At 44.8% G+C, this 144179-nt stretch overlaps 1 protein-coding gene across 1 annotated transcript; it reads left to right on the top strand.

The window, feature by feature from the left end:
* The first annotated feature begins 39252 nt into the window (after positions 1-39252).
* On the top strand, positions 39253-141546 carry vtg3 (vitellogenin 3, phosvitinless). The gene is made up of 36 exons (XM_059647694.1): positions 39253-39296; positions 40367-40377; positions 40481-40632; positions 43915-44166; positions 45276-45437; positions 52683-52831; positions 58486-58639; positions 62681-62838; positions 65785-65950; positions 67560-67685; positions 71552-71770; positions 75358-75575; positions 75664-75761; positions 85751-85875; positions 85980-85983; positions 87417-87466; positions 87903-88022; positions 90638-90827; positions 95038-95128; positions 95273-95458; positions 100823-100967; positions 101052-101271; positions 105613-105809; positions 112482-113609; positions 113715-113768; positions 116517-116621; positions 123355-123567; positions 127127-127269; positions 127363-127501; positions 129557-129686; positions 132331-132508; positions 132595-132683; positions 132951-133045; positions 136707-136866; positions 139578-139739; positions 141425-141546. Exons 1-36 carry the CDS (start codon positions 39253-39255, stop codon positions 141544-141546), a joined length of 5955 nt encoding a protein of 1984 aa, XP_059503677.1.
* Positions 141547-144179: the final 2633 nt, after the last annotated feature.

Here is a 144179-nt window from a genome sequence, read left to right as displayed (position 1 = left end):
GGCAATATTTACAGGAGGTCCTCAGGGGGAGGGCAGAATGTCAATATTTTCAGGGGGTCCCTGGGGAACATGTCTGTATTTACAGAGGGTCTTTGTGAGAGTGTTAGTATTTACTGGAAATCCATGACAGTGAGTTAATATTTGCTGGGCCTCCCTAAGATATGACATTATTAGCATTGGATCCATGACACAATTGAATTTAAGATAAGTTATGGTGAAACATTAACTGCATAAAACCTGAATTGAAATGTAGTCAAAAATGTTCGTTGTATTTCTCTTTAACTATCATATTCGTTCATGTTTGTTCTGACATTTTCAGATCAATTTATTTCCTTCATCCCAATTCTTATTACTTTTATCTCCCTCAGGGCATATATGTTAGGAAATAGGCAGTCATACATCAAAAAAAATCATAAGATTTGCATCTTTGTGCAATGTTTCAAAAATTCTATCATGGCGTGAAAATTTCTCAAATTACATTCTAAAATTCTACAGGCAGACTATTCCTGATGATTTCCCTAGAGAAAATAAAGTGCACATTGCTTCATGTCTCACTTTGAATTGCAATAGTTTGCGTAAAATTGTGTTGCCTTTCATTCATGATACTAGAAAGAATAGTTATAGATCTGTCTAGGTCTTTGGTACATACAATGACCATTGGACACAAGTACAGCCAAGATACTCCTCTGATTCAGGGAGAGAACGCATACCATTACAGTGTTTCCTTTTTAAATTGAGATGTAGGTTTGTGCTTTCCATCCCTAATTGCCCTCAATAACCAAGCGGCTTTGCGAGGCCATTTCAGAGGGTAGGTAAGAGACAGCTCCATTGCGGTGAAAGAACCAGCTTCTTACCAGCAGATTCAGAAAGATTACAACACACATCTGGAACCAGCACTTACTGGAAGCAGAAAAAAACCAGACCACATAAATTCGAACCAGCGCAAGACAACAGTGCTTCACAGGAGGCTCCACAGTACTGAGGATGTCACCTGATAAGGGGAACAAAATCTCTGCTATGAAATTTCCCAGCAGCGAACACACCAACATCTACAACCAGTACCTGAGCTATAAATCTTCACTCAAACCCTGAGATTCAGAAAGTTTTCAGTTCAACTTTCAGCCACACAAGGAAAAGAAACTGAGAAGAAAGCCAATTAAGTAAAAATTAAAGAAATGAGATAGGTATGAAATTTCTCTGGAACTGAGTATTTGTAAAAGAACAGTGTTGGGAAATAGGTTGATTTTTTTTGTTTTGTTTCTGTGTTAAGTTCTTCTTAGGTGTCTTGTTTACTTGTTTTTTTTGCTCTTGTAGTAAACTTAGGTTCTACAGTCATCTGCAGCCTCTTGTAAATATACTTCCTTGGCTAATCAGCAATTGCAAAAGTTGTATGATTATATGATCTATTAAGCCAGGTTTCATATGCAAAAGACCCCAATTTACCTGTCATTGGAACACAATTTGACAGTTTGAGGTGATGGCCTAGTAGCATTCACCACCAGATGATTAATCTAAAGATCCCTGTAACATCCTGGGGATATGGGTTCAAATCCTACCATGGCAGGTACTAGAATTTGAAATCAGTCAAAAAAAAATTGACATCAAGAGTCTAATGATGAAATGAAGATGTTGACAATTGTCAGGAAAAACCAATCTGTTGACCTTTAAGGAAGGAAATCTGCCATCCTTACCAGGTCTGACCTACATGTGACTCCCAACTGCCCTGTGGGCAATTAGGGATGGGGAATAAATGCTGGCCTGGCTACATCTTCTGAACATATGAAAAGAAGTCACTGATGCTGAATCTGTTAAAATCTATTGGAGATATCACTTTCTATGTGTATCTGTGCAAAACCTTAACTTTTTGAAAATAATTGAAATACTTGTCTTGCAAAACCATCTATAAAATGTTATCCATTAAAAATTCTAGAACGTATTGGTTTGATCTATAGGGAGAGGCTGTGGGTGACCATATGGAAGTTTATAAAATCACTAGGGGCATGGGTAGGGTGAAGAGCCCATGCTTTTTTTTCCAGGGTAAGGGAAACTAGCGGGCGTAGGTTTAAGGTGAGAGAGGGAAGATTTAAAAGGGTCCTAAAGGGGCAACATTTTCATGCAGAGGGCGGTGTGTGTATGAAATGAACTGCCAGAGGAAGTATTGGAGGCTGGTGCAATTACAACATTTAAAAGGTATCTGGATGGGTACATGAATAGAAAGGGTTTAGAAGGATATGGGCCAATGCTGGCAAATGGAACTAGGTTAATTTAGGATACCTGGTCAGCTTGGATGAGTTGGACCAAAGGGCCTGTTTCCATGCTGTACATCTCTATGACTTCGACTCTACTTGTGGAAGTATTATTCTTGCAATTTCTTCCTCTTCCAGTGGATGGTGTTGCAACCTCAAACGGCCCATAACAAGAAATAAAATGTGAGGCTGGATGAACACAGCAGGCCCAGCAGCATCTCAGGAGCACAAAAGCTGATGTTTCAGGCCTAGACCCTTCATCAGAGAGGGGGATGGGGAGAGGGTTCTGGAATAAATAGGGAGAGAGGGGGAGGCAGACCGAAGATGGAGAGAAAAGAAGATAGGTGGAGAGTAGAGTATAGGTGGGGAGGTAGGGAGGGGATAGGTCAGTCCAGGGAAGACGGACAGGTCAAGGAGGTGGGATGAGGTTAGTAGGTAGGAAAAGGAGGTGTGGCTTGAGATGGGAGGAAGGGATGGGTGAGAGGAAGAACAGGTTAGGGAGGCAGTGACAGGCTGGGCTGGTTTTGGGATGCAGTGGGGGGAGGGGAAGAACTGGGCTGGTTTTGGGATGTGGTGGGGGAAGGGGAGATTTTGAAGCTGCTGAAGTCCACATTGATACCATTGGGATGCAGGGTTCCCAAGCGGAATATGAGTTGCTGTTCCTGCAACCTTCGGGTGGCATCATTGTGGCACTGCATGATGGACATGTCATCTAAAGAATGGGAGGGGGAGTGGAAATGGTTTGCGACTGGGAGGTGTAGTTGTTTATTGCGAACCGAGCGGAGGTATTCTGCAAAGCAGTCCCCAAGCCTCCGCTTGGTTTCCCCAATGTAGAGGAAGCCACACCGGGTACAGTGGATGCAGTATACCACATTGGCAGATGTGCAGGTGAACCTCTGCTTAATGTGGAAAGTCATCTTGGGGCCTGGGATAGGGGTGAGGGAGGAGGTGTGGGGGCAAGTGTAGCATTTCCTGCGGTTGCAGGGGAAGGTGCCGGGTGTGGTGGGATTGGAGGGCAGTGTGGAGCGAACAACCCACCCCAAGCCGCACCTCCATCTCCTACCTACTAACCTCATCCCACCTCCTTGACCTGTCCGTCTTCCCTGGACTGACCTATCCCCTCCCTACCTCCCCACCTATACTCTCCTCTCCACCTATCTTCTTTTCTCTCCATCTTCAGTCCGCCTCCCCCTCTCTCCCTATTTATTCCAGAACCCTCACCCCATCCCCCTCTCTGATGAAGGGCCTAGGCCCGAAACGTCAGCTTTTGTGCTCCTGAGATGCTGCTGGGCCTGCTGTGTTCATCCAGCCTCACATTTTATTATCTTGGATTCTCCAGCATCTGCAGTTCCCATTATCACTCATAACAAGAAATACATTTTTTTTCCCAACCGCTCTGCTTTAGTTGTGGTCAGTTTAATAATCATCCCGACCACTGTGATTTTGAACTCGCAGTCTCATTTAAATCTGGTATACATACCTGCAGGTATCTATCAGTCATAGAGGCATAAAGTTGCCTCTTAGGTCCCCTTTAACTCTTTCCCTTCTCACCTTAAACCTTAGAATCCTTAGAATCCCTACAGCGTGGGAACAGGCCCTTCAGCCCAACAAGTCCACCCCCAATCTCAGTAGTGTTGGACTCCCCCACCCTGGGGAAAAGACCTTGTCTATTTACCCTATCCAAGCCCCTCATGATTTTATAAACCTCTCTAAGGTCACCCCTCAGCCTCCAGCACTCGAGGAAAAATAGCCCCAGTCTATACAGCCTCTCGCTACGGCTCAAACCCTCCTAACCTGGTAACATTGATGTAAATATTTTCTAAAGCCTTTCAATTTTAACAAAATCTTATCTATAGTAGGGAGACCAGAATTGAGCACAGTATTCCAAAAGTTGGCTAACATCCTGTGCAGCAGCAACAAGACCTCCCAACTCCTGTACTCAATATACTGACCAATAAATGCAACAATACCAAATACCTTCTTCACTACCCTGTACACCTGAGTCTCCACTTTCAAGGAACAATGAAGCTGTGCCCCAAGATCATTTTGCTCAGCAACGCTCCCCATGAAATGTATAAGTCCTGCCCTGAAGTGCCAATTCTCCAGGGTTTCTCTGAAGTTTTTGAGGACTTGATTAATCTCAAAAACACTGTTTTTGGTAACTCTGGGAGAAAAAGCATAGGGAGAGGAGGCATTAGCAGATATGTTTTTCCTTTTCATTTACATTGAGTACTTTAATAGTTAGCTGCAAGAATATCGGCACTGAGCTAAGAGGGTGCTTCACCACTGTTGAATATTTAGCAAACAAGTGTCGAAAAGACTATTTGCTTTCTGATTGGCTGTGTTGAGGCAAAGCATGAAGAGGATGGCTAACCAATGCAGGTGTGTCAGGGGGCTGCAGTGAGAATTGAAAGCAATGTGTTGACATCCCGAGGAACTGAATTGGTAACCCGAGTCTTGATGTATCTAACAAATAGAAGCCTGTCCCAAAGGAAGAAACCAGATGAAGGGACATCAGAAATATGAGTAACGTAATGGCTTGATCATACTGGAGCTCCATTTGAAGTATAGAAGATGAGTCAGACCAATCTGAACGGGAAGCAAGACCCAGTTGGCATTAAACTGACCCAAACATGAGCCATCTCAGTTAAATGCCCGCCGCCACTCCCATTTCCATTATAGGACCCCAATTAAAGGATCTAGGGCCTGAATCAAGAAAGCACATTAGACACTAGATGGTAGCTCTCTCACCGATTGTCACAATACAGGTCACAATTAACTTGAGAGATGTGTAGATTGAGCCTTTCTCATTAGATTGTAGAAGGATATAAGATGACCTTGTTAAAGGATTCCAAACACATTAAAGGATAATGGGCTCCTTTAAACTCTATTTTCTTATTCTGCTGTCGCTCACCTTGATAGCATAGGAGTATAGGAAGAGGAGTAGGCCATTCAGCCCCTCAAGTCTGCTTCACCCTTCAAAAGATCATGGCTGATTTATGGCCAAACTCCATGTCCCTGCCTTGGGCCCCTATCCCTTAATAACTTTGCTGAGTGAAAATGTATCCATTTCAGAATTTAAGTGAACAACTGGTATGGTATCCAAAGCTATCTGCGTAAGAGAGAGCCAAATTTTCCCAACCTTTCTGTGTAGAAGTGCTTCCTAACATCGCTGCTGAGTGGTCTGGCCTTCATTCTAAGATTATGCCCCTAGTTCTAGAATCCCCAGCTGGTAGGAATAGTGTACCTTTTTCTACCCTATCTTTTCCTATTTGTATCTTGAAGGCTTCAATCAGATCACCCCTCAACCTCCTAAATTCTAGAAGAAACAGGCCAAATTTCTATAATGTCTCCTCATAGTTTGACCCCTAAAGTTTGGGTATCATTCTTTTCTTTTCACTCATTCGTGGGATGTTGGCATTTCTGGCTGGGCCAACATTTATTGCCCTTCCTTAGTTTCCCTGTGAAGGTGGTGATGAGCTGCCTCTTTGAACCATACCAATAGGTTGACCCACAAAGGTTTCAGGGAGGGAGTTCCGGGACGTTGACCCAGTGACACAGAAGGAACGACAACATATTTCTAACTCAGGATAGTGAGTGGCTTGGAGGGAAACTTACCAGTCGTGGTGCTCCCATGTATCTGCTGCCCTTGTCCTTTTGGATGGAAGTGTTTATGAGTTTGGAAGGTGCTGTCTGAGGATCTTTGGTGAATCTCTACACACATTTCGTAGATAGTACACACTGCTGCTACTGAGCGTCGGTGGTGGAGGGAGTGGATGTGGTGCCAATAAAGCCAGCTGCTTTGTGCTGGATTGTGTTGAGATCCTTGAGTGTTGTTATCCAGGAAAGTGGGCAATATTCCATCACACACTTGACTTGTGTGTAGTAGATGATGGACAGGCTTTGGAAGTTACAGCAGTAGTTCCAGCTTCTGGCCTACTGTTGTACCCATTGTTTATGTGGTGGGTCCAATTGAGTTTCTGGTCAATGGTAACCACAAGGATGTTGGTAGTAGTGGATTCAGTGATGGTAACACCACTGAATGTCAAGGGATGGTGGTTAGATCGTCTCTTAGTGGTGATGGTCATAGCCTGACATTTGTTTGGCATAAATGTTACTTGTCATTTCTGGGCATTGTCCAGATATTGTTGCAGTTGAACATGGACTTGTATCAGTGTTTGAGGAGCTGCGAATGGTGCTGAACATTATGCAATCATTAGCAAACATCCCCACTTCTGACCTTATGTTGGAGGGAAGTCATTGATGAAGCAGCTGAAGATGGTTGGGCTGAGGACACTACCCTGAGGACAGCGTGCAGAGATGTTCTGGAACTGAGATGACTGACTTCCAACAGCCACAACCATGTATGTGCCAGGTATGACTCCAACCAGCAGAGAGTTTGCCCACAGTTTCCAGTTTTGCCAGGACTCCTTCTTGTCATGCTGAGTTGAATGCAGCCTTAATGTCAAGGGCTGTCACTCTCACCTCACCTCTGGAATTTAGATCTAAAGTCAATGTTTGAACCAAGGCTGTAATGAGGTCAGGAGCTGATTGACCCTGGTGGAACCTGAATCTGCTTGTAAATCTACATTGTACTCACTTTTGCACTCTCAAGTCTGAATTAGAATGTTTTGGGTCCAAGTTCCACTCTAGATCTTGAACTGAAAAGTGTGGACAACACATTGTTAAGTTCAAGATGCTGGAGTCACAGCCTGGAGCTGGAGGGACACAGCAGGCCAGGCAACATCAGAGGAACAGGAAAGTCGATGTTTCGGGTTAATGCCCTTCATCAGGTGATTTCAGATAATACATTTAACCTAGGCCCATCTACTGTTTTAGGTGAACATCAATGGTCACATGGCATTATTTCTAACAGCAAGGGAGCACTCCCTGAGACCTGAAAAATATTTATACTTCAACCAAGATCAAAATAACAGATTATTTGGTCATTGACATGTCACTGTTTGTGAGGAAGAAACAGTTAACTATTGGCCAAATAACTTGAGAGATATGTAGACTGAGCCATTCTCATCGGATTGTAGAAGGATATAAGATGACCTTGTTAAAACATGGAAGATTCTTAGATGCACAAAGGTTGGTTTCCCTTGGCAGCATCTAGGGCCAGAGATAATCTCAGAGTAAGGGGTCAGCCATTTAAAATGAGGGGGAATTTCTTCTTTGGGAGGATAGCATATCTGTGGAATTCTTTACTCCAGAGAATAGTTGAAGGTGGGTCATTAAGAATATTAAAGGCCGAGAGAGACAGATTTTTAATAAGTAAGGGAATCGAGGCTTTTGGAGAAAAGGCACAAAAGTGGAATCGAGGATCATCAGATCAGCTACAAACTCATTGAATCACAGAGCAGACTGAATAATTTGTTAGGCCACTTCAAAGGGCAGTTGAGATTCAACCACATGAAGGCGAGGTCAATGAAAGATGGGAATTTGCCCTCTTGTGAACCTGATGGGTTTTATGGTAATCAATGGCAGTTTCAACAGCACCACTACTGAGACTTTAACTTCATGTAAGTTCTACCAAGTCCCATGGTTGGATTTGATGTTATGTCCACAGAGGCATATCTACCACATTACCACGATTCAACAACCACCCTAGCTCAAGAAGTTTGCAAAAATGCATTTTTCCTGCCAATTAAAATAATCTTGGCAGGATTGGATTAGAATCAGAAACAGAAATTGCTGGAAAAGCTCAGCAGATCTGGCAACATCAGTGAAAAGAAATCAGAATTAACATTGCATTAGAATCTGACATGGAATGGCCTCTGCAATACCTTGGAGACATTAAGAACTGTAGATGCTGGAGTCAGAGTCTAACACAGTTTGGAGCTGGAGGCACACAGCAGGCCAGGCAGCATCGGAGAGGCAGGAAAGTTGATGTTTCGGGTTTATGCCCTTCATCAGGTATAAACCCAAAATGTCGACTTTCCTGCTCCTCTGATGCTACCTGACCTGCTGCGCTCATCCAGCTCCACACTGTGTTGACTCTGCAACATCTTACTGAGTCACTGAGTTCCAAGGTAATTAGAGATAGGTAACAAATATTAGCCGAACAGCAATGCCCACATCCCATGAAAGTATCACTTAAATTGTCAGTGGTAGGCGAGGATTAATCTGAGTGCCAGGGAACTGAAAATTGGAAACATTTTCAAGGACTATTAAAAAAGCGAGGGAGCCTCCAAACCGACACAGAGGGAACATGCAAACTCCAAACAGCTTGTTGCCTGAGGGTGGAATTGAAACCAGGCCCCTGGTGTTGTGAGGCAGCAGTGCCAACCACTGAGCCACTGTGCAGCCAAGCATGCCTATCTCAAAGTGATAACAGAATCATAGAGTCATAGAGCTGTACAGCACAGAAACAAGCCTTTCAGTCCAACTCGTCCATGCTGACCAGATATCCTAAATAAATCTAGCCCCAGTTGTCAGCATTTGGCCCATATCCATTTCAACCCGCCCTACTCATGTACCTATACTGATGTCTTTTAAATGTTGTAATTATACCAGCCTCCTCCACTTCCTCTGTCAGTTCATTCCATATACACACCACCCTCTGCGTGAAAATTTCACCCCTCTAGGGCCCTTTTGTATCTTTCCAATCTCACCGTAAACCTATGCCCTCTAGTTTTAGACTCCCCTATCCTGGGGAAAAGACCTTGGCTATTCACCCCATGCATGCCCCTCATGATTTTATAACCCTCTACAAGGTCACCTGTCAACCTCCGACGCTCCAGGCAAAATAATCCCAACATATTCCAACCCTCCCTAGAGCTCAAACACCCCATCCCTGGCAACATTCTTGTAAATTTTTTTCTGAACACTTTCAAGCTTCACAACGCCGTTCCTACAGCAAGGACACCAGAATTGAATGCAATATTCCAAGTGGCCTCACCAATATCCTGTCCAGCCGCAGCATAACCCTCCCAACTCCATTACTCAATGCACCGACTAATAAAAGCCAGTGTACCAAACACCTTCTTCACTATCCTGTCAACCTGCAACTCCACTTTCAATGAACTATGAAACTGCATCTAAAGATCTCTTTGTTCAGCATCACTCCCCAGGGCCTTATCATTAAGTGTATAAGTCCTGCCCTGATTTGCCAAACCAAAATGTAGCACCTCACATTTATCAAAATTAAATGATGGAGAGATAGAATCAACATAGCAGGGAATTGGTGTATGATTTTTGTAACAATACCATTGTGACAACTCATGAACCCTGCTTCAAGACACTTCCAATCCCTTGTCCTCTGCCACCCAGAAGGACAGGGGCAGCAAATAAATGGGAATACCACTAGCAGTAAGTTTTCTTCCATGCCTCCTGCCATCCAGATGAGGAAAAATACCATCATTCCTTCACTCTCACTGGGGAACAACCTTTCCAACAGCACTCTGGCTGAGTCTACATTCCAAGGACCGCAGTGGCCCAAAAACAAGTTCTCAAAGGCAGTTAGGGATTGAGCAATGGACGTTGGCCTTGCCAGTGATACCCACCTCCCATGAAAGAAAAGACAAAGGTTTCAGGTTTTGGATCTCCCCCAAGAAAGGATGGATATTTTGAGGGAGGTGTCTTTACAAAGTGGGGGGTGTGGGAGGGCGAATGAGGGGTTTGGCAGGCCATTTCTCCTTAAAGGACCAGAGATTCTAGCATCATAGTGTTAATGGGCCTGAGAGGGAACAGAGACAAATACCACAGTCTCGGTTTAACGTGTAGCTCAGTCTCTCACCTAAGCTCCTGTGATTTCCCCTCAGGGGCCTGGGCCCATCCCAGCAGACCCTGATCTACTCGTTGTCTCAGAGCCTGGTCTGTAGTGAAGTTGGTGCTGGATAGCTTCTGAGTTGGCAGCCCTATCTCCTTAATAGTTTGCTCCTTTAAATTGACTTTGGACCCTGCAGTCAACTTTTGGACTGTTTACAGTTATGCAACAGTTTTATGAAAAGACACCAATCAATTCAATCAATTGTGTCCTTTCAGTTTCACTGCCCATAATCCACTACCCAACCCCCAACTCTCCAACCACCGAGGGCAAATGACAAAGGGTTTCATGACCTAAACCTTTATAAAGTCAAAGGTAAATTTTTCTAGAGAGCTGGGGTTGGAGCCAGCCGTTAATGTTAATTTGGAAAGGAGTTTGAATTATCTGTGAGAAGGCCTTGTGTTGTTCTGGGTAGTTCCCCTATCACACAGAATTTGAGGCCCACTCCAGTGTTTTAAGGCCAACAAGTTGAGCTTAGAATGTGGTCAATTTGGGTCCGACATGTGCCACTGGCAGGTGGTAAGAACTAGAGATTGATGGTACCTCTACCATCACTGCCCATAGCTTTGGGCATGTAGAGGTATGTGTTGTCACAGCAAATCAGGCTCCCTGAATGAAACTGTAACACACAGATGGCTCAATGAGTGCATCCAATCAATTGTCAAACTGTGGAGATTTAATCCCCATGTGCAGAATGTAAAAGGCCCTGAATGAAGTGGGCTATGGCACAAAGCCTGAGAGAACCAAGTGAGAAAGCAAACGAGGCCATTCTCAACATCGGGAGAAATGTGTCGTATTTTCAGAGTTCCAGGCATTGAGAGGTGATTCTTGGAGGGTAAATGAGATGCCTGTTAACAGGGATTATTGCTGATGTTGGCCTCATTAACCACACATTTCAAGTCGAACCTTGGAAATGATACAGCTCATCAGGGGACATTCAGCCCACTTTGTCCATGCCAACCCAAAGATAGCCAGTTGAGCTTTCCAATCCCACCTTGCTGAGCATAGCCCATAGCCCTGTAGCTTGCAGTACTTAGAGTGGACATCCAGGTACATTTTAAAATGAATTTACCATCCCTGTTTCCACCATCAACTCAGACAGCAAATTCCAGACACCCACCACCCTCTGCAAATAAAAGATTTTCCTCAAGTCCTCTCTAATCCTTCTGCCACATTTTTGAATCTGTCACCCCGGCTTTAGAATTCGCTGCCAAAGGAAATGGGTTTCTCTTGTCTACTGTATCTCTACTCCTCCAAATTTTGTTTACGTCAATCATGCCACCCCTCAGCCATCCCTTTTCAAAGGAAAGTGTCCCCAACCTCTCCAATCTCTCCTTGTATCTATAATTGTCCAGCCCTAACAACATTCTGGTAAATCTTTTCTGCCCTCCCTCCAGAACGGCACATAACACTCCAGTTGTGGCTTCACCAACATCTTGTACAGTTTCATCATTATATCCCTTCTTTTGTATTCTACAGCTCTGCCAATAAAGGAAAGCCTTCCATTTACCTTCCTTACACCGTCATTACCTGTACTGCTACTTTTAGAGACCTGTGCCAAGATTGGCATGTTTGACCGCACAGTGGCTCCATGGCTAGTGCTGCTGCCTCACAGCACCAGGGACCAGGTTCAATTCCACCCTTGAACAACTGTCTGTGCGGAGTTTACACATTCTCCCTGTGTCTGCTTAGGTTTCCTCTGGGTGCCCCGGGTTCCTCCCACAGTCCAAAGATGTGCAGGTTAAGTGGATTGGTCATGCCGAATTGCTCCATAGTGTCCAGGGATGCGCAGGTTAGGTGCATCAACTGTGGGTGAGCCCAGGGAGGATGCTCTTCAGAGGGTCAGTGTGGACTCAATGGGAAGATGGCCTGCTTCCATGCTGTAGGGATTCAATGATCTCTCACTTCATCCACCCCTCTCCCGATATTCTTGTTTACAATTTGACCTCCCTCAATACATTACCTCACACTTATCAATGTTGAGCTTCATATGCCATTATCCTGTCATCTCCACCAACGTGTCTATATCATTTTGGACCTATCCATGACATGGCCAATTTTTGTGTCGCCTTTTCCCAGGTGTGCTCCCCACATTTAATTCCAAATGGTTTATGTATAAAACAACCTCATTAATATGCAACTTTCTATCCTACCACCCGTGAGGAAACTAGATGTGGATAATCCTTGAGAACAACAGGATGTCCCTCCTCTGCATTATCCCATCCCCAAAATCTCCAGGGCCCTGTCCACAAAGCAAGACTCCACTTTCTCCCTGTCTGCCATGCCTGGGGTAAATGTCAGGCATATGAAGGACAGCTCCAAACTGACAGAGCTTGTCCGGGTACATAACAGGCACTTAGAGCTGGTGACAGAATGACAATAGGGAAAGTGGGCTTTTCCAGAATGTCCAAGGAGTGTTGAGTGGTAAGATCAGGTTTGCACCAGAATAAAACATCGCCATAGGTAGTCAGGCGTAGAAGTGGGCAGACCATGAAGTGACTTTGGAATGATAGGATGAAAAGTCCAACTGGCCCTCACAAGGAGAAACCATTCAGGAAACTTAATAAAATTGACACTCAGTCAAAACATGATAATATGCAGTCCTTTCAGCACAGTGGTTCAGTGGTTAGCACTCCAGTCTTGAGCCACTGTGTGGAGTTGGCATGTTCCCACTGTGTCTGTACGGGTTTTCTCCCACAGTCCAAAGGTGTGCAGGTTAAGTGGATTTGTCAAGATAAATTGCCCCATAGTGTCCAGCGAAGCGCAGGCTTGGTGGATTAGCCATGGCAAATGTGGGGTTATGGGGGTAAGAATGGGTCTGAATGGGATGCTCTTCAGAGGGTTGGGGTGGCCTCAATGGGCCGATTGGCCCTTTCCACACTGTAGGGATTCGTTGACCCTTTGGCTCTAATAGATTACTAGTATAGAACTGTGTAGACTTCACACCATAGGAATAGACCATTGAGTCCACAGGTCTATGAGTCTTCTTCCATTTTATTTTATCTAACTCCAAAACCATACCTTTCTATTCCTTTCTCCTTCAGATGTTTCCCCTTGCTGATGAGTCTAAAACAAGTGGACGTCATCTCAGGGGTAAGCCATTTAGAGCTGAGAAGAGGAGGAATTTCCTCGCTCAGAGGGTGGTAAATCTTCGGAACTTGCTACCCCAGAGGGCTATGGAGGTTCAATGAACTTGTTCAAGAAGGAAATTGGTAGATTTATGGAGACTAGCGACACCGATGGCCACATGAAGCACTAGTCAGAACATACCAGTAAAACTGTGAACAGTTTTCTGCCACTTATTGAATGAAATAGACACTAATATAAGGGCCGTACAGAGAAGGTTCACTGAGCAGATCCTGGGATTTGGAGAAACTGTTTTACAGGGCGAAGTTGAGAAGGTTAGTCCTGTTCTCACTGGAGTTTGGAAGGAGGAGAGAATACCTTTGTGAAACGGGCAAGATTCTTGGGAGACTTGACAAGGTAGATACAGAAAGGTTGTTTCCCCTAGTGGGAGAGTCTAGGACCAGAGAGGATAAACTCAGAATAAGGAATCATTCATTTAAAACAGAGTGAGGAAACTATTCATCTCTCAGAGGGTTTTGTATTGGTGGAATTCTTTACCACAGAGGGCTCTTGAAGCTGGGCCATTAAGTGTATTCAAGGGTAAGATGGACAGATTTTTAATCTGTGAGGGAAACCAAGGGGAAAAGGCAGGAAAGTGGAGTGAGGTTAACCAGATAGAACATAGAACATTACTGCGCAGTACAAGCCCTTCGCCCTCAATGTCAGCCTCATTAGGGGCATTTAAGCAGCTAATAGATAGACATATGGATGATAGTATAAGGTAGGGGTGGAGGTTAGATAGACTTTAGGATTAGGGTAAAAGTTCGGCACAACATTGTGGGCCAAAGCGCCTGTACTGTGCTGTACTGTTCTATGTTCTATGTTCTCTGGGTGAAGCATGGTTTCAATAGTTGGTAGAAGGAACAATGCATAAATGTCTATTGGAACAGGAGGAAAATATGGAATTAAGACTACAGCTCACGTGGAAATTGGTAAACTAGCAGCAACATGAAAACATTTTCAGGAAGAAAAGTTTCATGAAATCATTTTCTCAGGACATCTGAAGAGGCTGGTAACTCCAGGAAATTTGAACGTCCAATTATGAGGTGAAATAATAATGTAGCAAACTTTTGTTTTAAAGAAACTTTTTACTGTATCAGGCAATTGACAAAATATTACTGACTAAACACAACTTACTTGCATAGGAAACTTATTCTTTAAACTAAACCAATTAACAGTGTCTTGCTACTTATCATTTTCACTCGAATCAGAAGACACATAAAAGTTTGACAGCTGTTCCCAATATCCATTGCTTTACCTCCCTTTTACTTTCCCAGCTGGGCAACTTGTAGCCCTAGTGCTATCTTTCACTGTGTGACTTACACTAGAGACTTCCTCTCGTTCCAAGCTGAGCGAATCTTCCAGTCTCTCTCCTCATTAGCTCAGCCTTCAATCTGAGTGTGAGTTCTATAGCCACCTTCTGGTGAATGATAGAGACACAATTTTATATCCTTAAATTGTCGGCCCTGTATAATTCTACCACTTGATCAACACATTTCAATGCGTTGCAGGACACAAAAACTGTAATAACGGTCTGTTTGTAAAATTGGGTGTTTAGGGAAGCTGGTAACCTGATCTTAAAACAATTTCCTCCAACATCTTCCATACAGAAATAAAATGAGTATTTAAGTAAAATCTTTAGTCATTTATCTTTGATTTATAACTTAATTTTCATATCAGATTTCTAAATCAATTGTTTACACCATAATGATTTATTCCTTGATCATCCTTGGGGCGGCAGGGTGGCTCAGTGCTTCGCACTGCAGCCTCACAGCACCAGGGACCCGGGTTCGATTCCAGCCTCAGGAGACTGTCTGTGTGGAGTCTGCACATTCTCCCCGTGTCTGCGTGGGTTTCCTCCAGGTGCTCCGGTTTCCTCCCACAGTCCAAAGACGTGCAGGTTAGGTGGATTGGCCATGTTAAATTGCCCATAGAGTTCAGGGGTGTGTGGGTTATAGGGGGGTGGGTCTCAGTGGGACACTCCAAGGAGCGGTGTGGACTAGTTGGGCCAAAGGGCCTGTTTCCACACTGTAGGAAATCTAATCGAATCTAATCTCTTTGTGGCTTTGTGAGACACAAGATCTACTCACTGTAGATTTAAGAACAGTTTTCATTATTGCCAAGAGTAAATAACTTGTACCTCTCTCTCTCAAGAAAACAGTGAGTCTTCTTCTGATCTCTAACAATGGAATAACCCACACTTAACACCATGCAGACTCTAGCATATCAAATGGCCCCTTTCATTTATCCTAAATTTACAGATACAGTATTAAACCAGCACACTTTTACAAACCTGAAGACCCATGTCCTATAATGATCTTGTACAACTCACAATGGTCTATCGGACTGTATTCTCGCCAAGTTGTTTGTAATAGAACACAGAACATAGAACAGTACAGCATAGTACAGGCCCTTTGGCCCATGATGTTGCGCCGACCTATTATCCAACTTTAAGATCAAACTACCTTGCGTTCACTGCATTTTACTATCATCCATGTGCCTATCCAACAGTCGCTTAAAAGTCCCTAATGTAGCTGACAAACCATCGTGTAATAATCTGTTATAGTGAACACCTTTTTGGCTTTAAAAGGCTCTTTAGGCCTTCATATTTCTTGTGCTGTTTTTAATTATATTTTATTTGTTCATGGGATGTGAGAATCATTGCCAACGCTGACATTTAATGTCCATCCCACCTCCCCAGAGAATAGTTAAGCACCACCTACATTGCTGTGGATGTGGAGTCACATGGAGGCCAGAGCAGGATGGCAGGCAAGCACTGCTTTCTTTCCATAGAGAACATGAGTTAACCAGACAGGTTATTACATGGTTGACAGTAAGCTAGTGTTTCTCTCTAGCTTATTTTTTAAACTAAATTCAAATTTCACCACCTGCCATAGCAGAATTTAAACCCACATACCAAAAAAAACCGCAACCTGGACTTATTGATTGCTAGTCTAATGACATTGCCACTACTTTACTAACTCCCCGAAGAGCAAACATGACCTCTTGTGCTAAAACTTTGGACACAACAGTCAGAAAATGTTCCTTCCATCCAATTTAATGAAACCTCTAATGTGGTAAACACTTCTGTTATGCAAAATGACAATTTCCTGTTTTGAAAGATCCACACGTTTATTTTTTTGAAATCATTTCTGAGCAACTGAGGCAAATTGAACAGGCCAACAACATTTCATGCTGAGATATCTTACACGCAACGATCAAACTTTTTAGGATCTCTGTTTCAGACTGAAGCCCCCGTTGTGTTTACCTATTTAATTGAGTAAACTTCTCTCCATGATCTGTAATCTGAACGAACTGTTGCATGAAGTCATTGTGACCTGGAACTGCAGTTTCATAACATGGTGCTTGCCATGCTTAGCCTCATGTTAGTTTAGCTCAGCCAATAGCACGATTGCCTCCAGGCCACAAATCATGGTTTCAAGCCTCACAGAAACAGATAGTCAAAGAGTCATAGAGGTCTACGGCACAAGGCAAAAATGTGCTTTGATTCACCAAGTCTGTACCAGCAAAAACAAGCACCTAGCTATTCTAATCTCATTTTCTAGCACTTGGTCCATAACCTCTTATGCCTGGACACCACAAGCACTTATATAAATACTTTGATACTGTTATGAGGGTTTCTACTTCTACCACGCTTACAGGCAGTGAGTCACAGATTCCCAAAACTCTCGGGGTGAAATAAATATTTCCTCACATCCCCTCTGAACCTGTTGTCCCTCACCTTAAATCTATGCCCCCAGTCATTGATCCCTCCATCAAAGGGAAAAGTTCCTTTCTGTCTATCCCATCCATGATCCTCATAATTTTATGCATTTCAGTCATCACCAACATCTACAATTGCACCATGGAAAGCATACTATCCGAGTGCATAATGGCCTCGTATGGCAACTGCTCTGCCCAGGACTGTCAGAAAGTTGTGGGCGCAGCCCAGATCATCATGGAAGCCAAACTCCCGCCCATGGACTCCAGCTACACTTCTCATTGCTTAGCAAAGGCTGCCAACATTATCAAAGACTCCTCCCACCGCAGTAATTATCTCCTTCAACCTCTTCTGTCAGGCAGAAAATACAGAAGCTTGAACACACGCACAAGCAGGCTCAGGAGCAGCTTCTTCCCTGCTGTTATTCGACTGCTAATTTCTCTAACTTCAAATAACGTTGATCTTGTTTTGCGCACCTCCTGTGCACTGTAACCTGAATATCTCACTCTGTCTAAGCACCCTATGATCTGTATGTCCTTGTTTGCTATGATCAGCCTGTACTGCTCGCAAAACAAAACTTTACACCGTACTTAGGCACATGTGACTGCAATTAATCAAATCAAATCAAATCATATCATTAAAAAAAGGAAAGAACTGCGGATGCTGTAAATCAGGAACAAAAACAGGAGTTGCTGGAAAAGCTCAGCATCTGTAAAGAGAAAATCAGAGTTAACGTTTCGGGTCCAAGATAACAAGGTGTAGAGCTGGATGAACACAGCAGGCCTAGCAGCATTAGACGAGCAGGAATGCTGACGTTTCAGGCCTAAACCCTTCTTCAGAAATGGGGGAGGGGAAGGGGATTCTGAAATAAACAGGGAGAGAAGGGGAAGTGGATAGAAGATGGATAGAGGAGAAGATAAGTGGAGAGGAGATAGACTGGTCAAAGAGGAGGGGATGGAGCCATTAAATGTGAGTATAGGTGGGGAGGTAGGGAGGAGATAGGTCAATCCAGGGAGGACAGACAGATCAAGGGGGCGGGATGAGGTTAGTAGGTGGGAGATGGGGGACGGGCTTGAGGTGGGAGGTAAGGTCACCAGACCTGAAACATGATCTCTGATTTCTTCATATCGTATCTTCCCTCAGTCTCCTCTGCTCCAAGAAAATCAGCCACAGGCTGTTCAATCTCTCTTCATAACTGAAACTGTCCACTGCAGGCAACATCCCGGTAAATCTCCTCTGCAACCTTTCCAATGCAATGACACCTCTCCTACAGTGTAGATTCCAGAACTGAACACAAAGCTAGGAACGGTAGATGTGTGATGTAAATGAGCGATATTTTATTTAACAGTATTCTACTTGTAAAACACATTTGCAGCACAAAGGCTGGATTGTAGTGTAAATTGTCAGAAGCTTCATATCTAGATGAGGCAATCTTGTTGAAATGCATAAACATGAAACATTCATGTAGTAACAAGGTTAAGATAAACAAACTCAGCAGGTTATTGGAAGTGGTGGATGAGATAGTAAAAGTAGAACAATTTTGAATGAGAACTACGTTAAATTTACTGGCCAATGCCTACATTCAAGGGGATTAAGGAGAGGCGATGGCATGGTGGCATTATCGCTGGGCTGTTAATCCAGAGACCCAGATAACATTCTGGGGACCCGGGTTCAAATCCCGCTAAGGTAATTTGAATTCAATAAAAATATCTGGAATTAAGAATCTAATGATGACCGTGAATCCATCGTCGATTGTCAGGAAAAACCCATCTGGTTCACTAACGTCCTTTAGGGACAGAAACTGCCATCCTTATCTAGTCTGGCCTACATGTGACTCCAGACCCACAGCTATGTGGTTGACTCTTAATTGCTCACTGGGCAATTTGGGGTGGGCAATAAATGCTGCCCTAGCCTGCAATGCCCTCAGACCTTGAACAAATAAAGAATTACAGACAATAAATCCTTACCTACCTTCTCTCCCACCACCAGCAGCAAACTCACCCTAGATCTACTGCAGTACTAGCAGTGACCACTGCTCCTTGTCACACTTCCAGCACTGGAGAGTGACTGACATTTGATTGGCCAGCAGCTGCCACAGGACAGAGATCCTCCCTGATGACAATAGGATTCCATCCTCAATTAAGTAAGTGCCTAAGTGCTTAGAGTGGCCATTCCTAAACTCTATTTATCCCTCTCCACAGGCATCACCTGGCCTGCTCAATATTTTCTGCATTTTCTCTTTAAATACATCAGTGTTTGTGGAAGCTTGCTATGGGTAAATTGGCTGTCATTGTTTCTGACATGGTATGATTGTACCTACCACTCAAGGATAGTATTTTGCCCCTCCCAGGTGCGGAGGCCAGGGATGTGTCAGTGTAGCTGCATGACATCATAGAATCCCAACATTGTGGAGACAGGACAATCAGCCCATTGAGTCCATACTGACCCCTCCGAAGGGCATACCACCCGTACTCTGTAACCTTGTATTTCCCACAGCTAATCAACCTAACCTGCACATCTTTGGGCTGTGAGAGGAAATCAGAGCAAAGACACAGGCAGAACATGCAAACTCCATGCAGACAGTGACCCGAGGGTGGAATTGAACCCAGGTCCCTGGTACTGTGAGGCAGCAGTGCTAACCATTAGGCCACCGTGGTGCCCTAACACCCTGGAGGGGAAAAGCAAACACCCATTGATTATGGTGCACATTGGTGCCAATGACAGAGATTGTAAAAAGAAGGGTTGAGGCCCTAAAAGCAGAATGTAGGCAGGTTTGAAACACATTGCAATGTAGGATCTCAAATGTTGTGATCTCAGGAATGCTACCAATGTCACATGCAAGTGAGAATAGAAACAGCAAGAACAACTTGGCTAAAGAGATGGTGTGAAAGGTAGGGTTTCAGATTCCTTTTCTGGGGAAGGTGGGACCAATATGAACTGAACAGGTTGCATCTGGACAGGAGTGGGGCTGATGCCCCAGAGGGATTTTTTGCGAGAGTACTTTAGGTCTACTTTAGGTCTAGGGGAACATTAGGTCTAAATTGGGCAAGGAGATGTGAACATATGCAAGAAGTCAGGACGGAGAAATCAAGGACTGGAAGAAAAAAACAAAAAGGGGAATAAGAGACATGATAAGCAGGGAAATGGAAAGCCAGAATCAAACAAGGCCACTGCAAAAAAATACTGGGAATGGGACAGTGAATGTGAAACAGATCAGTCTTATGTCCTTGTGCCTGAACCCAGGAAGCATTTCCAAGTCAGGATGGTGAGTGGTTTGGAGGGGAACTTGAAAGCCATGGTTTTCCCATGTATCTGCTGCCCTTGTCCTTCTAGATGGAAGTGGTTGTGGGTTTGATGGTGCTGTCTGAGAATCTTTGGTGAATTTCTGCAGTGCATCTTACAGATAGTACACACTGCTGCTTCTGAATGTGAGCGGTGGAGGGAGCGAATGCAGTGCCAATCAAGCGGGCTGCTTTGTCCTGGATGGTGTTAAGCTTCTTCAGTGTTGTTGGAGCTGCACTCACCCAGGCAAGTGGAGAGTATTCCATCACACTCCTGGCTTGCGCCTTTAGATTAGATTCCCTACAGTGTGGAAACAGGCCGTTTGGCCCAACAAGTCCACACCGCCCCTTGAGGCATCCCACCCAGACCCATCCCCCTATAACCCACACACCCCTGAACACTACAGGAAATTTAGCATGTCCAATCCACCTAGCCTGTACGTCTTGGGGCTGTGGGAGGCAACCCACGCAGACACGGGGAGAATGTGCAACCTCCACACAGACAGTCACCCGAGGCTGGAATCGAACCTGGGTCCCTGGCGCTGTGAGGCTGCAGTGTTAACTACTGAGCCACCGAGCTGCCCTTGTAGATGGTAGACAGGCTTTGGGGAGTCAGGAGGTGAGCTAACAGTATTCGTAATTTCTGAATTGCCCTTGTAGCCACTGTGTTTATGTGGTATGTCCAGGTGAGTTTTTGGTCAATTGTAACCCCCAGGATATTGGTAATGGGGGATTCAGTGATCATAACACCATTGAAGGTCAAGGGACAGTGGTGAGATTGTTTCTTATGGTCATTGCCTGACATGTGTGTGGCACAAATTTTAATTGTAACTTGTCCGGATATTGTACTGAACTTGCTGCATTTGAACATAGATTGTTTCAGTATCTGAGGAGCCACGAATGGTGCTGAACATCGCGCAATCATCGGTGAGCATTCCCACTTCTGACCTTATGATGGAGGGAAGATCATTGATGAAGCAGCTGGTACGGATAGGTACTGATGAAGCAGCTGGTACAGCATAGGTACGGATGATGCTGGTTTTGAAATGTTATATGTTTCAGAGAAGGTTAATTAGAGTGAGTTTTATCCCTCTGGCCAGAGTATATTGAGATTGTGACCGTTGGGGAAGAGTTGTGCCGATTGAGTGGACAAGCATATGGACGTACATGGAAAGGTGTAGGTTAGATGGGCTTCAGATAGGTATGGCAGGTCGGCACAACATCGAGGGCCGAAGGGCCTGTACTGTGCTGTAATGTTCTATGTTCTATGTTCTATGGTTGGGCCAAGGCGTGTGTCCTGAGGAACTCCTGCAGAGATGTCCTGGAGCTGAGGTGACTGATCTCCAACAACCACAACCATCTTCCTCTGTGCCAGGTTTATCTCTAAACAATGGAGAGTTTGGCCCTGATACCCATTTATTCCAATTTTGATCGGGCTCCTTGATATCACACTCCATCAAATGAACCTTGACATCAGGGGCTGTCACTCTCAACTCACCTCTGGAATTCAGCTCTTTTGTCCATGTTTGAACCAAGGCTGTAATGAGGCCAGGAGCTGAGTGACCCGGACAGAATCTAAACTGGGCGTCACTGAGCATGTTATTGCTGAGCAGGTACTGCTTGACAGCAATGTTGATGACACCTTCCATTCCCTTCCTGATGATCGAGCGGAGACTGATGGGGCGGTAATTGGCCGGGTTGGGTTTGTCCTGCTTTTTATGCACATACTTGGGCAATTTTCCATATTGTCGGGCAGATACCAGTGTTGTAATTGTATTGGAACAGCTTGGCTCAGGGAGAGGCAAGTTCTGGAGCACAAGTCTTCAGTCCTATTGCCAGAATATTGTCAGGGCCTGTAACCTTACAGTATCCGCTGTTTCCAACTGTTCTTGATATCACTTGGAGTGAATCGAATTGGTTGAAGACTGGTATCTGTGATTCTGGGGTCTGTTGGAGGAGACCGAGATAGCTCATCCACTCAGCACTTCTGGTTGAAGGTTGCTGCAAACGCTTCAGCCTTATCTTTTGCACTGATGTCCTGGGCTCTTACTTCATTGACAATGGGGATATTTGTGGAGCTTCCTTCCCCAGTGAGTTGTTTAATTGTCCATGACCATTCGCAACTGGGTGTGGCAGGACTGCAGAGCTTAGATCAGATCTGTTGGTTGTGGGATTACTTAGCTCTATCACTTGCTGCTTTCACTGTTTGGTATGCAAGTAGCCCTGTTTGAAGGCTTCACCAATTTATTCCAATTTGTGTGATATCAATGGCGCTGCTCGTGACATAACCTCCCACACTCTCCATTGTACTAGAGTTGATCCCCTGGTTTGATGGTAATGGTTGAGTGGGGGATATGCTGGACCATGAGGTTACAGATTGTGCTGGAATACAATTCTGCTGCTGTTGATGGCCCTCACGAATGCACTGTCTTGAGTTGATAGATCTGTGTGAAGCCTGTCCCATTTAGCACAGTGATAGTGCCACACAACACGATCAAAGTTATTCTCTATATAAAGGCAGAACTTGGTCTCCAAAAGGACTGTGCAACGGTCGCTTTTACCGATACTATCATGGACAGATACACTTGCAGCTGGCAGATTATTAAGGATGAGGTAAAGTATATTTTTCCCTCCTGTTGGCTCCCTCACCACCTGCCGCAGATCCAGTCTAGCAGCTATGTCCTGTAGGACCCAACCAACTCAATCAATGGTACTGCTGTTGAGCCACTCTTAGTGGTGGACATTGAAATCCCCCACCCAGAGTACGTTTTGTGCCCTTGTCATCCTCAGTAATTCCTCCGGGTTTTGTTCAACATGGAGGAGTACCGCTTCAATAGCTGAGAGAGGATGATATGTGGTCATCTGCAGGAGGGTTCCTTGCCCATGTTTAACCTGAAGCCATGAGACATCACGGAGTCTGGAGGCAATGTTGAGGACTCCCAAAGCAACTCTGTGCCCATTGTATACCACTGTGCTGCCCCTTCTGCTTGGTCTGTCCTGTCGGTGGGACAGGGCATATCCAGGGATGGTGATGGTGGCATCTGGGACATTGTCAGTAAGGTATGGCTCCGTGAGTATGACTATATCCGGCTGTTGCTTGACTCGTCTGTGAGACAGCTCTCCCAATTTTGGCACTAATCCCCAGATGATAATGAGGAGGGCTTCGCAGCTTCAACAGGGCTGTTTCTGCCATTGTCTTTTCCGGTGCCTCAGTTGATGCCAGGTGATCCATCCAGTTTCATGTCTTTCAGTCTTTGTAGCGATTGGTACAACTGAGAGGCTTGCTTGGCCATTTCAGCAGGCAATTGAGAGTCAACCACATTGCTGTGGGTCTGGAAACACATGCAGACCAAGCCAGGTGAGGGTGGCAATTGTCAATGATTTCATGGTGATCAGCAGATTCTTAATTTCAGACTTTTTTTTATTGAATTCAAATTCCACCATTTGCTGTGGCGGGATTCGAAACGGGGTCCCCAGAACATGTATTGTTGAAATTCTGGGGTATTGTGGAACAATATTAATATAATACTAACTATGAACATAGAACATAGAACATAGAACATTACAGCACAGAACAGGCCCTTCAGCCCACAATGTTGTGCCGACCATTGATCCTCATGTATGCACCCTCAAATTTCTGTGACCATATGCATGTCCAGCAGTCTCTTAAATGACCCCAATGGCCTTGCTTCCACAACTGCTGCTGGCAACGCATTCCATGCTCTCACAACTCTCTGTGTAAAGAACCCGCCTCTGACATCCCCTCTATACTTTCCACCAACCAGCTTAAAACTATGACCCCTCGTGTTAGCCATTTCTGCCCTGGGAAATAGTCTCTGGCTATCAACTCTATCTATGCCTCTCCTTATCTTGTATACCTCAATTAGGTCCCCTCTCCTCCTCCTTTTCTCCAATGAGAAAAGTCCGAGCTCAGTCAACCTCTCTTCATAAGATAAGCCCACCAGTCCAGGCAGCATCCTGGTAAACCTCCTCTGAACCCTCTCCAAAGCATCCACATCTTTCCTATAATAGGGCGACCAGAACTGGATGCAGTATTCCAAGTGCGGTCTAACCAAAGTTTTATAGAGCTGCAACAAGATCTCATGACTCTTAAACTCAATCCCCCTGTTAATGAAAGCCAAAACACCATATGCTTTCTTAACAACCCTGTCCACTTGGGTGGCCATTTTAAGAGATCTATGTATCTGCACACCAAGATCCCTCTGTTCCTCCACACTGCCAAGAATCCTATCCTTAATCCTGTACTCAGCTTTCAAATTCGACCTTCCAAAATGCATCACCTCGCATTTATCCAGGTTGAACTCCATCTGCCACCTCTCAGCCCATCTCTGCATCCTGTCAATGTCCCGCTGCAGCCTACAACAGCTCTCTATACTGTCAAAGACACCTCCAACCTTTGTGTCATCTGCAAACTTGCTGACCCATCCTTCAATCCCCTCATCCAAGTCACCAAGTGACCTTAATTTTCATATAGATTGGGTGAATCAAATTAGTCACAAAACCATGCAGCTGGAATGTGTAGAGTGTATACAGGATGGTTTTCTGGACCAATATTTTGCAAAACCAACAAGAAAATGGGCCAACTTGGATGCAATAAGAAAGGAATAGCTGATAATTGTAGTTGTTAAGGCCCCATGGGAAAAAAGCAAGCATAATATGATAGAATTCTTCATCAAGATGGAAATTGAGGTAGTTGATTCTGAGACTAGGATCCTGAATCTTAATATGGGAAACTCTGATGTTAAGAGGTGTGTGTTGGCTATGATAGACTGGGGAATGTTACTGAAAAGAATGACCATGGATAAAGAATGGCAAACATTCAAAGAACGAATGGGTGAGCTACAAAAATTGTTTATTTCTGTCCAGCTCAGAAATGCAAAGAGAACATTGGACCAACCGTAGATTATGTGGGAAGTTAGAGATAACATTTGATGCAAAAATGAGGCATACAAATTGGCAAAAGTAAACAATAGACTTGAAGGTTGGAAGTAATTTAACCAACAAAGGAGGACCAAAGATATAAAGAGAGAAATTGTTGGAAAAGCTCAGCAGCAGTCTTGCATCGTCATTGGAAAGAAATCCGAGTTAACATTTTGGGTTGAATGACCCTTCTTCAGAACTGAGGGCTAAGGGATTGATTAAGGAAGGGAAAATGGAGTGAGTGTAAGCCAGCAGACAATATACTAACTGACTGAAAAAGTTTCTATTGATAAGTTTTTAAAAATTTATTTACGATGACGGTGACGCTAGCCAGACTCACGTTAATTGTCCACCCCTAATTGCCCAGAGGGCAGTTAATATTCAACCACATTGCTGTGGGTCTGGTGTCACACGTAGGCCAGACCAGGTAAGGATGGCCATTTCCTTCCCGAAAGGACATGAGTGAACCAGATGAATTTGTACAACAATTGACAATGGGTTATGTTTAGCATTTAAACTCTTAATACTGAATTCTTATTGAATTCAAATTCCACCATCTGCTGTGGTGGGATGCAAACCAAGGTCCTCAGACAATTACCTGGTTCTCTAGGTTAACAATCCAGTGATAATACCATGGGGCCATCACTTCCCCAAAGAGAAGAAGTTTGGTGAAAACCAATGTTGGTCCCTTACAGACTGAAAATGATGAATTTATAATAGCAAAGAAAGAAATAAGTGATTAACTCAATTCATACTTTGCTTCTGTCATCATAAAGGAGGGCACAAATAACGTATCCAAAATGATGGGAAAACGCACGGTTTAGTGAGATCGAGGAACTGATGCAAATCTGTATTAATAGAGAAAAGGTTTTGTAGAAATTAATGGGATTGAAGGCTGATAAATCCCCATAGGCCCAATAATCTACGTCCCAAAGTACTTAAGGAAGTGGTCTTGAAAATAGTGGATGCATTAATGCCATCTTTCAAGGTTCGTTGGACCCTGAAACAGTTCCTACAGATTGGGTGGGGGCTAATGTAACTCCACTATTTACAAAGGGAGATGGAGTGAAGACAGGGAGTTATTGAGCAGTGACTCTGATGTTGATTCTGGGGAAAATGCTAACATCCAACATCATGGGCTTTATAGCAGGGAACTGTGGTGGAATCCAACAAAGTCAGCATGGATTTGCAACAAGTAAATTATACTTGACAAATCTACTGGTATTCTTCGAGGATGTAACGCGTAGATTTGATTAGGGGAGCAGATTATTTGGATTGAATGGATGTGGTTAATTTGGACTTTCAAAAGGCTTTTGATGAGGTCCTACTCAAGAGATTAATGTGTAAAATGAAAGCACATGGAATTGGGTCATGTATTGAGATCAAGTAAATGGGCCTTCTTCCTGAATGGCAGCTGATTACTCAGGGGGTCCCATAGGATTCAGCACGAGGACCCCAGGGATGCTAATGATTTAGATGAGGGAACTAAATGTTATACCACAAAATTTGGAGATGATGCAAAGCTGGATGGACAGATGAGCTATGAGAAGGATGCTGAGATGTTGCAATGTGATTTGAACAGGCTGAGTGAGTGGGTAAATGCATGGCAGATGGAGTATAATGTGATTAATTTGGGAGGTCGTGACATCGTGGTATTATTGCTGGACTGTTAATCCAGAGATCCCCAGATAAAATTCCAGGTGTCCCGGGTTTGAATCCCACCATGGTGAATGGTGGAATTTAAATGCAATAATAATCTGGGATTAAGAGCCCAATGATGATCATAAATCCACTGTCTATTGGCAGGAAATACCCATCTGCTTTACTAATGTCCTTTCGGGAAGGAAACTGCCATCCTTACCTGATCTGGCCTGCATGTGACTCCAGACCCACAGCAATGTGGATGACTCTTAATTGCCCTCTGGGATGGGCAATAACCCTGGCCTAGCCAACAATGCCGTCATTCCACGAATGAATAAAAAAGCGTGAAGTTATCCACTTTGGTAGCAAAAATAGGAAGGCAGATTATTATGACTGTAAATTGCAACATGGGAATGCTCAATGAGACCTGGGTGTCCTCATGCACCATTCGCTGAAGGTAACGATGTAGGTGCAGCGGGCAGTAAGGAAGACGGTGGTAGTATGGTGCATGGCCTCTACATCGCTGAGGCCAAGCACCGACTCGCTGACACCTTCTCCTCCATCCCTTCGATCAAAACGCCACCTCTGATCACCAAGCCACCATCTTGCCCGTTTCTACCTCTTTCCCAAAATCCATAAACCCAACTGACCCGGCTGACCCACGGTCTCTGCCTGTTCCTGCCCCACTGAGCTCATCTCCTCCTACCTCAACTCTGTAATTTTCCCCTTTGTTCCAGGAACTCCCCACCTATATTTGTGACACAACCCACACTCTCCACCTTTTCCAAAACTTTCAAGTCCCCTGCCCCAAAACCTTATCTTCGTCACAGACGTATAGTCCCTGTACATCTGTTTCCCTCACAAGGATGGCCTATAGGCCCTCCGCTTCTTCCTCTCCAATAGGCCCAAACAGCCCCCCTCCTCTGACACTCTCATTCGCTTGGCAGAATTGGTCCTCACCCTCAACAATTTTTTCCTTTGTTTCCTCCCACTTCCTACAAGCCAAAGAGGTGACCATGGGCACCCACATGGGCCCAAACTATGCCAGCCTTTTTGTAGGATTCATAGAACAGTCCCTCTTCAACAACTAAACCAGTACCATCGCTCACCTCTCACTGCTACATTGATAACTGTATCAGTGCTGTCTCATGCTCCTGCGAGGAGCTTGAACAGTTCATCAACTTAACCAACACCTTCCACCACAAACTCAAATTCACCTGGGCTATTTCTGACACCTCCCTCCCCTTCCTGGACCTCTCCATCTCCATCTCCGGTAACTGATTCACCACTGACAACTATTTCAAATCCACTGACTCCCACAATTACCTCAACTACACCACCCCTCACCCTCCTGCAAAAATTTCTATCACATACACCCAATTCCTCTGCATCTATTGCATCTGCTCCCAGGATGAGGCATTCTAGGACTTCCCAGATATCCTCCTACTTCAGGGACAGTAGCTTCCCCATCCTTATTTAGGATGTCCCGCATCTGCGTCTCCCCCATTTTTCACGCTTCTGCCAATAAACCCTCTGCCCCCCCTCAACAATAAGGATAGGACCCCCTTAATCCTCACATACCAGCCCACCAACCTCCACATACAACTCACCAACCTCCGACATTTCCACCACCTACAGTCAGACCTCACAACCAAAAACATATTTCCCTCCCAACCCCTGTCCACTTTCCGCAGGGACCATTTATTCCCTGACTCCCTCATTGACTCCACACACCACCGTCCAACCCCTCCACTGTACCCGGTACCTATCCCTGCAAAAGCAGGAGGTGCCACACCTGCTCCTACACTTCCCCCACCCCCTCACCTCCATTTAAGGCCCCAAACAATCATTCCAAATCCAGCAGAGCTTCACCTGTACTTCAACCAACCTCACTTTCTGTATCTGTTACTCCCGATGCGGTCCCCTCTATATCGGGGAGACAAAATGCAGAATCAGGGACTGGTTTGTGGAGCACCTGCGCTCTGCACACACCAACCAACCCGACCTTCCTGTTGCCATCCACTTTACCTCCCCTTCCCACTCCCCTGGTGACATGTCCATCCTTGGCCTCCTCCACTATCAGAGTGAGGCCAAACATAAACTGGATGATCAATACCTCATATTTCGCATTGGGAGCTTACAGCCCAATGGCCTGAATATTGACTTCACCAGCTTCAAAATCTCTTCACCCCCTACCGACTCACCTTTCTGCTCCACCCCTCCCACTGACCAACCACAATAACACTCCACCTGCATCCACCTATCTCCATCCCAACTACCTAACCCCAGCCTCACCCCATCCTCCAATTTATTTCTGGGTTCCCCTCTCTCTCCCCTGTCCTGATGAAGGGTTTTGGCATAAAACATTGACTTCCCTGCTCCTTGGATGCTGCCAGGACAGCTGTGCTTTCCCAGCTCCTCAGTTGACTCTAGCTTCCAGCACTGCAACCTTTACTGTCCCCAAGGCTAACTGCATGTTGGCCTTCATAGTGAGAGCATTCAAGTACAGGAACCAGGATGTTTTCATGAAGTTTGCATGATGTTTAAGTCTCTTCATCTGAGGAAGGATGTTCTTGCTGCAGAAGGAGTGCTGCAAAGGTTTACCAAATTGTATCTTGGGATGGCAGGACTAAAGTATGACGAGAGGTTGAGTCGTTTAGGATTGTATTCACAGGGGCTTAGAAGAATGAGGGGGATCTCAGACAAACATATAAAATTTGAATAGGACTGGTCAGGGCAGACACTAGAATAAAGCTTCTAATGGTGGGGTAGACTAGAAACAGAGACCATAGTTTAAGGATAAAGGGCAAACCTTTTACGAATGAGATGAGGGGAAATTTCTTCACCCAGACACCGATGAACCAATGGAATTCATTACCACAGAAAGTGGTTGAGGCTAAAACATTGTTTATCAAGAAGGAGGTGGACATAGATCTTGGGGCTAAGGGAATCAAGGTTATTGGCAGAGGACTGGATTAGGCTATTGACCTTGATGACCAGCCATGGTTATATTGAAAGGAGGCATCGAATGGCCAAAACAAGCTCCTACCTTCTATGTCTCTATGTTTCAGCAACAGTAACTACATGTCGAAAGTAATGCTGAGGGCTGTAAAGCGCTTTAAAAGGTCTTGATTTTGAAAGGTACTGTATAAATGCGAATTGTTTATTTTCTCTCCATCTAACAACAGTGATTATACACCGAAAGCAATTAATTCTGTTAAGTACTTTCGAATATTCCCAAGTGATGATAATGTGCTAAATAAATACTTAGCAGGGTGAAAATTCATTCCATGTCGTGCTGAATTAACGAGAAATTTGCAGACTGAAGTAAACATGCACACATACATTTATCTGCTCTGTCCTCCAGTTCCTGAGGAGGAGTAGTGCAGGAACTGTTTCATTACATTTATTCTCAGGGGTATCATTTCTCACTGGCAAGGTCAGTATTTATTGTGGAGCAGTAACACTGAGCCTTCTTCTTGAACAGCTAAGGCTGACATAAAATGAAATTAGGAACTTGGATGGCATGGTGGCTCAGTGGTTAGCACTGCTGCCTCATAGCACCAAAAAACCCAGGTTCAATTCCACCGTGGGTGACTGTCTGTGTGGGGTTTGCACATCCTCCCTGTGTCTGCGTGGGTTTACTCTGGGTGCTCCAGTTTCCTCCCACATTCTAAAGATGTGCAGATTAGGTGGATTGGCCATGCTAAATTGCCCATTATGACAATGATTGCCTGATGTGTAGATTAGGGGGATGGGTCTGTATGGGATGTCTGAGAGTCAGTGTGGACTTATTGGGCCAAAGGGCCTGTTTCCACACTGTATGGATTTATTCTATGAACTAACTGTGGATGCTGGAAACCTGAGACAAACAGAATCAGAAATGGTTGGTAGTAAGGACTCAACAATGAGTTTAATAATTGTAAAGCGTGAAAATCCTCTTCGTTGTCTATTACCTACCCACACAACCCCAAGTCCACTCCATGAAATAGGTTGCCTGCAGCACAGCCAACCCATTTTCAACTACTCATTGCCCCCGTTAGCATCTATCTAACTTCTCTTCTTCCCTGGCTTACTATCGACAATCCCTTCATCTGCCTAACATTGTTTTTTCCCCTTTCTCCCTCTCTTTGGGCTCCCTCTCCACCTATTGGTTTATTTCCACCCCCTCACTCAAACTCCTGACTTCAGCACCAATACCATCTTTCACTAGCTGCTTTTAGCTCTAAAGAAGTGTCATTGGGCTCGAAATGTTAACTCTGCTTCCTCTCCGCAGTTGACCCCACTCTGGGGAAAGTGGGACTTGAACATGGACCTGTCCAAATAGTAAGGATACAACCATAGCAACATAAGGCCCTTTGGAAATACATGTGCACCGGTTTTAGAATTGTGAATGGGAATAAATTGTTATGAGTAGGTGTTTCAGGGAGCCACATTCACAGTTACACTAGAGAGTCATACAACATGCAGAACTGCTGAGTTTCTCTAGTAATTTCTGGTTTTGTCTGCTGCAGTCTAATGTTTGAATTGTGACCACAATAGTTTTTCCCAAGACTTTAGCCGAACAACAATAAAATGATGATGACATATACTACTGTGGGTTCTGGTTATCTTTTGATTCCCTGATGTTTGAAATAATTATGCTTCAAGTTTGGAAAGATAATGGTGCTTTGTTTAATCCTTGCCATATTGCCTTGTACAAAAGAAATAGTTCAGGCTGGTCCCGTTGTACGTTATATGGCTTTCTAGTTTAGCTGCGAGAGTAGCTCCCTAGAACACCAACTCATAACAATTGATTCCTAGCTACTGAGTTCCTATCCAGTGACGACCTCATCACCTCAGGGGATCTCCCACCCACAGCCTCCAACCTTATTATTCCCCAACCCCGCATGGCCCGTTTCTATCTCCTTTCCAAAATCCACAAACCTGCCTGCCCTGGTCGATCCATTGTCTCAGCCTGTTCCTGCCCCACCGAACTCATCTCCACCTATCTGGACCCCATTTTCTCCCCTTTGGCCCAGAAACTCCCTACATACGTCCATGACACCACCCACGCCCTCCACCTCCTCCAGAACTTCCAATTCCCTGGCCCCCAACACCTCATTTTCACCATGGACGTCCAGTCCCTATACACCTGTATTCCGCATGCAGATGGCCTCAAGGCCCTCCGCTTCTTCCTGTCCCGCAGGCCCAACCAGTCCCCCTCCACCAACACCCTCATCCACCTAGCCGAACTCGTCCTCACCCTCAACAACTTCTCTGTCGATTCCTCCCACTTCCTATAGACCAAGGGGGTGGCCATGGGCACCCCCATGGGCCCCAGCTATGCCTGCCTCTTTGTAGGTTACGTGGAACAGTCCCTCTTCCGCACCTACACAGGCCCCAAACCCCACCTCTTCCTCTGTTACTTTGATGAATGTATCAGCGCCACCTCTTGCTCCCCAGAGGAGCTCGAGCAGTTCATCCACTTCACCAATACCTTCCACCCCAGCCTTCAGTTCACCTGGGCCATCTCCAGCACATCCCTCACCTTCCTGGACCTCTCAGTCTCCATCTTAGGCAACCAGCTTGTAACTGATGTCCATTTCAAGCCCACCGACTCCCACAGCTACCCAGAGTACACCTCCTCCCACCCACCCTCCTGCAAAAATTCCATCCCCCATTCCCAATTCCTCCGCCTCCGCCGCAACTGCTCCCACGATGAGGCATTCCCCTCCCGCACATCCCAGATGTCCAAGTTCTTCAAGGACCGCAACTTTCCCCCCACAGTGATCGAGAACGCCCTTGACTGCGTCTCCCTCATTTCCCGCAACACATCCCTCACACCCCGCCCCCGCCACAACCGCCCAAAGAGGATCCCCCTCGTTCTCACATACCACCCCACCAACCTCCGGATACAACACATCATCCTCCGGCACTTCCGCCATCTACAATCCGACCCCACCACCCAAGACATTTTTCCATCCCCACCCTTGTCTGCTTTCCGGAGAGACCACTCTCTCCGTGACTCTCTTGTTCGCTCCACACTGCCCTCCAACCCCACCACACCCGGCACCTTCCCTTGCAACCGCAGGAAATGTTACACTTGCCCCCACACCTCCTCCCTCAACCCCATCCCAGGCCCCAAGATGACTTTCCACATTAAGCAGAGGTTCACCTGCACATCTGCCAATGTGGTATACTGTATCCATTGTACCCGGTGTGGCTTCCTCTACATTGGGGAAACCAAGCGAAGGCTTGGGGACCGCTTTGCAGAACACCTCCGCTCGGTTTGCAATAAACAACTGCACCTCCCAGTCGCAAACCATTTCCACTCCCCCTCCCATTCTTTAGATGACATGTCCATCATGGGCCTCCTGCAGTGCCACAATGATGCCACCCGAAGGTTGCAGGAACAGCAACTCATATTCCACTTGGGAACCCTGCAGCCCAATGGTATCAATGTGGACTTCACCAGCTTCAAAATCTCCCCTTCCCCCACCGCATCCCAAAACCAGCCCAGTTTATCCCCTCGCCCCACTGCACCACACAACCAGCCCAGCTCTTCCCCTCCCCCCACTGCATCCCAAAACCAGTCCAACCTGTCTCTGCCTCCCTAACCTGTTCTTCCTCTCACCCATCCCTTCCTCCCACCCCAAGCCACACCTTTATTTCCTGCCTACTAACCTCATCCCACCTCCTTGACCTGTCCATCTTCCCTGGACTGACCTATACTCTCCTCTCCACCTATCTTCTTTTCTCTCCATCTTCGGTCCGCCTCCCGCTCTCTCCCTATTTATTCCAGAACCTTCACCCCATCCCCCTCTCTGTTGAAGGGTCTAGACCCAGAACGTCAGTTTTTGTGCTCCTGAGATGCTGCTTGGCCTGCTGTGTTCATCCAGCTTCACACTTTATTATCTACAATTATACACCAGTTTACTTGTTTTTCCAAAGGGTTTTATGGTGCTGTCATTGTATCTGTACTACTTGGCCGGAAGATCCATATTCAAGTCCCACCTTCCCCAAAGTTTGTCATAATATTTTGACTAAAAGTATGTATAATGCATATCCAAGCGCGTTTGAGGTTGTCTCCGTTGGAGACAATTTGGAAGTGATGGAGTTCATATGCTTGAGCTTCTAGAAGACAATACCACTTCTTTGATGTGCCTTTCACAATCTCAGATCCTACATCGGGTGGAGTGCAGCGGTTCAAGAAGACAGCTCACCATCACCCTCTCGAGGGGTAACTAGGGATGGGCAATAAATGCTGGGACCAGCCAGCAACACCAACATCTCACAAATGAAGAAAAACAAAAGAATGACCCAAAGCATTTTACATCCAATCAAATACTTTTGAAGAGTAATCACTTTTCCATAATTTACTTCTGACTGGAGATTGTTGCAAATGCTACAGCCTTATCTTTTTCACTGATTGGCTCTGGATGCAATGTTGAGGAAATTTGAGGTAACTCCTACCTGTCTGTAAGCCACTGTGCCTGGATGACTGTAATGTAATAATGGGTGCCTGATCTGCCAGCATCACATAATGGGCAAAAATCGTCCGTCACCATTGATGATATGGTGAGGTAAAACCACTGGGGACGTCTTTGATAGATTCACTGTCACCAGCTCTTCATACTGTCATTAGTCTGAGCCAATGACATCAAATAGAGAAGGATGGCCTCAACAATGTGCACTGGAGAAGTTGGAGTCAAACTTGATAAACAGTAAAAGTTTATTTGATAATACTTCATAGCTAATTATGTCACATCTGTGATACAGAATTGACTAGAGTCACTCTCAACCATGAGGAACATTTCCAGTTGTGGGGAAGTTTCGAAATGGGGGACATTGTTACGGAATAAAAGTGTACGTCTGAAATTCTCTACCCTAGAGATTGGTAGAGGCTAGATCTTTGAAAGAGTTTAAAGAGGAGATCGATAGATTTTTCTGAAATATTAAGGTCTTCAGGGGTATAAGCAGCTGGAGCAAAAGAGGAATTGAACCTTGCGCAGATCAGCTGTGATTCTACACAATGACAGGACAGACTTGACAGCCCGAATGGCCTACTTCTGTTCCTATTTCTCAATGGGAAACTTCTAGAGTGACTTTTCCTCACATTCAATCTTTCCTGCAACAAGGCAGCTCACCAAACCCTTCTCAAGGGCAACGAGGGATGGGCAATAAATGCTGCCACAGCCGGCCATGCCCATGTCCCGCAAGTGAATAAATAAAAAAACACATTTTGGTACACATGAAACAACGTGCCCGCTCACTGAGCACAATAATTATTTCCTCCTCCTTTATATCACGAAGAACAGGGTTTATCTTTTGATGTCAGTTCATCCTTTTGTTGTCAACTGTCTTATGCAGCAGGTTGCTGCCCCAACAATATTAAAGAAGCTTGATGCCATTCAGGGTAAAGCAGCCTGCTTGAGTGGCAACCTGTACACTGTCTTAACGACTTACTCCCTCCAAAAGTGATGCACAGTAGCAACAGCATGCACCAGCAGCAAGATACTCTGTAGCAACTCACCAAGCCTCCTCCAACAGGACTTTCCAAACCCATAAACCCTACCATTCAGAAGGATGAGCTCAGCAAATACATGGGAACTTCACCAACTGCAACTTGGCCTCTAAGCCACAAGTCACCCTGACTTGGAAAAATGCTATAGTTCCGCCACTGGGTGAGAATTCTGGACCAGCTTTGCCTAAGAGCACGGTGGGTGCCCCTATACCACATGTTTTGCAGCAATTCAATAAAGCAGGCTGGCAATAGGCTCTCAAGGCAATTAGAGATGGGCAATAAAAATGGTGGCACGGTGTTTCAGAGGTTAGCACTGCTGCCTCACGGAGCCAGGGACCCGGGTTCGATTCCACTCCCAGGTGGTTGTCTGTGTGGAGTTTGCCCGTTCTCCCTGTGTCTGCGTGGGTTTCCTCTGGGTGCTCCGGTTTCCTCCCACAGTCCAAAGACGTGCAGGCTAGGTGGGTTGGCCATGCTAAATTGCCAATAGTGTCCAGGGATGTTTAGGTTAGGTGGATTAGACATGGGAAATGCAGATGTAGGGGGAGAGCTCCAGGTGGGATGCTGTTCAGAGGGGCGGCGTGGCCTTGTTGGGCTGAATGGTCCCGACCCAGAACATCAGCTTTCCTGCTCCTCTGATGCTGCCTGGCCTACTGTGTTATGTCTGACTCCAGCATTGGCAGTTCTTACTATCTCAGACAATAACAGCTGTGGTTTTGAGAGGTACCAAAGTCCTACCAGACATCTGCCACATTACCGCATGCTGTGCAGCTTCTACCAATTGAAAACTAGTCACAGGAAAATCCAGTTTCAAACAGGCAAACAAACTGGCTCCCCCTTTCATATTCTACTCAATTCTACTTCCCATTGATTTTTGGTCAGGCAGGTTGGGTTAAATTTCAAATAATGTTCTGAATATAATTACTGCCAATCATGTTTCTTTTCATTTTGAAATCATTTTAGCAAGTCGTTGCTGTATTTATTGAATCCTTGAAGCAAAATTTAGGTTCCAAGCAATGACCAAAAGTCCAAAATGTATGAAGATGTTACGTTAACTTGCACCTTTTCAGTTTGATTAATTTTCATTGCTCACAAATTTATGGGATGCCACTCAAAGAACTTTCACAATGATTTTGTGGATTTGGGCTAAGCAGAGACTTGCGACGTTAGTACTTGTTACGTATCGAAAAGGAGCATACATAGGCCACTCAGCCCATCGAAACTGCTCCACCATTTAATAAGATCATGGCTGACCTGATTTTAACCTCAACTCTGCGTTCCTGTATATCCACTGATAATTTTTCATCCCCTTGGTCATCAAGAATCTATCTACCTCTATCTTTAAAATATTGCCAGAAGTCACACAACATCAGGTTATAGTCCAACAGATTTATTTAAAATCACAAGCTCTTGGTCCTCTAAAAGGCAGTGATTTTAAATAAACCCATTGCACTATAACCTGGTATCATATGACTTCTGACTTTGTCCACCCCAGTCCAGTGCCAGCATCTTCACATCATGACTACCTTCAAAATATTGAAAATTTCAGCATCCACTGCTTTTCGAGGAAGGGAATTCCAAAGACTCATAACCTTGTGAGAGGAAAGAATGTTTCCTCATCTTTGTTTTAAATGAGCGATGCCTTATTTTGAAACCCCTACCCCAGACAGAACCCAATTATATTTAATTATGGAGAAGGTAGAACATGGGACACAGACCTATTCAGCCCAATTGGTTGAGGCAAGTGATGTCTCAGCCCACCCCATCTCATCTAGTCAAATCAATCTATTTTTCCGTTCCTTTACCTTGACACTTCACTATCCCCATTGCCTCAACAAATCATTATTGTGGAAAAATGCATATTTTTAACCATTTACTGACTACTTTTTCTTGAATTCTTTACAGAATTTCTTATTTCTTTGATTCAGGACCTGTGGTTTCGATTTCTGCCAACAATGGAAATATCTCCTTTATAACTACCCGATCAATACTGTCATAATCTGATAGAAAAGAGCCTCATCCTATTCATTCTTTCCTGATCATTACAGCTCTGTCTTCATGTATCATCCCTTTTAAATCTTGCTAGCCCCTTTACCAATATCTCTATATCCTTTGTCTAACATAGAAATCAGAGCTATTCACATTACTATACATTTGTTTGAATCAAGATTGTTTAGGCTGGACTTTTATTTCTCCATTGATTGTAAGGTAGGTAGGGATTTGCTGCGGCCGTAACTGGGACACAATACATTCAAGATTCTGAGTGACTTTGGTGGACTAGCTGCGGAGAAGACATTTCCAGTTGTGGGGAAGTTTTGAACTGGGGGACATTGTTACGGAATAAAAGTGTACGTCTGAAATTCTCTACCCTAGAGAGTGGTAGAGGCTAGATCTTTGAAAGAGTTTAAAGAGGATGTCGATAGATTTTTCTGAAATACTAAGCTCTTCAGGGGTATAAGCAGCTGGAACAAAAGAGGAATTGAACCTTCGGCAGATCAGCTGTGATTCTGCACAACGACAGGACAGGCTTGACAGCCTGAATGGCCTACCTCTGTTCCTATTTCTCAATGGGTAACTTCTACAGTGGGTTTTCCTCACATTCAATCTTTCCTCTGGAGGTAGTTCTGAGATACCTTGTGCAGTAGCGTTCTGACTCATGGTAATGGTTGAGTTTGCAATCCAACTTCCTTGGCGACAATAATTGCTTAGGGCAGGGCTCATAAACTCTGAAGGAAAAGCTGAGCACAAAGCACATAGACAGGGTGGCGATGAAGGTATTTGGTATGCTCGCCTTGCTTAGTCAGTGCATTGAGTACAGGAGTTGGGAGGTCATGTTTTGGCTGTACAGGACATTGGCCAGGCCACTTTTGGAACAATGCATTCAATTCTGGCCTCCCCGCTACTGGAAAGTTGTTGTGAAACTTGAAAGGGCTCAGAGGATATTTACAAGGATGTTGCCAGAATTATGGGGTTTGAACCAAAGGGTGAGGCTGAATAGACTGGATCCACTTCGGATGCTGAAGGGTGGCCTTATATAGGTTTATTAAATCATGATGGGCATGGATAGGGTAAATATTGAAGGTCTTTTCCCAAAGGCATAGGTTTAAAGTGAGAGTGGAAAGATTTAAAAGGGACTTAAGGTACAATTTTTTAATGCAGAGGATGGGGCATGTATACCAGAGAAGGTGTTGGAAGCCAGTACAATTACAAAATTTAAAAGGTACCTGGATGTGTTTATGACTAGGAAGGGTTTAAAGAGATATGAGCTGAATGCTGGCAAATGCAAGTAGATAAAGGTAGAACATCTGTTCGGCATAGATGAACCAGACTGAAGAGTCTGTTTTGATGCTGCCTTTCTCTACGATTGTACGTTCACAATATAACTTCACCTTTTGTAAAATCAATTGCTTATTATGCTCTGCTTATATATAATATATAAGCTGAGCATAAGTCTGAATGGGCTACAAAGCATCTTATGGCTTTTGTTCTTGAATTTGCAAAACTCTGCACAAAAATGGCATATAATTCCAAGTTATGTCAAAAAAGTTTGACCTGAATTCTCTGTCGATTGAATACAAATGATGCACACAATGGGGCATTCTCAAATTACTTGTTAAAAAAGAAGTTGGTTTTGTGTTTTGAATCCTAAAGCAAAAAAAGATAACAGCGATTCTTTGACATGTGGGACACTCGTACAAAATCTAGGTCACTGTAACCCACACAGGGCAATGGTGCCAAACTCTTGAGCCAAGTGTGGCACAGACAGATTACAAATCAACTTTTAGAACAGGGAAGCTATCTCCCCTCAAAATCTCCTGCACTGTCACTCATCAAAGATCATGTTTATTGACTGAGCTTGCAAAGGAAAAAAAAACACACTTTTTCCTTCACTAACATGAAGTCAAACCAATCTGATGGAAAACTGATTGGTCATTGGGCAGGGCACATGTGGTCACATGCTTTGCCCATTTGCTATAAAGGGGCCGCGAGAGAGACGCCAGCTGCATTTGAGATTTACTATGATGAGGGGAATTATTTTTGCGCTGACCTTCACTCTTGTGGGTAAGTTTACAATGCCTTTTCCAATAGCTTTGAAAGAGCGCGCAGAGAAGATTTACCGAAATGATAAAAATGTGGGATGTCAGGTTTGAGCTCAAAACAGATCCACTCGAATTGACCTCCTTAGATTTATGGGAGATTTGAACAAATTTATGTCGGGCTTCAGTCGAGTAATTAAGGAGAACCGTTTCTCTCAATGGGAGGGTGGCTAAATTGAGAAAGCAGGTTTTACAGAATTGACAAAATAGCAAGAGATAAGGTGAGGAGATTTTTTTTAACAGAGAAATGATTCCATTTGGTACACATTTGGAACTTGAGGCAGCATTAGCTTCAGTTGTAATGTTCAATAAGAAATCAAACAAAATTTGCAAAGGAATATGTTCAGTTTCAGAGACAGAGATAGGGAAGTGGAATTAGCCCTTTTCAAGAGTAAGCTAGGCACAATGGGCATAATGTTCTTTGTAAGGGTTAACAGATTTAAAACAGAAATGAGGAGAAATTACTTATCTTGAAGGGTCATAATTTTGTGGAATTCACAACCCCAGTGGGTTCTGGGACCCTGAACAAATTTATGGAAAATATAGACAGATTTTTAATTAGTAACAGGTGGAGGATAGTTAAGGGTTGAAGGATTAAAGACAGCAGGCAGTAAAGTGAGGCCAAGATGAGATCGGTCATAATCTTATCGAACGGTGGAGCAGGCTCAAGGAGCTGAATTTTCGCCTCCTGTCCCTAGTTCTTATGTTGTTATGAACAAAAACAAAGTTGCTGGAAAAGCTCAGCAGGTCTGGCAGCATCTGTGAAGGAAAAAACAGAGTTAATGTTTGGACACTGGACCTGAAACATTAATGCTGTTTTTTCCTTCACAGATGCTGCCAGACCAGCTGAGCTTTTCCAGCAACTTTGTTTTTGTTCCGGATTTACAGCATCCGCAGTTTGTTTGGCTTTGATGTTGTTATGTCTTTATGTACTGTTAATGTCGATGATTCTATGAACATATCCAATTTAACAAGAATTATTCAGGCAGGAAAAAAACAACTCTTTCTGATTTGGCTTTCTTTATATTCCCACAGGGAGCCAACATTATGGTAAGAATATATTTTTCTTCTGGTTTTAAATAACTAAAGATTTTTGAGTATTGCTGCAGGCACTTCCCATTCTTAAACTGTCACTAACTACCTTTACTCCCAGATCCTTCTTTCAGCAAAAGCAAGACATACATTTACCAGTACGAAGGGATTGTACTGACAGGACTACCGGAACATGGCTTGGCTAAGGGGGGCCTTCAGATAACCAGCAAAGTGCAAATTAATTCAATTGGGCAAAAGATCCATCTTCTGAAGGTAAGAAGTATCTGGATAATTGCAGAAGAATTAGCTAACAGAAAGAGCACTTGGAATGTCATAACTATTGGGTGAGGGGTAATTGGGGTTAGCGTACAATGGTTGGCACAGATTTGATGGACAAAGGGCGTGTCCTGTTCTGTATGACTCTAAGAGTTCATTTGTGCCAAAATAGAAGAATAGATTTTCTGATTACAGACTGTTATTGAAAATTATGGTTTACCCAACACTTCCTACCATATGGTTCTCTGCAGGGGCCTTCCCTTCGGATCAATTAACATGCGAATAGGTCAATAGAGCCCAGGGAATTCTAGTAACTTAGATTTGGCTTGACAGCCTCTTGGGTGCAGGGGTGGTGGAAGCAAGAGAAAGCAGACTAATAATCGGTGAAGCAAATTCCTCAGAAAGTGGCTAGACCAGCCTTTCTTGACTATCCTTAACTGCCATGTATAAGGTAGGGGTTGAACTGCCTTCTTAAACTTCTGAAGTCCATGTGGTTTAGGTACAGAAAATTGATGGAATAAAATAAAATGGAATTCAGGAGGGCGGGTCTGATTTCAAGTCAGAAATTCCAATCTAACAATTTTGCTTCAGTCAGTCCTTTAATTGGGTAACAGGAAGGGCCTGGGAAGAGAATCCAACTTTTCTCCTTTTGTAACTCTGAAATTCGAAATGTTAGCACACTTTTTTTCTTATATCTACAGCATATTCTTAGAATTTTCTGATCTTACTTCAGCGTTCTGGCACATCTAATCCTGTGTAAGTAATATCTAGCTGTAATTGTCATTGGTAGTTGCCGAATTTTGCCAATACAAAGATGCCATTGAAAACTTGTTGCATAGGCATCGATCAGCTGACTAACAACCACACAATGGAAAACACACATTTATCATTCCCTTTAATGTTATGTGTGTTGACTCATTGGAGGTGCTGCTAGCTAGCATTTATTGCCCATCTCTAGTTGCCCTTGAGAAGGTGGTGATAAGTGGCTTGCTGGTCCATTTCAGAGGGTAGTTGAGAGTTAGCCAAATTGCAATGGGTCTGAAGTCACAGGTAGACCAGACCAGATAAGGATGGCAGACTTGCCTCCCTGAAAGACATTAGCGAGCCAAATGGGTTTTTCCCTGGCAATCAACAATGCTTTTATGATCATTCTAATTCTAGTAGATTCTAATTACAGATTTGTTTTTTATTGAATTCAAATTCCACCATCTCCTGTGGCAGAACCTTGGTTCCCAGAACATTAGCTGAGTTCTTGAATTAATAGTCCAGCATAATTCCACCAGGCCATTGCTTCCCCTCTTACAATGTACATGTAAATGAGGCAATTGCTATACAATTCACAAAGGCAGTGTAAAGCCTGAAGGGGGTGTTTAAAATCTTGTAATGTGTCATCTTCTCAGCTATTTTAAATCACCATTAGATTCATGCATATAAATCTGTACAGTTGCAGGATCATAGAGCATAGAACATAGAACATTACAGAGCAGTACAGGCCCTTCGGCCCTCGATGTTGAGCCAACCTGTGAAACCAATCTGAAGCCCATCGAACCTACACTATTCCATTATCATCCATAAGTTTATCCAATGATCATTTAAATGCCCTTAATGTTGGCAAGTCTACTACTGTTGCAGGCAGGGCATTCCATGCCCTTACTACTCTCTGAGTAAAGAATCTCCCTCTGACATCTGTCCTATATCTCATCATAGATTCTGAAAACTCTAAAGTGCACCACTCTGTCCAAAACTAACACTTTAACAGAACTCACCAATTGGTTCACTCCTTCCCCTCTGTATCCATAGCCCTACATATGTTTTCCCTTTCAAGATTATAATGGAACTTGTTTCTATCACCATTTCAGGCAGTGCATACCAGATTACTGCAATCCGCTATACAAATATATGCACATTTCTACTTCCCACACACTAGGTTCTTTTCCCAATTTCCTTAAATCTGTTCTGAAGAAGGGTCGCTGGACCCAAAATGTTAACTCTCTCTTCGTTCCACAGATGATGCCAGACCTGGTGAGGTTTTCCAGCAACTTCTGTTTTTGTATACTAAATCCGTGGCCTGCTGTTGCCGACTTTTCCATCCTTTGGAATTCTCACCTTAACTTTTCCAGATCTGAGGAGAACACTGCCAGCTTTTCTAAAGCCTCGGTACAATCCTTGGTATCATTTACTAATGTCCCTAATGTTCATGTCACTAATGCCCTTTAAGGAAGGAAAATGCCATCCTTCCCTGGTCTGACCTACACATGGCTTCAGATCCCCAGCAATGCAGTTGACTCTTAGCTACACACTGGGCAAGTTGGGATGAGCAATAAATGCTGGCCTAGCCAATGGTGTACACTTTTCATTAACAAATAAAAAAAATTACATGTCAACCCCCTTTGTTCTCCTCAATCTCCTTTACACCTTTCCTAAAGAGTAATGCCAAAAATATCCCACACTGGCCCCACTGAAAAATGGACAGAGATTTTTAGAGTTTAGTTCTTTCAAGCAGGTTTTTATCTCAGCTTGTGACAAGGCTGCAGACTATGAATAGCTCTATCTCTGACTGCAGTAAGTTTCAAACAAAATGTTGCTGTTTGTTATCTGTAAATCACGGGAAACAGCTACAGATAGTGCAACAGGCCAATTTCTCAACATGAACCTTTAACCAGGGCAAAATCCATCCCTAATGTGCACGAAGATATTAAATATTTTTGTTCAAAGCTGCTTCCTAGAAAACCCATTCGTGTCCAGGATCACTGAAACTTTTTCAGTTATCCTTAGTTCACGGATCACAAGCTACGAAAATTTGTCCTTTTTGCATCCATACCAAAGACCCCACTATCAAAGTGCACATCAAGGACCAATTCTTCCCCTTGTTTAATGACAAACATTTCTCTTGATACAAATTTTGCAACACAAGTACTGTAATGGACATAACAAGGTGTAGAGCTGGATGAACACAGCAGGCCAAGCAGAAGATGCTGCTTGGCCTGATGTGTCATCCAGCTCTGCACTTTGTTATCTCAGATTCTCCAGTATCTGCAGTTCCTATAATCTACTGTAATGGACATGTTGCTGGCTCATCTCACAATACAACTGCTACCAAAGGTACAGAGCCATGAATAAAACTGTCTGTCATACATTCTGTTGATCCATCACACTCCATGGCAATCCAATTTTCAACAATCCAATATTACCCAACTCTTAAAAATATAGGTCTATGGTCTATGAAAGTCAATAGCATTTTTGTTAACAACAGTAACTCTTCACTCTTCCACCCTTAAGATGATCTCACCTCGAATTGAAGAGTACAGCGGGGTTTGGCCAAGAGCTCAATTTATCCCAGCTCGGAAACTGACTGAAAAGTTGGCCGCTCAATTGAACAAGCCAATAAAGTTTGAATACAGCCACGGGCGGGTTGGAAATATATACGCCCAGCCAGAGCTGTCAGAAAACATCCTCAACATCTACAGGGGTATTCTCAACATGCTACAAATCAGCATTAAAAAGTCACAGAACATCTATGAATTGCAAGAGGTACATCGATTTTTTTCTCAAAGTGATATTCATTCTTGAGAAGTTTGTGCCACCGGTACGGCCGTGTATTTAATGCCCATCCCAAGAAAAGTTGGCAGTGAGCCACCTTCATGAACTGCTGCAGACCATGTGGTGAATTTGCTTCGACAATAACATGCAGTTACAAATTCTAGGACTTTGACCCAGTCTCAAAAAAGAAACACCAATATATATCTGAGTCAGCAATGGTGCAGAACTGGAAAGGTAACCAAGTGTTCCATGCTTCTCCTGCCCTTGTCCTATTGATGGGACAGCCAAGATGGCAGTGTTGACATTGAGAAAGCCTTGGTGGCTTGCTGCAGTGCAACCAGTAGTTAAATAAAGTCACCATAATCCCCAATGGACTTGGACTGCTCTCTCATTAGACCGAGATGAAGAGTGGTGAGTTTAAATGGGAGGGTCAGCACACCTCCAGGTGAGGAGCAAGGTCAAGGAAGTGGGTCCTTCATGATGGCCTCAGCCAGTACAGAAACTGATCCCATGCTGTTGACGTCACTCAGTTTCACAAACCAGCTGACCAGCCAACTAAGCTAATTGACCTTTACTAAGTCAGTGCACACGGTAGCCACAGTACGTCAGGACTGTGCTTGATTGGCAGCCCCGCACTTATACTTACTTTCAGAGAGCTTTATTCCTGCTGCCTGAGTGTCTCTGGACTGCACTCTTTTAGGCAATTGGAGGTGTTCTATTTGTTCCTCACTTTGGCCTCATCGATGGTGCAGAGGCTTCTGGTGGTCCGAGGATGACTTACTCCCCATATATAACACACAGCCTTAGAGCATCTCTGCTCACCATTGAGAAGATAGTGCTGGGTTGGACATCTAAGTTGGTGAAGTTAGTCATCAGATAGAGGTTCCAGCATTTTGAATGAGTGACAGTGAAGGAACAGCAAGATAATTCTAAAATCAGGCTGAAGTGCGGCTTGGAGGGAGGAGCATTTGAAGAGGCCCCTCTACTATCTTCATCCTTCAGGTTGGTAGAGTTTTGCTGATTATCGAATTGATAATGTCGACCCTCGTGATTTCACGTTGTAATACACATGTACTGATCCAGTCTGCACTTATGTCTAGAATGGTGTAGAAGGCATCTGCCAGGCGAGCTATGTAATTCAGGAGAACAAGAAAAGTGGAGTGGCCATGGTCACAAAATCCAAGGATCTGAACAACTGTCAGGAGAAAATCTCAGAGACTAAAGGTTCTGCTTATACTCAGCTATGTGAGACCTGCCAGCAGGTAAGTGCATAAATTACACTTCCATTTAAAAATGAAATAAATAAAGAAATGTTTAGGACCAATGTCATAGCTTGATAGTTGTGGGTTCGCTGTTTAAGATGAGAGGGGAAATAATTTAAAGGAAGCTATGGGGAATCATTTTCACACAGAGGGTGGTGTGTATGTGTGTGTGGAATGAACTGCCAAAGGGAGTGGTGGAGGTGTGTGCAATTACAACATTTAAAAAGCATCTGGAGAGGCATATGAATAGGAAGGGTTTCGAGGGATATGGGCCAAATGTTGGCAAATGGGACTAGATTTATGTAGGATATCAGGTCAGCATGTATGACTTGGATCAAAGGGTCTGTTTCCATACTGTACATCTCTACAACTCTAAGCCCCACTCCAAAGACTGGAGTACATAGGCCAGGCTGACACACTGGTGCCAGTAATGAGGGAGTGCTGCATTGCCAGGCTGACACACTGGTGCCAGTAATGAGGGAGTGCTGCATTGCCAGGCTGACACACTGGTGCCAGTAATGAGGGAGTGCTGCATTGCCAGGCTGACACACTGGTGCCAGTAATGAGGGAGTGCAGCATTGCCAGGCTGACACACTGGTGCCAGTAATGAGGGAGTGCTGCATTGCCAGGCTGACACACTGGTGCCAGTAATGAGGGAGTGCTGCATTGCCAGGCTGACACACTGGTGCCAGTAATGAGGGAGTGCTGCATTGCCAGGCTGACACACTGGTGCCAGTAATGAGGGAGTGCTGCATTACCAGGCTGACACACTGGTGCCAGTAACGAGGGAGTGCTGCATTGCCAGGCTGACACACTGGTGCCAGTAACGAGGGAGTGCTGCATTGCCAGGCTGACACACTGGTGCCAGTAACGAGGGAGTGCTGCATTGCCAGGCTGACACACTGGTGCCAGTAATGAGGGAGTGCTGCATTGCCAGGCTGACACACTGGTGCCAGTAATGAGGGAGTGCTGCATTGCCAGGCTGACACACTGGTGCCAGTAATGAGGGAGTGCTGCATTGCCAGGCTGACACACTGGTGCCAGTAATGAGGGAGTGCTGCATTACCAGGGATACAATCTTTGAATGAAATATTAAGCCAATCTGTGCCATGGCAAATCAGAGCAGGACTTATACACTTAATGCTCAAGTCCTGGGGAGTGTTACTGAGCAAAGAGACCTTGGAGTTCAGGTTCATAATTCCTCGAAAGTGGATGGACAGGTAGATAGGATAATGAAGAAGACATCCAGTATACTTGTCTTTATTGGTCAATGCATTGAGTATAGCAGTTGGGTGGTCATGTTGCGCCTTTAGAGGACCTTGGTTAGGCCACTTTTGGAATACTGCATTCAATTCTGGTCCCCCTGCTGTAGGAAAGATGTTGTGAAACTCGAAAATGTTCGAAAAAGATTCACAAGGATATTGCCAGGGTTGGAGGGTTTGAGCTATAGGGAGAGACTGAACAGACTGGGGCTATTTTCCCTGGGGCATCAGAGGCTGAGGGGTGACCTTGTAGAAGTTTATAAAATCATGAGGAGCACGGACGGGGCAAAAAGACAAGGCCTTTTCCCTGAGCTGGGAAGTCCAAAACTGTAGTGCATTCGTTTAAACTGAGAGGGGAAAGGTTTAAAAGGGACCTGAGGAGCAATTTTTTTCGTACAAACAGTGCTGCCTGTGTGGAATGAGCTGCTGGAGGAAGTGCAGAGACTGGTATGATTACAACATTTAAAAGACACCTGGACAGGTATATGAATAGATAGAGTTTAGAGGGATATGGACTAAGTGCTGGCAAATGGGAATAAATTAATTTAGAATATCTGGTCGGTATGGATGAGTTGGACCAAAGAGTCTGTTTCCGTGCTGTACATCTCTACGACTCTATGTCCGCTCAGTCAGCTTTTCAGGGCATTGTTTCCAAAGACTGCAGGTGATTTGTCTTTAATGTCAGCGAATCAGGTCAGAGAATCTCTACAGGGGCCATTCAGCCCATTGAGTCCGCACTGGCCCTCTGAGAAGCATCCCACCCAGACCCAACCCCCATACCCAATCCCAATAACCCTATATCTTATCCAATTTTCATCCCTCAATTAATTAATATCACAAAAACAAATTGTCTGAAAATTGCGGTTTGTGGGAGTCTGCGAGGCGCTGATTGGGCAATTGCAATTTTCACCATGACTACACTTTATTGAGTATCAAATTCTTTGGGACAGAATCCCAAGGATGTTATACAGATCCACATTGTTTCTTCCTTTCTCCATTCAATGGCCATAGTCATCTCCCTATAATGTATCCTAAAGCACTACTCAATGAAGAGCAAAGAGCTCCCTCAATGTCTTGAAAAATTGATCCCTTTCAGAAGGGACCAAAAACTGATGATACCATCATCTTCTGTGAGAGATTGTTTCCCTATCTTCTAGATATGACTGCGTGTCAAAATAATCCATTGAGCTTAAAGCACTTTCGAGTACCCTAAAATTGTAAAAAATTGAATAAAAATGGAAACTTTTCAAAGCAGTCTCTTAAAATTTATTTTCCCAAAGTGTAGAATTCTTCACATGCCTGTCTCTTTCCTGTGACAGACTCTAGGTTTTAAATCCAAGATCAGCATCTTATTGCTGCATCCTGAGGCCGGCTTGGATGCTCAGTGGTTAGGACTACTGCCTCACAGAGTCAGGGTCCTGGGTTCGATTTCAGCCTTGCGTGACTGTGTGGAGTTTGCACATTCTCGCTGTGTCTGCATGAGTTTCCTCTGGGTATTCTGGTTTCCTCCCACAGTCCAAAGATGAGCAGGTTAGGCAGATTGGCCATGCTAAATTGCCCAAGGTGTCCAGGGATGTGCAGATTAGGTGAATTAGCCATGGGAAATGCAGGGCCATGGGGGCAGGGCTGGGTCTGGATGGGATGCACTTCAGAGGGTCACTGTGGACTTGATGGACCAAATGACCTGTTTACATACAGGAGGATTCTATGATTCTCTCTTAAACGACAATGGTTTCATCTGTCAAGAGCATTGATCCCAATCAGTAGAAATTATGTGCTCAGTATTCCACAACTCTATGTAATAATTGTCCTGTCATGCTTAAACCATTTGACCAAACCATACCTTTCCCTTAAAGCTGTCACTTTAATATTCCTGTCACACTCTGCAGAATTAATTCATTCCTGCACAGTTCTACATTGAAACCATTCAAATTCTGTTCTCTAGCATAAAACAGGTAACAAGAAATTGGTAGCACATGTTTTCCTCCTTTTTTTTATTTATATTGAAGTCAATGTAAGTATTCTTCACATCACCACACAAAGTCAATCATGAATCATGAATCAGTCCCCCTCCGCCGACACCCTCATCCGCCGAGCCGAACTCGTCCTCACCCTCAACAACTTCTCTGTCGATTCCTCTCACTTCCTACAGACCAAGGGGGTGGCCATGGGTACCCACATGGGCCCCAGCTATGCCTGCCTCTTTGTAGGTTATGTGGAACAGTCCCTCTTTCGCACCTATACAGGCCCCAAACCTCACCTCTTCCTCCGTTACATTGATGAATGTATTGGCGCCGCCTCTTGCTCCCCAGAGGAGCTCGAACAGTTCATCCACTTCACCAACACCTTCCACCCCAACCTCAAGTTCACCTGGGCCATCTCCAACACATCCCTCACCTTTCTGGACCTCTCAGTCTCCATCTCAGGTAACTGATGTCCATTTCAAGCCCACCGACTCCCACAGCTACCTAGAATACACCTCCTCCCAACCACCCTCCTGCAAAAATTCCATCCCCTATTCGCAATTCCTCCGCCTCTGCCGCATCTGCTCCCACGATGAGGCATTCCACTCCCGCACATCCCAGATCTCCACGTTCTTCAAGGACTGCACCTTTCCCCCCGCAGTGCTGAAAACGTACTTGACCGCATCTCCCGCATTTCCTGCAACACATCCCTCACACCCCCCCCCGCCACAACCGCCCCAAGAGGATCCCCCTCGTTCTCACATACCACCCCACCAACCTCCAGATACAACGCATCATCCTCCGACATTTCCGCCATCTACAAGCCATTCATTGATTTTGGTTCATTGATTTTCATTAAGCTTAAATTTAAGATTAACTTTTGGCAAGGATCAACTTCCATTTATGGATGAAATTTCCAAAGTTCTGTCAGTCTGTGTGTGTGTATAAGTGCTTCTTAATTTCATTCCTGAAAGGACTGGCTCTAATTCATCAAACTGTATCTCCTACTCCTGGACTCCCCAATGTGTGAAAACAGTTTCTGCCCATCTATCTTATCTGTCCCCCTCAATCTCTTGAACCTTTCATTCTCATCATTCCTTAAACCTTCTCTGTTCTAGGGTCTATACCAAAGATAGCTCAATCCCACCTTGTGACTTAACCTGTGTAGTTCAGGGATCATTCTGGTAATCATCACTGCCTTTCTAACATATTAGAGCCCGTTATAAGCCCATGATACTCCAAGTGTATAGCTTGGTGTAATTAGACCATAAGTCATGGGAGCAGAAATTAGATCATTCAGCCCATCAAGCCTGCTCTGCCAATCAATAATGGCTGATAAGTTCCCCAACCCCATTGTCCCACTTTTTCCCCGTAACCCTTGATTCCCCTGATAATCAAGAACCTACCTATCTCTGTCTTAAATATACTCAATGACCTGGCCTCCACAGCCTTCTGTGGCAGTGAATTCCATAGATTCACCACTCTCTGCTGAAGAGTTTTCTTTTTATCTCCAGTCTAAAAGATCTTCCCTTTAGTCTGAGACTGTGCTCTGGGGTTCCAGACTCTTTAGCCAAAGGGAACATATTCCCAACATCCAACCTGCCCAGGCCATTCAGTCTTCTATAAGTTCCAATTAGACCCCCTCCCACCTTAGTAAACTCCATTGAGTATAGACCAGAGTCCTCAAATGTTCCTGAGATAATGGGAACTGCAAATACTGGAGAATCCGAGACAACAAAGTATGGAGCTCGATGAACACAGTAGGCCAAGCAGCATCTTAGGAGCACAAAAGCTCCTGAGATGCTGCTTGGCCTGCTGTGTTCATCCAGCTCCACGTTTTGTTTCCTCAAATGTTCCTCATATGTTAAGCCTTTCATTCCTGGGACCATTCTCATGAGCCTCCACTGGACACGTTACAGGACCAGTACATCCTTCCTGAGGTAGGGGGGCCAAAATTGCTTACAATACACTAAATGTGGTCTGACCAAAACCTTACAAGGCCTGAGAAGTACATCCCTGCTTTTATATTTTAGTCATCTCGAAATAAATGTCAACATTGTATTTGCCTTTCTAACTACCAACTCAACCTTCAAGTTTACCTTAAGAGAATCCTGGACTAGGACTCCCAAGCCCTTTTGTACTTTAGACTTCTGAATTTTCTCCCCATTTAGAAAATAGCCCATGTTTCTATTCATTGAAACATAATATCTACCCTCTTGTATTCTATTGCTTTATATTTAAAAGCTAGAATTTCATTAGCTTTTTTGGTTATTTTCTGCCGGTCTTCATCACATTTTAATGATCTATGTACTCGGATCCCCAACACTCTCTGGACCTCCACTATTTCTAAGTTTTCAACAGCTGTATAGTACCTTGTTCCTACTTTGTAGGTCCACAGTGGATTGCCTCTCATTTGTCCACATTGAAATCTATCTCTCCTAGAAACAACAGCAGTAATATTGAAACTGTATTGTTATTCTTTCCTGTTGGTGAAGGGTATTTAGACAGTGCCTGATAAATGTTCAGCTTCACTGTTACAGATGGCATTGTTTTCTTCAGCTTCCATGGGATGTGAGCAATACTGGCAAGACCAGAATTATTTGGCAGTCCCCAATTGCTCTTAAACAAAGTGAAGGCTACTTCAGAAGGCAGTTAAGAGTCAGTACATTGCTGTAAATCTGGAGTCTCATGGAGATCAGACCAGTTAAGAAGGACAGAAATTCCTCCCTAAACAGCATGAATGAACCAGATGGGTTTTTATAGCAGTCAATGATTATTAACATCACTGAGGCTAATCTTCAATGCCACACTTACACATTTGCATTAAATTCCACTGATTGCTATAGTGTCCCCAGAGCACTAGCCTGGAACTCTGGTTTTATCAGGCCATTAGAAATAAGAACAGGAGTAGGCCCTTCAGTTCCTTGAGCCTGTTCCACCTTTCAACCAGATCATGGCTGATCCAAGATTCCTTGCATCCACTTTCCTGCCCTGTCCCTGTCACCCTTAATACCCGTTCTGATCAAGAGCTTATCTGTCTCAGAATTAAATGTACACAAGATCTCGGCCCCCACAGATCTCTGTGACAAGGAGTTCCAAAGACTCTCAACCTTCTGAGAAAATAAATTTCTCCTCATTTCAGCCTTAAATTTGTGCTAATTTATTCTAAGATGATGGCTCTAGTCCTAAACTCACCTGTGAAGGGGTATATCCTCTCAATATTTACCCTGTCAAGCCCCTTAACAATCCCTTATGTATCAATGAGACTGCCTCTTGCTTCTCTAAACTCCAATGAGTTCTGCGGGAGGGTTTCCGGACCCAAAATGCTAACTCTGGTTTCTCTTCACTGATGCTGCCAGATCTGCTGAGCCATTCCGACAAGCTCTGTTTTTGTTTCTGATCTACAGCTTCCGTATATCTTTCACATTTTAATCAATGAGTCCCATCCTGGTCCAGCGATGCTAATACTTTTTCATTATTCACGGGATGTGGGTGTCGCTGGCTAGGCCTGCGCTTGTTATCCATCCCTAACTGTCCAGAGAGAAGTTAAGAGTCAATAGCATGGCTGTCACATGTAGGCCAGACTGCGTAAGGATGGTAGTTTCCTTCCCTAAAGGACATTAATGAACCAGATGGATGTTTCCCAGCAATTGACAATAGATTCATTGCCTTCATTAGACACTTCCTTTTTTTTAAAATTGAATTAAAATTAAACCCAGGATTCAAACACAGGTCTCCAGAACATCACCTGGGTCTCTGGATTAACAGGCCAGTGATAATACCACTAGGCTATTGCCTCCTGCATCACTGTCATCCTGCAATGTAGTCTCACAACCCTTCAATGTTCATTGCAACTTTCTATTATGTGAAAATGGTCTTGGATTCTATAATAGGCCATTGGCCTATTTGGCTAGATAACCACCTGATGAAAATATACTCCAGTTACCGTAATGCAAATGCAAAGGGATTTCAGAAATGGCAACTATAATCAGATGTTCTCTTGTCATCTTATAATGCAGAAAGGCAGGAACCTGAGGAGTGTCTCCACCTACTCCTATGCCATAAAAGGCACAGAAGATGGTGCAGTGATAATTGAAGTTGTAAGTAAAGAGACACATCAGTTCACACCGTTTAATGAACTTGATGGTGCTGCCAGGGCAGAATCAAGGTAATTCTTCTTGCAGCTACGAGTGTCTGCACCAAGTTCTAAACTTTATAAGTGTATAGTTGGTACTGAAAACAACAAATGCTGGAAACCTCAGCCGGTCAGGCAATATCCATGGAGAGAGAGAGAGCAAGCTAACATTTGACTCTTCGTCAGAGCTGAAGTAAAGTGCAGAGAGAGGGGGTGTGTGTAGGGGGTGTGTGCTGGGGGTGGAAGGATGTTGATAGTTTAGATTAAGAGATCAGAATATGATAAGGACAGAAAATGGTGTGTCTATCTGCCAGACTGGAAAGAACAGACAGCCTCACTGGGGTAGGAGGAGGGAACAGACGGCACAGTAACAGAGAATGTACGAAGGAAAGCTAAAAGAAGGGGAAAGAATGGCTTTACAACCTGAAGGTGTTTAATTCAGTATCAAGCCTCGTAGGCTGTAAAGTGCCTATCCTGGAGATGAGATGTTGTTCATCCAGTTTGTTCTGTGGTCCACTGGAACACTGAAGCATCCCAAAGTCAGACACGAGGACATGCGAGCCGGATGCTGTTTTAAAATGACCAGCTATGGGAAGGTCAGGGTCCTGCTTTCACACAGACCCCGAGGTGTTTTGCAAAGCTATCATCCAGTCTGCGTTTGGTTTCTCCAATGTAGAGTAGACCGCATTAGATACAGTGAATACAACACACATGGTTGGAGGAGGTACAGGTGAAATGCTGATTCACCTGGAAAGACTGTTTAGGCCCTTGGATGGTGAGCAGGGAGGAGGTGAAGGGGCAGGTGTTGCACTTTCTGGAGTTACATGGGAAAGTGTCATGGGAAAGTGGTGGGGGGTTTATTATTGGTGGTTCTGGAATGGATTAGGGTGTCCCAGAGGGAAAAGTTCTTGTGAAAAGTAGTTGGGGGAGTGAGGGGAAGATGTGTTTGGTGGTAGTATTCTGCTGGAGTTGCCTGAAATGGTGGAGGATGACCCTTTGCATGCAGAGGCAGGTGGGATGAAAAGTGAGGACAAGGGGGACCTGATCACATTGTTGTGAGTGATGGGAAGGGGTAAGGGCCGAAGCACGGGTGATTGGTCTGATGCAGTTGAGGACCCTGTCACCTGTAGTGGATGTGAAACCACGGTTATGGAAGATGGAAGCCATGTCAGCAGCACTATTTAGGAAGGAGGTGTCATCCAATGGTTACAACTGGAAGAACGGAATGGAACCTCTGTAGAATGTGGGGTATGGAGAGCTGTAGTAAGGGAAGCTGTGGGAGCCAGTGGCTTTGTAGTGGATGGCAGTGGACAGTTTATTCCATGAAATGGAGACAGAGAGGGCAGGGAAAGGAAGGGAGGTATCAGAAACAGACAGTGTGAAAGTTATAGAGGGGTGGAAATTGGAGGCAAAATGAACAAATTTTACACAGTTCAGGCAGGAGCATGAAGTGGCACCGAAGCAGTCATCGATGTAATAAGAAAGAAGTTGTGGGAGGAGGCCAGTGTAGGACTGGATCAAAAATTGTTTCACATACCCCATAAAGAGACAGACATAACTTGGACCCATGTGGATGCCCATAGCCACTCCTTTGACTCGGCAGAAGTGAGAAGAATTAAAAGAGAAATTGTTCAATGAAAGAACGGGTTCAACCAGGCAGAGGAGAGTGGTGATAGATGAGTATTGTTCAAGGGTCTGGTCAAGGAAGAAGCTGAGAGCTTTAGACTATCCTGGTGATTAAATGGAGTCAGCGTGGCTTTGTGAGGGGGAGGTCATGCCTTACAAATCTTATTGAGTTCTTTGAGGAAGTCATGAGACAGGTTGACGAGGGTCGAGCAGTGGATGTGGTGTACATGGACTTCAGCAAGGCATTTGATAAGGTTTCCCACGGCGGGCTCATTCATAAAGTCAGGAGGTATGGGATACAGGGTGATTTGGCTGTCTGGATTCAGAATTGGTTGGCTGGCAGGAGGCAGAGAGGGTTGTAGATGGTAAATATTCTGCCTGGAGGTCAATGCTGAGTGGTGTCCCGCAGGGCTCTGTTCTTGGGCCTCTGCTCTTTGTAGTTTTTATAAATGACTTGGATGAGGAGGTTGAGGGCTGGGTTAGTATGTTTGCTCATGACACAAAGGTTGGAGGTGCCGCTGATAGTATCGAGGGCTATTGCAGGCTTCAGCGAAACATTGGCAGTATGCAGAGCTGGGCTGAGAAATGGCAGATGGAGTTCAACCTTGATACATGCGAAGTGATGCATTTTGGAAGGTCAAACTTAAATGCTGAATATAGGATTAAAGGCAGGATTCTTGGCAGTGTGGAGGAACAACGGGATCTTGATGTTCAAGTGCATAGCTCCCTCAAAGTTGCCACCCAGGTGGATAAGGTTGTTAAGAAAGCATATGGCATTTTGGCTTTCATTAACAGGGGGATCAAATGTAAGAGCTGCGAGGTTATGCTGCAGCTCTACAAAACCCTGGCGAGACCACACTTGGAATATTGTGTCCAGTTCTGGTCGCCCTATTATAGGAAAGATGTAGAGGCTTTGGAGAGGGTGCAAAAGAAGTTTAACAGGATGCTGCCTGGACTGGAGGGCTTGTCTTACGAGGAGAGGTTGACTGAGCTCAGACATTTCTCTCTGGAGAGAAGGAGGAAGAGAGGTGACTTGATCGAGGTGTACAAGGTAATGAGAGGCATGGATAGAGTCAATAGCCAGAGACTTTTCCCCAGGGCAGGATTGACTGTCACGAGGGGTCATAGTTTTAAGGTGTTAGAAGGAAGGTGTAGAGGAGACGTCAGAGGGAGGTTCTTCACCCAGAGAGTTGTGAGCGCATGGAATACTTTGCCAGTGGAAGTCGTGGAAGCAGAGTCATTAGTGACATTTAAGCGACTGCTGGGCATGCACATGGACAGCAGTGAATTGAGGGGAATGTAGGTTAGGTTATTTTATTTTTGGATTAGGATTATTCCACAGCACAACATCATGGGCCAAAGGGCCTGTACTGTGCTGTACTTTTCTATGTTCTACGGGGAATGGAGGTATAAAGGGATTCTACGTCCACTGTGAAGAGGAGGCACTTAAGGCCAGGGAACTGGAAATTGTCCATTTGCTGGAAGGTGTCAGAGGAATTGAGGATGTAGATGGGCAGGACCTAGACAAGTGGAGAGAAGATAGGGTCAAGGTAGGGGCAAATGATCTCAGTGGGGCAGGAACAGGCTGATACAATGGGCCTAATGGGGCAGTCTGGTTTGTGGATTTTGGAAGGTAGAAACAGGCTGCCCACGTTTGGGAGACTATAAGGTTGGAACCAGTAGAGCAAAGATCTCTGGAGGTAATGAGGTCAGCGCCAGTATATTTGTTTTCAGTTTATTTACAGTCGGCTCTGTGTTTCAGAATTGCTTTTGCAGGAGGCTGTGGGGTTTAGTATTTATTTAAAGGAGGCTCTGCCTTTTAGGTTTTATATCCTGGGGCCTTTGTGTAATTGGGTTTATTTACAGAGGGCTATGTGTTTTAGGATTTATTTATAGGGGACTGTGAGTTTTAGGGTTTATTTCCAGGGGGCTCTGTGTTTAACAGGTTATTGAAAAGGGTCACTGCTTCAGGGTTTGTTCACATGAGTGTCTGTTTCTAGGGTTTATTTGCAGTGAGTTTTGTTTTTCAGGGATTATTTTCAGAACCCTTTGTGTTTTAGGGTTTAGTTACAAGGTGCTGTGTTTTAGTGATTATTCACAGTGAGCTCGTTTTTTTTAGGGTTTATTTTCAGTGAGCTCTGTTTTAGGTTTTATTTCTGGGGCCTCTGTGTTTTAGGATATCATTTGCAGGAGTCACCGTGTTTTAGGGTTTATTTGGAGGAGGCGCTTTGTTTTAGGGTTTATTTACAGGAGGCTCTGTATTCTCAGGTTTGTTTTTGGAGGACTGTGAGTTTTCGCGTTTATTTACATGGAGCCTTGTATCTTACAGGTTATTTGCAGGAGAAATTTGTTTTCAGGTTTACTTACAGGGGTCTGTGTGTTTTTGGATTTATTTACTGGGGGCTCCATGTTTAACAGCTTATTTAAAGGGGTCATTTCTTTATGGTTTGTTCACATGACTGTGTTCCATGTTTTATTTACAGGGGAGTCTCTGTATTTTAGGGTTTATTTGCAGGAATCACTGTGTTTTAGGGTTTATTTGGAGGATGCACTGTATTCCAGGATTTACTTACATGGGTCTCTGTGGTGTAGTGTTTATTTACAGGGTATTCAGTGTTTCAGGGTTTATTGACAGGGTATGTGTGCTTTAGGGTTTATTTCCAAGAGGCACTGTGTTTTCAGTTTATTTACAGTCGGCTCTGTGTTTCAGGATTGCTTTTGCAGGAAGTTCTGGGGTATAGTATTTATTTAAAGGAGGCTGTGTGTTTTAGGCTTTATAAGCTGGGGCCTTTGTGTAATTGGATTTATTTATGGAAGGCTGTGTGCTTTAGGATTTATTTACAGGGGGCTGTATGTTTTAGGGGTAATTTCCAGGAGGCTCTGTGTTTTACAAGTGAGAGAAAAGACTCACAGTTTAAGTGTTTGTTTGCATGAGTGTGTGTTTTCTAGGGTTTATTTTCAGTGAATTCTGTTAGGGATTATTTTCCGGCCCCTTTTTGTTTTAGGGTTCAGTTACAAGGTGCTCTGTGTTTTAGAGTTTATTTATGGGAACCCTCTGTTTTAGTGATTATTCACAGAGCGCTCTGTTTTTTAGGATTTATCAACAGTGGGCTGTGGTTTAGACTTTTTTTTACAGGGGTTTCTGTGTTTTAAGGTTTATTTACAGGCAGCACTATTTTTTAGGATTTATTTGGGCGGCACAGTGGCTCAGTGGTTAGCACTGCAGCCTCACAGCGCCAGGGACCGGGGTTCGATTACCGCCTCGGGCGACTGTCTGTGCGGAGTTTGTACATTCTCCCCGTGTCTGCATGTGTTTCCTCCGGGTGCTCCGGTTTCCTCCCACAGTCCAAAGATGTGCGGGCTAGGTGGATTGGCCATGCTAAATTGCCCGTAGTGTCCAGGGGTGTGTGAGCATGATGGGTCGGATGCTGCAAGGAGCGGTGTGGACTTGTTGGGCCGAAGGGCCAGTTTCCACACTGTAGAGAATCTAATCTAATCTAAACTAAAAAGTTAGCAGTCAACAGAGTTGACCTTTAATTATTGTGCATTTTGTTTTCAGTTTTGGATATATATATTGATTACTGGCATTAATTCTGACTTCAAAGAATTTTGCTAAATGGTTGATCTAATAACAACTGCAGTTGTATAACTATCCAAGGTTTAATTTCGGTTGATGTCCAGGAGAAATCACACAATCTCCATGTGCCCCAACTGCAAAACGGGTGAAGTCCTGAAACACATGAGAGTGCTGCAGATGTATCCCTCCAAGTCTAAGCCCTGCTTATGTTGAGCCTTCTGCTTCCATCTACCTTAGCAATCTTAGGTTTGACAATGGGCTCTGTCTTGTTATTAACAGAAGGCTGCACTCCTACCTGCTCCTTCAGGGCCAGGTTTATTGGGATAACCCCACAAGTTTGCATCATTTATCAATGAGGTCTGTCCATCATGGCAGAGAATTGAAGTTTGTTGCTGTCGGCACATGCTTTACTGCATGGTCGTTCAGCGTTTCTCTTCAAATGGATTATATCAGGCTAACCATTCATTTTTGGTTTCGGAAACAGACAACATCTTGTCTTGCTGGAGAGCAAAAATCAGTCACCAGCCGCGCCAACTGAGCACCTGGAGAGGCGGGGCACCCTGAAATATCAGCTTTCTAATGAACTGCAGCAACTGCCAATACAGCTGGCCAAGCCTTCTCATAATGATAGCAGTAAGGTATATCTGACCACATCTCTTGGATAAATGTAGGACATTGGCTCCTTGATTACTGGTAAGATTAAAATGGCATGTATGATGGCAGAATCCAAGTGTTTACTCACCCCATTCATGATATTCGTGGCTAGCAAAGTGGTCAGGCTACAGCTGAAGAGTACAAATTTCCCACAGTCTAAAACTAGGGGGCATGCATTTAAGGTGAGAGGGCATAAGCCCAAAGGAAATGTGAGGGGCAAGTTTTTTTTAAAACACAGAGAGTGGAACACGCTGCCGGGGGTGTAGGTGGTGGAGGCAGATCAGAAAGGAGCATATAAGGGACTTTTAGATAATCACATGAATATGAAAGAAATGGAGGGATATGGAACAATGTCACACAGAAGGGATTAGTTTAATTTGGTGTCACGTTCTGCACAACATCATGGGCCAAAAGGTCTGGTCCTGCACTGTACAGTTCTGTGCTCTGATAGTCTTCCTTGATGAAGAAACGCCAAAAGGCAGAGAGGGATTTAGAAAACCTGCAGTTGCCCTAGATGGTCAATCCTGGTTGACAGCTCCAAGTGAGTTCAATCCAATCTGACAGAGACCAATCCACTTCCAGCAGGACTTCATTTGTTGATACCCTTATACCCAATATGTAGATGAAAGCCTTTAGGCACCTTTTATCCTTTGGCTGCACTGATGCCAAGGTAAGATCAGATTGAAGAGCAAGGAAGACTGGAGGATAAATTGCCTACTCCTGCTCCTTGTTCCTCACTCTTATATTCTTCTCCGCTTGATTGATTTATGTGCATGATCTATCTCTGATTATCTATTGATTTAACATGTGATCAACCTTCGAATGGCTCAATTAAAGCTATACTTAGATCAGGGTACCATGTAGCTTTTTTCTTATTTAACCGCACAGTGTCCGGTGACCTTGCTTTTTGCTTATTTCAACATAAATGTTCCCCACGGTTGTGCAACCATTTCTGAGCCTTGAGTTATCACCATACATCCATAGAAATCTTCAGCACAGAAGAGAGCCTTTCAGCTCATCTTGTGCTTACAGGTCGAAAACAACTACAGAACTGTTCTAGTTTCATTGTTCAACATTTAGACGATAGCCTTCTATGCCTTGGCATCACAATAACTGATCTAAACACATCTTAAACCTTGTGAGGGTTTCTGTTGCTACCGCCTTTAAAAGCAATGAGTTCCAGATTCCTACCATCTTCTCGGTGAAAACAATTTTCCTTACATTCCCTCTAAACATTTTGCCCCTTACCTTAAACATCATAAATTGTTTAACAAGTTGTTGTCATGGTTTGTTAGAAAGGGCAGCTGCATCTCCTGGAAACTCCAGCACGTTCCGAGAATTGTCAACACAATTCCATCACATATACACAGCAAATTCAGCTAAATGTTTGTGCCGGTTTACGTTCAGTTTGGACATCAACAGAGTGCAAAGCCATATATAATAAAATGTGAGGCTGGATGAACACAGCAGGCCAAGCAGCATCTCAGGAGCACAAAAGCTGACGTTTCGGGCCTAGACCCTTCATCAGAGAGGGGGATGGGGAGAGGGAACTGGAATAAATAGGGAGAGAGGGGGAGGCGGACCGAAGATGGAGAGAAAAGAAGATAGGTGGAGAGGAGAGTATAGGTGGGGAGGTAGGGAGGGGATAGGTCAGTCCAGGGAAGACGGACAGGTCAAGGAGGTGGGATGAGGTTAGTAGGTAGCTGGGGGTGCGGCTTGGGGTGGGAGGAAGGGATGGGTGAGAGGAAGAACCGGTTAGGGAGGCAGAGACAGGTTGGACTGGTTTTGGGATGCAGTGGGTTGGGGGGAAGAGCTGGGCTGGTTGTGTGGTACAGTGGGGGGAGGGGACGAACTGGGCTGGTTTAGGGATGCAGTAGGGGAAGGGGAGATTATGAAACTGGTGAAGTCGACATTGATACCATTAGGCTGCAGGGTTCCCAGGCGGAATATGAGTTGCTGTTCCTGCAACTTTCGGGTGGCATCATTGTGGCACTGCAGGAGGCCCATGACGGACATGTCATCTAGAGAATGGGAGGGGGAGTGGAAATGGTTTGCGACTGGGAGGTGCAGTTGTTTGTTGCGAACTGAGCGGAGGTGTTCTGCAAAGCGGTCTCCAAGCCTCCGCTTGGTTTCCCCAATGTAGAGGAAGCCACACCGGGTACAGTGGATACAGTATACCACATTGGCAGATGTGCAGGTGAACCTCTGCTTAATGTGGAATGTCATCTTGGGGCCTGGGATAGGGGTGAGGGAGGAGGTGTGGGGGCAAGTGTAGCATTTCCTGCGGCTGCAGGGGAAGGTGCCGGGTGTGGTGGGGTTGGAGGGCAGTGTGGAGCGAACAAGGGAGTCACGGAGAGAGTGGTCTCTCCGGAAAGCAGACAGGGATGGGGATGGAAAAATGTCTTGGGTGGTGGGGTCGGATTGTAAATGGCGGAAGTGTCGGAGGATGATGCGTTGTATCCGGAGGTTGGTAGGGTGGTGTGTGAGAACGAGGGGGATCCTCTTTGGGCGGTTGTGGGGGGGGGCGGGGCGTGAGGGATGTGTTGCGGGAAATATGGGAGACGCGGTCAAGGGCGTTCTCGATCACTGTGGGGGGAAAGTTGCGGTCCTTGAAGAACTTGGACATCTGGGATGTGCGGGAGTGGAATGTCTTATCGTGGGAGCAGATGCGGCGGAGGCAGAGGAATTGGGAATAGGGGATGGAATTCCTCCGCCTCCGCCGCATCTGCTCCCACGATAAGACATTCCACTCCCGCACATCCCAGATGTCCAAGTTCTTCAAGGACCGCAACTTTCCCTCCACAGTGATCGAGAACGCCCCTGACCGCGTCTCCCATATTTCCCGCAACACATCCCTCACGCCCCGCCCTCCCCCCCACAACCGCCCAAAGAGGATCCCCCTCGTTCTCACACACCACCCTACCAACCTCCGGATACAACGCATCCTCCTCCGACACTTTCGCCATTTACAATCCGACCCCACCACCCAAGACATTTTTCCATCCCCACCCCTGTCTGCTTTCCGGAGAGACCACTCTCTCCGTGACTCCCTTGTTCACTCCACACTGCCCTCCAACCCCACCACACCCGGCACCTACCCCTGCAGCCGCAGGAAATGCTACACTTGCCCCCACACCTCCTCCCTCACCCCTATCCCAGGCCCCAAGATGACATTCCACATTAAGCAGAGGTTCACCTGCACATCTGCCAATGTGGTATACTGTATCCACTGTACCCGGTGTGGCTTCCTCTACATTGGGGAAACCAAGCGGAGGCTTGGAGGCCGCTTTGCAGAACACCTCCGCTCAGTTCGCAACAAACAACTGCACCTCCCAGTCGCGAACCATTTCCACTCCCCCTCCCATTCTCTAGATGACATGTCCATCATGGGCCTCCTGCAGTGCCACAATGATGCCACCCGAAGGTTGCAGGAACAGCAACTCATATTCCGCCTGGGAACCCTGCAGCCATATGGTATCAATGTGGACTTCACCAGTTTCAAAATCTCCCCTTCCCCTACTGCATCCCTAAACCAGCCCAGTTCGTCCCCTCCCCCCACTGCACCACACAACCAGCCCAGCTCTTCCCCCCCACCCACTGCATCCCAAAACCAGTCCAACCTGTCTCTGCCTCCCTAACCGGTTCTTCCTCTCACCCATCCCTTCCTCCCACCCCAAGCCGCACCCCCATCTACCTACTAACCTCATCCCACCTCCTTGACCTGTCCGTCTTCCCTGGACTGACCTATCCCCTCCCTACCTCCCCACCTACACTCTCTCCACCTATCTTCTTTACTCTCCATCTTCGGTCCGCCTCCCCCTCTCTCCCTATTTATTCCAGTTCCCTCCCCCCATCCCCCTCTCTGATGAAGGGTCTAGGCCCGAAACGTCAGCTTTTGTGCTCCTGAGATGCTGCTTGGCCTGCTGTGTTCATCCAGCCTCACATTTTATTATCTTGGAATTCTCCAGCATCTGCAGTTCCCGTTATCTCTCACAAAGCCATATATCCTGGGTTTGTTGTAACAGATTGCTGCAACGCTGGAAAATTTGGCTCGAATAAACCAAGAGAGAGCTCATCCTGATGCCCCTCAGAAGTTTCTGCAGCTCATTCAGCTCCTCCGTTCTGCAAGTTTGGAAAGCCTCCAAAACATCTGGGGAAAGAGCATACCCCAACCCCACCAAAGGTAAATAAAGAAGGGGAAGTGAGGGTGGGTTTGATTGCTCAAGGCAGTTTCAGCCTCCAGGCACAGTTTGGTTTCTTTCTGACATCCTTTCAGGTGGTCCTGTAAGTTGAGAAGGAGATTCTTATCTCCTTATCTGGAGAATTCCTGTTTCCTGGCTCACCTGTGACTGGAAAAAGGGAGGTGAGGTGCCTTTACCTCAGAATGGGGGAAATGTGGCTCATGCCGGCTGAGGGGGTGTGGAGGGCTGGTAATGGGGGATAATATTGGTGGTGAAGCATGATGGTAAGGGTGGTGAAGGTGTAGTGAGATAGGGTGGTGGCATGGTGGTGAGGCAGAATGGTGGTGTGTGGTATGAAGGAGTGGTGAGGTGGAAGGGGTGGTTGTGAGGGATGTGAAGGAGTGGTAGTGGAGCAGGTATATGGAGTGGCATTGGGGCGAGTGTATGGGGTGGTAATGGGGCAAGTAAATGGGGTGGCATTGGGGCGAGTGTACATGTTGGTAATGGGGCAAGTAAATGGGGTGGCATTGGGGCGAGTGTACATGTTGGTAATGGGGCAAGTAAATGGGGTGGCATTGGGGCGAGTGTACATGTTGGTAATGGGGCAAGTAAATGGGGTGGCATTGGGGCGAGTGTACATGTTGGTAATGGGGCAAGTAAATGGGGTGGCATTGGGGCGAGTGTACATGTTGGTAATGGGGCAGGTATATGGAGTGGCATTGGGGCGAGTGTACATGTTGGTAATGGTGCAGGTATATGGAGTGGCATTGGGGCGAGTGTACATGTTGGTAATGGTGCAGGTATATGGAGTGGCATTGGGGCGAGTGTACATGTTGGTAATGGGGCAGGTATATGGAGTGGCATTGGGGCGAGTGTACATGTTGGTAATGGGGCAAGTAAATGGGGTGGCATTGGGGCGAGTGTACATGTTGGTAATGGTGCAGGTATATGGAGTGGCATTGGGGCGAGTGTACATGTTGGTAATGGGGCAAGTAAATGGGGTGGCATTGGGGCGAGTGTACATGTTGGTAATGGGGCAAGTAAATGGGGTGGCATTGGGGCGAGTGTACATGTTGGTAATGGTGCAGGTATATGGAGTGGCATTGGGGCGAGTGTACATGTTGGTAATGGGGCAAGTAAATGGGGTGGCATTGGGGCGAGTGTACATGTTGGTAATGGGGCAAGTAAATGGGGTGGCATTGGGGCGAGTGTACATGTTGGTAATGGGGCAAGTAAATGGGGTGGCATTGGGGCGAGTGTACATGTTGGTAATGGGGCAAGTAAATGGGGTGGCATTGGGGTGAGTGTACATGTTGGTAATGGGGCAAGTAAATGGGGTGGCATTGGGGCAGGTGTATGGGGTGGTAATGGGGCAAGTAAATGGGGTGGCATTGGGGCGAGTGTACATGTTGGTAATGGGGCAAGTAAATGGGGTGGCATTGGGGTGAGTGTACATGTTGGTAATGGGGCAAGTAAATGGGGTGGCATTGGGGCAGGTGTATGGGGTGGTAATGGGGCAAGTAAATGGGGTGGCATTGGGGCGAGTGTACATGTTGGTAATGGGGCAAGTAAATGGGGTGGCATTGGGGCGAGTGTACATGTTGGTAATGGGGCAAGTAAATGGGGTGGCATTGGGGCGAGTGTACATGTTGGTAATGGGGCAAGTAAATGGGGTGGCATTGGGGCGAGTGTACATGTTGGTAATGGGGCAAGTAAATGGGGTGGCATTGGGGCGAGTGTACATGTTGGTAATGGGGCAAGTAAATGGGGTGGCATTGGGGCGAGTGTACATGTTGGTAATGGGGCAAGTAAATGGGGTGGCATTGGGGCAGGTGTATCGGGTGGTAATGGGGCAAGTAAATGGGGTGGCATTGGGGCGAGTGTACATGTTGGTAATGGGGCAAGTAAATGGGGTGGCATTGGGGCGAGTGTACATGTTGGTAATGGGGCAAGTAAATGGGGTGGCATTGGGGCGAGTGTACATGTTGGTAATGGGGCAAGTAAATGGGGTGGCATTGGGGTGAGTGTACATGTTGGTAATGGGGCAAGTAAATGGGGTGGCATTGGGGCGAGTGTACATGTTGGTAATGGGGCAAGTAAATGGGGTGGCATTGGGGCGAGTGTACATGTTGGTAATGGGGCAAGTAAATGGGGTGGCATTGGGGCGAGTGTACATGTTGGTAATGGGGCAAGTAAATGGGGTGGCATTGGGGCAGGTGTACATGTTGGTAATGGGGCAAGTAAATGGGGTGGCATTGGGGCGAGTGTACATGTTGGTAATGGGGCAAGTAAATGGGGTGGCATTGGGGCAGGTGTACATGTTGGTAATGGGGCAAGTAAATGGGGTGGCATTGGGGCAGGTGTTTGGGGTGGTAATGGGGCAAGTAAATGGGGTGGCATTGGGGCAGGTGTATGGGGTGGTAATGGGGCAAGTAAATGGGGTGGCATTGGGGCAGGTGTATGGGGTGGTAATGGGGCAGGTGTATGGGGTGGTAATGGGGCAGGTGTATGGGGGTGGTATGGGGTAGATTTTGGAGTTGTATTGGGGTGGGTATATGGGTTGGTCATGGGGCAGGTGTGTGGGATGGTAGTGGGACAGTTATATGGGGTGGTTTGGGGCAGGTATATGGGTTGGTCATGGAGCAGGTGTGTGGGGTGATAGTGGGACATATATGTATGGGATGGTACTGGGGCAAGTACATGAGGTGGCAGTGAGGTTGGTGTATGGGGTGGTAGTGAAGGGTATGCAAAGTTATGGTTGATTGGTTGAATGAAAGTTGAGATTGATAAATTTTGTTAGGCTAGGACATGAAGGAATATGGAGTCAAGGCAGGCGAATGGAGCTGAGATCAAGCTCTATCATGATCTCCAATTGAGAGGCCATGTGCTGAATGGCCCTCTTCTGTTCTTGTGTTTTCAATGCTTGCCTTTTCTTGCTGTGAACCCAGGCGCTGGATTTTGGACACCTTACCCACAGTCGCAACCCCAGAAGCGATTCAGTTCGTCCAAACAAGGATAGAGCAGGGAGAACTGTCGCAGTTTGAAGCCACCCAGGCTCTGATTTTTACGCTACATTCCATTAAAGCCGACTGCCATGGTGTAGATAATGCTACGGTAATGACCTCACTTGACTTCCTGGTTTTAAGACATCAGAACTGAAGGAAGGACCGTTGAACTTCTCTGCCACATTCTTACCTCCAGCCAACAATTCCACCCCTGACCACCACCCCACGCTCCCCCACCCCCATACCCCTGTTGATGGGATCTAATTCTACCATTCAAAACGCCAGCTTGACTCAGAATTACATCAGGTGCCATGGAAGCTGCATAAATTTGCAGAGCAGCAAGGCACACCCTCTTGTGATGGCTGTGTAAGGACAGTAGAATCATACATCTAGAAACAAAGGGACCTCTTTGGGTCTGCTCTAACTAATCGCCTACCTCAGCCCCATTCACACATTCTATTCCTGTTAGCCTGGATGCAATCAATTTCAAGAAGACCTATCAACTCGCTAGCTGTATTCTCAATGGGGAATCTGAACCCGAATGATTCACTGGCCTCACTGATTTCTCCCTCTGTGCCTTGCTCACAGCATTGCCCCATACAAACCACTCCCCTATCACAGCCCCATGCAAACCAATCCCCCATCACAGCCCCATACAAATCAATCCCCCATCACAGCCCGATACAAACCAATCCCCCATCACAGCCCCATGCAAACCAATCCCCCATCACAGCCCCATACAAACCAATCCCCATCCCAGCCCCATACAAACCATTCCCCATCTCAGCCCCATACAAACCAATCCCCATCCCAGCCCCATACAAACCATTCCCCCATCACAGCCCCATACAAACCATTCCCCATCCCAGCCCCATACAAACCAATCCCCATCCCAGCCCCATACAAACCAATCCCCATCCCAGCCCCATACAAACCAATCCCCATCACAGCCCCATACAAACCAACCCCCATCCCAGCCCCATACAAACCAATCCCCCATCACAGCCCCATACAAACCAATCCCCATCCCAGCCCCATACAAACCATTCCCCATCACAGCCCCATACAAACCACTCCCCCATCACAGCCCCATGCAAACCATTCCCCCATCACAGCCCCATGCAAACCATTCCCCCATCACAGCCCCATACAAACCAATCCCCCATCCCAGCCCCATACAAACCATTCCCCTTTCACAGCCCCATACAAACCAATCCCCATCACAGCCCCATACAAACCAATCCCCATCCCAGCCCCATACAAACCATTCCCCATCTCAGCCCCATACAAACCAATCCCCATCCCAGCCCCATACAAACCAATCCCCCATCACAGCCCCATACAAACCATTCCCCCATCACAGCCCCATACAAACCAATCCCCCATCACAGCCCCATACAAACCATTCCCCCATCACAGCCCCATACAAACCATTTCCCCATCCCAGCCCCATACAAACCAATCCCCCATCACAGCCCCATACAAACCAATCCCCATCCCAGCCCCATACAAACCAATCCCCATCCCAGCCCCATACAAACCATTTCCCCATCCCAGCCCCATACAAACCAATCCCCATCCCAGCCCCATACAAACCATTTCCCCATCCCAGCCCCCTACTAATCATTCCCCAATCCCAGCTCTAAGTGTACTACAGGGATTTTTGTTAGTTTAGGTTCCTTTACAATTGACAGCAAAATATTTCTGCTTCTCCCAAGGTGCTTCTGTCTAGCCCTTACATGCAGAGGAACCCCACCCTTCGGAGAGTCACATTGCTTGCGTATGGATCCCTGGTCCAGAAATACTGCACAACTCTCCGGGTTTGTCCAGATGAAGCTCTCCAGGTATGTGAGTACTGGAAGCGCAAGCAATGGATTTTCACCTGGGATGAGGCAGTTGATAATTGGAGAAAAACTGGGAGCATTTGATTTAGAATGGGATGACAAAAGTTACATCCTAATCCTTTTTAGATATAAGGTCTATCTTCAGTAAGATTAATCATCTCAGCTCCAGATCATCTCTGCAGGAGTTCCTCAGGGTAGTGTCCTAGGCCCAACCATCTTCAGCTGCTTCATCAATGACCTTCCCACCATCAAAGGTCAGAAGTGGGGATGTTCGGTGATGATTGCACAATGTTCAGCACCATTCGTGGCTCCTCAAAGCAGTCTGTGTACTAATGCAACAAGATCTGGGCAATATCCAGGCTTGGGCTGACAAGTTGCAAGTGGCATTCGCACCACCCAAATGCCAGGCTATGGACCATCACCAATAAGAGACAATCTCACCACTGTCCCTTGACATTTAATGGTGTTACCATCACTGAATCCCCCATTATCAACATCCTGGGAGTTACTCTTGACCAGAAACTCAACTAGACTCACCACATTAACATAGTAGCTACACAAGCAGGCCAGAAGCTGCAGCAAGTAACTCACCTCCTGGCTCCTCCAAGCCTGTCCACCATCTACAAGGCACAAGTCAGGAGTGTGATGGAATACTCCCCACTTGCCTGGATGGGTGCAGCCCCAACAACACTCAAGAAGCTTGACACCATCCAGGACATAGCAGCCTACTTGATTGGCACTACCTCCACAAGCATCCACTCCCTCCACCACCAAAGTTCAATCGCAGCAGAGTGTACTATCGACAAGATGGACTGCAGAAATTCACTGAAGACCCTCAGTCAGCACCTTCCAAACACACAACCACCTCCATCTTGAAGGACAAGGGTAGCAGATACATGGGAACACTACGACCTTCAAGGTCTCCTCCAAGTCACTCACCATCCTGACCTTGACCATCGCTGTCACTGGGTCAAAGTCCTTGAACTCCCTCCCTAATAGTATTGTGGGCTAACGTACAGCAGGTGGACTGCAGTAGTTCAAGAAGGCAGCTCACCACCACCTTCTCAAAGGCATCTATGGATGGGCAAGGAATGCTGGCCAGCCAGTGACGCCCACATCCCACAAATGAATAGAGAAAACAAAACACAGTTACTTATATTGTGTGGAAAATTGACAACCATAAAACAGCGTCAGTTTCACAATCACTGGTTACAAATGCCCTGTTTATTTCACTCAGAAACAGCTGGATGTGTGCACCAGCACAGTTTGCATTAAGGTGCACCCTGTGCGTGGACAAACTTCTGCAATTCCACTTTGTTATTGTTAACTTACTGTTTGGAAAGTTCCCATTCGTTCAGTTCCTACAATGAAGTAGGGTCTCTGCTTTATTGTTGGCTGATGTTGCATGGACTGTTTCTCCCAAGTTGTAATTTGCCATTGTCTTCCCTTCCTAGAGTAGGGCAGTAAAAGAGGTAAATCTTCCCAACATTTACCTCAGCCTGAACAGGAAACAACGCATTTAATTTATCCATGAGATGTGGCACCGCAGGCTGGTGAGGATTTATTGCCTTGGAATTGAGTGGCTTGCCAGAACATTCCAGAAAGCAATTGAGAGTCAACCACACATTGCTGTGGGTCTGGAGTCACATGTAGACCAGACCAGATGAAGATGACAGATTTCCTTTCCTGAGGACAATAGTGAACCAGATGGATTTTTCCAACAATCGTCAGTGGATTCATTGTCACTCATATGTTGAATTCAAATTCCACATCTTCTGTGGCAGGATTTGAGCCCAGGTCCCTAGAACATTAGCTGAATTTCTGGATTAATAACCCAGCAATAACACCACTAGGCCATAGCTGTCCTGATAAATGGTGTTAGCAAAATCACATCTAAAGGAGAATTGAGAAAAACTTGGAAATGAAGAGTCCATTCCAAACTGATATTGCACATCTGAAAATGGATCTCCAGGACTGTTATTTTTGGAAGACTGGTTTGGTGCTAGCCAGCCCTCCCTTATTGCTCCCTTCTCAACAGTGTGGGATAATGGTGTGTTTTTGAAAACTGAACTTGGTGAAGCTGGTCATATGTAATCACACCAACATACAAATAAGGAGTAAAAGTCGGCCATTCGGCTCCTTGAGCAAGCTATACATTTTCAATATGATCATGGTTGATCTGATGGTAACCTCAAATCTACATTCCTGCCTCGCCGTTTTAATCTTTCATCCCAACCCCAACTTTCCTTACTAAGAATCTATCCACTTCCACCTTACAATATTCAGACACTGTTTCCACTACCACGTCAGGAAGAGAGTTCCAAGGACGCTACCCTCTGAGACCAAAAGAAAATCCTCATCTGTTTTGAATAGGAGAAATTCTCATTTCTAAACAGTGACCCCTAGTTCTACATTCTCCTGGAAGAGAAAACATCCTCTCCACATCCACCCTGTTATGACCCTCAAGAACTTGTATGCTTCAATCAAGTTGCCTCCAACTCCACCAGGCTCCAATAGATACAAGCCCAGCCTGCCTCACTTTCCATCATGAGACAACCAGCCCATTCCAGACAGTAACAAAAACAGTAAGTTGCTGGAGAGACTTAGCAGGTCTGTAGCATGTGTGGAGACAAAAAGCAGAGTTAACCAATCATGTCCAGCAGCCCTTCTTGTAAACTCATTATTTTATTTCATTCCAGATGTTAGTCTGGTAAATATTCTCTGGAGTGCCTTCAACACCTTTACATCCTGACAAAAAAGGAGTACTGTAGACATTACTCCAGATGTGGTCTGTTGTATTATGGCTTTGCATTGTCGAGATATTGTATTGCACAATACACTTCATTTGGCTTATTTGAGAATAACTAGTAATATTCTTGAGAATGGTAAGGTACTTCAGGAGCACTGCTGCATTATAATGACCATCACGTACAACTGTGATGCTAGAACTTTTAAGATGATAGGAACAGGAGGAGGATATTCATCCTCTTGAGCCATTCAGTGAGATTGTGGCTGTACTGAATATTGATGCTAACAACCTGTCTCAGTTCCCAAACTGTATTTATAACATCCATTTAATCCATGGCACCTTCCACTGTCTCCTCAGCATTTTTGCAAAGGGAGTCCCAGATCTCATCCACCCTTTGTGTGTTGAAGTGTTTCTTACATCATCCCTGAGCATCGCATCTTTAATTTTAATTTTATGCTCCTCCTTTCAGGGATCTTACCCACCAGAGCATCAAGACATCTTCACCTCTTTAATCATCTGAGCTCAAGTCTTTCTTTTAATTCATGCATAGGAAGTAGGCATCGCTGGCTAGGCCAGCATTCATTGCCCACCCTCATTGCCCAGAGGGCAATTGAGAGTCAACTACATTAATGTGGGTCTGAAGTCACATGTAGGCCAGACCAGGTGAGGATGGCAGATTCCCTTCCCTGAAGGACATTACTGAACCATATGGTTTTTATGATAATTAATAATGGTTTCATGGCCATCAGTAAATTCTTAATTCCAGACCTTTTTTTTCAATTGAATTCAAATCCCACCATCTGCCGTGGTGGGATTTGAATCAAGGTACGAGGACATGAAGGGTCCAGGCCTGAAATGTCAGCCTTCCTGCTCCGCTGTTGCTGCTTGGCCTGCTGTGTTCATCCAGCTCTACACCTTATTATCTATGAGAACATGAGCTGAGTTCCTAAAGTAATTGTCTAGTGATGGCCTCCCCCGTAGTACAGTAAGTCACTCAACTGTCTTTGATAGACAAGCTTAAGTTGTTATATTTTAGACAAATTGTGTCTAAGTGTTTCTTGCTCGGCATTGTTAGTGGCATTCTTTGTTCTGTACATTGATGTTGTGTCCTCAACAGCCACTCCATGAGCTTGTGGTTGAAGCAGGCAGCAAAGGCCATGAAGAGGAAATCATCCTTGGCCTCAAAGCCATTGGCAACGCAGGGCAGCCTGCCAGCCTGAAGCGGATCCAGAAACTCCTGCCCGGATTTGGGAATGTCGCCAGCAGCGTCTCTGGCAGAATCCATGCAGAGGCCATGATGGCACTGCGCAACATCGCTAAGAAAGAGCCACGCAAGGTGAGAGAGGACGGGGAATGTACTCCTGGGTGGGACATTTCTCAATGGGAACAGACTGGTAAATGATGATAAGACAAGGCAAATGAGGAATTTAAGGTCAACTACAGGAAATGGAAAACACCCAGATAACCCAAACGCCTATCACAGCACCATGCGCAGAGCAGTAGAGTTAACAATTCAGGTTCTGTGCATCTGTATCAGTGCTGCAAAATGTAACTCTGCAAGAGCCCTCCAATCCTCTGTGATACAAAACAGAGAGTGCTTGGAAAACTCAGCACCTGTACCAAAAACCAAACAGAGAGAACATTCGGGAAGCTCAGCAGGTCTGGCAGCATCTGGGGAGAAAAAGAAAATGTTAACTTTTCGAGTCCAGTTATGACTCTTGTTCAGAACAGTGAAGAATACTCAGAAAGCACAACACTTCTGAAGAAGAGATCAGTGCTGGGTCCACTGTTGTCTATCATTTGTATAAACAATTTTGATGGGAATTTAGGTTGGTAAGTTTGCAAATGATGCCAAAATTGTTGGTATTATGGACAGTGAAGGTTATCTAAGATTACCTTAGAGTAATAAGGGTGCAAGCCCATAACTCCCTGGAAGTAGCCACAGAAATAGTTAGGGTGATAAAGAAGGCGCATGGCATGCTTGCCTTTATTGGCGTTGGAACTGAGTAATGAGTCAGGATGTCAAGTTGCACCTTTATAAAACTTTGGTTAGGCCACAATTTAGAGCATTGTGTTCAATTCCAATCACCACATTACAGGAAGGATGTGGAGGCTTTGGAGAGGGTGCAGAAGAGGTTTACCCAGATGCTGAGTTAGTAGGAACTGCCGAAGCGGGAGAATCTGAGATGATGAGGTGTAGACCTGGATGAACAAGGCAGGCCAGGCAGCAGTGGAGGAGCAGGAAAACTGATGTTTTGGATCTGGACCCTTCTTCAGAAAAGGGCCTTCTAAAGAAGGGCCTAGGCCCGAAACATCAGCCTTCCTGCTCCTCTGAAGCTGCTTGGCCTGCTGTGTTCATCCAGCTTTACACCTTGTTAGCAGGATGCTGCCTGGCTTAGAGGCTATGAGCTATAAGGACTATGAGCTCGAAAAACTTGGGTTATTTTCTCTTGAGCAGTGGGGGCGAGGGGAGACTTGATAAAAGTCTATAAAATTATGATTTGCATAGATAGGGTTGACAGTCAGAATTCTTTTGCCAGAGTTGAAATGTCCATACTAAGGGGCAAGCATTTAAGGTGAAAGGAGGGAAAGCTCATGAGGGGCAAATGTTTTTACGCAGAGAGTGGTAGGAGTCTGGAACAGACTACCAAGTCGGTGGCGGAGGTAGATATGTTAGGGACATTTAAGAGACTTTTAGATAAGTGCATGAATAAGTAAGGAAGGGAGGGATATGGAGAAATGGCAGGAAAAAGGGAATTGTTTCATTTGGCATCATGTTTGGCACAACATCGTGGGCCCAAGGGCCCGTTCCTGTGCTGTACTGTTCTATGTTCTATGTCTATTTCAAAGGGATCTTGATCACTTTGGCCAATGGGTCGAGGTGTGGCAGATGGAGTTCCGTTTGGATAAATGTGAGGTTTTGCATTTTGGTAAGATGAATAGCGTGAGGACTTATGTTGTTAATTATAGGGCCCTGGTAAGTGATGTTGGATAGAGAGGCGGAGGGGTGCAGGTCGATAGTTGTTTGAAAGTTGTGTCACAGGTAGACAGGGTGGTAAAGAAGTCATTTGGTTGGCGCAGACATTTGGCATTGTGCAGACCAATGAGTATTGGATTTGGGACATCACATCGAAGTTGTACAGGACATTGGCGAGGCCATTTTTGGAGCACTGTGTACAGTTCTGGTCACTCTGCTACAGGAAAGATAAATGAAATTGGAAAAGGTGCAAAAAATATTTACAAGGATGTTGCCAGGACTGGAGGGTTTGAGTTATGAGGAAGTGCTGGATAGGCTGGGACCTTTTTTCACTGGAACAAAGGATGTTGAGTGGTGGCCTTATGGAGGTTGATAAAATCACGAAGGGTTTAAATAAGGTGAATAGCAAATGTATTTTCCCCAGGGCTCAAAGCTCGAGAGTATATCTTTAAGGAGGAGAAATATTTAAGAGTGCCGAGGGGCAATTTTTTCCACAAAGACGTGTTTCATATATGGGATGAACAGCCAGGGGAAGTGGTGGAGGTAGGTACAGTTACAAAATTTAAAATACATTTGGACAAGCATATGAACAGGAAAGATTTGGGGGGATAAGGGCCAAATGGAACAAGTTTACTTTGGGAAACTTGGTCAGCATGGATGAGCTGGAGCAAAGGGTCTGTTTCTGTTCTGTACGTCTGTGATTCTATAACTCTTAAGAGTCATAGTGGACTCAAAATGTTAATACTGTTTCTCTCTCCACTGACACTGGCCAGAGCTGCTAAATTTCTCCAGTGTCCTCCTTGCTTCAGATTTCCAGCTTGTGCAGCATTTTGCATCGTTTGAACTCAGCAGCTGATGCAAAATATGCAAAGAAGATCCAAACTCCGACTTCAATATGTCCAACTTTAGTGATGCACTGCCTCAGAGTGCCGGGTCTGAGCCACAAATAAAGCTGCAGGCATAAACCTTCGAACTAAAGGGAGCAAAGGCCAAGCTTTGTAAACCTTTCTCCGATAAATGCAAGCCTCTGTTGCCTGAGGTCATGTTGTTGCCTGAGGTAATGTTGTAGCCTTCCCTGCATGGACAGTATGCTGAAGGGGTTATCAGGCGAGATACTAAATAGAGACCCCATTCCCCCTCGGGTGCATTTAAAGGACACTGTGTCATAACTTCAATAAAGGGGTGTTCCTTGCTTTTCCTGGTCAATATCTTTCCCTCAAACGGAACCACTTTGAAAAGAATGATAATTTCATTGCTGCTTGTGAGATTTTGTACATGAAAGATACATACTCATTCTGTTACGACAATGACCCATTTCAGAAAGCACAAATTTAGCTGTGGAGTGCTTCGGTGCATCCTGTTGAGGGAAAGGCACTATATAGATGCAACGAGATCTAAGGAGATTCTAGAAAATCTTGGGTTGTTTTGCCTGGAGTGGCTCAGGCTGAGGGGAGATTTGATAGAAGTCCATAAAATTATGAGACGTGTAGATAAGGTTGATAGCCAGAATCGCTTTTCCAGAGTTGAAACATCCAATACAAGGGGTATGCATTTAAGGAGAGAGGAGGGAAAGTTCACAGGAAATGTGAGGGGCACGTTTTTTACACAGAGAGTGGTAGGAGTTTGGAAAGCACTGCCAGGTGCGGTGGTTGAGACAGATGCGTTAGGAGCATTTAAGGGACTTTTAGATAAGAACGTGAATATGCAAGGAATGGAGGGATATGGACCAAGGGCCGGCAGAAGGGATTAGTTTAATTTAGCATCATGTTTGACGCAACATTGTGGGCCGAAGGACCCGTTCCTGTGCTCTATGTTCTATTCTCCCTGTTCTCAGTCTTTGTATCTCTTTTCATCTGTTTGATCAAGATTGCAAATGAGCTAAATCCTGCACCTACATTCAAAGCTCCTGTGCAGCAGACCTAACTCTGCTGCAATTTTTTGTGCAGGTTCAAGCCCTCACTCTTCAATTATTCATGAACAGAAAGATCCACGCTGAACTACGGATGAGAGCTTTTATTGTCTTACTGGAAACTAAACCATCCTTGGCTTTGATTGCAACAATGACTGACTCGCTGATCAGAGAGACCAACTTGCAATTGGTCAGTTTCAGTTATTCCTACATGAAATCTCTGGCAGGATCATCGCTCCTCCATCTCCAGTCACTGTGAGTATGCAAAAACCATGAAGCAGTGAACAGCAAGCTGGTCAGCTAAAATAAGAGTTTCATTGCTAACCCATCTACTTTTTCACAGGGCTGCAAGTTGTAACATTGCCATCAAACGTTTAAATGAAAAGTGCGATACACTCAGTTATCGGTACAGCAAAGGTTTACATGTCGGAACATTTAACGGTAAGAAGGGGCTACAATCTGTTGCTTCCTAACATTTTCCCTTTCTCAGGAATGAATTGGCAGAAAAAGATGGAGGAAATAAAGCGTAATCCAGGCTAACAGCCCCAGGTCAAATTGTGCCACATGGTTTGAGGTGCCATCTTTCAAATGAGCCTCTCAACTGAGGCCCCTGCCCTCTCAGGTCAATATGAAAATCTCATAGCTTTATTTTAAGAAGTACGGGAAAGGTTGGTCCTGTGTTCTGGCAATTATTTGTCCCTGCCCTAATATGACAACGTGAGCAGATAATCACATTATTACCATATTGCTCTCTATGGGTGGTTGCTGTCCAGACATTATTTGCCATAGTTGCCCTGCTTTCTACAACAAGTTCCTGCATTGCACTGCTTCAAAACATGATCTCACTGTCTGAAGGGAAACTGTTGAAAGCTATTACTAAAAAAAAAATCTATTTGAGCATTTGGATAGTTTGAGATCATCAGGCAAAGTCAACATGGATTTGTGAAAGGGAAATGTATTGCAATTCTTTGATGGAGCATGCGCTGTGGATAATGGGTCCTTGGTGGATGTAGTGTTCTTAGTTTTCCAGAAGGCATTTGATAATGTGCGACATCAAAGGTTATTGCGAAAAATATAAGGTCACGATGGAAGAACAGCATATTGACTTGGTTAAAACACTGGCTAGTTAACAGGAAGAAACGAGTAGGTCGAAATGGGTCTTCTCCAGGTTGGCAAGCTGCAACAGGTCATGTGCCACAGGGATCAGCGTTGCGATCTTAACTGTTGCAACTTCTTTAAATGAAGAGATGGAAGGTATGGCAGCTAAATTTGCTGATAACACAAAAGTGGATAGAAAAGTGATTTTCATTCTGTATATTTAAAACAGATATAGATAGGTTCTTGATTGTCAAGGGGATCAAAGGTTACAGGGAGGAAGCAGGAGAATGAGGTTGAGGAACTTATCAGCCATGATTGAATGGCAGAGCATACTCAATGGGCCGAATGGCCTAATTTCTGCTCCTATTTTGATAAAAGTGATATGTGAAGAGGATACAAGATGCTAAAAGAAGGCATGTAGATAGGCTACATGAGTGCACAATAGATGTGGCAAATGGAATGTAATGTGGGAAAATGTGAAATTCTTCATCTTGTCAGGAAGAGTGAAAAGCATCATTTTAGCTAACTGATGATAGATTACAGAGTTCTGAAGTTCAGAGGGATCTGTGTCCTCTCATGTATACACCATAAAAGCTGGTATGCAGATACATCAAGTAGTTAGGAAAGCTATCACAGAATTGTTACAGCTTAGAAGGAGACTTTTCAGCCCATCATGCCTGCACTCTTGATGCCAATCTCCTGCCTTTTCCCTATCTCCACACCCACCATTTCTATCCAAATAATCATCCAATTTCCTCTTGAATGCCTCACTTGAGTTTGCCTCTACCAAATTTCCGAGCCGCACATTCCAAATCCTAAGCATTAGAGATAACGGGAACTGCAGAAGCTGGAGAATCCAAGATAACAAAGTGTGGAGCTGGATGAACACAGCAGGCCAAGCAGCATCAGAGGAGCAGGAAAGCCGATGTTTTGGACCTAGACCCTTCACTCTTTTTCTGATGAAGGACCTCGGCCCGAAACGTCAGCTTTTGTGCTCCTAAGATGCTGCTTGGCCTGCTGTGCTCATCCAGCTCTTCACTTTGTTATCCCAAATCTTATGTACTCACTTTGTGAAAACAATTTTTCTCACATCACCTTTGCTTCAGTTGTAGCTCATTTTAAATTTAGCCCTCTCTCTACACTTTCAATGATTTGTGCATACATGAACCCAGGTCCCTCTGCCCCTGCACCCTGTTAAGAATTGTGTCCATTATTTTATATTGTTTTCAGTGTTCTTCTAACATCACCTCAAATTTCTGTGCAATGAGCCCTATCTGCCACCACTGTGCACACTTCACCAACTACTCAACTTGTTTCAACTACAGTATGGTCTAATTTATCACATGGGAAATTGAATACAGAAGTAGGAAAGGTGTGCTGTACTTATGGGGGACATTGGTGAGACTAAATCTGGAGTACTATACACAGTACTGCTTTCCTTATTTAAGGGTGGAAGTGTAATGTGGACAATACACAGAAGGTCTCCCAGAATAATACCAAAAATGGCAGGTTGCCTTTTGAGGAAATGTTAGACAGCCTAGTGTTGTAGCTTCTGGAATTGAGAAGAGTAAGATATAACTTGATAGCAATGTAGACAATCTGGAGGGATTGGTGGAATTGGAGAAAGTATTTCTTCTTTTGAGTGAATTTAGAACTAGAGTGTCTAGTTAGAACTCGTGATTAAAAAGCTACTGACTGCCCATTTGAAACAGATAAGGTATTGCGATTTTTCTCAGTGGCTTATAAGTTATAGGAACTCTCCCCTTTTGGAAGCAGAAGCCTTGAATATTTTTAAGGCAGATGTTTGTTAAGCAAAGGGATGAAAGACTATTTGGGTGTGCCGACCTGTGGACTTGAGATTACAGTCAGATCAGCTAGAGCAGTGTGCTAGAGCAGATTGATGGGATGAATGGCCTGCTCCTGCTCCTAATTTGTATGTTGCTTGTTTGTATAAAATACTTCAGGCTGTTTGCCAGTCTAGCAAGATGCTTCTAAGAACTGAAGTCTTTCTTTCTAGCACTATGACAATGATATTGTTTTTTCAGAACACATCAAGTCCTTGAAGTGTGTGCAGGTCACCCAAGGCCAAACTGATCTTCTCAGTTGAGGGAGTCATTTGGTTTCTGGAGCTTGCATCTTGAAAAGAGATAAAATCTTTGTCCTTACAAAGCTGACACGAAAATCGAAACTGATTCAGTGCGCCACAATCAATTGCCAGTTAGCGTGGTGACATAAAGGAAATATGTTAGACTTGTAATCCAGAGGCCCAGGCTAGTTTCCTGGGAATGCACAAAAGCAAAAATTTCTGGAGAAACTCAGCACCTGAGGAAAGAGAAACCAAGCTAGTGCTTCAAGTGCAGTCAGTTTTGAAAAAGGGTCTCTGGACTTTGAAGGTACAGTGTTCCACGTCTCCACAGATGCTGCCAGGCCTGCTCAGTTTCTCCAGCAATTTCTGTTTTCCTGTATTTCAGATCTCCTGACGTTTTTGTTTGATTTTGGCACCTTGAAGATTTGAATTCAAATCCCACCTCTGCAGTTGATACCTGATCGAACCAAATAACGATCAATCATTGAAGGCTAGCCTAAGCCAGGGTAACTGAATTGTCGGTTGTTAGAATCCCTGCTTCACTAATGCCTTTTAAGGAAGAAAATATGCTGTCCTTGTCTATGTCTGGCAACAGACATAGACAGTGTTGCCAACTGCACCTTTAAGTGATCAAGCAATTACATTGGAATATAATTAACAATTTTTACTCCCAATTTACAAATGTAAAGGGAGGTGATGGCGTAAAGGACTCATACTCCAAAACCCCAGATTAATTTTGATGAATGCAAGGTATTGCATTTTGGCAAAACAAACAATGGTAAGACATATAAAATATAGTAGGGCCCAGGTAGTGTTGTAGAACAAAGAGACCTAGGGGCTCTGGCACATAATTCTTTGAAGTTTGTATCACATGTAGACATGATGGTTAAGAAGGTCTTTAGCATGCTTGCTTTCATTGCTCACGCTTTTGAGTACAGGAATTGGGATGTTATTGTTAAGGTTGTACAGAGGATTAGTGAGGTCTGTTCTCGAGTAATATGCCCAGTTCTAGTCTCCCTGTTAAAGGAAGAATATTATGAAGCTGGAGATGGGTCAGAAGAGATTTAAAAGGTGGAAACACATTAGGCATCCTCCAGTCCTCTGGCACTTCCCAGTAGACAGAGAGGAATTAAAATTTGTGCCAGAGCCCATGCAATTTCCTGCCTCACCCCCACAGCAACCTGGGATGCAATTCATCGGGGCCAGGAGATTAGTCTTTACAAGCCTGGCAGAGCCTTCAATACCTCCCCATTTCCTATGTCAAACTGTGCAAGTTCCTCACGGTCCCTTTTTCTGAATCCCATATCTACGTTCTCCTTTTCCAGAGTGAAGACTGAAGAGGAGTATCCCTTCAACACCCTTCCCATATGCCAAGGCTTTGCACACATGTTTCCCCCTTGATCCCTACACTTCTCCCAATTAACCTCTTCCCTTTTATGTATTTATAAAATATGTTAGAATTCTCCCTAATCTTGTTGCCAAGCCCTTTCTCATGCTCCCTTTATGCTCTCCTAATCACTTTCCTAAATTGTCTCCCACACTTCCTACATTTCTCTCAGGCCACAGCTAAATTGCTCCCTTTGGACTTTCTAAAAGCCTTTCTCTTCTTCCTTATCTAGACCTGAATCGTCCTTGACCTCAGGTTCTCTGAACTTATTGCTCCTACACTTCCCTCTAAAGAGTACATGTTGGACTTGTACTCTCTCCAGCTCCTTTTTAAATGCCTCCCCCCCCGCCACCCCCCCACTGCTCTGCTGTAGACTTACCCACAAGGAGCTGTTCCCAATCTACTGTGGCCAGGTCCTGCAGTATTTTAACAAAATCTGCCTTCCTTCGTTCCAAAGCCACTTTTGCTGGCCATTTTATTCCTTGTCCAAAATAAATTTGAACTGTGCCGTGTTATCGTTGATATAGCTAAAATGTACCCCCACTGCCACATTGAACACTTGTCCAACTTCCTTTCCCAGGTCCAGATCCAGCACTGTGCCGTCCCTTGTTGAGCCTTCTACATAGAATCCCTACAGTGTGGAAACTGGCCCTTCGGCCCAACAAGTCCACACTGAACTTTGGAACAGCTCACTCAGACCCACACCCCCAATCTACACATCCCTGAACACTACAGGCAATTTTCCATGGCCAATCCACCCAGCCTGCACATTTTGGACTGTGGGAGGAAACAGGAGGACCCGGAGGAAACCCAAGCAGACATGAGAAGAGCGTGCAAATTCCACACGGCCAGTCGCCCGAGGCTGGGCTCGAACCCAGGTCCCCAGTGCTGTGAGGCTGCAGTGCTAGCCTCTGAGCCACCATGCCGCCCCTTTTAAAATTGGATTATGCCCAGTGGGGAATTGAACCCCAGTCTCCAGCTTGACACGCCAGGATACTAATCACTATATTATCCAGGATGACGAATTGATAAAAATAATTGATAAAAAGAAGTTCTTTGGATATATTTCAAGAAATACATCCCCACTAAATCCTTAATATGCTGACTATCCCAGTTTATGTTAGAAAAATTGAACTCGTTTCATATAAATACCCAGTTATTACCCATACACATTTCTAGGAACTGTCTACTTGTTTGCTCCTCTATTCCCTGCAAATTCGAGGTGGACACAAAGAGTTCGACACTAGCTTTCAACAGAGCAGATGTATCAGCCCCAGATCTCTAGTCATTTTGGCTGGCCAAAAGTACTTATGCTCATTGCTACAATTCTTGTTACCTTAGGATAGTGCCTCATTGTCAATACCCCATGGTGGTATATCCTTTAACATCAATCTAGGGTGGTAAAGAAGGCATATGGGTCTATATAGGTCAGGGGATTGAGTACAAGAGTCAGCATGTCATGTTGCAGCTTTATAAGACTTTGGTGAGGCCACAATCAGACTATTGCATTCAATTCTGGTTGCCACATCACAGGAAGGATGTGGAGGCTTTGGAGAGGCTTATGAAGAAGCTGCCATTCACACGATGAGGGCTGTACTGGCTCGGCAACATTTAAAGCCCATCCCTAATTGCCCAGAGAGTAGTTATGAGTCAACCACATTGCTGCAGGTCTGGAGTCACATGTAGGCCAGACCAGGTATGGATGGCAGTTTCCTCCCCTAAAAGACATTAGTGAACCAGATGGGTTTTTCCAACAATCTGCAATGGATGGTTCTTTGGATTGACTGTCCAGCGCAAACACCACTAAGCCAGTGCCTCCCCATGATTAGAGGGTATGAACTATAAGGAGAGGCTAGAAAAACTCAGTTGTTTTCTCTGGAGTGACGGAGGCTGAGGGGAGACTTGATAGAAGCTCTTTAAATGATGAGATGCATAGCTGCTGACGACGGTCAGAATCTTTTTCGCAGAGTCGAAGTGTCTGATTCTGGTAGACATGCATTTAAGGTGAGGGAGAGGGGAGATCAAAGCAAATGTGAGAGGCAGTATTTTTACACAGCAATCAGAGTGTGGAACACACTGCTAGGGATGGTGGTGGAGACAGACACGATAGGGGTGTTTAAGCGAGTTTTGGAAGAGCACATGAATATGCAAGGAATGGAGAGATATAGGCTAAGGGCAAACAATGGGGATTAGTTCAATTTGGAGTCATGTTTGGCTCAGCATCATAGGCCGAAGGGCCTGGTCCTGTGCTGTACAGTTCTATGTCCTATGTTCTATAATTACTAGCTAGGCCCAAGACTAAGCAAAGATAAGGAAGGATTGATGGTCATAGATCACCTCAAGCCTCTTTTACATGGCACCTCTCACTCACTGAGGTGACAACTGCCACAAGGTACCAGCAGTGGTCACCTGGGAAAATATCACAAGCCCGAGAGGCTTAACGGCCCAAGGGCGTGAATTCACATCTCAGTGTGGTAAGATGTGAAATTCAGTTCAATAAATCTGGGGATCTGTGGGCTACCACAGGAAAATAAACATTGAAGCTGCTGAATTAACATAACCTCTCAATTGCTCATTGATATCCTGCAGAGACGGTGGAAGATCTTTTCTGATCTATCAGTTCATCCAGCCCGTCACTACATAATTAACTAAGGAGCAAGCAAGATAATGTACAAATCTGCCCAATCGCAAATAACAAATGTTATTCATTATTCATGATAACAAATGTGAGGCTGGATGAACACAGCAGGCCAAGCCGCATCTAGGAGCACAAAAACTGACGTTTCGGGCCTAGACCTTCATCAGAGAGGGGAATGGGGAGAGGGTTCTGGAATAAATAGGGACAGAGGGCGAGGCGGACCGAAGATGGAGAGAAAAGAAGATAGGTGGAGAGGAGAGTAGAGGTGGGGAGGTAGGGAAGGGATAGGCCAGTCCAGGGAAGATGGACAGGTCAAGGAGGTGGGATGAGGTTAGTAGGTAGGAGATGGATGTGCGGCTTGGGGTGGGAGGAAGGGATGGGTGAGAGGAAGAACAGATTAGGGAGGCAGAGACAGGCTGGGCTGGTTTTGGGATGCAGTGGGTGGAGGGGAAGAGCTGGGCTGGTTTTGGGATGCGGTGGGGGAAGGGGAGATTTTGAAGCTGGTGAAGTCCACATTGATACCATTGGGCTGCAGGGTTCCCAAGCGGAATATGAGTTGCTGTTCCTGCAACCTTCGGGTGGCATCCTTGTGGCACTGCAGGAGGCCCATGATGGACATGTCATCTAAAGAATGGGAGGGGGAGTTGAAATGGTTCGCGACCGGGAGGTGCAGTTGTTTATTGCGAACCAAGCGGATGTGTTCTGCAAAGCAGTCCCCAAGTCTCCGCTTAGTTTCCCCAATGTAGAGGAAGCCACACCGAGTACAATAGATACAGTATACCACATTGGCAGATGTACAGGTGAACCTCTGCTTAATATGAAAAGTCATCTTGGGGCCTGGTGTCACAGACATAGGGAGGGAGTTCCTGGACCGAAGGGAGAAAATGGAGTCCAGACAGGTGGAGATGAGTTCAGTGGGGCAGGAACATGCTGAGACAATGGGTGGACCAAGGGCAGGCAGGTTTGTGGATTTTGGGAAGGAGATAGAAACAGGCCGTGCGGGCTTGGGGAATAATAAGGTTGGAGGCTGTAGATGGGAGGTCCCCTGAGGTGATGAGGTCATGGATGGTATTGGAGATGATGGTTTGGTGCTCTCCATTTTCTCCCCTTTGGTTATCTGGACTCCATTTTCTCCCCTTTGGTCCAGGAACTCCCTACCTACGTCCGTGACACCACCCACGCCCTCCACCTCCTCCAGAACTTCCAATTCCCTGGCACCCAACACCTCATTTTCACCATGGACGTCCAGTCCCTATACACCTATATTCCTCATGCAGATGGCCTTAAGGCCCACCGCTTCTTCCTGCCCCGCAGGCCCAACCAGTCCCCCTCCACAGACACCGTGATCCGCCTAGCCAAACTCGTCCTCACTCTCAACAACTTCTCTTTCGATTCCTCTCACTTCCTACAGACCAAGGGGGTGGCCATGGGCACCCGCATGGGCCCAAGCTATGCCTGCCTCTTTGTAGGTTACGTGGAACAGTCCCTCTTCCGCACCTACACAGGCCCCAAACCCCAACTCTTCCTCCGTTGCATTGATGAATGTATCGGCGCCGCCTCTTGCTCCCCAGAGGAGCTCGAACAGTTCATCCACTTCACCAACACCTTCCACCCCAACCTCAAGTTCACTTGGGCCATCTCCAACACATCCCTCACCTTCCTGGACCTCTCAGTCTCCATCTCAGGTAACCAGCTAGAAACTGATGTACATTTCAAGCTCACCGAATCCCTAGAATACACCTCCTCCCACCCACCATCCTGCAAAATTTCCATCCCCTATTCTCAATTCCTCCGTCTCCGCCACATCTGCTCCCAGGATGAGGCATTCCACTCCCGCACATCCCAGATGTCCACGTTCTTCAAGGACCGCAACTTTCCCCCCGCAGTGGTCAAGAACGCCCTTGACCACGTCTCCCACAACACATCCCTCACACCCAGCCCCCACCACAACTGCCCCAAGATGATCCCCCTCATTCTCACACAGCACCCACCAACCTCCAGATACAACGCATCTTCCGACACTTCCGCATTCTACGATCCGGCCCCACCATCCAAGACATTTTTCCATCCCCACCCTTGTCTGCCTTCCAGAGAGACCACTCTCTCCGTGACTCCCTTGTTCGCCCCACACTGCCCTCCAACCCCACCACACCCGGCACCTTCCCCTGCAACTGCAGGAAGTGCTACACTTGCCCCCACACCTCCTCCCTCAGCCCCAACCCAGGCCCCAAGATGACTTTTAAGCAGAGGTTCACCTGCACATCTGCCAATGTGGCGTACTGTATCCACTGTACCCGGTGTGGCTTCCTCTACATTGGGGAAACCAAGCGGAGACTTGGGGATTGCTTTGCAGAACACCTCCGCTCAGTTCACAATAAACAACTGCACCTCCCAGTCGCAAACCATTTTAACTCCCCCTCCCATTCTTCAGACGACATGTCCATCATGGGTCTCCTGCAGTGCCACAATGTTGCCACCCGAAGGTTGCAGGAACAGCAACTCATATTCCGCTTGGGAACCCTGCATCCCAATGGCATCAATGTGGACTTCACCAGCTTCAAAATGTCCCCTTCCCCCACCGCATCCCAAAACCAGCCCAGTTTGTCCCCTCCCCCCACTGCATCACACAACCAGCCCAGCTCATCCCCTCCCTACACTGCATCCCAAAACCGGCCCAGTCTGTCTCTGCCTCCCTAACTTGTTCCTCCTCCCACCCATCCATTCCTCCCACCTCAAGCCGCACCTCCATTTCCTACCTACTAACCTCATCCCACCTCCTTGACCTGTCCATCTTCCCTGGACTGACCTATCCCCTCCCTACCTCCCCACCTATACTCTCCTCTCCACCTATCTTCTTTGCTCTCCATCTTCGGTCCGCCTCCCCCTCTCTCCCTATTTATTCCAGAACCCTCTCCCCATTCCCCCTCTCTGATGAAGGGTCTAGGCCCGAAACTTCAGTTTTTGTGCTCCTGAGATGCTGTTTGGCCTGCTGTGTTCATCCAGCTTCACACTTTGTTATCTGGATTCTCCAGCATCTGCAGTTCTCATTATCTCTTATTCATTATTCATTCCACTTTAAGATGTTCTGTCAATGAGAGGCACTGTAAAAATTATAATATGTATATGTTATGGTATGATTTATTACGAAATGCAGGAATTTCTAATACTTGCTGATGGGGATATTGGCAATGCAACAATGACTGTTGGAAATATTCCTACAGATCAGCTTTTGGCTGGATTTGAAGCCAATATTTATTTCATGAAGAAGTCAGAGGGGATTCTGCCAACTTCAGCCATTGCCAACATCAAAGTTAAAGGGCTGGGAGTCTCCACAGATTTTCTGGAGGTAATTTAGCCAGGAATTACTGACAAGCAAGAGTAATTGCTGCATCTAGCTCATGCAATGTTGCAGTTTCTGAGCATAATAACTCTGTTCTTGTCTTTGTAAAGATCGGTATCCAAGCAGAGGGACAGTGGGGAACCTATCAATCCCTCAGGAAAGGAGCAAGGAGCAATAGCAATGAACACATTGTGAAGAAGGTTAGGATAATTCCTTTCTCCAAAACCCCTACCCCAACCCAACAACCTTTCTTTTCTTCCAAGCCCGAAGACCTTTGCTAGGGTATCTTTCTCAGGCATCTTGTCCATCATTCAGGTATTCAGGAGCTTGCACATTCTCCCTCTGTCTGCATGGGTTTCCAACGAGTGCTCTGGTTTCCTCTCACAGCCCAAAGATGTGCTGTTTAAATGGATTGGCTATGCTAAATTTCCCCAAGTGTCCAGGGTTGTACAGGCTAGGGGTGTTGGCCGTGGGAAATGCAGAACCACAGAAATGGGTCTGGGTGGGATGTTCTCCAGAGGGTCGGTGTGGACTTGATAGGCCAAATGACCTGTTTCCACACTGTAGGGATAGATGATATAAATGATTTTATTAGGTACGGCCCATAGTGTTAGATTCTGACAGGCTCTTTCACTAAGGTGGCCAATGCAGTCAAGCATAAACTTCCCACGATGTGGTCTCCACCCTCACATACTTTCCATAAAAGGATAAAAGCTGTTTGCTGATGAGCACCAAGAACCATCACTTGTGTTGTTCTTGCTGCACTTACACACGAAGGTTACCATCAAGGAGCCTCCTTCTCAACCTTGCCCCTTGCCTGAGGTGTGGCGACCCTCAGGTTAAGCTCTCTCTAATGAAACAACAGCCCTATGGACCTCTCAGTCAATAGCAATTTTACCTTATCTCACACACAAAGAGTTGTGAAGATTGCATGTCAATAATTTACCATATTTTTAGCTTTTTTTCACATAGGAAATTAATCCAATAACATTCTTTCAAAGAAGAGGAGGGGAAATTCTCCCATGTGTCCCAACTAATTTGTTCCCTTGACCAACATTGTGATTGAAAACACATGAAGCGGCCTTTAGAACATTGTTTCCATTTGCGGGAGCTTGCTGACCACAAATTGGTTGCAGTGTTTTCTTGAATGCAACAGTAACTGCATTTCAGAAGGACCTTATTAGTTATAGAGTCCTTTGGGATGACCTGAGATCACAAATGGTGCTGCAAAAAAGCAAGCCTTTCTTATTCCTCATAATTCCTGGCCTGACCTCAGTCTACATCAGACACTGGAGAGAAAATTGGTGTAACTCACCAAGTCAGCCTGAAAAATGGTGGGTTGTCTTCTAATAGCTGTGAATTTTGCTGTGTTTCGGAGGATACATTCACCACACCCAAGTTCCCAGCATGAAACTACATAAAGAGAGTGGCTGTCATTTTTAAGGATACATTGTTAGAATGTGATCTTCAAACTCAAGCCTTTTCTTTTTAAAATACAGCATCAATTGGTGCCTTCAGTAACATCATAATTCTCAATTGATTCCCAGGATACATGCACTCCAAGAAAGTCCCATCACTAGATGTCCTGAAAATCAAGGTACTCGCGACCCTTCTTCTTCAACTGCAGCCATCCAACTGGCCCAGATATTCCCCACGGTGCTGTCAGCTTCCAGGGTCTTGTCCTGGTGCCAGTGAAGAGTGGGTTGATTTATATCCAAGTGTGCCTGCAAGGAAATCTTGATGGTGTCAGTGACCCTATGTGGTTGTGCCCTGGTCCCAGTAGTTGCTGGACATCAAGCTCTAAAAGAATTATTTCCAAGTGATTGGAAACCTGTTACAGTACATGCCATGTATAGCACCACAATGCAGAGAGGAGCTCCAGTGTAAACTCCTCCTCGAAGCTCTCACCGAAATATTGACCTTTCAGTTCCCTTAGTTTGCCGAGAAACACAACACTCTCTAATTTTGTTTCAGATTTCTGGTGTGTATTCACAGTTTTCTCTTCTGATTTTTCTTTTTGTGTTGCCTTCCAGGTACCAGGTTGGAAACCAATCCCCACAAAAAAAGCCCTAGCAGTTGCCTACATCAAGTTGTTTGGCCAAGAGCTTGCTTTTGTTGAACTTGATCAAAATAATATACAAGAGGGCATTAAGGTATCAATTGCACTTTTGAATTGAACCGCACTAGTAAAGAGAGGCTTCAGATATTGGGATTGTTTTCATTGGAGCAGAGAAATTTAAGAGAAAATGTAAAACGTTTTTCCAACTTATTGTGAACATGGAAAGGCCATTTTTCTTTCGGTTGGAAAGTCGATGATGAGGAATTATCAGTTTTCAGTTAAGCACTGAGAGTGAGGAAAGACACTTGTTACAGCAGAACAATTTGATTAAATCTCAATGAATCTTTTAAAATAAATTAAACTATCAATTGGAAGCAAAATAAGTGATACAAGTAGAAGGTGTTGAAATGTTCTAAATGGATCCATTCATGATAATGAATGGACCTTCACTTGCCTGTTGATGAGATGTTGGCACCACTTGTAAGACGTGATCTATTGTTCTTTTTTGATTTCCCTTGAGATGGTGATGAGCCACTGGTGAAGGTACTCCCACTTTGCTGCTGAGAAGGGAACTTCAGGATTTGAAAACAATGAGGGAATTGGCTAGAACTGTGTATAACTTGTAGACAGTGCCACTTCCATGTACCTACTGCCCATGTCCTTCTGGATAATAGAGCTCATGGGTTTGGAAGGTGCTGCTGGAGGTTCTTTGTTGATTTACTGCCAAGCATCTTGTAGCCAGTACACTGCTGCCACTGTGCATTATGACTGGATGTAATGCTATAAGTGTATTAATTAAACTTTTTTTTTTCCTTATTCCTTCATGGGATGTGGATGTTATTAAATGATCAGGATTTTTACAGCATGTCCCTAATTGCTTAAAGGCCTGTTCTGAGTCAAATGCATTGCTGTGGGTCCGAAGTCATATGTAGGCCAGACCAGGTATGGATGGCAGGTTTTCTTCCTGAAAGGACTTTAGTGACCCCAGTTGAAATTTTTACAATAATCGTTATTAAATTCAAATTTCACCGTCTTGCCGTGGTGGGATTTGAACACATATTTCCAGAATATTAACCTGAAGTTCTGGATTATGAGTACAATGAGACCACCACTACCCCATGACCCCCTATGTAAATGGGGATTTGATGGTTTTAAACCCAACAATGAACTTGAGATAACATGATGTAGAGCTGGATGAACACAGCAGGCCAAGCAGCATCATAGGAGCAGGAAGGCTGACGTTTCGGGCCTAGACCCTTCATCAGAAAAACCGAAACGTCAACTCTCCTGCTCCTAAGATGCTGCATGGCCTGCTGAGTTCGTCCAGCTCTTCACCTTGTCATCTCAGATTCTCCACATCTGCAGCTCCTACTATCTCTGAATGAACTTGATAGAGTTAGTAGGAGGTCATCCCAATTACACAGGATTGTTGAGCACCCACATCTTTATGTGTTTGTCTCCAATTTCTATCTACTGTCTATGTGGAGTTTGCACATTCTCCCTGGGTCTGCGTGGGTTTCCTCCAGGTGCTCCGGTTTCCCCCCTACAGTCCAAAGATGTGCAGGCTAGGTGGATTGGCCATGCTAAATTGCCCATAGTGTTCAGGGATGCCTAGATTTGGTGGGTTATAGGGGGATGGGTCAAGGTGGGATGCTCTGAATGTCGGTGGGGCCTTGTTGGGCCAAAGAACCTGTTTTCACACTGTAGGGATTCTATGATTTATGGTCTAGAAAAATTGCTAATGTCCCAAAGTGGACTTTACCCAGCTACCTATCTTTAAGGTAGAGGTGGATAAATTCTTGTTAGGAAGGGGAATCAAAGTTTAGCAAATTTGGTGTGAATGTGAATTAGAAACACAATCAGATCAGTCATGATGTCACTGAACAGCAGAGCAGGCTTGAGGGGCTGAAAGGCCTGTTCATTTTTCTCTTTCATGTATCCCCAAGTGATATTATGACTGACTCTACTTCTTTGCAGGGAGATGGGTGTAAAGATCACTTACCAATTCCGAAGAAGGGTCACTGGACCGAAACATTGACTGCACAGATGCTGCCAGACCTGTTGAGTTTCTCCAGCTATTTCTGTTTTTCTTACTTACCACACCTTCACACTGCATGGCCAAAGTAAACATCCTTCCCTGATAGTAAAATGTGAGGCTGGATGAACACAGCAGGCCAAGCAGCATCTCAGGATGCTCCTGAGATGCTGCTTGGCCTGCTGTGTTCATCCAGCCTCACATTTTATTATCTTGGAATTCTCCAGCATCTGCAGTTCCCATTATCTCTAAACATCCTTCCCTCTCCTGTCCAAACTGAAATCCTTCTAGCACTGCCCCGGTACTATCAGGAAGTAAGCAGACTTCATCTCCCTCAGTCCATTCTGGATCTGAAATTCCGCAGGTGGAGTGACCTTCCAAGACAACATGTAAGGAGTGGATAGAGGTGCAACTTGCTTTGAGAAAGTCTGAAAGGAATTCCTGCTATTGAGCCTCCAGACCAGGAGAGTAGAGGTAAGGTAGAACTCCAGTCACAATTAGATTGAGAGGCAGTACATGTCCACTGACCTAGATTTGTTGCAATATTCCTTCAACTTGTGGATTTTGCCAGGTTACCATGAGATAATGTGAGAAAGTGGTGCAATTCCATGATGTAGGTCAGGACAACCTAGCACTACAACTTAGCTGTGTTTCGTTCCTCTTGTTTCACTCAGCTCCTCAGCAACCAAGGGAGAATGGACAACCTCGTAAAGAAACTAGTAAACCAGCTTCAGCGAGGAATCACAACTCAATGGACCAAACCCTTATTGGCAACAGAGATCCGACATATTGTGCCAACATCACTTGGATTGCCAATGGAGCTAGCTTTTTATTACACTATTGTGTCGGCAGTTACAGCGCAAGGTAAGGGTTTAATACCTGAAGTACTGTATTCAGTTTTGATCTCTTTGAGGAAGGATGTGATTACATTGGAGATCGTACAGGGATGTTCACTAGATTAATTCCAGAGATGAAAGGCTTGTCTCAAGATGAAAGATTGAGCAGTTCATACTTGTACTTGCTAGAATTTGGTTAATTCTGTCAAAAGACTTTCACCCAAAATCTTAGCCAGTCCTTTTTCCTAATTCCAACTTTGAATGTATTTCCAATTTTTCGATGGTTTAGTGTATAATTCTAGCATTTGCAGTTTAATATGGCAAAACCAATTCACTTAAATAACACAAGAACAGGTATTGCAGGCAATACTCAGCAGATCAGCCAACATCACTAAGAAGAAAAGATAACAAAGCTGGATGAACACAGCAGGCCAAGCAGCATCTTAGGAGCACAAAAGCTGATGTTTCGGGCCAAAACCCTTCATCAGAGAGGGGGATGGAGAGAGGATTCTGAAGTAAATAGGGAGAGAGGGGGAGGTGGACTGAAGATGGATAGAGGAGAAGATAAGTGGAGAGGAGAGTATAGGTGGGGAGGTAGGGAGGGGAGAGGTCAGTCCGAGGAGGGCGGACAGGTCAAGGGGGCAGGATGAGGTTAGTAGGTAGGAAATGGAGGTGCGGCTTGAGGTGGGAGGAAGGGATGGGTGAGAGGAAGGACAGGTTAGGGAGGTGGAGACGAGCTGGGCTGGTTTTGGGATACAGTGGTGGAAGGCAAGATTTTGAAGCTTGTGAAATCCACATTGATCCCATTGGGCTGCAGCGTTCCCAAGCAGAATATGAGTTGCTGTTCCTGCAACCTTCGGGTGGCATCATTGTGGCAATGCAGGAGGCCCATGATGGACATGTTGTGAGTGAGTTTTGAGAAGATTTGTAGCTCAGGTTGAGGTTCTGGATGTGGGTTTGCTCGCTGAGCTGAAAGGTTCGTTTTCAGACGTTTCATCACCATTCTAGGTAACATCCATCAGTGAGCCTCCGACGAAGCGCTGGTCTTATGTCCCGCTTTCTATTTATCTGTTCAGGTTTCCTTGGGTTGGTGATGTCATTTCCTGCGTTGGTGATGTCATTTCCTGTTCTTTTTCTCAGAGGATGGTAGATTGGCTCCAAATCAATGTGTTTGTTGATGGAGTTCCAGTTGGAATGCCATGCTTCTAGGAATTCTCGTGCTTGTCTCTGTTTGGCTTGTCCTAGGATGGGTGTGTTGTCCCAATCAAAATGGTGTCCTTCCTCATTTGTATGTAAGGATACAAGTGACAGTGGGTCATGTTGTTTTGTGGCTAGTTGATGTTCATGTATCCTGGTGGCTAGCTTTCTGCCCGTTTGTCCAATGTAGTGTTTGTCACAGTTCTTGCAAGGTATTTTGTAAATGACGTTTGTTTTGTTTGTTGTCTGTATAGGGTCTTTTAAGTTCATTAGCTGCTGTTTTAGTGTGTTGGTGGGTTTGTGGGCTACCATGATGCCAAGAGGACTGAGTAGTCTGGCAGTCATTTCAGAAATGTCTTTGATGTAGGCAAGAGTGGTAATGGTTTCTGAGCCCATTTTGTCTGTTTGTTTGGGTTTGTTGCTGAGGAATCGGCGGACTGTGTTCATTGGGTACCCATTCTTTTTGAATACACTGTATAGGTGATTTTCCTCTGCTCTGCGTAGTTCCTCTGTGCTGCAGTGTGTGGTGGCTCGTTGGAATAATGTTCTAATGCAGCTTCGTTTGTGGGTGTTGGGATGGTTGCTCCTGTAGTTCTGTATTTGGTCCGTACGTGTTGTTTTCCTGTAGACGCTGGTTTGAAGTTCCCCGTTGGCTGTTCGCTCTACTGTGACATCTAGGAATGGCAGTTTGTTGGTGTTTTCCTCCTGTTTTGTGAATGTTATGCCAGTAAGGGTATTAAAAACAAAGAGGAAACCTTCAAGACCATCAATAATACCCTTACTGGCATAACATTCACAAAACAGGAGGAAAACACCAACAAACTGCCATTCCTAGATGTCACAGTAGAGCGAACAGCCAATGGGGAACTTCAAACCAGCGTCTACAGGAAAACAACACATACGGACCAAATACTGAACTACAGGAGCAACCATCCCAACACCCACAAACGAAGCTGCATTAGAACATTATTCCAACGAGCCACCACACACTGCAGCACAGAGGAACTACGCAGAGCAGAAGAAAATCACCTATACAGCGTATTCAAAAAGAATGGATACCCTACGAACACAGTCCACTGATTGCTCAGCAATAAACCCAAACAAACAGACAAAACGGGCTCAGAAACCATAACCACTCTCCCCTACATCAAAGACATTTCTGAAATGACTGCCAGACTACTCGGACCTCTTGGCATCAGGGTAGCCCACAAACCCACCAACACACTAAAACAGCAGCTAATGAATTTAAAAGACCATATACAGACAACAAACAAAACAAACGTCATTTACAAAATACCTTGCAAGAACTGTGACAAACACTACATTGGACAAACGGGCAGAAAGCTAGCCACCAGGATACATGAACATCAACTAGCCACAAAATGACATGACCCACTGTCACTCGTATCCTTACATACAGATGAGGAAGGACACCACTTTGATTGGGACAACACATCCATCTTAAGACAAGCCAAACAGAGACATGCACGAGAATTCCTAGAAGCATGGCATTCCAACCGGAACTCCATCAACAAACACATCGATTTGCAGCCCATCTACCACCCTCTGAGAAAAGGAACAGGAAATGACATCACCAACCCAAGGAAACCTGAACAGATAAATAGAAAGCGGGACATAAGACCAGCGCTTCGTCGGAGGCTCACTGATGATGTTACCTAGAATGGTGACGAAACGTCTGAAAACTAACCTTCCAGCTCAGCCAGCAAACTCACATCCATGGACATGTTGTCTAAGGAATGGGAGGGGCAGTTAAAATGGTTCACGACTGGGTCCGCTCCACACTCCCCTACAACCCCACCACACCCGGCACCTTCCCCTGCAACTGCAGGAAGTGCTACACGTGCCCCCACACCTCCTCCCCTCACCCCCATCCCAGGCCCCAAGATGACTTTCCACATCAAGCAGATGTTCACCTGCACACATCTGCCAATGTGGTATACTGCATCTGCTGTTGTCGTTGTGGCCTCCTCTACATCGGGGAAACCAAGCAAAAGCTTGGGGACCGCTTTGCAGAACACCTCCGCTTGGTTCGCTATAAACAACTGCACCTCCCAGTCGTGAACCATTTTAACTGCCCCTCCCATTCCTTAGACGACATGTCCATCCTGGGCCTCCTGCAGTGCCATAATGATGCCACCCGAAGGTTGCAGGAACAGCAACTCATATTCCGCTTGGGAGCCCTGCAGCCCAATGGTATCAATGTGGATTTCACAAGCTTCAAAATCTCTCCCTCCCCCACTGCATCCCAAAACCAGCCCAGCTCACCCCTGCCTCCCTAACCTGTTCTTCCTCTCCCTATCCCCTCCTCCAACCTCAAACTGCACCTCCATTTCCTACCTACTAACCTCGGCCCTCCCCCTTGACCTGTCTGTCCTCCCCGGACTGACCTATCCCCTCCCTACTTCATCACCTATACTCTCCCCTCCACCTATCTTCTCCTCTATCCATCTTGGCCCGCCTCCCCCCATCTCCCTATTTATTTCAGAACCCTCTCCCCATCCCCCTTTTCTGATGAAGGGCATCGGCCCAAAACACTAGCTTTTGTGCTCCTGAGATGCTGCTTGGCCTGCTGTGTTCATCCAGCTCCACACTTTGTTATCTTGGATTCTCCAGCACCTGCAGTTCCCATTATCTCTCGTTGGTAAGAAGAAAGTAGGGTAATATTTTGAGTAAACATCAAAAGACCTGCAGATGCTGCAAATCCGAAACAAAGACAGCAGTTGCTGGAAAAGATCAGGTCTGGCAGCATCCGTGAAGAGAAATGAAAGTTAACATTTCAGCTCTTGTGACTCTTCCTCAGAATGCTGAGCTTTTCCAGCAACTTCTGTCGTTGCTAATGTTTTGAGTCCAGTAACTCCTCAGTTCTCAAAACATTAAATCTGCTTTCTTCCCACAGATACTGCCTGACCTGATGAGTTTAGCGAGCAATTTCAGTTTTATTTCAGATCTCCAGCATCTGCAGTTCATTATTTTGTTTCACTAATTTTTTGTTTTGTTTCCTAAATGAATTCTTCCAACAGCCAAAGTGAAGTTCAATCCTGCCCCTTCCAATTTTACAATGGTTCAGCTCCTGAACACCACCATTCAGACTGATGTTCAAATTACACCAAGGTATTTGTTTCCCACAGTTATGAATGAACTGCCTGAGTGAAGGCAAAAAACATTTTTCATCTACAAATTTGTGTTCGCCTAGTCTCTGGCGGTTTTCTATGGTATTGCTTCTGAGAGCTTTCTTTTTGTGATTTTTCTCTCCAGTTCTGTCAAAGACGTCATCGCCATCATGGGAATAAACACCCCTCTGATACAAACTGGAGTAGAAGTGCAATTGAAGACAAGCACTGTTCTCCCTGTGAACTTCACTGCGAGAGTGAACTTAAGGAAGAGTAACGTCAAAATTGAATCACCCCCACTGAAACAGGAAGATGAGCTGTTCTCTGCTAGGTAACAGAAATCCTAACCTATTTCCACATGTTTTTAATGTCCGTTTTTCTGGTCTACGATGCCTATGACTATTTGCATTTTAGGGTATGAGTGAGAATGCAATCTTTTTATTAACTGGCACCTACAGGACATTGCCTTTTTAAGATCTTAGCAAAAATTTGTAGCTTGGGTTGTTAATGCAGTTGTTTTGTTAGCTCTCTGAGCTATTTGAAGCCAACAGTAAACAGGACTAAAATGATATACAGAACCCCATGCAGTGAATTTTAAACATTACATTAGACAAACTGGGAGGAAACTGATGACCAGGATACATGAGAACAAGCGGCAGCAAAAAGACACAATCAATATTCACTTGTCTTGATACACACAGACAATGAGGGCCATCAGCTCAACTGGGACAAAGTGACTACAGTGGGACAAGTGAATGACAGACATGCAAGGGAATTTCTGGAGGCCTGGTTCTAAATATGGGACTCCATTAAAATACACAAAGAGATAGACCCTGGATACAGACTGTTGCTGAAAAACAGAACCAGAAGTCAAAGACCCACCACACCAGAGGATCATATGAATTCAGAATGGAGCAGAACACCAATGCAACGATTAATGGTAGCACTGATGATATTACCTAGAATGGTAATGAGACGTCTGTACACCATACAACAAACAGCTCAGCGAGCTAATGAACAACTCCAGGATTATGCTGGTTGATCAAATTAATTATGGTGAGCGGACAGGTAAGTGGAGCTGAGTCCATGAAAACATCAGCCATGATCTTCTTGAATGGCAGAGCAGGATTGATGGGCCGGATGGCCTACTCCTGCTCCTGTTCCTTATTATGTTCTTATTAAATATTCCGATCGATCAAGGGGTCCACATAATCAATATAAAAACAGCACTAAGTAGTTAACACATAATGCAGCATTTACCCATCACTGTTAAACTTTATTTACAGCAAAAAAATTAAATTATATTGCACCTTTGCCTTAAATAAAACTTGCCAGCAGAGAGCATTCTCACTCATATCCTCAACTGACAACTTGTACATAGCAGAGATTGAGGTAATATAATAAACCTCTAGTATTTCAGGTGTATAATTTTTGCTGATTTATCAAGAGTGCCAGTTAAAACAAAATTTGCTGTTAACAGTAACGTTAGAATGCTGAAATAGCGCCAAACCACTGCACAGGAATGTAATTACATTGTAGTTTTCAATGAACCAGAGGATAATTATTCTCTCAAAATATGCAGTTTTGGTTACCACACTATAGGAAGGACCAGGAGGCTTTGAAGAGGGTGAAAAAGAGGTTTACCAGGATATTATCAGAGATAATGGGAACTGCAGATGCTGGAGAATTCCAAGATAATAAAATGTGAGGCTGGATGAACACAGCAGGCCAAGCAGCATCTCAGGAGCACAAAAGCTGACGTCAGCTTTTGTGCTCCTGAGATGCTGCTTGGCCTGCTGTGTTCATCCAGCCTCACATTTTATTATCTTTACCAGGATATTGCCTGGTTTGGAGTGTTCTAGCTATAAGGAGAGATTGGACAAACTTGGATTGTTTTCGCTAGAAGTACATAAAATCACAAAAGGCTTGGATAGGATAGGTAGCCAGAATATTTTGCCCAGGGGTACAGGTTTAAGAGGGGGGAGGGGGAATTTTTAAACGAGATATGCTAGATAATTTTTCTTTACACAGAAGGTGGTAGGTACCTGGAAGGGATGGTGATGGCAGCAGATACATTAGCAAAGTTTAAGGAGCATTTAGATAGATATGTGGGTAGGCAGGGAATAGAGGAATATTGACCATGTACAAGCAGATGGGATTAGTTTAGAATGGCACCATGGTCAGTACAGACATGATGGGCCAAAGGGCCTGCTCCTGTGCTGTACTATTCTGCGTATGTTCTAAAAGGGTTCGTGAATCTGTGGAATTCATTATCCCAGAGTGTGGGATGGAGGTTCTGACATTGAGCACCTGAAGCCCTGTCCCCTTATTTGAGAAGGCTGTTCAGAGATGGTTCACTAGGTTAATTCCAAAGATGGAAGGCTTGTCTTATAAGAAGAGACTGAGCAGTTTAGGCTTAAACTCAAGGAGATTTAATTGAGGTATATATGATTCTCAAGGAGATTGACAAGTTAGACGTAGAGAGGATGTTTCCCTTGTGGAACAATCCAGAATGAGAGGTCATAGTTCTGGGATAAGGGGCAGGAAATTTTAAACAGAGATGAGGAGGAATTACTTCTCGCATAAGGTCATGAATCTGTGGAATTCACCACCCCAGTGTGTGGTGGAAACTGGGATATTGAGTAAACTTAAGGAGGAGTTAGAGTTTTAATTAGTAACAGGCTGAGAGTTAATGAGAATAGACAGAATAGTGGAGTCAAGGCCAAGATGAGATTAGCCACGATTGTATTGAATGGTGTAGCAGGATCAAGGGGCTGAATGGCCAACTCCTGCACCTAGTTTTAAGATTTAGCAGGATATATGAGGGTGGTGGCTAAACAAATGCTGAAGTAAACAGTGGATGCAGGCCATTCAGTCCCTTGAGTCGGCTACCCCATTTAATAAGATCTGTGATCTCAAAGCCACATTCTCATCTCCCACTGAAAACCTCTTCGCTTGCCAAGAATCTCTCCACGACTGCCATAAAAATCTTCAAAGGCAACTTTAACAACTTTGTCAAGAAAACAGTGTCAAAGACTCATGACCTACCAGATGTTTGACCAAAGAGGCATGTTTTAAGCAGCATCTTAAATGGAAAGAAGGAAGCAGAGAGCATTCAGAAGTGAATTCCAACGTTTAAGTCCTTGTTGGCTACAGCTTGCCAATGATAGGATGAAGAAAGTTCAGGACACACAAGAGTGAGCACTAGAAGAAAGCAGAATCTTCAAGGAGTAAAGGCATTTGATAGATTGAGAAACAAAGATCATAAAATCCCTGAAGCATGGAAGCAGGCCATGCAGCCCATCAAGCCCTCACTCAATGCCATCCAGACCCATTTCCCCTACTCTGTCTCTGTAACCCCATATTTTCCATTGCTAATCCAAGTAACCTGTACATCCTTGGACTGTGGGAGGAAAACAGAGCATCCAGACAAAACCCACATGGACACATAGGGAGAACATGCAGTCTCCACACAGATATTCACCCAAGGCTGGAATCAAACATGGGTCCCTGGTGCTATGAGGCAACAGTGCCAACCACCGTGCCACCATACAGTTACAACTTGAGGCTTTCAAGACGCTGTCTTCTTGACAAAGTTGTTAAAGCCGTCTTTGAAGATTTTTTACGGTAGCCGTGGAGAGATTCTTGGCAAGCAAACAGGTTTTCAGTGGGAGATGAGAAATGAAATACAGGCCAACAAACATATTGGTGGAATGGGGTTTTTAGAATATAAGAGTGAGAATTTTAGATGAGCGCGTGTTGAAAGTTAGAAGGCCAGCCAAGGGAACATTGGAATAATTGAAACATTATGCAGTATTCTGAATCAACAATAAAATCCACAAAGAAGAAAGAAAGTCAGGATGGATTAGATAGGTACTAACGCTATTGTTTCACTTTGAGTTTCAGGAAAGCACAGACTGAAGGTCTGATAGTAGCAGATTCGATAGCAGTTTTCAAAAGAGAAGTAGGTAAATACTTGAAATAGAAACAATTGGATGCAATGCCAAGCAGACAAGGGGCCAATTAGATAATCAGCACAGACACAATTTGTTGGTTGACTTGTATGCTGTAAAATGCTACAATTCTCAATCAAGAAGCCTGAAGGAACACAGAGAGAAAAAAACTTGCTCATGTACAGCCCCTTTCATGGCTTTAAGATGACCTAAATCAGTTGAGAGCCAATTTGTACTTTTGAAGCATGGGCAGTTTTACAATGGAGGATAACATGAGGGTAGGCATCTGGAAGTGACATTCTATAGAGTACTGGATTGTTGACAGCCACTTGCTCTTATTTGCATTTTGCTTCATTCACTAAAATTAACGATCAAAACATGACCTGCTCAGATTATGGTGTGGAGTGATACAATGGATTTCCACACATGAGTATTCCTGAAAACTGTGGGATCAAAACAGATGAGTCTGGAGGTAACAAAAGCACAAAAATTTAGTTCATGGCGTTAAAGTCACCTTTTAAAGCATCAGGTCATAAAAAGTGACATTGCTAGATGGACAAAGTGTGGAGCTGGATGGTCACAGCAGGCCAAACAGCATCTCAGGAGCACAAAAGCTGACATTTCGGGCCTAGACCTTTCATCAGGGAGGTGATCATCATATGATGAAGGGTCTACGCCCGAAACGTCAGCTTTTGTGCTCCTGAGCTGCTTGGCCTGCTGTGTTCATCCAGCTCCACGCTTTATTATCTCGGATTCTCCAGCATCTGCAGTTCCCATTATCATTGCCAGATGGACAAATTGCTTTCCAACCAGGTAAGTATCTTTTTTACTATGTTGTTTACTCTTATTTTTCAGGAATTACAGCAGCTAGTTGCAATCTCCAAGTGAAAGCAATGCAATCTCGGTGTTATTCCGTGAGGATGAGGGGTAAAATATAGCTGGGATTCAAGAGATTTTTTCTGAATTCACTCAAGAGGGCTAGTTTAACGTTCCGTCAGATTGACGAGCCTGCAACGGTACAGCACTCCCGCTGTGGTGCACAAAATTAGAATTGCATTTTGGAATTAGAACTAGATTTTCTGGCGCTCAAGCAGAGGAAGACATGAGTACATAAGTCACAATTCTGTGGCACCAGCTTGGTAACAAAACCAGAATCACAAAAAGTACAACGGGGTTGGGGAGGGTGCTGGTGGTGGCAGGGTGGTGCAGTGGCTCAGTCCTTAGCACAGCCACCTCACCACACCAGGGACATAGGTTCAATTCTAGCCTCAGGCAACTGTCTGTGTGGAGTCTGCACATTCTCCCTGTGTCTGCATGAGTTTCCTCCAGGTGCTCCCATTTCCTCCCACAGTGCAAAGATGTGAAGGTTGGGTGGATTAGCCACACTAAATTGCCCATAGCGTTCAGGAATGTGTAGATTGGGTGGGTTATAGCAGGATGGCCCTGGGTAGGATTCTCTGAGGGTCAGTGTGGACTTGTTGGGCCAAAGGGCCCATTTCCACACTGTAGGGATTTTATGAAAATAAAGGAAAATTGAAAAATATCCAGATCTCAATGTCTAAGGGAGTGTCAGCCTAAATGTCAAGTTCAAGTCTGTGTTATGAGAGTGTGTGCCCTCCAGCTTCTGACAGGGGTTAGACCAATGAGCCATTGCTTACACAGAGGAGATTAGCAGATGGACTTGACAAGAAGCAAGTTTGATGACACCATTGCCCTATGTTTCTGTTTTTACATCTAAATAGGTCACGGGCTTTTGCCTTCTCAAGAAATATTGAAGACTTGTCCTCAGCGAAAGTCACTCCACTGCTATTGAGCGGAGAGTTCAGAATGATGTACAGAGAATTGAATTTGGCAAAGAATTCAACAGCAGATAAGCAGAGAGTGATGGTAAGGAAAAAGACCCTCCAGTTGTTTTCTCCTTGGTTCAGCTGTGGAGGGCGTCAATGGTTTTAAATTGTGGTTGCCTTGCAGGAGAAGGTATTGCCTCTTGCTATACCACAGGGATCTGTGTGCTCGGCTGAAGATACACCAGACGTCCCAATTCCAACAGTCCGCCAGGCTTGTGCAAAGTTCAGCACATTCGGAGTTCAAGTTTGCTACAAGACTAGCTCTGAAAATGCTGCCTTCACCAGCAACTCGCCATTGTACAGAATCATCGGTGATAAATCGATTGTTGTGACGGTCAAACCAGGTAAAGGCAATCACGAAAAGAAAAGAACTTGCATTTACAAAGCTCCTTTCACTATGTCAAGATATCCTAATGCCCTTCAAAGTAGATAAAATGCAGTGTTAGTGTCAATCTCCTTTCCCTCTGGGTGAAAATGGTTGCAGGGAGATAGGAAAAAGGCAAGTGATTTGCAATGAGTGATAGAACCCAGTTCTAACCCATCTGCAACATGGTCTGCTGTGTTGATATCTTTCATGCGATGTTCAACAAGTGGCAGATTTGATGTAAATCTATTGCCCAATAATGGTGCTTCACTTCACTATAAACATTCTATCCTTTTCCTGTTCTGGGCTCCAAACCCCCATCCCTGACTTCTGAAATTTCTGAAGAAGGGTCTAGACACGAAACGTCAGCTTTCCTGCTCCTCTGATGCTGCTTGGCCTGCTGTGTTCTTCCAGCTCTACACCTTGTGACCTCTAAATATTCAGTTTCTGTGTTTCCTACTGGCTCTGTGATTCTGCCCACTAACCTGTATCTATGCTGTTAATTCATTTACTTTGTACCCAAAACTATGGGCAATCAAGTAAAGAGCCTATTTTGTCTATTGGGTATTTTCTCCCTCCCTTTGAACCTATTTACTGCCAATTGTCTATGTTTTTACTCGCCGTCCCTTCCTGTTCCATCTTGAGTGTCATTACCCAAATATCTGCCCTGTAATGCTTTGTAAGTCTGCATATAAAGCGAACCATTGAGGCAGACAGCATGGAAACAGGCCCTTCAGTCCAACTTGTCCATCCTGACCAGATTTCTCAAATTAAACTAGTCCCATTTGCCTGTGTTTGGCCTACATCCCTGTAAACCTTTCCTTTCCATGTACTTGTCCAAATATCTTTTCCGTGTTGTAACTGTACCAACCTCTACTACTTCCTCTGGATGTGCTTTCCACACAAGTGTGAAAAAGTTGCCCCTCAGGTCCCTTTTAAATCATTCCCCTCTCACTTTGAACCAATGCCCTCTAGCTTTGAACTTCCCTACCTCAGGGTAAAAAAACTTTTGCTGTTTACCTTATCTCTTCCTCTCATGATTTTATAAATCTTTATGAGGAAACCTCTCAGCCTGCTATGCTCCAGGGAACAAAAGCCCCAACCTCTCCAGCCTGCCCCCATAACTCAAGTCCCAGTAACATTCTTGTAAAGCATTTCTGCACCCTTTCCAATTTAATAAAATCCTTCCTCTAGCAGGGCAACCAGAACTGTATGCAATGCTCCAAAAGTGACCTAAACTATGTTCTGTACAGCTGTAGCATGATGTCCCAACTACTGCACTCAGTGTTCTGATTTATGAAAGCGAGTGTGCCAAATGCCTTTATGACTACAATAAACACCGTGTGGAGCTAAAGGAACACAGCAGGTCAGACAGCATCAAGGGAGCCGGAAAGTCGCTGTTTCAAGTCAGGACCCTCCTTCAGGTGTCTACCACTTCCTCTGGCAGTGCGGTCCACATAAGTGTGAAAATGTGGTGCTCAGGCCCCTTTTAAATCTTTCCAGATGAAAGAGTCCGGACGAAGGGTGCTGACCTGAAACATCAACTTTCCTGCTCCTCTGATGCTGCCTGGCCTGCTGTGTTCCTCCAGCTCCACGCTGTGTTGACTCTGACTCCAGCATCTGCAGTTCTTGCTCTCTCTGCCTTCTTCACCACCCTGTCTACCTGTGACGTCATTTTTATGGGACTACGTACCTGAACCCTGACAGCCCCTCTGCTCAACAACACTTTCCAGAGCCCTACCATTAACTGTGTAAGTCCTGCCCTGTTTTCCCAAAATGTGACACCCACATTTATCCAAGATAAATTCTATCTGCCACTCTTTAGTTCATTGGCCCATCTGATCAAGATCCTGTTGCACTGTGCAATAACTGTCCACTATACTACCAATTTTAGTGTCATCTGAAAACTTAATAACCATGCTTGCTGTATTCTCATCTAAATCATTTATATGATGACAAGAAGTGGACCCAGCACCAATTCCTGCAGGACACCACTGGTTATAGGCCTCCAGTGCAAGAAACCACCCTCTATCTTCTACCATCAAGCCAATTTTGTATCCAGTTGGCTAGCTCTACCTGTATTCCATGTGAACTAATTTTATTAACTAGTCTACCATGTGGAACCTTGTTGAAGGCCTAACAAAAGTTCATGATGTCAACTTCTACCACTGTGCCCTCATCTACTTGGTCATGTCCTCAAAAAACTTAAACAAGTTTGTTTCCCATACATAAAGCCATATTGACTATCCCTTATCAGTCCTTGCCTACACAAATGCACGTAAGTCCTGTCTCTCAGAACCCTCTCCAACAACTTACTCACTGTTCATCACCAGGTTATAGTCCAACAGGTTTATTTAAAATCAGAGATAACGGGAACTGCAGATGCTGGAGAATCCGAAATAACAAAGTGTGGAGCTGGATGAACACAGCAGGCCAAGCAACATCTCAGGAGCACAAAAGCTGACGTTTCGGGCCTACACGCAAAACGTCAGCTTTTGTGCTCCTGAGATGCTGCTTGGCCTGCTGTGTTCATCCAGCCCCACACTTTGTCATCTAAAATCACAAGCTTTCATAAAGCTACTCCTTCATTAGGTGAAGTGGAGAGAAGCACACATCTACAGAATAACAAATCTTTGCAGGTGGATTATTTGTAATTATCTCTCTCTGCCTTAATTAATTGGTTCATAGGCCATCCCTTCACTTTTTATTCAGCTGTTGACGCTTTACTCACACTGCCTGACACTTTTGATCACCTGGAAAGAATTTGTTGTTCAATCTAAATAAAAAATCAGAAGTTGCTGGAAAAGCACAGCAAGTCTGGCAGCATCTGTGAAGAAAAGATCCAAGACCCCAAAACACAGCTCCCAGGTGAAGCAACACTTCACCTGCACTTCCCAGAATCTAGTCTACTGCATTTGCTGCTCCCAATGTGGTCTCCTCTACACTGGGGAAACGAAATGTAGACTAGGTGACCGCTTTGTAGGGCATCTACATTTTGCTCACAAAAAAAACCTTGAGCTTCCAGTTGCCTGCCAACTTACACTCACGCTTCACCCTGTTCTCTGGCCAACATCTCTGTCTCTGGCTTGCTGTAGTGTTCCAGTGAAACTTAGCACAAGCTGAAAGAACAACACCTCATTTTCCACTTGGGGACCCTACAGCCCTCAGGACTCCATATCGAGCTCAATAATTTTAAGGCCTAAATTCTTCCATGTCCCAGCCCCCTAACCACACACCAGACCTTGTTACCATTTAGCCCGCCATTACACAATACAATCTAGCAAATTCTGTGTTTGTGTTCTTATTCAACCAGTCAACTCTCCACTTCACATTATTTGTAGTTCTCTGTTGACACTCTTAATTAACTGGAATTATCTTGCCATTATCTCTCTGCATATAAATTCTGTGCCAGTGTGCTTCTCTCTACTCCACCAGACGAAGGAGCAGCACTCAAAACGATTGTGATATTAAGTAAACCTGTTAGACCATAACCTAGTGCTGCGTGACTTCTAATTTTGTCCATGCCCATCCAACAGCATCTCCACATCATTACTCACCATTGATGTCAGACTTCCATTCCATACTTCCCAGGCTTCTCCTTACAGGCTTTCATAAATAAAAACAGAAGATTACCACAGAAGGCTGTTAAGGCCAGGTCATTGCGCCCATTTAAGACTGAGATAGATTGGTTCTTGATTATCAAGGGGATTAAGGGTAACGGGGAGAAAGCAGGAAAATGGGGTTGAGAAACTATCAGCCATGATTGAATGGCGGACCAGACTCGATAGGCTGAATGGCATAATTTCTGATCCTATGCCTTATATTATGCCTAATTCTTTGAGGCATACTTTTAACCCTTTGACCTTATTTACCCAACAGCGGTTTGCCTGTTAGCAGTTTTCTTTTAATGTGCTTGAGTTATTCACAATGTATTTCAGACAACTAAAACTTTGTGGGCTGCAAATGATCAATATATGTTTTGTAAATTAGACCCAGGAATATGGAGCTAGAGAGTAAAATGGAATTGAGGGGGCAATCTGGAACAGGGCTAAGGAGCTGAATGGCCTTCTCCTTTCCCTGTGAATCATTTTGGGACTGATCCCTGAGTTATAACAATAGCACATTTGCATGATTGTGAGGCAGCAACATTCTTAGCTGTAACATAAAAGTGACGGGCAACTGCAGAAATGTCGGATGTGAGAGTCCAGGTCTTTTTTTTTATCATTCATTCACGGGATGAGGGAGTCACTGGCTAAGCAGCAGTGTCTTCAGGTGTGTATCTAGCATATTAATGAAGGTTTTATTTGTTTTAAATTCACAGTTATCACACCAACAATGATCAAAAAGTTACAAGTCGAATTACAGTTACAATCTGGGGAGCAATTGATGGCAAGAGTCAGTCAGTTGATGAGGACAAGTAACATGAGTAACACAGATTTGTCAGAAACCACAATGCCTGAAGGCAAATTAGCCCTTCTGAAATTGAAGAAAAATGCTCATGGAAATGTTCAGCATCGGGTAAATATTCTTTTATATCAGAGATAACTGCTCAACTGTATGACCTTCCTTGATGGGATATCACCCCAAACAGCAGAGGTGGGACATCCACTCAGCACCTCTGATAGAAAATACTTGCAAATGCATTTATTTGTCTTCTGCGCTGATATACTGTCTGTTTTTGACAGCTGCCTCCTTTGGTTATTGGTTTAATTGTCTGCTGCAATTTGTGACGAGATGTGACATGCCTACAAAGCTCAGATCTGATCGCTTGGTTATGGGATCACTAAGCTCTGTCTTTCAATTGCTGCCTCTGATGTTTAGCATTAAGGCTGGCCAGGCAGCATCGGAGGAGCATGAAAGCTGATGTTTTGAGTCAGGGTCTCTCATCTGGACTAATGAAGGGTCCTGACCCAAAACGTCGACTTTCCTGCTCCTCTGATGCTGCCTGGCCTGCTGTGTTCCTCCAGCTCCACACTGGGTTATCTCTGACTCCAGCATCTGCAGTTCTTGCTATCTCCAAGCCTTAAAGCAGTCTTGTGTTGTCACTAAAGCAGATTGACACCGCCATCTTAAGAAGGACTGAACAGATGATCTGGTGTTGCTCTTGGCAGACTTTGAACTTCTCTTTGAACCACGTTTGATGATGGAGTGTGGAGTAACCCAGGCCAAGAAGTAACTGATTGTGGTCAAATACAATTGTGCTGCTGCTAATGGCCCTAGCTCCCTGTAAGTCTAACCCAGACAGAGCAGTGGTCGTACAATCCCTCCAGTGTGGAAGCAGGCCAGTCAGCCCATCAAGTCCAGACCAACCCTCCAAAAAACATCTCACACGGTCCCATCTCCCTACCCTGTAACCCTGTATTTCGCATGGCTACTCCACCCAGCCTGCTCATCCCTGAATGCTATTAGATTAGATTAGATTCGATTCCCTACAGTGTGGAAACAGGCCCTTCGGCCCAACAAGTCCACACTGCCCCTTGAAGCATCCCACCCAGACCCATTCCCCTCTAACTCACACTCCCCTGAACACTACGGGCAATTTAGCATGGCCAATCCACCTGGCCTGCACATCTGTGGACTGTGGGAGGAAACCAGAGTAATTGGAGAAAACCCACGCAGACATGCACGCTGCACACAGACAGTCGTGTGAGGGTGGAATTGAACCTGGGTCCCTAGCGCTGTGAGGCAGCAGTGCTAACCACTGAGCCACCATCATTCCTACCTACACTATCATAGACTAATGCGTCTGTGACAGGTATATAGTTGATGGCAATTGAAGTCTCCCAACCAGAATGCATTAAAGCCCTGGGCAACCTCAGTGCTTCCTCCAAGTAATATGAGTATTGATTCTTCAGACCAGGCTAGGCAGGAAGCAGCAAGCAACAGGAGTTTTCTCTTACTGGTGCTTGAAAGAATGGCATGAGATTAATTTCATGGGGCCCTGAGACAATCAAAATAGAAATTTCTTAAAGAGCTCCCACATACCCTCTGGTGGATCCATCCTGCCGTTGGGACAGATTAAAGGTCAAGTCCACAGCATGACCAGACCATTGGGCTACTCTCCCATTGGAGAGAGAGAGAGAGAGACAACTGTTGGGGGTTTCACCTGAGACAGGGAATAGTGATCACCATTTTGACTGCAATATATGATTGCATGACTGGTGCATGATGTGGAGGTTAGACTGGGCTGGACAAGGTCAGAAGTCACACGACACCAGGTTATAGTCCAACGGGTTTATTTGAAATCACAAGCTTTCGGGCAGCTGCTCCTTCATCAGGGTGAAGCCACTTAAATTAACCTGATGTGAAAGCAGCGCTCTGAAAGTTTGTGATTTCAAATAAACCTGTTGGGCTATAACCTGGTGTTGTGTGATTTCTGACCTTGATTAGTGCATGGGACAGCTCTCCCAATGTTCACTCAAGTCTCCAATTGATATGAAGAGGATTCACGAGGGACATAGGTTTGACTGTATAGTCTCCAGTGTCTAGGTCAATGTGAAGTTGTCCATCAGCTTTTAATCTTGCTTGACTCTCTGCCACAGTTTATTATAACTGAGTAGCTTGCCAAATCATTTCTAAGAGCAGTTTAGAACTAGGCTTTTACACATCTGAAAGCACATATAGGCTAGACAGGCTACAAAAAGCAGAATTCCTCCACTGAAAGACATCAGTGAGCCAAACTGAAATAACAAAGTGTGGAGCTGGATGAACACAGCAGGCCAAGCAGCATCTTAGGAGCACAAAAGCTGATGATTCCGGCCTAGACCCTTCATGAGAAAATTCAGAAAAATCCTTTTCTGACGAAGTTTCTAGGCTCGAAACATCAGCTTTTGTGCCCCTGAGATGCTGCTTGGCCTGCTGTGTTCATCCAGCTCCACTCTTTGTTATCTCGGATTCTCCAGCATCTGCAGTTCCCATTATCAGTGAACCAAACTTGAGTTTTTTTTTAAATGACCATCTGACAGTTTCACCATCATCACTGGTCTGTATGGCATTCTACTCCAGATTTCTTAGTTAATTAAATTGAAATGAAACCAGTTGTTGTGGGTAGGATTTGAATTCAGTGGGTATTAACCCAGAGCTTTGTATTCATACAAACACTCCCATTGTGCTACACCTCCTCTGCTCAGGTTGAGCATCAGCAGTCTCTGTCCATTTCAAAAAGCCCCAACAGAATACTCAAAGCTAAATGTTATTGATTAGCTTCACGTCAGGTGAAAGTGTAAAATGTCATCACTTCGACAGTAAGCAGTCAGTCCACAAAGGTTTTAGATACAAAATTAGACAACACGCTGCTGAACCAGAAACATCAATATTGCAAGTGCTGAGTCAATGGGCATCCTTAGAGACTCAACCATGGTTAATATCACAAGTCATCACAACCCGGTGAACCAGAGTTATTTGAACATATCTGCTCCTTTCATTAGACTTTCTACACGCCCAACAATTTTCAACATTGAACCTATGAACCTGGCTGGATGAATAGAGTGCCAAAATTCCCAATGAGCTGTACACCACCTGGAACAAAGTAGCCCACATGAGTGACACTCGCCCACTGCCATCAATGTTTACCACCTCCCCACTTGATGCATTTAGAATCTTGTGAGCAGTTTGGGGCTCTGTATCTGAGGAAGGATGTGTTGGCATTGGAGAGGAGAGGAGGTTCACAGGAATGACAATGAAGAGCTTGTCATAGGAGAAGTGGTTGAGGAATCTGGATCTGTATTAAATGGAGTTTAGAAGGATGAGGGGGAATCTGATCGAAACTTACAGAATATTGAGAGGTCTGGATAAAGTGAATGTGGAGAAGACATTTCCCACTAGTAGGAGAGACGAGGAGCCAACGGCACAGCCTCAAAGTGGAAGGTATACCCCTTTCAAACTGAGATGAGGAGGAATTTCTTCAGCCAGAGGGTAGAGAATCTGTGGAATTCATTGCTGCAGAGGGCTGTGGAGAGCAAGTCATTAAGTGTATTTAAGACAGAGATAGATGGGTTCTAGATGAGTAAGGGGATCAAGGGTTATGAGGAGAAAGCCACTGAATGGGGTTGGAAGATGAAATTCGAATAGTTAGGTGGTTGTTTTTGACCAGTGTAGACTTGATGGGCTGAACGGCCCTGTTCTGTGCTAAACACATCTATGAATGTGACTCTATGACTAACATGGGGACAACTGGTCAAATAGGTAAAGTTTAAACAACATCCTGAAGGCAGATAGGAAGGTGCTGAGGATAAAACAGTTTAAATTTCAGAGTCGAGGTCCGAGGTCCTTGTTTCAACCTAGATGTCAGCTGAGTTTCTCCAATGTATTTCAGCTCCTAATGGAATGTCTCAAACCTTAGCAACAACTTGCATTTATGAAGCTCCTTTAGCAAAGTGGAAAAAAAATCAATGCACTTAAGAAAGACTCAAGCAACAGTTGGGTGAATGCTTAATATGTCAGAAGATATAGATCAAGTGCAGGCGCAAGGGATTACCACAGATTGGTGTTTGGAGGTTGGCACAGATGTGGTGGGCCAAAGGACCTCTTTCTAAACTGTATGGCTTTATGAGTGAAAAGAAAGTGATATATTTTTGCAGGAAGAACATGGAAAGGCAATACAAAATAAAAGGCGTTATTCCTAAAAGGGTACGAAGCAAAGGATCCTGGGTGTTGATCCTGAGTGAGAGTTCCCAAATTATCATTACCATTCCAGAAACATTGCCCTACACTGTCAAGCTGATGGGTCAGGAAGGATGAGTTGTCTCTCTGGAGTTATTCAAACAGTCACTAAGTCTGTCACAACAAGATTAATTAACAAAGTTTCTCATCCCTTTTGGATGCATTTTTCCCAGATCCAAATAAATTTATGTTTGAAAAGCAGCCAATTTAGCCAGGGTTTCCGGAATTAATGGAAGAAAAGATTTATTATTAGTAAATAAAATGTGAAGAAATAGTGATGCAACATATTAGAACCAAATTACGAAAAAGAAGTGAGTTTAAAGAGATGAAAATGCAAAGAAATTATAAGTTATTTGTTGAGTTGTTTATGAAGAGAGCATGAGATGATGTTAAGAGCTTTATTGAATAGAACTGTTTGCATTGACATTAGCAGTTGAACAGTTGATTTCAAGATTCGTGTTTTTGGAGATTGACAGAAATTCATTGATCTGATTCCTTTCAATAGTTACTGAATTCCCGTGTTCAGAATGATAGAGACAATCTTTTTATTACCTGCAGTGGAGGAGTGTTTAAAATGGCTGTTGTCAAAGCTGTGGCCTGTACAGCCCAATAGTCCACACGTTAGGATCGTGTGTGCACAATATACATGCACCATAGTACACACTCCAGCCAATAATAACAGCACAGATTAGAATTGCAGACAATTTTTAACCTCTTTTTCCATGTTTCCTGAAAGGAAGAACAGATGTGTCACTGAGAGGTGGTTTTCTGCTAAGAGACGCTCATCTTCATCCCCCTCATTAAGTCTTCTTGTTAAGTTGCTCCCTGTTTGCAGTTTCCCTGACACTTCACAGGTAGATATTACAAGGGCTTAATGCAGAACTTAGCCAAAATTTGTCACTGAGTTTGTCTGAATCATTCACTGAAATTGGACCAACCTTATTTGCTCTGTAGCATTCCTCTTTTCAAAAAAGCCACTAATTTTGGAATTTAAAAAAATGTTTGTGACAACTTTGAGGTTCCCATCCATCATTGTAATTGGCATTAAAGGTTCAGTGATGTACTGTGAAGCACAAGAAGTGGAGATTCACCAAGTAGAAGTTTTAAAGAAACACAGGGATTGTGGGGTTTTGATGAGAATGGAGGAGATTGTGGATGAGGAGGGGTGAGCTCAGGGAGGAATTCCAAAATGAAGACAAGATTGAAATAGAGGTTTTGATGAACGACGAGATCACAAAGTGTAAAGCTGGATGAGCACAGCAGGCCAATCACCATCAGAGGGGCAGGAAAGCTGATGTTTCAGGTCTGAACCCTTCTTCAGAAATGAACAATGTTAGGTTGGTGAGCAAATGGAAGGCGCCTGAAAAGAAACTTATTGCAAGTTAGAACACAAGCACCAGAGTTCTGGATGAGTGCTTACTTCCACAAAGAAATTGCAATTTTCATCATTGTGACTCATAGAATCACACAGTATTGAAAGGGCCCTTCAGCCCATCATCTCTGCACCGACAAAGCAAACCTGTTCAAACCTACCCCAGCCCAACTTTCCAGCACTTTGGCTTGTAGGCTAGAACGTTATGACAATTCAAGTGCGCATCCAAGTACCTTGTAAATGTTGTGAGGGTTCTTGCCTCTACTATCCTGCTACACAGTGTGTTCTAGGCTCCCATCAGAGATTTTTCCTCAAATCCTGCCTAAACTTCCTGTCTTCATCCTAAAGTTATACCTCTTGTTATTAACACTTCAATGAGGGAGAACAGCTACTTTCTGTTGACTCTGTCCTTGCCCTTCATATGCCATAGTCCAGACTCCTTTCAGCCTTCTCTGCTCCAAAAACACAACCTGACCCTATTTAGTCTCTCCCCATAGCTAAACTGCTCCATCCCAATCAGCATCTTAGTGAATCTCTTCTGCACCACTTGCAATGCAATCATAACCTTCCTTCCTTTTGGGCAGCTCAGTGGCTCAGTGGTTAGTGCTGGTATCTCACAACACCAGGGCTCAGGCAACTGTATGTGCGGACTTTGAATGTTTTCCCAGGGTTTGCTCGGGTTTCCTCTGGGTGCTTCGGTTTCCTCCCACTGTCCAAAGATGTGCAGGCTGGATGGGTTAGACATGGGAAATACAGGGCTACAGGGGTAGGGTTGGGGGATGTGGGCCTGGATGGCACATTCATTCGAGGATCGTTGTGGACTCAATGGGCTGAATGGCCTGCTTCCACCATGCAGGAATTCTACAGTGCAACAACCAGAACTACACACTGTTTTCCAGCTGTGACCTAGCCAAAATTCTGTACAGCTCCTACATAATCAGGACTGATAAAAGAAAGCATCCCATACGCCTTCTTAATAACCTGTCCTATCACCTTCTGGGATCTGAGGACAAACATGCCAAGATCCCTCTGTCCCACTGAGTTTCCTAGTGTGCTGTCATTCACTGAGTAGCGCCTTCTTCCAAAGTGCATTAATGCTTTTTTTAATAGATCGTCTCTCAGAAATAATTTTCACAAATGAGTAACTTTGTCAACAGGACAGGAAGAATGAAAGGTACTCCATGAGGTTTTCATCAACAAGTTCCCAAACATCCGACAGAAGGTCGACAGGTACCACCAGAAAAGCACATGAACATAAGAAAGAGCACACGACAAATCAACGTAGAACCTTGACAACACCCAGAAACGTGAACACCAGGCCCCAGGTTCACCACAAGCACAATAAACACAATACACATCATGAGCATAAAAGGAATGGGCAACCTGAGCGAACAGGGGCGTTACCTTCAACCGAGGAAAATGATGAGCATTATAGAAATCCCCAGCTTGGAGCATCACAGCAAAGATCACATCAGGCAACCTCCTCTATTTCTTCATCATCACAGTCAATGGAAGAGCATGGTTCACACCATCAGCACAGAAGATTGAGGCCGACGAGTCATCAGTCAACCTCCTCTATTTCTTCTTCATCACAATCAATGGAAGAGCCTGGTTCACACCATCAGCACAGAAGATTGAGACCGATCAGTCATCAGTCAACCTCTTCTAGCTCCTCTTCAGCACGGTCAAAGGAAAGGGATGGTGCACATCCTCGTGAGAGATCATTAAGGGAATCAAGTAGCCTTCCGCTCTCTAGCAGTTCTTCTTCAGATATGTCAAGGCACAAGAAAGGAGTTACACAGCCAGCACATCATCACGCTGAGACTATTGAAAAATGTAAGGATGGCAACTGTAATACCAAACAGCTCCAAAAACCTGCCCACAGGCCCACAGTCAGAAAAAGCCCCTTGTCTTCAAGTGAGTCCCACACCCAATCCAGCTCATTTTCATCCTCGGCTAAGTTGGATTCAAAGTACAATAGAAGTTCTGAGCGCACATCATCAAGCTCATCATCATCAAGTGGATCAAGCTCCAGACGGTTGCCAAAGCACTGGCGCAGTAAACATTCTAGGCGACAACAATCCAGCTCTTCATTAAGAACTAGCAGTTCCAGCAGTTCCATGTCTTGGCACCAAAGGACACGGCCATCTACAAAGCGTGGCACTATCACCAAAGTATGCAAAAATGGTAAATGTATCCATGAATATATCAAAGCACGGTCAACTACTATACATAAACTAAAGACAGACCATAGGACCTGGATCTTCAACTCCGAATCAGGACAGGTAAAATCTTTCGGCATTGTGGCACTTTCATTTAACCATGATGTTTTGGGGATGTTACAAATTGCTTCTAACAACGCTTTTTTAAAATTTTCTCTGTCATTGTAGGAGGAACCCAATGCAAACATCCTCCAGCTTCGTTTTGAGCCTCATGGTTACTCGGTATGATCTATTTGTGGGCCCGACAAGTTTCTTGTCTTACAATTGCATGTGTGTCCGATGTGGTTTAATATGGAGGAACACTCAATTCATGCCTCTGCTCTCTTCACCTGAAGCTATTAACTGAATGGTTCCCATTTGAACTTTTAAGCTTACACTCTCACTTAACACTCTCAACTCTGAATCAGTGTTTTGTTGAATTGAAGCTCTACTCCAAGACTTGAGCAGATGCATCAGATATATCGTCAGGTAGTACTACATTGCTGAAATGCTGAAATAAATATTTCAGAGGTACTGTAATGGGGGCCAGTCCATTCGTTCAAATAAATGCGAGTTAGACATTTACTATCTTGATCTCTTCTGCTTTCTTAAACACATTTGGCCACACCATCCTCCTCTATGGCCATGGAATTGTCCTCACATGTTTCTGCCCTTACTAGAGAGCCACAGAGCATGGAAACAGACCCTTCAGCCCAACTCGCCCATGCCAACTAAGTTTCCCAAACTAAACTAGTCCCATTTGATGCATTTAGGCCATTTCCATCCAAACCTTTCCTATTCATGTGCCTATCTAAATGTCTTTTAAATGTTACAGCTGGCCCTGCATCTACCACTTCCTCTGGCAGTTTATTCCACATTCAACCACCCTCTTGTGGAAAGTTTGCCCCTCAAGTCAATTTTAAACCTTTCTCCTCTAACCTTAAAAATATGCCCTCTAATTTTAAGCTCCCTACCCTAGGGAAAAGACCTTTGTTATTCACCCTATTTATGCCCCTCATGATTTTAAAAGCCTCTATCAGGGCACCCTTCAACCTCAATTCTCCATGAGAATGTCTCCAGTCTATCCAACCTACTTTTATAACTCAAACCCTCCAGTCCCAGAAGCATCCTTGTAAATCTCTCCCGAACCCTCTCCAGTTTAATAATATCCTTCCTTTTGCAAGGTAACGAGAACTGTACACAGTATTCCAAAAGTGGCCTCATCTGTGTCCTATACAACTGCAACATGACATCCCAACTCCTATACTCAATGGTCTGAGCAATGAAGTAAGCATGCTAAATGCCTTCTTCACCACCTTGTCTACCTGTAGCCAACTTGTAAAGAACTATGAACCTACACCCCGAGGTCTCTTTGTCCAACAGCACTAACCAGGGTCCTACCATAAACTGTATAAGTCCTACCCTTCCTTATCTTATCAAAATGCATCTTTTCAAAATCAAAATTAAACTCCATCTGCCACACCTTAGCCCATTTTCCCAACTGATCAAGATGCCTTTGATCAAGGTCAGAGCATGCCCAGCATTTGTTTCTATTCCGATATTGGCAGAGTTTCTCAGTTAAATCTGGGACTTCCCTTTTCTTCAACACCAAAAATAGGGAGACATTATTTGAAACTGGAGGGTTGTTGTGTGTGCTCTGACAATACCCAATAGTGCTTCTTGAACACCTTTCTCAAGTCCTCCAGGTTTCCACACTCCCTTATGGTCAAACTGCTGTTCTTGATGACACTCCAGTTAAACAGTGGGAAGATATTGCCTTCAGTTTCTGCCATCAATGCTTTCCACCAACTTCATCTACACCAACACACACACTCCCTTCCTATCCCCACTCCCACTTCCTGTGATTGGCTAAACTTGAACTAGGGATGTTCCCAGTTTAATGAAGATAAATTACCTCAAGCCAAGTTTTCAAATCTCAGTGCCTTCTCTGTTGGAAAGACCATCGACCTACAATTCTGTAGCATTTCTCACCTCCAACAATGCTTCTTTCCAGCTGCTTTCAAGCTTCCATTTGTTCTCTGTCACCTCTACATACAACTATGTCAGTTTTCTCCTGTTCTCTCACCTAAACTGCATAAATTTCAGTCAGCCAAAGCTCTAATTGGGTTTTCCAATGTACTCCTGACAAAGATACAGCGTGAGCTGGAATTAAGAATTCCCTGAAAGCCACTGGTGCTGATGTTGCAAAATCTAAAGATTCAAACATGTCATCTTTTGGATAAGATGTGAAACTGTGGAGGGAAACTTATTCAGGTAGACTTAAATATCATTTAAAGCAAAAGTCTCCCCTGTATCCTAACCAACACTTGTCCTCCAAGTGGGACTACCAAAATAATTAAGTTTGTGGTTTATCTCAGTTCCTGTTTGTGGACCTTCCTGTGTATAAATTGGTGACTACCATTTGCCTATAAGGCAGCAATGATAACATCTTGAAATTTATAGTTCTCTGGCTGTGAAATTCTCTGGGATAACTTTAGCAGACTCCTTTGAAGAATCACAGAATAGAATCCCTACAGTGTGGAAGCCATTTGGCCCATCCAGTTATCACCAACCCTCTGAAGAGCATATATCCTGTAACCCTGCATTTCCCACAGCTAACCCATAGATAGCGATAGCGAGAGACTGCACACTATGGGCAACTCAGCACGGCCAATTCCCTCTCACCCTCGGACTGTGAGAGGAAACTGGAGCACCCAAAGAAACCCACGCAGACACAGGGAGAACGTTCAAACTCCACACAGACAGTCGCCCTAGGGTGAAATTGAACTCAGGTCCCTGGAGCTGTGAGCCACCTTGTCACCAGATTTGCTTAATTGTGAATTTGTGTGTGTCTATCCATCAATCATTTTTTTCTCTGTCTCTTTATGTCTCTCTATTTCTCTGTCTCTCGCTATCTCTATCTATGAAACATATACAGGGTATTTTGTGACGTTCGCAGACATTACTAATGCAAGTGATCTTCAATTTCAGTCACAAAAGAAAGATCAGTTAAGCTTTGAGTCATCGTCCAAATCCAGCTCAGGATCTTCAGCAAGTTTTTCCAGCTCATCTTCCTCTTCATCTTCATCGCAGCAGGTACGTCACAGCTAAGTAATTCTAATAATGAGAATTGGTAGTGGCTTGACCAATGTGTTGTTGGGAACTGCAATAAATATCTGTGGTCTCTGCTTAAATATCTGTGGCGGCTATCATTATACCTGAATGGTATGGAGTCATACAGTGCAGAAACAGACCTTTCAGCCCAACACATCCATGCCCACCTGGTTTTCTAAACTGAACTATTTCCATTTGCCAGGGTTTGGCCCATATTCCTTGATACCTTTCCTGTCCATGTAGCTATCGGAATGTCTTTAGAGGAGAGAAACATGCTGAAAGTTCATCCACCTGCTCATGTACAGTCACACATGCAGGAAAATATATCAGTTCAGCACCATTTTACAGACAGAATTATCCTCAGTTTCCCTGCCCTTAAAGATGCACAATAATCTTTTGGAACTTCACAATCAAAGTTCATGCAATGAGTCCCACATGGAAAAATTACCAGAGGCTGAACAATTCCTGGATGCTGGATTATTAACGAAGGCTGGCAAACATTGGGAACAGAATAGGATTTGAACTCAAAGGTGATTTGGTGAAGCATCATTGCCATGGCTGAACTTTGTTACCAATAATAAGTAGATACAAAGTAATGGCCTAAATGATCTAGCCTGTGCTTATGTCCATTAAACCAGAAGATTTGGAGCAGAATTAGTCCATTCAGCCTATCAAGTCTGCTCCATCATCCAATCATAGCTGACTTGTTTCTCACCTTCATTCCTCAAGTAACTCTTAATGCCTTTACTAATCAAGAACCTATCTATCCCTGTTGTCAATACAGTCAATGTTTTGGCCCTCATAGCCTCTGCAATAATGAGTTCCACAGATTCACCACCCTCTGGCTGAAGAAACTCCTCCTCATCTCAGTTCTAAAGGGCAGTCCCTTCATTCCAAAGCAGTGCCCTTGGACCACAGTCCCACCTACTAGTGGAGACATCCACTCTCTCCATTCTGTCAAGGCCTTTTTGTATTTTATAAGTTTCAACGAAATTCCTCTCTACCCCATCCTTTCAAACTCCTTTGAGTACAGAATCCCAATTCCTCAACTGCTCTGCAAATGACAAGACCTTCATCCCTGGGACCATGATTACAAACTTCCTCTGGATCTTCTCCAACTCGAGCGCATCCTTCCTCAGATACAGGGCATAAAACTGCTCACGATATTCCAAATGCAGTCTGACCAGAGTCTTGTGCAGCCTCAGCAGTACATCTCTGGTCTTGCATTCTAGCCCTCTCAAAATGAATGCCAATATCTCATTTGCCATCCTAAATGCCAACTGAAAGTGCATGTTAACTTTAAGAGAATCCTAAACTGGGACCTCTGAGTTCCTTTGTGAGCTTCAGATTCTGAAGCCTGTCCCAATTTTGAAAATAGATTACACCTTTATTCTTTCGACAAAAGCTCATAACTTCATACTTTCCCATATTGTGTTCTATCTGCCACATTTTTACTCACTCTCCTAGCTTGTCCAAGTCCGTCTGCAGCCTCCCCACTTCCTCAATACTACTGATCCCTCCACTTGTCATTGTGTCTTCTGCAAAGTTAGCAACAATGACCCTTGTTCAGATCATTGGTGTATAATGTGAATAGTTGTGGTCCCAATACGGACACCTGTAGAACGCCACTAGTAGAACTGCCCAACTGAAAAAGATCCATTTATTCCCACTCCCTGCCTTCTACCAATCAGCCAATCCTCTATCTATGGTAGTGCCTTGCCCCTAACACCATGGGCTCTTATCTTACTGAGCAGCCTCCTGTGTGGCATCGTGCCAAAGATCTTCTGGAACTCCAAATAGACCACATCTGCTGGCTCTCTTCTGTCTAGCTTGCTCGTTACTTCCTCGAGAATTCGAACAGATTCATCAAGCATGACCTCCCCTTGACAAAGTTGACATCACCAAGGCCCTATGGCACCCTGAAGATAGCTTTATGAAGACTGAGCACCACCCAGACCCTCAGCGAAATGGCCATTTGTGGCATGGGTGACTTGATAAGGGGTTGTTCCCAGGATATTCAAATAGACTGAACATTAGACAATAATTGAATAATCACAGAGGAGGGCTAAGACTATTTGTTACACTTAAACAGCAAACTCAACATGAGCTGAAGGTTCAACTTATCACATAAAAGCAGAAAGAACTGCAGATGCTAGAAATCAGGAACAAAACCAAAGTTGCTGGAAAAGCTCAGCAGGTCTGGCAGCATCTGTGAAGGAAAAAGTAGAGTTAACGTGCCAGGCCCAGTGACCCTTCCTCAGAACCGGACCCAAAACATTAATTCTGTTTTCTCCTTCACAGATGCTGCCAGACCTGCTAAGCTTTTCCAGCAACCTTGTTTTTGTTCACATTATCACCTTGCCCAATCTGCCAGACTTGGATATCTCTTTCATAAACTCAGAGTTGTGCTAGCAAGCACTGTCCTCACAACTTCGTATATCAATGTCTTTAAAATGAGCTACCATATAGACCTCATAGAATAGAATCCCTACAGTCTGGAAGCAGGCCATTCGGTCCGTACCAACCTTCCTAAGGTCTCATCCACACGCACCCCAACCAGCCTATCCCTATTACTCTGCAGTTCCCATGGCTACTCCACCTACACTGCACATTGCTGAATCCTGCAGGCCATTCAGCATGGCAGACGCACCTAAACTGCTCAACTTTGGACTGTGGGAGTACCCAGAGGGAACCCACGCAGACACAAGGAGAATGTGCAAACTCCACAGAGACAGTTCCCCGAGGGTGGGATCAAACCTGGGTCCCTGGTGCTATAAGGCAGCAGTGCTAACCACCAAGCCATCATGCCTCCCTTATAAACATACACACTGGCCGATAAGCAATGGTCAATTGGCATGAAACTAATTTCAAAAGTACCAGTTACAGAGTTTTCATCACTATTTATTTTTGGAACAACAGCTAGGGTAACTTGTAGCTTGGAAAGAATTTCACAGAGCATCAATAGACAGTGTGACCCAATCGTACAATGCCCTTACTCATCTTATTCATCCTAAAGCAATCAGCAGACAGTTCTCTCCTTCATACACTTCTTTGGCTTTCCTTTGAATGTGAGAGAGATAATGGGAACTGCAGATGCTGGAGAATCCAAGATAATAAAATGTGAGGCTGGATGAACACAGCAGGCCAAGCAGCATCTCAGGAGCACAAAAGCTGACGTTTCGGGCCTAGACCCTTCATCAGAGAGGGGGATGGCGAGAGGGTTCTGGAATAAATAGGGAGAGAGGGGGAGGCGGACCGAAGATGGAGAGAAAAGAAGATAGGTGGAGAGGAGAGTATGGGTGGGGAGGTAGGGAGGGGATAGATCAGTCCAGGGAAGATGAACAGGTCAAGGAGGTGGGATGAGGTTAGTAGGTAGATGGGGGTGCGGCTTGGGGTGGGAGGAAGGGATGGGTGAGAGGAAGAACCGGTTAGGGAGGCAGAGACAGGCTGGACTGGTTTTGGGATGCAGTGGGGGGAGGGGATGAGCTGGGCTGGCTGTGTGATGCAGTGAGGGGAGGGGACGAACTGGGCTGGTTTTGGGATGCGGTGGGGGAAGGGGAGATTTTGAAGCTTGTGAAGTCCACAATGATACCATTGGGCTGCAGGGTTCCCAAGCGGAATATGAGTTGCTGTTCCTGCAACCTTCGGGTGGCATCATTGTGGCACTGCAGGAGGCCCATGATGGACATGTCGTCTGAAGAATGGGAGGGGGAGTTAAAATGGTTCGCGACTGGGAGGTGCAGTTGTTTATTGCGAACCGAGCGGAGGTGTTCTGCAAAGCGGTCCCCAAGCCTCCACTTGTTTTCCCCAATGTAGAGGAAGCCACACCGGTACAATGGATACAGTACACCACATTGGCAGATGTGCAGGTGAACCTCTGCTTAATGTGGAAAGTCATCTTGGGGCCTGGGATGGGGGTGAGGGAGGAGGTGTGGGGGCAAGTGTAGCACTTCCTGCGGTTACAGGGGAAGGTGCCAGGAGTGGTGGGGTTGGAGGGCAGTATGGTGCGAACAAGGGAGTCACGGAGAGAGTGGTCTCTCCGGAATATAGACAAGGGTGGGGATGGAAAAATGTCTTGGGTGGTGGGGTCGGATTGTAGATGGCGGAAGTGTCGGAGGATGATGCGTTGTATCCAGAGGTTGGTGGGGTGGTGTGTGAGAACCTTCCTGGACCTCTCAGTCTCCATCTCAGGCAACCAGCTAGTAACTGATGTCCATTTCTAGCCCACCGACTCCCACAGCTACCGAGAATACCCCTCCTCCCACCCACCCTACTGCGAAAATTCCATCCCCTATTCCCAATTCCTCCGCCTCTGCCGCATCTGCTCCCACGATGAGGCATTCGACTCCCGCACATCCCAGATGTCCAAGTTCTTCAAGGATCGCAACTTTTCTCCCACAGAGGTCGAGAACGCCCTTGACCACGTCTCCCGCATTTCCCGCAACACATCCCTCACACCCTGCCCCCGCAACAACCACCCTAAGAGGATCCCCCTCGTCCTCACACACCACCGCACCAACCTCCGGATACAACGCATCATCCTCCGACACTTCCGCCATCTACAATCCGACCCCACCACCCAAGACATTTTTCCATTCCCACCCTTGTCTGCATTCCGGAGAGACCACTCTCTCCGTGACTTCCTTGTTCGCTCCACACTGCCCTCCAACCCCACCACATCCGGCACCTTCCCCTGCAACCGCAGGAAATGCTACACTTGCCCCCACACCTCCTCCCTCACCCCCCTCCCAGGCCCCAAGATGACTTTCCACATTAAGCAGTGGTTCACCTGCACATCTGCCAATGTGGTATACTATATCCATTGTACCCGGTGTGGCTTCCTCTACATTGGGAAACCAAGCGGAGGCTTGGAGACCGCTTTGCAGAACACCTCTGCTCGGTTCGCAATAAACAACTGCACCTCCCAGTCGCGAACCATTTTAACTCCCTCTCCCATTCTTCAGACGACATGTCCATCATGGGCCTCCTGCAGTGCCACAAGGATGCCACCCGAAGGTTGTAGGAATAGCAACTCATATTCTGCTTGGGAACCCTGCAGCCCAATGGTATCAATGTGGACTTCACCACCTTCAAAATCTCCCCTTCCCCCACTGCATCCCAAAACCAGCCCAGTTTGTCCCCTCCCCCCACTGCATAACACAACCAGCCCAGCCTGTCTCTGCCTCCCTAACCTGTTCTTCCTCTCACCCATCCCTTCCTCCCACCTCAAGCTGCACCTCCATTTCCTACCTACTAACCTCATCCCACCTCCTTGACCTGTCCGTCTTCCCTGGACTGACCTATCCCCTCCCTACCTCCCCATCTCTACTCTCCTCTCCACCTATCTTCTTTTCTCTCCATCTTTGGTCCACCTCCCCCTCTCTCCCTATTTATTCCAGAACCCTCTCCCCATCCCCCTCTCTGATGAAGGGTCTAGGCCCGAAACATCAGCTTTTGTGCTCCTGAGATGCTGCTTGGCCTGCTGTGTTCATCCAGCTCCACACTTTGTTATCTTATTTTCCTTTGAATGTGTCCAGGCCATTCCTCAATAAGTAAATAATTTCTCACTAACATGTATTGAAGCAAAAGTAGTCAGAAGGAAATTTCACCCTTTAATGTCCAATCAACCTTTATGTGTTTTCATCTTTCTAATACTTCTCAAAAATTTTGTCACTGTTTAGAATGCTTCCAGTATAAAATGTGACTGCTATTTTTTAACAGTGACCTTCATTATGTAGCAGAGAACTGTCGTAAGACTAATGTGATAAACACAATTGTACATAGCGAAAAAATCCCAATGGAATGAATGTGACCACCTATGTTAATTAGTGAGGATTGTTATAACATACCACACTGCAAATCAGCTTCAGGTCTCTTGCCCGCTTCCCTGTCAAGATTGTGGTCTAAGGCCTATCTGAGGCCAGTTATGGGAGTTGGCCCAAGCTGGTCAAGTGTCCAAGTATAGAAAACACAAGCACTCCTTTTCTTTAACAAATGCATTCCACCTGCTGAATACTGTTAGACATTCAACGGAGGGTGGCACAATAGAAAAATCCACTCTGATATTTATTTGAGATGCACAGGAAATTTCCCCAAACGCAATTAATTGATCTCCTAGGAACCTTCAATCTTACACCGCCTGCAAATTTTACGTCTACCAAAACTTTGCAGTCTGACCATGTCTTAACTTGCCACCAGCCCCATTCACACTCTATGCTTACCCAAGCAACTGCTGCATGGTAAAATTCTTATCCTGTTTTCAGATCCCCCCATGGGGCTTCATTTCTTCCCAACCTGACATCTCCTTGACTCCACAATTGGTGCCTTCCGCTGTATAGACCCTAATCTACAGATTGTCTTCCTTAGCCCCTCCGTCTCTGCAACTCCTTCTCTTCCGATAAGACTCTCCTTAAAACTGACATCTTTGACCAAGCTTTCGAGGCACACATTTGTGTTTGAAATGAAAACAGAAATTGCTCAAAATATTCTGCAAATCAGGCAGCATCTGTGGAGAGAGAAACTGAGTTAATGGTCTATCAAAACTTTCCAAATACCCTAACGTTAAATTTTGCCTGTGAAACACTTTTGGGATGTTGTTAACTATTTTAAAGGCATGACATAAGTTGATGTCACATTTACAATTAATTGCAACAGCATGAAGCATTCTGCATGAATATTTCTGAGTAAGAATCTTGTTTAAATTTTTCACCTTTAGTCCTTGTTCCTTGGAGACTCCGTACCACCAATATTCTCGCTGCTAATCCGTGCCATCACGATCAATGACAAAGAGAGAGGTTATGAGACAAAGGCCTATGTGGATAATTCAATGGACCAACGAGCATTACAACTATTTGTGGATGAAATTCAAGAAGGAGGCAACTGGCGAGTTTGCATTGACGCTGAAATGCCTAACATACACAGAGCATTGGTAATGTACACATAGTTCTTGTCAAAGTCTATATTACATTTTGATAAAGCACTGCAATAATCCATGTTTTGTTCTGTAGGATGCAAGAATCTTCAGTGTTAGACTATTGAAAGGGTTTATAACTGGGAGTCAGTGACCTAGTGGTATTATTACTGTACTGTTATTCCAGAGACCCAGATAACCATCTGGGGACCCAGGTTCAAATCCTGCCACAGCAGATGGTGGAATTTGAATGCAATAAATGTCTGGAATTGAGAGTCAAATGATGACCACGAACCCATTGTCGATTGTTGGGAAAACCCGTCAGATTCACTAATGTCCTTTAGGGAAGAAAACTTCCATCCTTACCTGGCCTGGCCTACATGTGACTCCAGACCCACAGCAATGTGGTTGGCTCTTAACTGCCCTCTGGACAAATAGGGATGGGCAATAAATGCTGGCCTTGCCAGCGACAGCCTCATCCCGTGAATAAGTAAAGAATAAAGTTAAAAAGATTAGATAGGGTAGATAAAGGAAACCCATTTTCTCTCAAGAATGTCCATAATCTTAAAATTAGAACTGGTTTGCGCAGGATGAAGATTAAGAAACCCAATTTCCTTAAAAATAGAAGAAATCTAGAAAGGTGGTGGGAGACAGTTGTACTGTTCAAAACCGAGATGGATAGATTTGTGTTAGCTAAGTAAATCAAGGGATGGATGTAAGATGCAGATCAGCCAAGGTGTGATTGAATGGGGGAAAAGGCCAATGGCAAGCCCTGTTCCTAAAGAAGTCTTTTCTTGTACTAGTGCTTGGCACATCATGTCATGTATCAAAATGGACTTTTACCTCCAAGGGATACGGGGAGAGGGCAGGAAGGTGGATCAGCTATGTTCCAACTGAATTAGAGCAGCAGGCTCAAAACACTGAATGGCTTACTCCTGCACCTATTTCTTACAGAGTGCTGATTCTAGCACAGAGCTTTATTGAGCGAGTCAGTGAGTGATTGAGAGAGAGAGTGACTGATGACAGACTGAGTGTAAAGGGAAGCAAATGAGTGACTAAGATTGAGTGGGTGTGACAGTGAGTGAGTAAGTATGAGAGTGAGTCAGTGACTGTGAGAGTGAAAAATTGAGTGAGGGTGAGAGTGAGTGAGCTGGTGAGAGACTGAGTGTGTGAGAGTGAGTGAGAGTAAGTGAGTGAGTGAGGGTGAATGAGTAACAGTGAGAATGAGAGTGGATGAATGTGATTGCCTGTGAGTGTAAGTGGCTGTGAGTGACTGTGAGTGTGAGTGGTTTTGAGACTGAGTACAAGTGAGTGTGAGTGAGTGAGAGAGAGTATGACTGTGAGAGTGAGAGTGAATGTGTGAGAGTGAGTGAGTTAGAGACTGAGTGCAAGTGGGAGACTGAGTGAGAGTCAGTGAGAGGGAGGAATATGGACAGTGAGGGAGAGTGAGTGACTGAGAGTGAGTGAGTAAGTGTGAGTGTCAAGGATATAGGCAGCTCAGGATGAGTCAGGTCTGGTTAAAAGAAATCATTTCTGTTGATGGACAATACTGAGAACAGTGGTGTAGAGGGTTAAATGTACCGTTACTGTAAAAATAGTTACTGAGTATGTACATAAATAGCTATTTCATAGCCAGGATATCAGGCCGTCCCAGAATTATAAGTGAGTTCTGAGTCTATTGGTGTTCAAAAGATGTCCTCTTTTTCCACCCCATGTGTATGTTTATGTTCAATAAAGTATATTACTGTTCACTCACCTGAGGGCAGATCTGATCTTCCAGCAAGATTTAACAAGTCTGCAGATCTTTTTTCAAGCGTTCAGCAAATTTTCCTCATGCAACTTGTCCCTCTATCCTGTCTGAGAAACATTGACCCTCTCCACCTATCTTCTCCTCTACCCATCTTTGATCCGCCTCCCCCTCTCTCCCAATTTATTTCAGAACCCTCTCCCCCTCTCCCTTTTCTGATGAAAGGCCAGGGCCCGAAACGTCAGCTTTTGTGCTCCTAAGATGCTGCTTGGCCTGCTGTGTTCATCCAGCCCCACACTTTGTTATTTCTAATCCCTATACTTGTTCATCATTGCTTCAGAAATATTAGGAACTGTAGATGCTGGAAAACCTGAGATGACAAGATGTAGAGCTGGATGAACACAGCAGGCCAACCAGCATCAGAGAAGCAGGAAGGTTGACATTTTGGGGCTGGACCGTTCATTTCCAAAGAAGGGTCTAGGCCCGAAACACTAGCCTTCCTACTCTTCTGATGTTGCTTGGCCTACTGTGTTCATCCAGCTCTACATCTTGTTACCTCTGACACTTGAGCCTATTTTCTTATTGAAGACCCCTCAGCTCAAGAATAATTTCTTACCCTTCTGTAAATTTTCTGAAGTAAATATCCTTGCTTTTGAAACGGAGTAACCAACATTGCAGCTCAAAGATGGAAGTAGAAGTATTAGGAAGAGTTGATTATTCATTGATGGTCCTAAGGTTTATTATAGAGTCATAGAGTCAAACAGCATGGGAACAGACTTATCAGTTCAACTTTCCCATGCTAACCAGGTACCCTAACCTGAATAGCCCCTTTTGCCTACCTCAGCTCTTATCCCTCTAAACCCTTCCTATTCATTATGAACCCTGTTACAGGCAATGATTGTACATCTGGAATAAACCAGTAATGACTTTATGTAAGGAATGGAGGGATATGGACCAAGGGCAGGCAACAGGGGTAAGTTTAACTTTGTGTCAAGATTGGCACAACACTGTGGGCCGAAGGGCCCAATCCCGTGCAGTACTGTTCCGTGTTCTTTGACTAGTCAACTCTTCTTGGAAACAGAAACAAAAATCTTTTTCATCGGAAGAAATAGCTCAGAGTTGTCACCCTCGTGTCATTGTCACCTGTTTTCTAAAATTGTTTGCAGAACCATTGTTCATTTTGCCCAACCCTCATTGCCCACATCCCTCTCCAAGATGGTGGTGATAAGTTCAGCCCCTTAAGCTTGCCCTGCTATTTAACAAGATCATGACTGATCTGTCTGTAATCCAAAACTCATTTTCGCAACTACTTCTGATAATCTCTCACGTTATTGCTTGCCAAGGATTTGAATCATAACTCTGTTCTATTACCCTGATATAGTTGTGTAAGGTCTGATTTGCCTGGATCGCACACAAAGCGATACTTCTCCCTCAGTGACCTTGCCACTCCACTGTGGCAAATGGTGGAGTTTGAATTCAATAAAAAAAAGTTTGGAACTAGAGTCTCGTGATGGCCAAGAGACCATCATCAATCGTTGGAAGGAAACTGCTGATCTTAATTATTTTTAAAAAGAGGGTAATAGAACAGAATGCAGAATACAGTGTTACAGCTTATGGAGAAGGTGCAGAGGAATGTCAACTCTAATACGTGGGAGTCCCTACTGTTGGCTTTTATCTCTGCCATGTATCAAGCCAGTCTTCATTTTAATTCATTGTGCAAGAAACACAAGTTAGATGTTTCTGGGAGATGGGGCACAAAGTAAAGACCTTTTAAACATTTTGCTGTGTCTGATGAACTGAAATAACATTTCTGGATTTGTAAAATTTCAGGCATCATTGAAATGGGGCAAAAATTGCCAAGACTACAAGATCGCAGCCAAAGCATCGACAGGCCACTTTGAACGCCATCCTGCAATGCTGGTTAAAGCACAATGGGACGTAATACCTCAAAGCCTAAAACAAGCTGCAGACAGGTAGGACTACTCGAATGAACTGACAACTTTCACTGCATTCCTGCGCGTTCAAAGCAATGAGCAGAAGACTAACTCCCCTCGCTTCCCTTACAGTCTGGCTGACCAGATCGCAGCAATTGCTTTCATGTTTGGGTTCTTTGAGAGGCATCAAAGGAGTCACACTCATCGGATTTCAGTGATTGCGGCTGCAACATCTCAGCGAACGCTTGATGTCGTGGTGCGAACTCCAAAGGTATTTCCTAATTCGCTTACATTTCCTTCGTACCATTTCTGTTTCATTTATGGGGAGGTGATGTCCCAGTGGTATTGTTGCTGGACTGTTAATCCAGAGACCCAGGTAACGGTCAGGGGACCTGGGTTCAAATCCAAATTCAGATTTCAAATTTCAAATTTGAATTCAATAACTATCTGGAATTAAGAGTCGAATGATTGCCATGAATCGATTGTCAGGAAAAAAACCCATCTGGTTCATTAATGTCCTTAAGGGAAGGAAACTGCTTCCCTTACCTGGTCTGGCCTACATATGACTCCAGACCCCACAGCAATTCGGGATGGCCAATCAATGCTGGTCTAGCCAGCAAGGTCCTCATCACATGAATAAATTTTAAAAAGAGAGACGCCTCCAACAGGAGCCATTCATGACAAATGACACTCACTGTTCTCAGATGTTACACTTATGAGAGGGTTGACAGAACACACTGTCAGCATCATTTATAGAATCCCTTCAGTTTGGAAACTGGCCATTTGGCCCAACACCAACTCTCCGAAGAGTATCCCCACCCAGACTCACCCTATCCATGTAACCCTGCATTTCCTATGGCTAATCCACACATCCGGGGGCACTATGATATGACTGATCCACCTAACCTGAACGTCTTTAGACTGTAGGAGGAAGCCCATACAGACACTGGGAGAATTTGCAAACTCCACACCATCAGTCACTTGAGACTAAAATTGAACCTGAGTCTCTAGCGCTGTGAGGCAGCAGGGCTAACCACTGAGCCACCATACCACCCTGCGAGGGACAAATCTTTCCTTTCTTGAAAAACAATTCCTGAAACCAAATGTAGTGACCAAATGATACTCAGGGTGAGAAAGGGTTACCTGGGATCAAGCCTTAAATCTTCTCATTAGAGATTGGCAGATATTGTGGCTCAGTGGTAAGGTAAAAGGTGATTGGTTTGGTTTGATTTCCACTCAAGAAAGTGTAATGCCCAATAGTGTGTACCCTGCATAGAGTTTATGTGCCTGTCTAAAAGCCTCCTAAATATTGATGAGATAATAGGAACTGCAGATGCTGGAGAGTCCGAAACAACAAGGCGTAGAGCTGGATGAACACAGCAGGCCAAATAGCACCTTAGGAGCAAGAAAGCTGACATTTTGGGCCTCGACCCTTCATCAGAAAATGTTGATATTGTACCTGATTCTAAAACATTGTTGGGAAGGTGAGAGAAGCAGATACAATAGTAACATTTATGAGGTGCTTAGACAGCCATGAACAAGCAGCTAATAGAGGGATATAGACCATGGGCAGGCAGATGGGATTAGTTTGGAGTGGCATCACAGTCAACACAGACATGGTGGGCCAAAGGGCCTGATTGAGTGTTGAGCAGTTCTATGTTCTAGTGTATCGCCACTGAATTGTTAGAGCACAGAAGGAGGCCATTCAACCCTTTGTGGTAGTTGTACTGGCTCTCTGGCTGAACAGTATGCCACCCTTTGGCCTTCTCCCCATCGCCCTGCACAGTTTTCCTTTACCAATGACTGTCTAATTCCCTTTTGAATGTTTGTTTAAAAACTTTCTTTTTGTTCCTGGTTTACAGCATCTGCAGTTCTTTTGGTTTTTACCATGAATCCATTTCCCATTGTTGGAAAAACCCACCTGATTCACTAATGTCCTTTAGGGAAGGAAACTGCCATCCTTACCTGGTCTGGCCTACATGTGACTCCAAACCCACAGCAATGTGGTTGACTCTTAACTGTCTTTGTGGCAATTAGGGATGGTCAATAAATGCCAGCCTAGCCAATGACGCCAATGAATGAAAACGAAATTGCTTTTGCAGAAACCTTAATTCTACTTATTATGGGCATGTTTAGGATTTGATCGGAGAAGTTTTCACCCTCAGAGTTTTAAATCAAATCCACCACTTCACATCAGCTCTACTGAAGAGTCATCTAGCTTCAAAATGCTAGCTTGCTCTTTCTCCGCTGATGCTGCCCGACTCCCTGAGATTTACAGCAAATTTTGTTTTCAGTCCATCACAACGCTGTTTATTTTTCCATTTAGCATATCTTCAGTCGCAGAAACCTTCTCATTCCTGTACCATTACCTTTTGATGTGAACTCTCCCTCAGTGCAGCAAAGAGGACTGCTTGTCCTTGCCGATTTACCTGCCATGGTTTTACCAACAGCCACAGGTACATTATTTTATTCTGTCTACTTTCGTATTCTACTTTATTAGAGCTCAGATGGTGAAATAAAGAGGATCAAAGGACTCACAAATGGAGTAGAGTCATAGAATCTTTCATACAGCACAGAAACAGACCCAACCAGTCCATGCTGACTCGGTTTCCAAACTAAACCACCTGCCTGCACATGTCCCATATCCCTCCAAACAGTTCTTATTCATGTGCTTGTCCAAATGTCTCTTAAACTTTGTAACTGCACCTGCTGCCATCACTTTCTTTGGCAGGTCATTCCACACACAAGCCACCCTCTGGATAAAAAAGTTGTCCCTCATGGTCTTTTATTATTTTAATATTATATTGTTATTAATTTAGATTGTATTGTCTAAATTGTTGGGAAGTGCTTCTACACGCAAAGGGTGGCAGAGGCTAGGTACTCTTTTCCACAAAGAGAAGTGGGTGTTGGATCTGTGTTAATTTTAAATCTGGGATAGATAAAGTTTTGTTGCGCAAAGGTATTAAGGGATATGAGCCAAAGGCAGGTATATGGAGTTAGGCCACAGATCAGCCAGGATCTCATTGAATGGCAGAGCGGGCTTGAGGGGCTGAAAAGCCTACTCATTTCCTCTGTTCCCATGTTCTTAACTCTGTACTGTTGCATGTGTAAATCATATTTAAGAGTGTTCTCCTTTGAGGATTCCATGTGCATTCCATGTTGTGGCTCTGCCTGGCAGTTAGTCTGTTGTTGGTTTTCCAAGCCACACACGCAGAAATAGGTTAATTTGCTGTAATGTCTGCTTCATAACTTATAATGTGTTTTACACTTTTAAATAAACTAACACATAGAGTTAATCAATCCCTAGTGTTGGTTTTAGAAAGCTTGTGATCACAAATCCCTAACATAGACAGTTAACTATTTGAAGCCATTTTCTGACAGTTAAATGAGTTTGTTAAAGAACAGCAGCTTAGATATGACACTAATTATACAATATTTTATGTCATATCATTATGATATAACATTACTCAGTTAGATAAGGAAAATATTCAACCATGTTGAGTGGGGACAGTCCATCAGTATTGGAGGACAAACTTGCTGTCAATGTGGAATGTTTAGGTCTTGTTATATCGGTAGAGGCAACATCTTGTTTTCGAGTCAAGGGTGTTAGGGAACTCATCCTTTATCTTCTTTCTCTTCTCCTGGTCCATCTTCGTCTGCCGGATAAGGACTTCTCGATGAACCCTGCTCTTTGGGAGCAATCCCTATGACAACTGCTGCCTGCAGGATCTGCTTGATAAGTGCCCAAAAAGATTTGTGCTCTACCCCAGGCACATATCATATTTCTAGGGGCAGGCAACGAAAGCTGTGTCAATCAATTGCCTGACCCCTCTGATTTGATTTGATTTGATTTGATGGATCTTTTTGTCACGTGTACCGAAGTACAGTGAAAAGCTTTGTTTATGAGTACTACAGGCCAATCATTGTGATTGAGGACGTTCAGATCATTGGTGGAAAAGAAGTGGTCAGAGGCATACAGATTACACTACACAGGGCATGCACTAGGCAACATCAACATAAGCAAGATCAATGTTATTTGAAGTTAGACAGTCTATTCATCAGTCTAACAATAGCGGGGAAGAAGCTGTTCTTGAACCTGCTGGTGCGTCTGTTCAACCTTCTGTGTCTTCTGCCTGACGGAAGAGGTTGTAAGAGGTCATTACCGGGGTGCGATGGATCATTGATGATGTTGACTGCCATGGGACAGCAACTCATGATGTCAGGGACCATTGTCACCTTGCCGACTCCATTCAAAATTTAGTCTTCATTTCTTCTAAAAACAAACCCTTCTGATTTTCAAAAAACAATTAGCTGATAGTAGCGTGTGTGTGTATGTGTGTGTGTGTGCACGTGTGTACATGAGTCTGTGCATGTGTGAGTGCATGTGTATTTATAAGTAAGAGTGAGAGTGAGAAAGAAGGACAATCTGCTGTTAAGCTCCCCAAAACTAAATGACGCTTCACAGAAGTGAGTGACTCTCACTTGCAGTGAGTTACTGAAAACATCCTTGAAACTCAGCCTCAGGAGTCAATTCTTGCAGAAGAGGTGAGAGATATTGGAAAAAAAATGAAATTTTCCCATTACAAGACTAACTCCACTGAATTGGGTGCCATTTGGATGATCATATTAACTGCCCAGTGGACAACACCTTGAAAAAGTGGGTTTTCGCACTATCTCCTGGAGTCTTTGTGCAGCTGGTGGTCCTAATGTGAGATGGTAGGCATGTCCAGGGTATCCTCACAGAGCTGATGCTGAACTGGTGATGTATGTTTGTGTCTGTGTGACTCAGATAGGACCTTAACAGAGGTGGTGTTCCCACTGCATTGTTACTGTTCCCTTCCTGAGCAGTAGAAGTCACAGAGTGAGGCAAGTTCAGTCAGACTGAGTTTCAAGAGCCAATGCATTCTGCAGATGGGACCCAGAGTGCCACTGGTGAAGGGGCAAATACTAAATCCAGTGCCGTCAATGTGTGCTGTTAATTTTCTGATAAGATTAGGTTACTAAATGCTCAGGCCACAAAGCAAAACCAGTTTGTTAATAGTCAGGAATTCATTACGGAAATCCAAGCAATAATTGTGGGGTTTTTTTTCTGTTTTACAGCTGAGTGCAGAGTCTTGCAAAACCAATTCACTCCATTTAGCAAGGAGTGTTTTGAGTACGAAATGCCTGAAGGTTGTGCTCATGTATTGGTCCAAGATTGTACTCCAGAACTGAAGTTCATCGTACTGATAAGACGCAGTGCAGAATCTCTGTTTGTACAGCTGAATTTGCCTTCTAGGTAAGGGAGACCAAAGTGCACGGCCCATGAGAAGCATTCAATATGTTCACGCTTCTGATTAACACATTGTCTTTTTTTTGTAAAAGTCAAGTAGAAATACAATCGACAGAAGCAGGAAACATCCAATTGTTCATAAATGGAACCAAAACGCCAGCCAGAAGACTATCACTTCCAGGTTCGAGTAAATAACTTTACTTCTTGAATTTCAATGCGAAAAGTCTTGCTCTCACACAAGCCCCCAAGCGTTGCAGAGAAGGGACATAGTGTGGAAGAACTGATTTATGAATTAGTTTGCATTGCAAAATATAAGACTTCAATCTGAATAATCATAAATTTCAGGGCTCAAACTGATTTGCCTCCGTCAGGAAGCAGTTTATTAAGATGTTACTTCCCTTTTGGCTTGTGACTGATTCGGTGTAATGGTGATTCTTGCTTTTTCCAGGATCCTTGGTCATTTCCAGAAATGACACTGTTCTGAAGATCAAAGCACCAGAAGTTGGCCTTGAACATCTCCTCTTCGACGGCAAAGAGATTAGGGTGCTTGCCATTATCTTTCTTTCAGAGCGAGAAAAATGTAACTTCTTAAAAAAGAGTTTAGCCTGTGAACTGTAGAAACCTATGACTATACATCAATGTATTATACCAAAGCTGACCCCCCCGATGCAAGGCTAAGGGCTGAGGAAAAGGGGTTATCTCATTTCTGTATCAGTGAAGACGCCTCAGGGATTTTAGATGACTCACTGTGTTCAGAGTTGGGTGAAGGCCCTGTATCCAGTTCAGGCACAAGGCCCCTGTGCTAGTATCAGGCATAAAGTAAGAATGGACGGTGGTAGTTTAGAGTATGGGCAGCAAGGCCCTGAACAGGAGCAGCACAGGTGAACCTGATTTTTGTCCCTGGACCTATGAGACAGGGAAAGGCGTTGGTGTAGTATTAGCATAGTGATTGTAACAAGGTCAGGCAAAGCTGCTCCTCATGATATATGAGTTCCCTATTTGAAGCTGTTAATCTGGTCCAAACAGGGAGCCCTGGCTGACATAAAAGAATGAACATCAGGGACACTGAGACCTTGAATGCCTGATTCAGTGAGAGGCAGCGCTATTGTTAAAGGCATTTGTACAAAAAGGGTGATTAGTGATGGGATGCCAGGCTCTTAAGGTTTCTGTTATTCCCAGTAGAAGAAAACAGTAATGCCAGCCTAGTTGAAACAAGACATCAGTATTTAAGTGTGTAAAAAAATGGGCTACCATTAGATTCTCTCCCAGACCTGGGCAGTCAGTACTAGTAACTTTTCAGTTTGCTGCCAGGTGGGTACAGTTCATGGCGGTGTCTTCCACGAAGGCTGGTACTACCAGCTCAATTGATCAGGCAGCTCCCAGTCTCCTTGAAGCTTACATCAACTACATCTGTGGTTTTAATTGAATTGTTCCCCACAATGGTTTTAATCTTTCTGTGCCTTTTGACTTTGATGTGGATTTTAAACATTTTATTAGTGAATTAAACTCTATTTTCTTACCTCCTATCACAAACCGCTACCTGAGCCAAGTCAGGAGCATCAGACGATGGAGAGCAGTAGGACAGTGTGACTTTAAATCTGAGAGAACTGAGGGGTTTAATGCCATTCTATTCATCATAGCTATGTTTTCTTTCCTATTCACTCATGGATATGGGAATTACTGGCTGGGCCACCATTTACACGCCGTCCTGAGTAGCCCTTGAGAAGGTGGGGGTGATCTGCCTTGAACCGCTGCAGTCCTCCTGCTGTGGGTTTACCCACAATGCCCTTAGGGAAGGAGTTCCAGGATTTTGACCCAGCATCAGTGAAGGAACAGCGATATATTTCCAAGCTAGGATAGTGAGTGAGTGGCTTGGAGGGGAATTTTCAGGTGATGATCTCCCCATGCATCTGCTGCCCTTGGTCTTCCAGATGGAAGTGGTGGTATGCTTGGAAGGTTCTGACTAAGGAGCTTTGTTGAATATTGCAATGCATCTTGTAGATAGTACACACTGCTGCTCCTGAACATCAATGGTGGCGGGAGTGGATGTAATGCCAATCAAGCGAGCTGTCTTGTCCTGGATGGTGTCAAGCTTCTTGAGTGTTATGGAGTTGCAGCCATCCAGGCAATTTGGGGGATGGGGTTGGATGTTGGCGTTCCACCACACTCCAATTTGCACCTTGTCACTGATGATGGACAAGCTATTGGTGAATCAGGAGGTGTGTAATTTGCTGCAGAATTCTTAGCCTCTAACCTGTTCTTGTAGACCCTGTATTTAACTCACTATCAGTAATCCCTCGTCTACCTACTGCTTTCATATCTCTCTCTCTCTCTTTCTCTCTCTGGGCTATACCTCCACCTATCTGCTCACCTCTACCCCAACCCACACCCAATCCCATCTTCACTATGAGTGCCACATTTTCCTCACAGCTTCATCAGTTCTGATTAAGAGTCATCAGACCTAAAACGTCAACTCGGTTTTCTCTCTACACCTGCTACCAAACCTGCTGAGTTACTCCAGCAATTTCTGTTTTTGTTTCAGATCTCCAGCATCTGTATTTCATCATCCACTTCAACCCCACCGACTCCCACACCTACCTAGAATACACCTCCTCCTACCCACCCTCCTGCAAAAATTCCATCCCCTATTCCCAATTCCTCCGCCACCGCAGCATCTGCTCCCATGACAAGACATTCCACTCCCGCACATCTCAGATGTCCAAGTTCTTCAAGGACCGCAACTTTCCCCCCGCAGTGGTCAAGAACGTCATTGACCGCGTCGCCCGCATTTCCCACAACATATCCCTCACACCCCACCCCCACCACAACCACACCCAGAGTATCCCCCTCGTTCTCACATACCACCCCACCAACATCCGGATACAACACATCATTCTCCGACACTTCCGCCATCTACAATCCGACCCCACTACCCAAGACATTTTTCCATCCCCACCCTTGTCTGCTTTCCGGAGAGACCACTCTCTCTGCGACTCCCTTGTCGGCTCCACACTGCCCTCCAACCCCACCACACCCGGCACCTTCCCGCGCAACCGCAGGAAGTGCTACATTTGCCCCCACACCTCCTCTCTCACCCCTATCCCAGGCCCCAAGATAACCTTTCATATCAAGCAGTTGTTCACCTGCATATCTGCCAATGTGGTATATTGTATCCATTGTACCCGGTGTGGCTTCCTCTACATTGGGGAAACCAAGCGGAGGCTTGGGGACCGCTTTGCAGAACACCTCTGCTCGGTTCGCAATAAATAACTGCACCTCCCAGTCGCAAACCATTTTAACTCCCCCTCCCATTCTTTAGATGACATGTCCATCATGGGCCTCCTGCAGTGCCACAATGATGCCACCCGAAGGTTGCAGGAACAGCAATTCATATTCCGCTTGGGAACCCTGCAGCCCAATGGTATCAGTGTGGACTTCACCAGCTTCAAAATCTCCCCTTCCCCCACTGCACCCCGAAACCAGCCCAGTTCGTTCCCTCCCCCCACTGCATCACAAAACCAGCCCAGCTCGTCCCCTCCCCCCACTGCATCTCAAAGCCAGCCCAGCCTGTCTCTGCCTCCCTAACCTGTTCTTCCTCTCACCCATCCCTTCCTCCCACCTCAAGCTGCACCTCCATTTCCTACCTACCACCTCATCCCGCCTCCTTGACCTGTCCATCTTCCCTGGACTGACCTATCCCGTCCCTGCCTCCTCACCTATACTCTCCTCTCTACCTATCTTGTTTTCTCTCCAACTTCGGTCCGCCTCCTCCTCTCTCCCTATTTATTCCAGTTCCCTCTCCCCATCCCCCTCTCTGATGAAGGGTCTAGGCCCGAAACATCAGCTTTTGTGCTCCTGAAATGCTGCTTGGCCTGCTGTGTTCACCCAGCTCCACACTTTGTTATCTTGGATTCTCCAGCATCTGCAGTTCCCATTATCTCTGTATTTCTTTGCTTTGTTTTAGACACCCTATTTATGAGGCTAATACAAATCAGTTTCTGGTCATTGATAACCCCCAGGACGTTAATACTGGTACATTCAGTGATGGTAACACCATTGAATGTCAAGGGACAATAGTTAGATTGTCTCTTATTGGAGATTGTCATCACGTGGCATTTGTGCGATGGAAATGTTACTTGATTGGCCTTGAATGAAGGATTAACCTGTAATTTCATGAAATTCTCCTTCTGCCTCTCCAATCCAGGTCTCAGTAACGCCATCAATGGCTGAGAGCACATGTGGACTGTGTGGACAAACTGATTCCCAGAGGAGAAATGAGTATCAGCAACCAAATAAACGCAGCACAAGAGAAATTCTGAAATTCGCCCACTCGTGGTTGCTGCCAGGGGAAAGCTGTAAAGATGGTAAAGACATCCATTCCAAATTCTGCATGTAGGAATTTTGGCATCCTGGGATCTTCCAGATATCAATCTGGTTAGCATATCTCACATGCTTGCCAACAGACCAAACCTGATGAATTAGGTCCAATGTGTCTGGTTATGATTGCCATGTTCAAAAGGATTTGCAACTGAATCATTTTCTTCATAGCATTCACTGGTGGCTTATAATCTTTTCACTGTACTCTATCGAACGATAAAGCTAATTCATACATTCATTCATTCAGTATATGAAGAGAGCTTGAACAGATGGGGCTGCTTTCCTTCAAGCAGAGGAGACTGAGAGGGGACATGACTGAGATATTTGAAGTTGTGAGGGGTGGGAGACAGGAGCGATCATTGATGAGGGGGCATGGATTTAAGGGAAGGAGCAATAAGTTGAGGCGGGATGTGAGGACAAACTTTGTCACCCAGAGTGTGGTGCGAATCTGGAACTCACTTCTCTTAAGGGTGGTAAAGGGAGAAACCTTCGCAACATTGAAAAAGTATTTAGGTGTGCTCTTGTGATGCCAAGTCATACAAGGATATGGGCCAAGCACTGGAAAATGGAATTAGATTGATTTGGTAGGTTTTTTTTAATATCATAGACTTGATGGGTCAACGGGCCTTTTATTTTGCTGTAGACCTCTGTGCCAGTATGACTGTCAGCCTGTAATTCCTTCCAATACACCTGAGGTAGGCAGTAGCAACAGGAGAGTTTCCTGGTCAATCAGAACAATGGCGTAGCTGCCAGCCTCCCCACATTAAAGGACTCACATGCGAGGTCCTGACTCTGTTGAGGGAATGACGGAAAAGCATGCAGCAGGACAGCCCTACAATAATGAACCTATCTCCCCTACCCACATAGTGACACTGCACACCAAGATGCACTGCCTCTCAATACAACTGAGGCTGGTGAGCACATAATAGAACATAGCACATTACAGCACAGTACAGGCCCTTCGGCCCTCGATCTTGTGCCGACCTGTCATACTGATCTCAAGCCCATCTAACCTACACTATTCCACGTACATCCATATGCTTGTCCAATGACGACTTAAATGTACCTAAAGTTGGCGAATCTACTACCGTTGCAGGAAAAGCGTTCCATTCCCTTACTACTGTCTGAGTAAAGAAACTACCTCTGACATCTGTCCTATATCTTTCACCCCTCAATTTAAAGCTATGCCCCCTCGTGCTCGCCGTCACCGTCCTAGGAAAAAGGCTCTCCCTATCCACCCTATCTAACTGTCTGAGTATTTTATGTGTTTCAATTAAGTCACCACTCAACCTTCTTCACTCGAATGAAAACAGCTTCAAGTACCTCAGCCTTTCCTCGTAAGACCTTCCCTCCATACCAGGCAACATCCTAGTAAATCTCCTCTGCACCCTTTCCAAAGCTTCCACATCCTTCTTATAATGCATGACCAGAACTGTACGCAATACTCCAAGTGCAGCCGCACCAGAGTTTTGTACAGCTTCACCATAACCTCTTGGTTCCGGAACTCGATCCCTCTATTAATAAAAGCTAAAACACTGTACGCCTTCTTAACAGCCCTGTCACCCTGGGTGGCAACAGTCAGCTTTCTTTAATAAATTGGTGGCACAGTGGCTCAGTGGTTAACACTGCTGCCTCACAGCACCAGGGACCTGGGTTCAATTCCACCCTTGGATGGCTGTCTGTGTGGAGTTTTCACATTCTCCCTGTGTCCGCATGAGTTTCCTCTGGGTGATCTGGTTTCCACCCACAGTCCAAAGATTTGCAGGTTAGGTGGATTGACCATTCTAAATTTTCCATAGTATCCAGGTCTGTACAGGCTAGGTAGATTAGCCATGGGAAATGTGGGGAGAAGAGTCTGGGTGAAATGCTCTTCAGTGGTTCAGTGTGGACTTGATGGGCATCAACCGCCATTTGAGGAAGAGTTCCAAAATCTTACTACTGTTTGCATGTATAAGTGTTTTCTAACATCTCTCCTGAATGGCCTAGCTCTAATTCTCAGACTATGCCCCTGGTTCTAGAATCTTCAACTACTGGAAGTAGTTTGCCTTTATCGCTGCTGTCTTTCCCTGTTACTATTTTGAAGACCTGGGTTAGATCACACTTAACCTTCTAACTTATCGAGAATAATGGCTTAATTTGTCTCATAACTTAACCCCTGAAATCCAGGAACCATCTTGTAAATCTGCACTGAATTCTCTCCAGGGACAGAATATCTTTCCCAAGGTGTAGTGCCCAGGTGTGCTCGCAGTTCTCCAACTGGTGTCTAACTCGGACTTTGCATAACACCAGCATAGCGTTTGCACCCCAATGCTCCAGCCCTTTAAATATGTAGGCCAGCATTCCATTAGGCTTCTTGACTATTAAAGTCCATAACAATTCTTAAATATGAAGCATCTTCAAAATATTGTCCTCTTGCCTCTTACGACAGGATGCTATCACATGATGTTCCATTATTAACATCACAATTGATTACATCTTGTCAAAATATGGGAAATTCTAAAACAAATTCCAGAAATAGCCCACGGGAAACTAAAAAAAAGTCTCCAGCCCAAACTCTGGCTCCTGTTTGAAATCTGCCACCCAAGGATGATTCTTGACAAAAATCCAGGTCTCAGAGCCGTCAGAGGCAATCTGCTAACTCTAGTTATCATGCGTGATGGTAGGCAGTAGCTAACTCTTGTTGCAACTATTCTTTCAGCTTGTAAACTGATGAAACAGACCATGAAGATGGAGAACTCAGTTGACATACACGGACAGGAATCCAAATGCTACACTGTTGACCCAGTTTTACACTGCCAGGTTGGATGCTCACCAGTTCAAACAGTCCCAGTTGTCTATGGCTTCCACTGTCTTCCAGCTGGTATGTTTCCTTATCTGTTTGTGTGCCTGTGCTGTCCAGCCTCTTATTCCATAAATGAATGAATATGATATTGTGGTCATTGCAGAATAGAATAATAAGACGGACAAGGAAACAAGGTGGTCCATTATAACTGTGCCAACTTGTGTAAGACCTGCCCAAGTGGGTCCACTTTCCCTGTCCTTTCCTCATAAACCCAGTTACTTATTGTCAAGTATGCATCTTCTCTCCTTTTGAAAGCTACAAATGAGTCCTCATAAAGAAGATTAGACAGTGTTGCATATATAGAACATAGAACATAGAACATTACAGCACAGTACAGGCTCTTCAGCCCTCGATGTTTTACCAACCTGTCATAGCATTGCAGCTGAGACCTAACTAACCATTTACAGATGTTTAATATCCTTGCCTGTCTAAAATCAAAATCATTCGTGGGATGTGGGTGGCGCTGGTGAGGCAGCATTTATTGCCCATCCTCTAATTACCCAGAGGGCAGTTAAGAGTCAGTCACATTGCTGTGGGTTTGGAGTTACATGTAGGCCAGACCAGGTAAGGATGGCAGTTTCCTTTCCTCAAGGAACATTAGTGAACTAGGTGGATTTTTCCAACAACCAACAATGGACTCATGGTCACTAGCCTCTTAACTCCAGATTTTTACTGAATTCAAATTCTACCATCTGCTGTGGCAGAATTCGAACACAGGACAGCACCCTGGACTCTGGATTAACTGTCCAGTGATAATACCAGCAGGCCATTGCCTCCCTTGTTCTATATTCTTTGCCACTATTATTGAAGCTGAGGAGCCCCTGTATCTTTGAGTAATCTCTTCAACAGAAACAACTTTTTTACAACTCGATATAGAATAGAAAAATGAATTGTGCAAGGCTAGTTAGAGTGGATTTGAGCTTTGGAGAGCATTTAAAATGAGTGCTAGCCATCCACATGTTTTCCCAGATGAAGTATGTTGATCTATCTGTAATTCTCATTGACCTCCACTTCGTGCCCATCACCAGGCATGCTGCTTTCAAAATCCTCTCCATTGTTTAGAAATCTCTCTGTACACCCGCCCTTGTTAGCATCCTTCAGCTTTGTGTTTTGCCCTTCTAATCCACAGTCTGCCCACCTCAATAGTAACAGAATCTTCCATCAGTATTTTCTTGCAATCTAAAACTCTCTTCCAAAATTCTCATTGATGAGGTGGCAGAGTGAGTAGCACTACTGTGTGGGTTTCTTCCCACAGTCCAAAGGAGTGACCATGATTAATTGCCCATAGTGTCCAAGGATGTGTAGATTAGGTGGATTAGCCATGGGAAATGCAGGGTCACAGGGATCGAATAGAATTGGGTGTGGTGCTCTTCAGCAGGTCAGTGTGGATTCAATGGGCCGAATGGTCTGCTTCTTCACTGCAGGGATTCTATGAACCTACAACCCTTCACCTTTGGTACCTTCTTCACCTGAGGATCCCCTGCTGGTTTCATGCAATTTATTTGGATGTTTTGGCACTATTTGAAGAAAAGGGAGAAGTTCTCCTGTTGGTCACTGGCATCACCATATGGGAAGTGGTTTGAGATTCTTCTGGGAGACTTGTCAACAGACTCCTTGTCTCAATAACAGCTGTGACAATATAATAGACCAGCTAATTTCACCCACTCCCAGGCCAAACTAAACACGAATTAATTATTTTGCAGATTCTCAGGCGAATCCAAGTGATGAGCAGCTGATATCCACCAACTTTGGTCAAAAGAGCGAAGACTTGATAGGCGCTGTTGAAGCTCACACTGCCTGTTCATGTTCTGCCGACTGTCGCTAAGCAAATGATTGGAATTTCTGTCGATGTGATACAGAGGCTGTAACCAAAGATCTGTACAACTGTTGCAATTAAAGAGATAAAGACATAATGAAATAAGGACACATTCAATAATGTTTTAAATGAATTCATTTTAGATGCACTGATTTGTCATTTGTAGAACTGAATAAATCAGCTTTCAGCAAGCAAATCAATGTATCATTGAGCACACAATTTGTACATCACACATAATCTGTTTTACAGTAAATCATTTTTTTCAACAATAACAGCTTTATTCGCAAAGCGAGATGCTGGGCTGGAAAGGGCCACAGATACATCACAGATATACATGGCAGGAGATTCTGATCTGTTGTGTTAGACAAGGCAATGGGGAACTGGCCTTGACCCTCCTTGACTAGTGAAGGGAAAGTCCAGTGTTTGTGTGTCTGTGTGTGTGCCCAGTTCTGAAAAGTCATACCAGACTGAAAACATTAACTCTGTTCTCTGTCCAACCCGCTCAGTTTTTCCAGCACTCTTCATGTCTGGTTTGGATTTACACCATTTGCAGTATTTTGTATGTAATGAGTAGGAAATATCTTAGAGTCACACAATCATACAGCACAGATAGAGACCCTTCAGTCCAACTCATCTATGCCGACCAGGTTTCCTGAACCAACTGAGTCCCACTTGCCCGCATTTGGCCCATATCCCTCTAAATCTTTTCTATTCATGTACCTGTCCAAATGTCTTTTAAATTTTACAACTGTACCAGCACCTACAACATCCTCTAGCAGTTAATTCCACATATGAACCACCCTCTGACTAAAAATGTTGCCCCTCTGCTCCCTTTTAAATCTTTGGCCTCTCACCTTAAAATTTTTGAAGTTATGTTCACTAAACGTGACCATCTTGGTCATGGGGTCAATAGATCGCTTGTGACCAGCCTGTCAGCTCCTGGGGTGAAGAACCCAGTAGCAGCGATAGAAGCTGATTCCAATTTTAGAGGTAGGTACAGTTACAGAATTTAAAAGACATTCAGAGAGGTACATGAATAGGAAAGGTTTGGAGGGATATGGGCCAAACGCAGGCGAATGGCAAAATTAGTCCTGGAACCTGGTCGGCATGGACGTGTTAGACTGAAGGGTCTGTTTCTATGGTGGTCTGGTTTCCTCCCATAGTCCAAAGATGTGCAGGGTCGGTGGATCGGCCATGCCAAATTGCCCACGGTGTTCAGGGATGTGTAGATTAGATGGGTAATAAGGATGCTCCAAGGGTCGTTGTGGACTTGTCAGGTCGAAGGGCCTGTTTCCATCCTGTTGGGGATTCTATTCTATGATTAACTGCCCTCTGGGTAATTAGGGATAGGCAATAAATGCTCTCTGGCCAGTGACACATTCATTCCATGAATAAATAGAAAAAAATACTCTGCAGGGAGGTTCCGAACTGACTGCGCTGGTCTGTGTGCACAGTGGCATCAGTAATGGGAATGCCAGTGGGTTCTGGGATGACCCGACAGTGGCAAATTGTTCTGTGGTAGAATGAGCCGAGTTTGGTAAAATGGGATGAGTGATCTCACTCGACCTTGTGGGGAGAAACACGCAAAGAAACGCAATGAAATTAACGCAACTAAAAAGTAAGTAACATTCTGCCCAATCCGCGCACCAAACTGTTCAAAGATACAACCTAGAGGAGGTGGAAATTGAACCCGGGCCTCCTGCTCACAGGTAGGTGCTTTCTCATTGTATCACAAGAACTATTTCGGCCCACGGTGTACCCTCATGATGGGAGAGGAGAGAAAGCAACTGAAGCCAAAATCATCAGACTTATACATCTAATATGGAGATAGTAAGGACTGGAAGTTGTAGGTGCTGGAAGTCAGAGTCAATAAAATGCAGAACTGGACAGGCACAGCATGTCAGACAGCATCAGAGGTGCTCGAAAGTCAACATTTTGCGTTTGGACCCTTCATCAGGACTGGGGAGGTGTAAGGGGGCTTGGAAATAAATGGAGGGAGAGGGGTAGGGCTGGGGGAAAGGCTAGGGAATGGTGATATATGGATGGAGGTAAGGGGGTTGTAGAGATTGGTCAATGGCAATGGTGACAAGCTTAATAGGAAATAAAAACAGAAAGTGCTCAAGAAATCCAGCAGTTTTGGTGTTAACTATGGAAATAGAAAAACAGTTAACATTTCAAATCTAGCGGGACTTCTTCAGAACTGAAGAAACAGATAAAGTCCTAGAATCATAGAGATGTACAGCACAGAAACAGATCCTCCAGTCCAACCCATCCATGCTGACCAGATATCCTACATTAATCCAGTCCCATTTGCCAGCATTTGGCCCATACCCCTCCAAATCTTTCCTGTTCATGTCCCCATCCACATGCCTTTTTAAATGTTGTAATTGTACCAGCCTCTACCACTTCCTCTGGCAGCTCATTCCGTACACACACCACCCTCTGCATGAAAAAAAATTGCCCCTTAGGGTCCTTTTAAATCTTTCCCCTCTCACCTTAAACCTATGCATTTTAGTTTTGGACCCCTCACACCAGAGAAAAGATTTTGACTGTTCACCTTACCTAAGCCCCTTGTGATGTTATAAACCCCTATAAGGCCACTTCTGAGCTTAGATGCTATAGGGAAAATAGCCCCAGCCAAT

This window comes from Stegostoma tigrinum, chromosome 8, assembly GCF_030684315.1.
Source record: "Stegostoma tigrinum isolate sSteTig4 chromosome 8, sSteTig4.hap1, whole genome shotgun sequence".
Taxonomy (NCBI): Eukaryota; Metazoa; Chordata; class Chondrichthyes; order Orectolobiformes; family Stegostomatidae; genus Stegostoma; species Stegostoma tigrinum.
This window is presented reverse-complemented; position numbering and strand designations above follow the sequence as displayed.

Excerpts from the sequence above, each read along its gene's own strand:
- vtg3 (XM_059647694.1), top strand. The coding sequence starts at position 39,253 with ATGAGGGGAATTATTTTTGCGCTGACCTTCACTCTTGTGGGTAA. Across the intron at positions 101,272-105,612 it reads TGTTGTGACGGTCAAACCAG|TTATCACACCAACAATGATC; the intron begins GTAAAGGCAATC and ends TTAAATTCACAG. Across the intron at positions 133,046-136,706 it reads TCGACGGCAAAGAGATTAGG|GTCTCAGTAACGCCATCAAT; the intron begins GTGCTTGCCATT and ends TCTCCAATCCAG.